Source organism: Microtus pennsylvanicus, chromosome 9, assembly GCF_037038515.1.
Source record: "Microtus pennsylvanicus isolate mMicPen1 chromosome 9, mMicPen1.hap1, whole genome shotgun sequence".
Lineage (NCBI taxonomy): Eukaryota > Metazoa > Chordata > Mammalia > Rodentia > Cricetidae > Microtus > Microtus pennsylvanicus.
In genome coordinates this window covers 66,159,038-66,303,216 of record NC_134587.1, presented here as the reverse complement: position 1 = coordinate 66,303,216, position 144,179 = coordinate 66,159,038, and the positions used below count along the sequence as shown (strand labels likewise).

At 44.0% G+C, this 144,179-nt stretch overlaps 3 protein-coding genes across 8 annotated transcripts; 2 read left to right on the top strand and 1 right to left on the bottom strand.

The window, feature by feature from the left end:
- Positions 1-7,170: 7,170 nt before the first annotated feature.
- Vdac3 (voltage dependent anion channel 3) lies at positions 7,171-25,788 on the top strand. The gene is made up of 9 exons (XM_075986321.1): positions 7,171-7,310; positions 13,110-13,178; positions 14,610-14,659; positions 18,161-18,313; positions 19,783-19,835; positions 21,356-21,583; positions 23,511-23,661; positions 24,633-24,690; positions 25,269-25,788. The coding sequence occupies exons 2-9, from the start codon at positions 13,112-13,114 to the stop codon at positions 25,358-25,360; spliced, it is 852 nt and encodes a 283-aa protein (XP_075842436.1). The 5' UTR covers positions 7,171-7,310; positions 13,110-13,111; the 3' UTR covers positions 25,361-25,788.
- Positions 25,789-34,255: 8,467 nt separating this feature from the next.
- Positions 34,256-127,749, bottom strand: Slc20a2 (solute carrier family 20 member 2). 4 transcript variants are annotated; one of them, XM_075986312.1, is made up of 11 exons: positions 127,652-127,749; positions 64,772-65,325; positions 60,658-60,798; positions 59,019-59,104; positions 57,930-58,026; positions 45,862-45,978; positions 42,571-42,771; positions 41,831-42,422; positions 39,704-39,889; positions 37,935-38,019; positions 34,256-35,664 (listed from the first exon to the last, which is right to left on the bottom strand). In XM_075986312.1, the coding sequence occupies exons 2-11, from the start codon at positions 65,058-65,060 to the stop codon at positions 35,503-35,505; spliced, it is 1,956 nt and encodes a 651-aa protein (XP_075842427.1). In that variant the 5' UTR covers positions 65,061-65,325; positions 127,652-127,749; the 3' UTR covers positions 34,256-35,502. The 4 variants fall into 4 exon arrangements, with proteins under 4 accessions (XP_075842427.1, XP_075842428.1, XP_075842429.1 ...); XM_075986313.1 differs by lacking the exon at positions 127,652-127,749 and adding an exon at positions 92,561-93,014; XM_075986314.1 differs by lacking the exon at positions 127,652-127,749 and adding an exon at positions 89,081-89,202.
- Positions 127,750-127,901: 152 nt separating this feature from the next.
- Positions 127,902-139,727, top strand: Smim19 (small integral membrane protein 19). 3 transcript variants are annotated; one of them, XM_075986316.1, is made up of 4 exons: positions 127,902-128,013; positions 131,100-131,235; positions 133,419-133,543; positions 138,967-139,727. In XM_075986316.1, the coding sequence occupies exons 2-4, from the start codon at positions 131,105-131,107 to the stop codon at positions 139,029-139,031; spliced, it is 321 nt and encodes a 106-aa protein (XP_075842431.1). In that variant the 5' UTR covers positions 127,902-128,013; positions 131,100-131,104; the 3' UTR covers positions 139,032-139,727. The 3 variants fall into 3 exon arrangements, with proteins under 3 accessions (XP_075842431.1, XP_075842433.1, XP_075842432.1); XM_075986318.1 differs by having other exon boundaries at positions 127,933-128,063; XM_075986317.1 differs by lacking the exon at positions 127,902-128,013 and adding an exon at positions 129,925-130,044.
- The last annotated feature ends 4,452 nt before the right edge of the window (positions 139,728-144,179 follow it).

The window sequence follows — 144,179 nt, the reverse complement described above, 5'->3', positions numbered from 1 at the left end:
GGAAATTACTCATGGAACGTCTCTCCCCTACTTGTGATTCCAGGTACTTCCCCACCTTATGAAAGTACAACGGACTTTCCTAATTATTAAAAACATGTATTTCCAAGGTTTGGACATTTTACAAAATAAAGAAAAGTGTGAAGAAGAAAATTAAAATTATTCTCCTGTCAACATAATAAAAATTTTCTGTTTTCCCTATGCAGGCACACAAACAAACTACCCATTGACCTATGATCTTTTCACACCTACCTACCTGATCTGAGTCCATAGGTAGCCATGATTTATGTCTTTAAGCCTGTAGGTACCTTTGTGTACAGCTCTCTGGACATGGGATGGTGTCTTTGGTAGCCCCTTTCGAAAGACAGACTCTTGGGAATACAGGGAGAGAAGGAATGTTGTCGCCTTTCCAAGCAAAGAGCTCTTTTAATGGCCTGTGATATGACAAAGATCAGGAGTGGCCGAGTCACAGGCGGAAACAAAGACACACAAACAAATATGCACCCTACTTGTGTCCTTTAAATTCCTACGGTACATTAGCTTTTTCACAAAATTATTTATTTAATATATATGGGTGTTTTATTTGCATGTATGCCTGGTGCTTGCAGAGGCCAGAAGAGGGTGTCAGTTCCTCTGGCACTGGAGTTAAAAGATAATGATAAACAGTGATGTGGACTCTGGGAATTGAACCCAAGTCTTCTGGAAGAGCAGCCACTGTTACCCACTCTCCAACCTTGCATATTAACGTTTATCTGTTATGAATGAATATTTCCATATGCCAAGTGCTATTAATACATTATTTAATACCTATAATAGTCCTCTGAGGTAGGTATTATTGAGTTCTATTTCACAGATATGGAAACCAAACCCCAAGAGATTGTCTCAGACTACAAAATTGGCAGAGTTGAGAAGCAAAGCCAGCCTCTTTTGACTCTAAAGCACATTTTATTTAGACTAGAGGTTATTCTGCTTTATGCTTATTATTCTGCATGTTTGTTTACAACATTTCCTATAATCTGCTTCATTCAGCAGATATGTGTCCATTTATGATTCCTACTTCTTTCTAACTTGAAATGCCGCACAAACAACAGGCAGATAACAATACATTTCCTATTGTATGCTGACCCTCACAGCTTTGTCTACTGTTCTTCTCCTGTGGTGATTTAAATGAGAATGGGCCCTATAGTCGCATATATTTGAATATTTAGTCACTAGGGAGTGGCACTGTTAGAAAGGATTAGAAGGATGAGGAGGTGTGGCCTTGCTGGGGTGGGTGTGACCTTGTTGGAGGTGTGTCACTGGATGTGGGCTTTGAGGTTTCAAAAGCCAAAACCAGGCCCCAGCTTACTGATGTGGGATACCCCCTCTGTATACTGTAAATTTGTTTAATTGCCATTGGTTAATAAAGAAGCTGCTTTGGCCTATGGCATGAAAGAATACAGTTAGGCAGGAAATCCAAACAAAGATGAGGGGGGAGGGGAGCAGACTGAGTCTGGGAGACTAAAATGTGAGATAATAAACCATGAGACTTGTGATAAGATATAAAATAATAGAACTGGGTTAATTTAAGTTGTAAGTTAATAATAAGCCTGAGCTAATAGGCCAAACAGTTTGCAATTAATATTAAGCCTCGGAGTGATCATCCAGGAACTGATGGGTGGGAGAGAAACCTCAAGTTATAGTTTACTCTCTCTTCTGTAGATGGACATCAGGATGTAGCTCTCAGCTACTGCTTCAGCACCATGCTTACCATGCCTACCTCCATGTTCTCCGTCATGATGACAATGACTGAGCCTCTGAAGCTGTAAGCAAACCCCAATTAAATGCTTTCTTTTATAAAGAATTACCTTGGTCATGGTGTCTCTTCACAGTAATAGAACAGTGACTAAGAAGACATCTTCCCAACTTTTTACTGAAATTTCAAGAACTTATTGGAACACTTCAAGAATAGTTAATTACATGTACATTAACTCTCACCTAGATTCACTAGTTGTTAATATTTTGTCATATTTGTTCTCTCGCTTTCCCTCCCCCCCCAAACCCTTTAAGTGTTAGTGGCAGGCTGTCTCACCCCTAGCCATGTGGCAGTCTGTTTGTAGATGTCTCACCTCCTACCCTACCTCCAGTCCCTGGGGACTCAGCTGAACCTAGGTGCTGACTGACCTACCTTTCTTCCTTCTACACCACACCAGTCCTCTGAGCCAAACCCTGATACCTAGAAACATTCTCTACCTGTGACCCAGAGTCTCTACACTGGGCTGGAACTCAGACAAGTTTTACAAAAAAAAAAAATTCAGTGGAACAAAGAGATGATTCTTTGAGAAAATAAATAAGATTGATAAACCTTTAGCCAAATTACCTAAAAGATGGAGAAGACCCAAATTAATAAAGTTAGAGACAAAAGGGGCATATCACAACAGACACTGAGGAAATCCAAAGAATCATAGGGACTTACTTCAAAAATTAATTTTCCATCCAAGTAGAAAACCTCAGAGAAATAGATACATTTCTTGGTATATAGGATCTATCAAAGTAAAATCAAGATCAGATAAGCAATTTAAACAGTCTCTTTACACCTAGTGAAATAGAAGCAGTAATTAAGTTCTGTCTTAGAATTTCTATTGCTGTGAAGGGACATCATGACCACAGCAACTCTTTCAAAGAAAACATTTCATTGGATTTGTTTTATATGTTCAGAGGTTTAGTTCATTATCATCATGGCAGGAAGCACGATGGGGCACAGGCAGACATGGTGCTGGAGAGGTAGGTGAGAGTTCTCTATCTGAATCTGGATGAGCAGACAGTAGGAAGGGGGAAGGGAGAAGAAGGGGGGTGAGAGAGAGAGAGAGAGAGAGAGAGAGAGAGAGAGAGAGAGAGAGAGAGAGAGAGAGAGAGAGAGATACTTAGACTATGGGGGCCATTTTCATTCAAACCACCACACCATCGTTCAGACAAAGAAGCAGCCTGCAGAATGGGAAAATAGTTTTACCAACTACACATTCTATACAAGGATAAAGAACTAAAAAAGAAAACTGGATATCAAGAAAACAAATAACCCAATTTTAAAAACTGGGATGCCAGACTAAACAGAGAGTTCTTAAAAGATGAAACTCAAATAAATGAGAAACACTTAAAAATATTCAACATCCTTAGTTATCAGGAAAATGCAATCAAAACTATTTTCAGATTTCACATTATACCACTCATAAATTGTGAAGATAAATAAAAGAAATGACAGCTCATGCTGGCAAGGATGCAGGGAGAGGGGAGCACTCATCCATTGCTGGTGGGAGTGAAAACGTGGAGTCACTATGGAAATCAGTGTGGCAGTTCCTCAGGAAGCTGGGAGTAGACCTACCCCAATACCTAGCTATACCACTCTTAGGCAAACACCCAAAGGACTCTACATCTTACTACAGAGACATGTACTCCTCCATGTGAAACGCCCTACTCATAATAACCAAAAACTGGAAACTGCCTACACGTCCATCAGAAGATAAATGGATAATGAAAACATAGAACATTTATGCAGTGGTTATTATTCAGTTGTGAAAAAATGAAATTATGAAATTTGCAGGTGAATGGATAGTTAGAAAAAAATAATCCCAAGTAAGGTAACCCATACCCAAGAAGACAAATATATGTATTTTCTTACATGTGTATGTTAGCTTTTAAGCCTTCAATAGGCATGCTACCAGAATAACCACAGAGATTAGGTAGAGAGTCAGGAACTAGTGGGGAGGGGAAGCTCTTCCAAGGAAGTAGAAATAGAATATATAGTTAGAGACAGGGGAAAAAACCCAGTGATGTGGGATGCCATTCTATATGCTGTGAATGTTTTATTACTATTGGTTAGTAAAGAAGCTAATTTGGCCAATGTCCAGCCAGAATAGAGCCAAGTGGGAAATCCAAGCAAAGATAAAGGGAGAAAGAAGGCAAAGTCTGAGAGATGCCAGCAGCCTCTGGGGAAGCAAGATGTGAGGTAACAAGCCATGAGTCTTGTGGTAAAATATAGAATAATAGAAATGGGCTAATTTAAGTTGTAAGATCTAGTTAATAATGATCTTGAGCTAATAGGTCAAACAGTTTGTAATTAATATTAAGCCTCAGAGTGGTTCTTCGGGAAGTGGCAGGCAGGAGAGACCTCAGTTACAAAACAGAGAAGGGGAGGGAAAGGAGTAAGAGAGGAACGCATGGAGGACCAACTAACACTAAGGGCCATTTGAAGGGCCGTATGGAAGCCTACCACAGTAGAAGCTTCTTCAAATACATACATATGCGAAAAAAATTAAATGGAATCACCAAATAACAGAGGAGACAAAGCCCAATTGGACATCTCTCACCTTCAAGTGAAATCTCCAGGGCCAGGAATGGGTTCCATCTAATTGAACTGTTGGCCAAAGGGGCCCCATGGAAATCCCCAAACAGCTCAGGATATTGCCAAGGTTATTGGTTGCTCTCCACACACTGATGATAAGGTTCTATTGCCAAAGACAACACTTATGTATCTCATTGCACAAGAAGTACAGATGGTGGTACCTAACTAGAGACTTCACCTCTGATACTGAAAAGTATTCTGCATGCTACCAGAGGTAATCACCAACCCTGCTACAAATCCTGTGATCTATAATTGTGATCTGTCTGCAAGATGTGCTGGTGTAATCGTGACACAAAAGTTGTAAAACTATCTGGTTTGAATTTAAAGCCCACTGCATGGGATGGAACCCATGCCTGACACAGCTCTGGTGGCCAAGAACCTGAGAGGAGATAGGCCGTGGACCTAGGGAAAACCAAATACTGCTGCTATAGAATAATCCTTCTGTGCACTGTGAATATATGTTACTCTCATTGGTTGACAAAGAACTGACTGGCCAGTAGCCAGGCAGGAGGTATAGGCAGGACAGCCAAAATGAGAATGCTGGAAGAAGGGCAGTCAGTGGAATCGCCAGGAGACACAGAGGGAGTAAGACATGCTGGAGGACAGGTAAAGCCATGAGTAACATGCCAATACATAGATTAGTAGAAATGGGTTAAGTCGTAAATTAATTAGTAATGAGCCTGAGCTATTGGCTGAGTATTTATACTTAAAAATATGAATCTCTTGTGGTTATTTGGGAAGTGGTTGCTGGGACGGGAAAACTTGGCCTACATAGTACTGTTCTAATAAAGTAATACAGCTATAAAATGAACATCCTAACAATCTTTTTCTGTATTTATAGATCAGTGCCTCACTCAGCCCTCATCAGAGAACTTCCTCCTACAGTAAATGGGAACTGATACAGAGACCCACAAGTGGACAATGTTTAGAGAGTGAGAGATCTTGGGACACTCAGCTCTAAATAGTATGTCTATATAAAATCCTTCCCCTCTGAGCTCAAGGAACTCTCTAGAAGAGGTGGAAAGATTGTAAGAGCCAGAGTGGATGGATGATACCAAGGAAACAGTGTCTTCTAGACACAACAGGACTGACTTGTGTAAGTGGTGGCAGAGAAACTACTGAATTACAGGGCCTGGAGTTTCAAGGCAGATGGGGCCCCAGTTTTGAGACAGGAAGCAGACCTGAGCCCCCAGCCCTAACCAAGAAGCTATCTCTGATTGACATCAACCTGCAAAGGAAAAAATTAAGTTTTCTTTAATGAAGTCTCACACTAATGGGTAGGCTCCATGCCCAACCGTAGATGGACACCCGAAATGAGTAATGGTATTTTTGTGGACTTTCTGTCTCATAGCATTGAGTTTGGGCATTTTTTTCCTTTTTCTTTTTTGTATTTACTTGTCTTTTGCTTGTATATTATAGTTTCCATGTTTGTGTTTATATGGGTCTTTTCTCTCTGTGTGTATGATTCATGCACTTCCTCTTTGTTATTTTTCTTACTTCAGGTTTGCTTGGCTGTTTTCTAAAGAGATAAAGAAGGCATGAGGTTGGGCTGTTGGGAGAATCTGGGAGGAGTTGGGGGTGGGAAAACCATGACCAGAATATACTGTATGAAAAATAACATTTTCAAGTAAAAAGTTAGTGGCAGACACATGTCAACAAATATCTCCAAAAAGGCCACGTCCACACAACCGAGGCATTTTACCCTCAGATTTTATATTGCTGCAGTACTAGGTAGTCTATCCTCAATTCTCCCCAGTTGCTTTGGTAGAGTTCCTCAACACCTATTTCGTCTTATCCACTGTCCAACTTAAAAATCACAAAAACGGTTAGCATTAAATCTTTCCTTTTTCTTCTTAAATCTAGAACAGTCTACTAGCCTTTTCTTTGTCTTTCATGACACTGACTTTCCTAAGAGAATGTATTTGATTTGCAGAATGTCCCTTAATTTTTGATTTGCTTCCTCACTAATAGAGACAAATTACACCTTTTGTCAAGAATTTTGTGAACCACAGGACACAAGAAGACAATCTATCATTCACAGTGACGTTAGCTTTAATCACTTGGTTAAGGCGATTTTCTTGCTATGAAGGTCTCTTCCACTTCAGTAAGTAATCCATGGAGTCTTAGAAACCATAGGCACATCCTTAACCATATTCTAAGGAATCCATTGTAATTATGGTGTGTGTCTCCAAAGTGGTGGTTTCCTGCTTGTGTAATTTCTCCTTCATTGATGTCTTGGGTTCTCTTCTCAAGATGACCTCTCTCTCCTCCATTTCCTCTCCCTTCGGATTAACTCGCGGGCTTCTCAATCTTCCAGTCGCTGATCCCCTGGGGCCTATGTTTTCCCATCCTTACAGCTGAGAAGACGCGGAGGCACACTCGACAATGACAGTCGACCTGGGCTGATGTCTCCATTAGAGATCAGCAACTGAGAAGACGCGGAGGCACACTCGACAGTGACAGGCGACCTGGGCTGATGTCCCCGTTAGAGATCTGCAAGTCACCCACTGGAGGACGGCCAGGCCCGGGAGTGACATTCCAGCCGGCCGCACGTGTCTGCAGACGCAAGGCAACAGTAACCAGGGCTACGGCACGTTCTCGCGAGAACCCCCGCCTCCGGGCACGGATGGGGTCCTCCTAGCTTTTTGTCCTTTTCCTCAACCCCCGCCGGTCACCCGCCTGCTGGGGGGGCGGGGGAGAGCCTCTCGCGCACGCGCACGCCAAGCCGGACAGTTGGCGGACGCGTCCCCCGCAACCCCCTGCGCGCCGGGCTGGAGGCGCGGCACCGCGCGCGCGTCCGCGCGATTCTGGGGCGACGGACGCGCAGGCGCGGCGGGGAGCGAGGTCGCGCAGGCGCGGACGGCGTTGGTGTGAGAAGACCTTCAGCGTTGCCTTGGTGGAGCGGGACGGGACGGGGCCCACCCTCGGGTTGGAGGTGAGGCGGCCGCTGCCGCTGGCCGGGTGGACGGAGGGTCGGCGGGTCTGACTAGCCGAGGCCGCCGAGGAGAAGCCGTGGGCCGCCGGTCCAGGGCGAGGCGAGGCGAGGCGAGGCGAGGCGACGCTAGGCGAGGCGGGGAGACTCCGGCTGCCCGAACCTTGCTGGCCGCCTGAGGGCGGGAGTCGCCTCCCTGGGCCGCGACCTTCCGCTGCGCCCTGCGTGCGCACTGGCGATCTGCCCGGGGTCAGGGCTGGAAGGAGGGCGGTTTCTAGAGAAGACGAGCCCTGGTACCCCAAAGCTACACCCCACCTTGCCCTCCTTCACCTCCCTCTCTGACCTGTCCAGCATCTGTCAGACGCGGCTCGCACTCCTGAGGGCCGAAGTGAGGATGCTCTTCATGCATCTTAGAAAGGAGAAACAAGGAACAAAAGAGAAGCTGTAGTATCTAGTTGGTGCCTTTTGTTTTCCTCTCGGGGTCCAGTGCAGCCTCGGGGCATGGTGCATAGCTGTTTTGTAGAGCGGATAGAAATGGGAGGCTGTGGCTTTACTTTCGAGTAATATGGAGTCTCTGTGTTTTCTCGATTTTTGCTTGATCATACCAGCAGTGCATTGCCAATCAGAATTGTGGGCCTGAATAAAGGACAGTTTGGGCATAAACGAGTTCAGTTAGCCACTTGACTTTTGCAAAGTGATGATGTTGAGAAACAGGCGATCAGAATGCTCAAAGCTTGTAATTAACACACATTTTGACCATTTTAGTGTATTTTCTTCCCAGTCGGCATAATGAACTTTAAACATTTCTGTCTGAATATCTAAGACCTGCATTTCTATACCGCTTTCCCAGAATAATGGCAAACAATTTACATCACTACCGGCATTGTAAAATTGCCCTGTTAGTGGACTCTAAACCCTGCAACATAGAGCACAGTTTTATTATAGATTGATACAGAACAACACTACTCATTTGCCTTGACTCTTTGACTTTTCTTTTGGTTGGTGCCTCCGATAGAACCCGTGACCTTTTCTGTGTAAGACAATTGCTTTACCCATATGCCACCCCTTTTCTCTTTGTCATTTTTTAAGGTGTGTGTGGACTTGTTTGTGTGGTGTAAGTACATGTTTGTGTGCACACGTATGTGCATATGGAGGCCAGTGGTTAACATTGGTTGGGTATCTTCCTTAATTGCTCTCTTATTTTTTGAGGAATGGTCTTTTCTCTGAACTCATCCATTTGGCTGGGCTGGTTAACCAGCCGGCTCCAGGGTTTCTTCTGTCTCTGCCTTGTCCCTACTCCAATGCTGTATGGGTCCTGGGGATTCATGCTCAGTACCTCAAGTTTGTGTGACACACACTTTGCCAACCGAGCCCTTTTTTCTGCCATGACATTATATATGATGTTTCGGTGTGTTCTTTCCTCTTAACTTTAAATCATAGTGTGTTTGACAGGTACAATTTTTAAATGCATTCCCAGTTAGGCAATTAGTCATGCTGAATATGGTGGCACACAACTATAATTCCAGCCTGGGCTATAAACTAAGGCCCTGTTCAGCTATCGTAAAAGCCTAACAGAAATTCAGATTAAGAGTTGGACTTAGTGTAAATACATAGGCTATTTAAAGTATTTGTGGCATGTCCATAGTTCAGGCATAGTGATTGTAATTTGCAGGTGTGTTCAACCTGCTGGCATTGTGACACAGCTTCACCTATAAAATTCATGCTCAATAACTTTGTCATCTATAAAGGTCATGCTCAAGATCCAGGCAATCAATTTACAAACAAATCAAAAGCAAGGATACAGGGTCTCAGTGTGTAGCAACCCCTGCCTTGCTTCAGGCTTATGCTTATAGACTGTGTCTGCCTCTGCCTTCCGAGTACTGGGGTTCAAGTCGTGTGTCACCATGCCCAGCTAATGTTTTATTTTATATATGGGGTGTATGTGTGTGCTCTTCTTCATGCTTTTGCCCCTGCCCATGTGTGATGGTCAGGGGATGACTTGGGGGAGTTGGTTCTATCCACCATGTGTGTTCTGGCATCAGAATCAGGTTATTAGGTTTGGTACCTTTACTTGTTGAACCATCTTACCCGCCTGAATTAGAGAGCTAGTGTATTTGTGTATGTGTAGATGTGTGCATGAAAATGGGCTGGAGAGATGGCTCAGAGTTAAGAGCACTGCCTGCCCTGCCAAAGGTCCTGAGTTCAATTCCCAGCAACCACATGGTTGCTTGAGAAAGAGACCACATGGTTGTTTGAGGAAGAGACCTGGTCAGTCGTCCTCATCAGCTTACACCATGAAACCCAATATGGACAAGTTCAACAACCACCATATATGGGCTATCCATGCATGCTTCAGCATTGCCAGGACATAAATTTCAATTTCAAGATGTATGCACACCACTGTCTGATTGTGGAGGTCAGAGGACCTTGTGGGCATTGTCTGCTTCCACCATTGTGGGTGTGAGGTTCAGAAGTCAGGTCATGAGTCTTGCCAGTTACTGCCTTCACCCCATCTCACCAGCTCCACATCTCATGGTAATGTTTATTCTTTTGTCGGTAGTGGGCACGTTCATTGCTGTCCTTGGCTGCGTGTGTCCCCCAGGTAGAACATGCCTGGAACTGATACTCTGGAATTTTCTGGTATCATAAAATCCTGCTAATGGGATTGTTTGAGGTAGTTCCAAATTGTTTAGATTGGGCTTCTGAGTCTTTAACAGGAAGACGACAGAAACTGCTTCAGGAGTCTGCTATGCAGAGGTCTGAGGGAGGTTATATTCACTAAGATTTTGTTTTGTGGATCTTATTGGCTTTTTGCAAAAGCTGGGTGAATAATGAGAGCCAAGGTACAAAGCCAAAGTGCCTTGGATTTTCAAAGGTTGTAATTTCAAAGTTCACACCTATGACTGGTAAACAGGTTACCACAGATGAATTCTATTCTGTTTCTAGGTAGTGGCAAAATTATAACATTTAAAAAAATCTTTGGAAAAGACCATATTATGGAAGAGTGTATTTAATTTATTTATTTTTTTAATAGAAAAAATAAAACAATGATTTATCATATTTGAACACACAGACATAGCAATATAATAATATAAATAGACAGAAAGAATGGAGCTACAAAGGTGGGAAAATTTCTAGGTATTGTTACAGTTAAAAGAAATTTACAGCAATTTCTACTAAGTTACAGCGTCCATTGTAAACAATTGAGCAACACTAAACAAAAAACACTAAAAACAAGAACAGCAGAGAAACCTAAAGAATTATAGCTAAAATATAAAGAGCTAGCCACCATACAAAAGAATGACACTAAGCCCTTACCTTACACTATAAACAAACTTAATTCAAGATGCAACAAATATTAGAGCAACAAATATTAGAGTTAAAACATTAAAACTCTAGAAGAAAACAAGGGTAAATTTTCCTGAGTTTAGATTAGGTGACAGTGTCTTAAATGGGATATCAAAAGTAAAAATAATAAAAGATAAAAACAGAGAAATGGGGACATCATCAAAATGTATACTTTTTTTTCAAGAAAAAAATAAGAATTTGTGCTTTTCAAAGGTCAATATCAAGGAAGGAAACCCACAGAAAAGGGAAAAAAAGCGTTTTTGTAAATCATGTATCCAATAAGGAATTTGTGATCTTCTTGCCTCCACCTTCAGCAAATCTTACCGGTTGGTGTATGCCACCATAAGAGGTCAAAAAGGACTTTATATCTCGACTCTGGAAATAACAAGCGTAACAATAAAAATGAATGATCTACCTTTAAATTTAAAAATCATTTGTTTTAGTTTCAATTTTTTGAGTGTATTTAATTTAGTAGGCTTAAAAATATTTTTATTTATAGTGTGTATTTGTATGTATTTATGTCACATGTGTGCAGATGGCTTGCAGAGACCAGAATGTTGGGTTCCCTAGAGCTGGAATTGGGGTTATGGGCTATCTGATTTGTGCTGGTAACTGCTGAGCCACCACTCCAGTCTTTTAGGTGTTTTTCTTTGTTTGTATTTTTGAGATAGGATCTTGTAGCCCATACTGACTTTGGTTTTGAAGTCCTTGTTGAGACACCTGGTTCAGTCTCTCGAAGCCTTTTTATTTTATGTTTAAATTTTGTTTTGAGACAGGGTTTCACTAGTTGCTCTTATAGGACTGTAACCCTCTAGTAGTCAAGGGTGGCCTTGAACTCACCACTTCTCTCCTGAGAGCTGATATTAAAGGCATTACCACCACACCCAGCTTCAAAGCATTTAAGAAATTCCTTTGACCTTTTGACTTTTTATGATTTTGTTTGTATGGATGTTTTGCATGCACGCAGGCCTGTGTACCACATGTGTGCAATGCCTGTAGAAGCCAGAAAAGGGTGCCATATCCCTTGGAACTGAAGTTAAAGATGATGTCAGACTCCATGTGAATGCTGTGAATTGAACCTCTGGTCTTTGGAAGAGCAACTAGTGTTCTTAACTGTTGAGCAGTGTTGTGTCTTCAGTCCCAGTGAAGCCTTTTTCGTGTGGCTGTAGTACAGGGATTGAACCTGGGCCCTTCTGTGCTAGGCAAATGTTCTACTTTTACTGACGTTCCCAGTTCTCCCTTTAATTTTTTATTCTTATCTTTGAGTCAGAGTCTCACTAAGTTGCCAGCCTTGAACTTGTTCTGTGGTCCAGGATGGGCCTAAACTCCTGCTTCATCCTCCTAAGTAACTGGGGTTGGAAGCTTGAGCCATTTGAATTTTAGAGTAGCAAAATATTAAAACCTTGAATGAAGGTTTCTAAGGCCCCCCCCCCACCACGTTTTGGAGACAAAGTTTCCATGAGTTTCTTAGACTGTTATTGAGCTTGTACTGTTCTGTTTCAACAGCTGGGTGGAGAGTACAGGCATGCATCTGTATACTTCCCCCCTTTGGGGTGTGGAATTGGGATTGAACCTAGATCCTCACACCTCAATCCTGAGAATTTAACCAAATGTTTTTATATTTCCTTAAAACTTTCTCTTTATGATCTGTGCACTAGCTCAGTTGGTGAACTACACAATCAGGAGAATCTGAGTTTGATTTCTAAAACCCATTTGAAAAGGCTGAGCATAGTAGTGTGTACTTGTAACCCAGCCTTGGGAAGGTAGAGACGGGCAGAAGGACCTTGGGCTCTGCCTAGCTCAGTTACAGACCAGTGATAGACCCTGTCTCAAAAAAATCATGAATGGGGGTTGGGGATTTAGCTCAGTGGTAGAGCGCTTGCCTAGCAAGCGCAAGGCCCTGGGTTCGGTCCTCAGCTTCAGAAAAAAAAAATCATGAATGACACCTGAGGAATAAGACACATGCACGTGTGCCTGCAATAATGCATACCTACCACACAAATACACACACATGAAAGACAAAACAGAACTTTGCTTTCTTTCCTCCTTTCTTTTCTCTCTTCTTTTCTTTCTTTCTTTTTTCCTTTTTTCTTTTTGCTTTTTCTGGCTGTCCTGGAACTAGCTTTGTAGATCAGGCTGGCCTCGAACTCACAGAGATCCATCTGCCTCTGCCTTCGGAGTGCTGAGAATCCCAAGTGCTGGGATTAAAGGCATGTACCACCACTGCCTGGCAAGAACTTTGTTTTCTTTGAGATAGAATTAAAAAGACACTCTGGATCTCATAAGGAAACTCTTATTTTCTAGTTTAAGGAACAGAATACTTTCTTTGAATTTTGGTTATATTAGTTTTAGTGCTTGTGATGGCGAAGGAAGGGAAAACATCTTCTCAGGATGAAAGAGTGGAGAGTTGGAGTGAGTGTACTAAATGATTACTCTTCTGTCTTTATTTTTAAGATATGTGTAACACACCAACTTACTGTGACCTAGGGAAGGCTGCCAAGGATGTCTTTAACAAAGGGTATGGTAAGTATGCAATGGTAAATTTTTATGTTGGGTCAGGGTTAGTGATGAATTCTGAGGATTTAGTTGCATGTTTTTACAGATCCTTAAAAGTTTTGCTTTGTAGGCTAGGGACTAGCTCAGTTGGCAAAGTGTATAAGGCACTCTGTTAGTAAAATAAGGGTAAGTGACCATTAATCCACATCACAAATATTAAGAGCTAGTAATAGCCTCTTTTATTCTTTAGACTCCTTTACAAACATTAAGAGCAGTTATTATACATACACCCATGCATCTGTAATATAAAGTAGCATCTACTTATAATATTTATGCCTTATTTCACTAGTTCTGTGTATGATGAAAGTGTTTATGGCCTCTTTGTATAATGGTTTGTTTGTTTGTTTGTTTTTTTCCTTGTGATAGGGTCTCACTCATAGCCCTGGCTGGCTTGGAACTTGCTGTGTAGACCAGGCTGGCCTGGAATGCACAGAGATCCACTTGCCTCTGCTTCTTGACTGCTGGGATTAAAGGTGTGTGCCACCATTCCCAGCCCATATAATGTTTTTTTAATACACCAATTTTTTTCTTTTTTTTTTTCCTTTTTTTCGAGACAGGGTTTCTCTGTAGCTTTGGAGCCTGTCCTGGAACTCCCTTTGTAGACCAGGCTGGACTCGAACTCACAGAGATCCGCCTGCCTCTGCCTCCCGAGTGCTGGGATTAAAGGCGTGCGCCACCACCGCCCGGCTAATACATCAATTTTTTTTTGTTTTGTTTTTTGTTTTTCGAGACAGGGTTTCTCTGTGGTTTTGGAGCCTGTTCTGGAACTAGCTCTTGTAGACGAGGCTGATCTCGAACTCACAGAGATCCTCCTGCCTCTGCCTCCCAAGTGCTGGGATTAAAGGCGTGCGCCACCACCGCCCTGCTGATACACGAATTTTTAATGAGAATGCAGATGCCATGTTTTTATTTCTTTCATAACAATATATGATCCTTTTTACAAGTAGAAAATATTTTAGGTTTTAAATTTTTAATACTTCTGTGCTATACATATTGATTTTTTTCTTACTAATGTTCATTATATTTTTACCTTGCATAAACACACACGCATACACAAACATAGATATACATGTGCACATGCATGTACACACACAACAGCATCGATTTTTGAGTAATTTTAGTTTTGAAAATAGTGCATTTTTAAAAAGGGATGAGTTTATTCATTTTTATACATACTTATTTTATGCTTTTATACATTTTAAAGGTATGAGTTTATTCATTTTTAGGACATTTAGAATTCTACTTCTTTTATTATAATTTAGTTTCTTTTTAAATTCTTATCTGATGAGAATACCTTATATTTTCCATATGTATAATGTATAACTTTCATATTTTTTAAGTTGAAAAACTGAGCAAAAGTTAAATTTTGTATATTATTTTGTCTTTTAATGTTCCTAGGGTTTGGCATGGTCAAAATAGATCTGAGAACCAAGTCTTGTAGTGGAGTGGTGAGTACATAAGATGTCTCTAATAGCTGATTTTGCAGTGTCTGTTTACTGTTCTGTAAAGCAGCACCCTCTTGACACAGCTGTCCACCCTGCAGCTTGCCCTTCTCTGGTCTCGCTGAGCCTGTGAAGCCTGTGGACAATTAGGTTGAATTTGGCAGGGTTTTTGTTTTTTTTTTTCCTTCAGGCATCTACCCTTAGGTGAAACAGAGTGTATTTTTGACTTATATTTATACTTTCATGAATATGTATGAATACTGAAACCAACAGGTCATACAAGTTTTATTGCTTTTTTACAAATAAATTCATTTTAATCTGTCTTCTCATTATTGACTTGTGCAAAATATAGGCTATAATTTATTTTATATGTGTGTATGTACAAAATTATTTTATGTTTTTAAAAGGGATTTTATGTGTATGGGCATTTTGCCTGCACATATGTTTGTGCACCACATATTTGCCTAGTGCCCAAGGAAGCCAGAAGAGGATGTCAGATCCCTTGGAACTGGAGTTAAAGACAGTTCTGAGTCATTTTGTGGTTCGCTGAGAATCGAACTCTAGTCTGTTGGAAGAGCAGCCCTTCGGCCCTTATTGGTTGGCTTTTTTTTTTTTTTTTTTTTTTGGTTGTAGCTTTGGAGTCTATCCTGACACTAGCTCTGTAGACCAGGCTGGCCTTGAACTCACAGAGATCCGCCTACCTCACTGCCCGCCCTGCCTGTTTTGTGGTTTTTAACTGATTCTCTTCCAATTTTTTTTATTACAAGTCAAGATGTTGACATATTTTTCAAAGCATCATTAACCAGACATCCAGTAAATCTCAGCAAACAGATGAACTTTTTTTCTCTCTGGTACTGCATATGGAACCTAGGGCCTCAAGCAAGGAAAGTACTCTATGAATGAATTACATCCCCAGACCCCTACCCCTAGTTTACTTTTTTTATTTTGATCAGGGTCCTTACTGAGTAGCCAGTGTTGGCCCTGAACACACCTGTATCCCAGACAGGCCTTGAACTTTGAGTCCTCTTCCTCAGCCTTCTAGGTAACAGATGGTAGGCCTGTGCCACTGAGGCTAGTGGGTTAGCTGTTTATCTTTTCTTCCTTCTCTTTTTCCCGGTGCTGGTTACCCAGGGCCTTGAGCATGCTAGACAGCACTACAACACTGACTGTCACCCAGGTGAATGTTTAATTCACCTTATTCTCTGATTTATTTTTACAGGCTACATCGTTAGCTGGTGCTTACTATTCAAACCCATGCACGTTTTATTTATGAATATAGTTGTTTAATTAGAAGGATGAAAGGTTTGTGCAATTCGTGTGGCATTTTGCATTTTACTCTGCACAGCTGGGGTTTGTCCTGTTACTCTTTTCCCTGGGTTCCTTGGCCAGGTGAATGAATGAATGTATGTATGACCTGCCTTGCTAAGGAGGCTTTGTATGTGAAATAGGAAAACTGTACACGGTTTAGAATTTTCAGATGTTACGATTGTGCCTTTCTCTCTCTTTCATGCTGCTGCGGTGACGGTGTGCGTCAGATGGTGAGGAGGAAACCCTTGCATGCTTGTCTTGTGGCTGCTTCTCGCATTTAGGGTCACTTTGATCCTCTGTGTGCATTTCCCGGGCTCTGTTCTACAGTGACCTTTCTCTGTGTTGCTTACTAGCATTGGATGCTTAGCTGAAGATGCCATTTCCATACTGTAGATGGATTTTATCCTAATTTGACTGAACTCTCCAATTAGACCCACATCTGGACTTCAGCTGAGAACAGTTGTCACTTTACCTTTGAATTTGTGTTTCTGGTACCCCAGATTCTCAGTAGAGCTTCGGACTAAGAGGTGGAAGGAAGACATGTGGGATAACACCAAAATATTTACATTTGCTCTATTTGTCACTTTTGAAAAGTAAATATAAAAAGTACAAATGAGACAGGTAGATTTATTATTAAGAGCAACAGTTTTCATATTAAGGAATTAACCTGAGCTGTTAAACATGGCTCATGCTGTATTGTTTTGCCCTAAGTGGACAACATAGTTTTCATCTTGGAAGCTTTCTATGTAGTATTAATAAACACCATAGCTTCCCAGTGGTTTTTTCTGCATCGATCTCTAGTTAAGGCTAAAGGGAGGACTCAGGTCGCAGACAGTGTGAAAAGGGAGGAAGGGGCAGCCTTTTGTTGCTATTGACCAGATTTTAGAAGTGCCCTTGAAAGCAGCAGGGGCAGGCAGAAAGTTTCTTTCTTGATAGTCATGGATTGTCAGTGACAGCTGTTGACCGTTTGCTTCCCTCTAGAAGAAGGTTTTTTCCTAATTGTTTACTAATATGGAAAGGACACTTTAGTTGAGAGGAGGATATATTTACAGCATTCATAGTGATTATTTTGTACTTTAGAGGGTAGGCCAGGTGGAGGAGGAGGAAAGAGGCATTTTAAATTCTATTTTACTGTGAAAATGGGTAGATAATTTTGATGTTGTTTGAAAGAGTTTGTGGTGAAGATTTTACAGATACAGTTTTATGGCTGAAGCATTCATGTTTCACAACATTGTAAATGTACTTTAATGCTATGTCAGTATATGTTGAAAATGATCAAGTTTATTTTAAATGTATTTTTTCTTTTGCAGTGCTGGAATGGAACCCAGGGCCTTGAGCACACTAGGCAAGCACTTTACCATTAAGCTACTTCACAAGACCATAAAAATACATTTTTAGAAAACAGTGGTTGGGACTGGAGAGGTGGCTCAGCAGCTACAGTACTTGCTGTCCTTGCAGAGGACCAGGTTTGGTTCCTGGTAGCCACATGCTATTCGCAACTGCCAGTAACTCTAGTTCCAATGACTCCGTCCACATACGCATAGTACACATACATAGATGTAGGCACTCATAGATACACATAAGTAAAATTAAATCTTAAATAAAGCAATAGGTTGAGGGTATAATTCAGCAATAGAGATGTGGGCAGGGCCTTGGGTTCCGTTTCCAGCTCCTTTCCCCACCCCCACCTCCATCCCACTACACTCCCACCCTCTCCATCCCTGCACCCCCTGTACCTCCACCTCCTAAACTAAAGTGCTGACTATAAAAAAAAAGTGTGCGAAATAGTGTTTATAAATTCTTAAACACCTATAAATTTACTGTTTGACAAACAAGTATTACAGAGAATTGATAGTCATCTTAGGCTATGAAAGTAAAATTTTTGAAAGTTAAGTATTTTTGCCTTTTTAATAAGGCATTTATTTCCAGCAGAGATATTGTTCTTTTAAAGTTACCAATTTAATATGATCACTAAAAAAGAGTGTATGGAATAATAAATACCAATAAGAAGGGAGGAATAATGGAAAGTCTTAACCTGGTTAGAGACAAAAAGAAAGCAGGATGTACATTGTTGAAGGGTAGGGTTGTGGTGAACAGTAAATTATATTGGTTTCTGATGCACGCAACACTGTTTTCTGAAATGAATGATTTCTATTTATTGATATCATCTTAAAATAATTATTTTGTCTTGTTTACCAGGAATTTTCTACTTCAGGTCATGCTTATACTGATACAGGGAAAGCATCAGGCAACCTAGAGACCAAGTACAAGATCTGTGACTACGGACTCACCTTCACCCAAAAGTGGAATACAGACAATACCCTGGGGACAGAAATCTCCTGGGAGAATAAGGTAAGGAAAGCAGTAGACGTCATTTGTAGGTTTAATATCTCTTTCACATCAAATAATGAGCAGAGCTGGGGCTGGGGAGATGGCTTAGCCGTCAAGAGTACCTCCTGCTCTCACAGAGGACCTGAGTTCAGTTCCCAGACCTCCAGCTCCAGGGGATCTAAAACCTCTGGCCCACGAGCACCTTCACCATGTGTGTACTCCCCCACAAGCCCACATGAGTACACATAGTTAAGAATAATAACATAAATCGTTAATAAATCGATAAACTCCAAATATAATCTGGGTGGGATTTTCAGTCTTCTACCACATTTTCTCTGTTTATTTATTTTCTTGGCTTGTCTTCACATTTGAAAAGTCCACACTGCCCCTTTGTTCTGATTAGCTAATTGTGTCACACAGTCAGTCCTCTAGGGAGCAGTGGGACTCTCTTTGGTAATTTGGTTTACTTTTGTAGTCTTTGCAAAATATATGCACAAAAATGTTTCTAAATTGTTTCAATGTTTCCCAGGAGAAAGGCAATTAGCTGGTTTTGCTAGGTTCCTACTGTGTAGAGGGCACTGTGTTTTTCTTTTGGAGAATGGATTGCCTGTAGTCCAGGCCAGCCTCAAACTTTGTAGCTGAAATTGACCTTGAACTCCTGATTTTCCTGCCTGCCCTCCAGGCCCAGCTGAGTGTCCAAGGCACGGCTGGGCGTATTGACACACAGAAAGAGGTACAGCTGAAGAAGTTGGTTTTGTTAAGTGTCAGGTTATCTTATAGTTATTTCAAGAGAGTATCAAGATTATTTTATTACATTGGAGTAATTTTTTTACAATAATTTATATTATTTAATGTATTAGGATTATATCTTTTTAAATTTTTGTTTTTGGTTTTTTGGTTTTCAAGCCTTGGCTGTCTTGGAACTTACTGTGTGCCTCGAGCTCACAGAGATCCACCTGCCTGTTCCTCCCAAGTGCTGGGAGTAAAGGTGCTGGCACCTTTTTAAAATGTTTGCCATGGGGTCCTCATTCATTCTATCACTCAGGCTAGTTACAGACTGGAGCTTAAGGTTTTCTGCCTCAGTCTCCCGAGGAGCTTGGACTACAGGGACACGCCACCATAACCAGCTTAATTCATATTTGATAGAGAACTAGGAGGAGGGGAGGGAGCTAAGGGGACGGGAAAGCTAGGTGAGTGGCAGTGCACGCCTTTAATGCTAGCATTGTGGGTGGCGAGGGGCAGGGGGTCTCTTGAGTTCAAGGCTAACCTGGTCTATAGAGGGAGTTCCGGGACAGCCAGGGCTACACAGAGAAACCCTGTCTTGGAAAAAAGAAAGAAAGAAAGGATAGGGGAGGTAATATATAATTTACTATCTGGCTTTCTTTAATGACTTCATTATTAAAGAGAAAGTGGGAGGAAGCTTTAGAATTGGCTTTTTTGAGTTAAAGAATAGAAAATTAATTGTTAATTGACAAATTTTTGTTTTACAGTTGGCGGAAGGGTTGAAACTGACTCTTGATACCATATTTGTACCAAACACAGGGTAATTATTCAAACTATTTTTTTTTCTGATTTCTTTTTGAAGGTCTAGAACTTTAGCTTTGGAAATGTAAAACGGGAAGTGTAGGGTCAGGGAGAAACTGGGAACTTGTTCTAGCAATGCTAGAATATTAGCATGTCTTTAAAAGAAGAGCTCCTCAGGGCAGCATAACCTTGCCAGTAAAACATTTTCAACAGGCACACCTAGCTTAGGAGTTAGAAGGGCCGAGAGCACAATTGTATCTACTCTAATGACTAATGGGTGTGGCAAGAGTGTACTCTGCTGTGTCAGGGACCAGAGCAGTGGTTGTGCTCTGTCTTAGAAGTCCTGAAAGTCCTCTGGGCTTAGTCTGTTTTCCCTTTGAGTCATTTATCTGCTCAGCCTAGTTTCTGCTCTCTGAAGACAGAGACACTAGAGCAGTGCAAAGAGGAATTTGTTCTTAGACTAGCAATGGAACTGCTCTTCCTGTCTCACGCTTTAATTATTTTTAGAACAAATATTCTCTCAAAAGCCTTGTAGGACTATTTGGAACTAATAGACACAGGTTATTCAGAACTAATTCTGAATAGTCAGCATTGCTATTAAAAGTATATTTCTGCTGGGTGTGTTGGTACACACTTTTAATCCCAGCATTCGGGAGAAAGGCAGGTGGATCTCTGAAAGTTTCAGGCTAACCAGGGCTACTTATTGAGACCTTGTCTAAAACAAACAACAAAAATGTATTTCTACTAATAGGTTAATAATGTGTTTTGATGTTACTTTTGTAGCACTTGAAAATAAGGATATTTGTTTCTCATGTATCTCGGTGTATATTTATATATATGTAAATTTATATATATTTGTATATCTAGATTATTAATTTGGCAGTACAATATCTTATTACATATGGACTTTGTGTTTTTTGACAAAATTATGAATATCTGTGGGGTAATATGTAGTGTTTGAATATGTGTATACATTGTGTAATCAAATAAGATAAGTGTATCTCATCAAACGTCTATCATTTCTTTGTATTGAAAGCAAATTTAAAACTCTTGCATTGTTTTTGAAATATATAGAACTTCATGTGTAGTGACCCTGATGTGCAGCAGGACTTTAAAACAATTTTCATATCTGTTAATTATCTGGTGATTTGTTAATGTCTTTGTGAGATTATTAATCATAAAATATTTTTATTATTTCAACTCATGGTGAAGAATATATAATGACATACATTTCTTCACACACACACACACCCTTTTTTTTGAGCAGAGTTTCTTTGTGTAGCCCTGGCTGTCCTGGAACTTACAGAGATCCACCTGCCTCTACTTCCAGGTGCCAGTATTAAAGATGTGTACCCCCATAACTGTTGATATAAAGTTCAATCCTAACAGAGTTATATTTGTAGAGCTAAGTCATTTGAAACAGTTTTCAATGTATTATGTCATCTACCAAAACAGTATTTCCCTTTGGAGAGGGTCTTACTTCACAAATTACTGGAAATAGTAGACTTACATTCTCATTGTATTGTTTGTTTTTTACAGAAAGAAGAGCGGGAAATTAAAGGCCTCATTTAGACGAGATTGTTTTAGTTTCGGCAGTAATGTTGATATAGATTTTTCTGGACCGACCGTCTATGGCTGGGCTGTGTTGGCCTTTGAAGGTTGGCTTGCTGGTTATCAGATGAGTTTTGACACGGCCAAATCCAAACTGTCGCAGAATAATTTTGCTCTTGGTTATAAGGCTGCAGACTTCCAACTGCATACTCATGTGTGAGTGTTTATTATCGTTTTTAATGACAGCTAGTGCTGTTCCTCTGAGAGGTGGTAGTTGTGACGTGGTAAGGTTAAAAGTGAGTAAAAGTGGGTACCAGTCCTGCTGACCGTTTGATAGCTCGAGGTTCACGAGTGGGGCACGTTGTGCTGTGCTGCTGTCGGCTTTTACCCCAGATTCTGGGATGTTTTAGATCTGTAAAGGAACACCTCGTGGAGACAGCCGAGAGCACGTATGCACTTCACTGTTACTTTTGATTTATTTTGACTGTATGGGGAAGCAGATGTTTGGAACACTTAAGAACAATCACCAAATAATTTGAGTGTCCTGGAACTTCTCTGGTAATTCTGTATGGAGATTTTCATGTATCTTTGATCAGAACCTAGTTACTCTCTATTGCATTCAAAAATAATAGGGTTCTCAAAGTAATCCTGGATTTCAGTGTTGGCTGAGTCAGCCTGAACTTTGATTTATAAATATTTAGTTTTTTGGTGTTTTAAGACAGGATCTTGCCCTGTGGTGGTGGCGCATGCCTTTAATCCCAGCACTCGGGAGGCAGATACAGGTGGATCTCTGTGAGTTTGAGGCTAGCCTGGTCTACAGAGATAGTTTCTGGATAGGCTTCAAAGTTACAGAGAAACCCTGTCTTGGAAAACGGGGGTGGGGGGTGGGGAAGAAGAGACAGAAACTCATATAGATCAGCCTAGCCTTGAACTCACTGTGTAGCCTTGGCTGACCTTGAGCTCCTTCCAGTGCTAGGATCATAGGCAGGAATGAACTGTGTGTTTCATGGGATACTCTAATATAAATAATGGTATTGAAACATTGTTGCTAGGAAACTATGGTATGATGTGGGATTCCCCTCTGTTGTGAATATGTTTTATTACCATTGGTTAATAAAGAAGCTGTTTTGGCCAATAGCTAGGTAGAATAGAGCCAGACTGGAAATCCAAACAGAGAGACAGCAAACAAAAAGACCAAGTGGGGGAGACACCAGCAGCTGCTGGAGAAGTAAGATGCCAGAGTAATTAATACTGGTAAGCCGTGGGGTATGTGGCGATACACAGATTATTAGAAGTGTGTTAATTTATATGTAGAGCTAGTCAGTGAGAAGCCTGAGCCATTGACCAAACAATTATAATTAATAATTAGCCTCCGAGTGATTATTTGTAAGTAACTACGGGAATGGGTGGGCGGGAGAGAAACCCTCAGCTACAATGGTATGCTTCAAAGAGCTGTGGGTTTCTGTCTGGAACTGTGTTCCTGGGTATTATGTGGAAAGTATTTTTCACTCTGAGTGTTGAGTAAATAAAAGCTAGTATTTCTTTTTTTTTTAATATTTATTTATTATATATACAATATTCTGTCTGCGTGCATGCCTGAAGGCCAGAAGAGGGCACCAGACCTCTTTACAGATGGTTGTGAGCCACCATGCGGCTGCTGGGAATTGAACCCAGGACCTTTGGAATAGCAGGCAATGCTCTCAACCACCGAGCCATCTCTCCAGCCCCCAAAGCTAGTATTTCTTTAGGCCTATATTTTTACCTCTCTCTTTCCAGTCTTTATGGATCTAATGCCTGTAAAAGAGACTATGGTTATAGTTTCTACATTCTGTGAAAGATACCTATGAATTGTATACTTACCTGAGGTGTCTGCCTTTGAATATAGGTAACTTGTGTCTTAAGACATTTATATTATGCAGAAGAGTCAAGTAAAACGAATCAGGTGCTATAATGCTTTTGTTAGGCTTTTAGATACTTTGTAGGTTGGTTGTATTTCTTGTTTAATAGTCAATTTGTCCTAGGATTTTGCTAGACTTCAAAGTTGCACGGTTGAATCTATGTTTAGATAGTTGTATACTTTGTTTCCATGTCTTAACAGCAAATGATTCAAACTTATGACTTTTATTTTCCACTGTGAAAACAGGAATGATGGTACTGAATTTGGAGGCTCTATCTATCAGAAAGTTAACGAGAAGATTGAAACGTCAATAAACCTGGCATGGACAGCTGGCAGCAACAACACTCGTTTTGGCATCGCTGCTAAATATAAGCTGGATTGTAGAACTTCTCTCTCTGTAAGAATGTGCTGTGGGGTTGCTCTGGTGCCCTTACGGTTTACATGTTCTATATTGGCCTCGTGACCTCACTCATGTACATCTAAGGCAGGAAATGTGGTTTCCAGTCCTAATTCTCCCCTGCTGGCTGGCTGTTGTCAGAACTTTGGCCTCAGTAGTCTTACTTGAGCTCTGTATAAGGCGCTCCGTGTATTATCCTGTGTAATTCTCATAGCTATTTTGTGTGGTGAAGAGATATTACCTAGAAACTAGGTCAGTGTTGCAGTAAGCATCAGTGTCAAAATATTAATTCAGATCTGGTGTTAGGACAGCAGAGTTCGTGCTGTAATCACTGTCAGGTTGGAGATCGGCATCTCAAAGAATTCAGTACAGGCCAGGCATGATGCTGCACGCTGTTAATCCCAGCACTTGGGAGAGGCTGGCAGACCTTCTGTGATGTCAAAGATAGCCTGGTCTACATAGTGAGTTCCAGGATAGTCAGGGCTATGTAGTGAGACTCTCTTAAAACAGGAACAACAAAATTCAGTACATAGAGATGCTTGGTAACACAATGTTCTTGAAAATCTGTTTAAGGACTTTAAAGCAACCAGGTGGTGGTGGTGTAAGCCTTTAATCCCAGCACTCGGGAGGCAGAGGCAGGTGAATCTCTTGTGAGTTTGAGGCTAGCCTGGTCTACAGAGCGAGTTCCATGATGGGCTCCAAAGCTACAGAGAAACCCTGTCTCGAAAAACAAAACATAAACAAAAAAGAACTTTAAAGCATACATTCTCATATTACCCACAATTTCTGCCAGGCTTCTTAAAAGATTTATCTTTTTATTTCTTTTTCTTTTTTTTTTTTCAGTTTTAATAATTCTAGATTTAGCTCCAGGGTGCTTTTACCTTTAGAAACCTTGTGCATGAAGCAGTTTTTGTATTGAAAGGATGTGTTGTTGTTTTCTAACTGCTTCTGTTCTCATCTCTTAATTGTAGGCCAAAGTAAATAATGCCAGTTTAATTGGACTGGGTTATACGCAGACCCTCCGACCAGGTACGTAAAAGGAGTTCATTAATGGAGGGTCACAGTAGAAAGTTACAGGAAGAAAATGAATGCAAAAGGAAAAAAAAAGTAGTCTCTGGAAGCACTTACGTAATCACTGGGTTGACTCAGGCCCCTGTGGTAGCTAGTCATGCAGAGGACGGTGGGGCAAGTGCTTCTGTTATACATTTCTGACTATGCCACCAGCCTTTGAATTCGGCTGTGTGTGTGTGTGTGTGTGTGTGTGTATGTGTGTGTGTTTTATCTGTGTGTATGTGTCTCTGTGAAGGTGTTGAATCCTAGAGTTACAGACAGTTGTGAGCTGCCATGTGGGTGCTGGGAACTGAACAGTAGCCAGTGGTCTTAACCACTGAGCCATCTCTCCAGCCTCTGTCCCCCATTATTCTTAATCTTGAACTACAATAGTTTTGTTCCTTATGCTCTGCTCGGCACAGGTCAGCAGACTGGACAGCCTGTAGTAGAGCCTAGGCTGCTTGCGCCATGCTGTTGACTCAGATCCATTATTTCTAGAAAATTTAGGTCTGAGAACCATACTGACTGCAAGTAATGTGGTGTGTTCTTCTCCCTAGGAGTCAAGTTGACCCTGTCAGCTTTAATAGATGGAAAGAACTTCAATGCAGGAGGTCACAAGGTTGGATTGGGATTTGAACTGGAAGCTTAATGTGGTTTTGAGTAGAACATCGTTTGTCCCCGGAAGTGAAGAGAAATGAACCCACTATGTTTTGGCCTTAAAATTCTGTGAAATTTCAAAAGTGTGAACTTTTTATTCTTCCAAAGAATTTTAATCCTTCCCACACTGAAGTCTAGAGATTGCAGATCTATCCTCAGAGAGGTCCTTGAAGGCATGCCTGGAGATTGTCATGTTTGTGCCACATTTCAGTTGAGTTCTGCAGCGTTCATTTAAATATTGTTGTTTCTCAGCAACAGCGTAGTGTCACATTAAAGAACACGATCTGACTCCCAGTTTGTACATCACGTCCTGCATGTTCCACTCCACTTTTCATGACCTTTTGTTAGATCAGTCTCTGCTGTAGTGGAATCTTTGGTTTTGCATCAGAGTGAAATAAACCCATCAGATTTGGAACAGAATTGCTCATCTGATTTATGGGTAGTGGTTGATTTGTTTTTGAAAGTGGAGCTAAGTCTTGAGTGGAGTGTCTAAATCATAAGTGCCCTCACCTCTCCCTTCGACTTCCAGTTCTCACGCCTCCCCTGAAGGATGGGGGCAGTGGTTTTGTTCTGCTGTGGAGAAGCACAGCTCTCAAGGAACTGGCTTCCTGTTGGATCCTGTCAAAGTGCCCTGAAGCTGCTGAGGGCATAGTGGGTGAAGAGATGGGCAGGGGGAAGAGGAATGGATGGGGAGGCTGCACTGGAAAAGGGACACCTCCAGGGCTTCAGGGGGAAAATGGCTTTTTGAGTACTGGGTCTGAAGTTTAGGAGAGATGTGGGTAGATTAACACTCTAGGGCATACAGATATCTGTGCGCAGAACCCCTTTCTCCTAATACAGAAGTAATATATGGTGGTTATAACAATTGTTGACAGCTTGGAATTAGACTAAAAGTAGAAATTCCCATTCCTTACAACCCTTCCTTTTCAGTACTGCTAGCAGTTTGATGTATATTTCTGCAGATGTTAGCATTTTAAGAGATCTCGTAGGTGTCCATTTATAGAAGGTTAATAAAGTGCTTATCTCCTTTTAGAATACACTATTTTTATAATGAATTTTTTCTTTTTAGAAATTACTTTAAAATTTATTTACTGCCCTAGTCTCTATTGCTATTACAAAACACCTTGACCAAGGCAACTCCTGATGATGGAGCAGAGACGTGGTGGCAGGAGCAGCCTGGAGCACAGCTGGCAAGCAGGGGGCAGAGAGAGACAGATTGGGAATCTGCAGTCTCAACACCCACTCCCAGTGACACCTAATCCTTCCCAAGCAGTTCGACAAACTAGGGACCAAGTATTCAAACATGAGCCTATGGGGGCCATTCTCATTCAAACCACCACGTTTACTTTGTGTGTGTGTGTGAATGCATGTGTGCACAAGTGTGCCCCAGTGTGTATGCTGAGGTCAGAGACAACTGTGAGAGTTGGTTTTCTTTTCACCAAGTGGGTCTTGGAATGAAACTCTGGTCATCAGGCACCTTCACTTACTGAATCTTCTCAGTAAGTGGGAGTCTACTTCTAAATTTAATATGTGATCCCTCTTTCTGTTTGTTTATATTTTTACCAATGTTTGTGTGTTCATTTCCCTATAGCCTCAGTAACACTGCATATTGCAGATTATACTCATTGGTCTAATTTTTTGTTTATGAATTACTGTAAATATGACATGCTTACCCGTTTTGTGTTGCATTGGCTTTTGTATTACAGCCAGTGCAACATTGAATGGCATTCCTTTTTCTCTGGATATTTCCATAGTAGCATTGCCATAATAATGAATGTGGTTTATTTGTATACTAGCTACATATGACTTCTTTATTTTATACTTTTTTTTTTTTTTTGGTTTTTTGAGACAGGGTTTCTCTGTGGTTTTGGAGCCTGTCCTGGAACTAGCTCTTGTAGACCAGGCTGGTCTCGAACTCACAGAGATCCGCCTGCCTCTGCCTCCCGAGTGCTGGGATTAAAGGCGTGCGCCACCACTGCACGGCTTATTTTATACATTTTTTATTGACATTTATTGAGCTCTACATTTTTCTATGCTCCCTTCCCTGCCTCTCCCCTCCTCTCTTCAATCCTCCCCCAAGGTCCCCCATGCTTCCAATTTACTCAGGAGATCTTGTCTTTTTCTACTTTCTACTTCCAATGTAGATTATATCTATGTAAGTCTCTCTTAGTGTCCGCATTGTTGTCCAAGTTCTCTGGGATTGTGGTTTGTAGGCTGGCTTTCTTTGCTTTATGTTTAAAAACCACCTATGAGTGAGTACATGTGATAATTGTCTTTCTGGGTCTGGGCTACTTCACTCAAAATGATGTTTTCTAGCTCCATCCATTTTCCTGAAAAATTCAAACTGTCATTATTTTTTTTCTGCTGTGTAGTACTCCACTGTGTAAATGTACTACATTTTCCTTATCCATTCTTCAGCCGAGGGGCATTTTAGGTTGTTTCCAGGTCCTGGCTATGACAAACAATGCTGCTATGACCATAGTTGAGCATATGTCCTTGTGGATATACACCCAAAAATGGTATTACTGGGTCTTGAGGAAGGTTGTTTTCTAATTTCCTGAGAAATCGCCACACTAACATCCAAAGGGGTTGTACCAGCTTTCATTCCCACCAGCAATGCAGAAGTGTTCCCTTTTCCCCACAACCTCTCCAGCATAAGTAGTCATCAGTGTTTTTGATTTTGGCCATTCTTACAGGTGTAAGATGGAATCTCAGATTGTTTTGATTTGCATTTCTCTGATGAGTGGTACATATAACTAAATATCACTTTTAGTATTAATACTACAGACAACTAAACAACTAAATTTGAAATTTAATTTTAATTACTTTGTTTAAATGATGACTTGTAGTTAGTGGTTGTTGAGTTGAACAGTGTAGTTCTACAGATCTCTAGAAGTGACTATGAATTACTTGCAGGGCCTGAACATTTAATAGGTAGCACAGCCAGGCAGTGGTGGTGCACCCCCTTAATCCCAGCACTCAGGAGGCAGAGGCAGGTAGATCTCTATGAGTTCAAGACCAGCCTGGTCTACAGAGCGAGGTCCAGGACAGCCAGGGAACACAGAGAAAGCCTGTCTTGAAATACCATGGATGGTTCACAGATGGACAGACAGAAAAATAAATAAATATAGCACAAATTTACCCTTCCAAGTATTTGGTATCCGCTTATATTTCTACCATGGTGCTTGTCTGTCACCTCACACACATTAACACTGTAGCCCATTTTCAAATGTTTACCACTTTAGCAGATGGAAGATTGTACCTTTTTGGTTTATACTTCCCCGGTGGCCAATGAGAAGGGCAGTTTATATGTGTTTACTGATTGTTGATATTCAAATGTACCTGTTAGGATTCCTTGCTGTTTCTAATTGGGTTTTCTTAAAATAACTAGATATATTTGTTCTTTGAAAAATTCCAGTGTAAGATTGTACTTAACACTAGCAAAGTCTGTCCTCAAGCTGCTAGAATACCCAAGTTATGGGTAATTAGGTCCACAAAGCCTAGAAAATATCTGCAATAGCAATCATATGACAACATTTTATTTTCTTGAATGTTGTCTTTGTGGATAACACCATTCCAAGAGATATATATTGGAAAGCCCACGTGCAGCGTATGTGTGAACGGACAGCATGCTTGGGCCCGCTCTGTCAACGGTGTGGGTGGAGTAAGAAGCCCTATACGACAGAAGCTATCACAGCATGCCTGAGAACTGTTTCGCGAGGTGATTCTTGAGTCTAGTGTGGATAAGGGTGCCGGGGTGGAAATGACAGGCTGGAGCAGCAGTCAGCCTTGCAGCAAGAGCTAATGAACTGCACCTGGTTATTTCTTAGTTCTAGCTGTTCAAGTTGGTTGCATTCATGCCCTCAATTTAAGTAGAGAAGGCAGTCTCTGCATATTTGCATTTTTCCTTTATGTTGTTTCTCTTAAATTCTTGATAGTGCAGAGCCAAGAAGCCATATTCTAGATACTGATAAGGTAATCCAGATTCGTATTCTTTCTTCGGTGATTCTGTGGCATTGTGGGTGGCTGGGCTGTATGCGCAGCGGCAGTCCCGCATCACAGCTGTGCAGCCAGGAAGCACATGGTTCATATACTAGCACCTTGCTGGTCAGTTATATGAAGTGACCCATTTAAACCCCACAGTGAGAACTGTGACCGCCTTTGAGTCCCCAAGTCGGAAAGAAGAGCCAGGAGAGGCATCCCAGGCAGAGCAGCTGGTCTGGCGCAGGCTCGGGCTCTTGGGTGCTGTTTACAGCCACCTAATGCTTTCTCTCCTTGCCTTCACAGCACAGCAGTGCGACTTTGAGTTTAGTGATTTATTCAGGACATGGCCAGGGTTAGCAGGTTTCCTTTGTGCCTCGCTCTCAAGATGACTTATGCTATATTTCAGCACAGCCTGAGTCTGGCGCCTGGGAGCAGAAAGCCCCCCTTGTAAATGTATTTATCTGCAGTGGCTCTTTGGTTCGGTACTTCCACTTAGGAGTGTACCTCGAGGAGTCATCAGGGACGCACAAAGGTCGCATGCAAGCTTTCTCATTGGTGTGATCGTTTTTTAAGTATTTCATGTGTATGGGTGTTTTACCTGCACATGTCTGCACTACATGCATGCCTGGTGCCCATGGAGGCCAATCCCCTGGAACTGGAGTTACAGATGGATTATGAGGCTCCGTGTTCATCTTAGTTTACCTAAGAACTCCACTCGAACTCTCCAGACCAAAGTGCCTGGCAGAATTCTCTCCGTGGATATTGAGCAGGCACTGATGGCTACCATTTCCCAAACCTACTCCTTTTCTTCCATATCCATGTAGTGATCGGTGTTTGGGTCACATCTCTACCCTTTGCAAACTTCGACCTCACCCACCCACCGGTCAGCTTTTCCCCAGAGCTCCTGCCTGGACGAAAATCACCTTGCATGTTCTTCCTAAAGCCTCTGGGTCTCTCAAGAGCTTTGTCTTTCTGCCTTCGGTGGCCGAGTCATTCACTGGCACTTGATCCTCCCGGATGTTAGCTTACAGGTAACTAAAGCTGTTATTTGGTTTGGTGTCTCAGGAAGGAGCTTTTCTAAAAGCACCCACAGTCCTCTGTGATCGTCAAAGACACAAAGATAATTTCTGGCATTGCTTGCAACTCTGAACTATGACAGAATTAACATCATTTTCTTAAGTGATTTCCCTGGTGCAGCCCAAGTGTGGGAAAAGATGTTGTAATTGCAAGTACACTTGACCCCGCTAGGTGCCGCTGTGGTACCAGCGTAAGATACACACCGCTTTCCTAGTCCTTTGGGGGCATTCGGTTCATTTTCTCGGATCTCCTCACCCCTTCAGCTACTCCTAGTAGTTCAAAATTTTTGAGTTCAGGGTTTGGTTAAAACGTGGCAAATTGGGAAAGACGAGTTCTCCATCCTACCCTAGGCAAAATTCTTTTTGCTGTTTCAACTAGGTTTCAGTCCCCAGCAAGAGCTCTGGGTCACCTTCATTCTGTTTGAAACACGTTTCTTAGCCTCATTTACTCTCACGTGCTCCCTTCTAGAGGTTTACAGGGCCAGCCACCCTTTGCTTGCACTTCATTTCCAAGTTCTTAAACCTGTAGTTTTATTCCCAGGTCACCCTGCAGTGCTTTCCTTCCTATGTCTTCCTATGTCCCTTTGGCTGGCCTGGAGCCTCTGTGTAGACGTGGCTGGTCTGCCACTGCCTCCCAGGCTCTGGGATTAAAGGTGTGTGCCACCACCACAGCCACATTTTTTTAAAAAAACAGGGTCTCTGTAGAGTCCTAGAGTTCTCTATTGTACTCTAGGCTAGCGGCCACTTTGCCTGGATCCAGCTAAATTTTTATCTTTGTTATGAAGGTCTTAAAAACAAAACAGACTTTACTTTTTAAAGGTTTAATTATTTGTGTGTGTGCGCTCAAGTGTCTGGAAACCTGAAAGGATACCGCATCCCGTGGAGCTGGGGTTATAGGTATTTATCTGCCTAATGCAGGCGCTGGATGTAACCCCTGGTCCTCTGATGGAGCAGTAAGGACTCTTAGCTGAGCCATTTCTCTAGCTCCTGCTCTGTTTATTTTTTAGTAGTTTTAGGTTACAAGAACACCGAGGAAAAAGTAGTTCCCATCATATTCTTGTTTTCTTAGTTCCCAGCCTTGTTATAACCCAGTGCACTGGTGTAGTAATGTTACCGGAGAAATTGGGCTTCTCTTTTATGGGTTCTCAGACTCCTAGTAAAATAATTTTAAAATAGATTGAGAAGGAAGCTTGTAAACCATTTCATTAGGCCTTTAGCTGGCACCCGAAAAAGATGTTTTGAGTTAGAGAAATGGGAAGGCTTACTAGTGAAGATCTGTAAGTAACCGCATTAGGAGCCTTCTGAGAGGTAGATCATCTCACGGAGGGAAAGTCAGCTTTCCTGGGAGGAGGTCGTCCCTTGGCCAGGTGATTGGCAGGTGCAGCTTGTTTAACTCGTAGGCAGAGACAACAGCAGGTGATATTTGGGAGCAGATCAGAGGGGGAATTCAGTTCTGTTCTTTTGACCTAGAAGTAGTTTTCTCTTAAGAGGCCCCAACAAAGCACCAGCATGCATATTTCACACGATACTTTATTTTTTATTTATTTATTTTTTATTAATTTATTTTTTTATTGAGAAAAGGAAGGAAAAAAAACAAGTTTCCACCTCTTCCCAGCCTCCCATTTTCCTCCCCCTCCTCCCACCCTTCTCCCCCTCCTCCCACTCCTCTCCCCCTCCCTCTCCAGTCCAAAGAGTAGTCAGGGTTCCCTGCCCTGTGGTAAGTCCTAGGTCCTCCCCCCTCTGTCCATATCTAGGAAGGTGAACATCCAAACTGGCTAGGCTGCCACAAAGCCAGCACATTGCGTAGGATCAAAACCCCGTGCCATTGTCCTTGGCTTCTCATCAGCCCTCATTGTTCGCCATGTTCAGAGTCCAGTTTTATCCCATGCTTTTTTGGTAGCAGTCCAGCTGGCCTTGGTGAGCTCCCAGTAGATCAGCTCCACTGTCTCAGTGGGTGGGTGCACCCCTCGTGGTCCCGACTTCTTTGCTCCTGTTCTCCCTCCTTCTGCTCCTTATTGGGACCTTGGGAGCTCAGTCCAGTGCTCCAGTGTGGGTCTCTGTCTCTATCTCCATCCACCAGATGAAGGTTCTATGATGATATGCAAGATATTCGTCAGTATTGCTCTAGGATCGGGTCATTTCAGGTTCCCTATCCTCAGCTGCCCAAGGAACTAACTGGGGACCTCGGCTTGGGCTCCTGGGAGCCACTCTAGGTTCAAGTCTCTTGCCAACCCTAATGTGGCTCCCTTAACTAAGAATTGTGCTTCCGTGCTCCCCTATCCAACCTTCCTTTATCCCAATCCTCCTTTTTCCCCTAGTTCCCTCCATCCTCCCCTTCACCCTTTTCTCTCCCCGTCTCCCCTTACCCCCATCCCACCCCACCCCCAAGATCCCAATTTTCTCCCCGGCAATTTTGTCTACTTCCCATAGCCAAGAGGATAACTATATGTTTTTCCTTGGGTTCACCTTCTTAATTAGCTTCTTTAGGATCACCAATTGTAGACTCCGTGACCCTTATTTATGGGTCACACGATACTTTAAATCCTAAGGAAGGACAGTCGTGATCCCTCATCTGGCCTCTTGCTCCATAGGGTGTGCTGGCCTGACACTTGCAGAGATCTCCCTGCCTCTGCCTCCTGAGTAGGAATCAAAAGTGCGTGTCACCCCATCCTATCTACGGGATGGACTTTGCTGTGGCTGCTGTTGCTCGAGAACTCCGTCACTTAAGACCAAGAGGGGGGAGGACTTACTTAAAAGTTACCTGTTGAAAATTAATACGAATGTGTTTAGATACTTCCAAGTCCAGGCTCTCAGGAAAGGGAAAAGGGAAGACAAAGTGTGAGGGATGATGTCCTTCCTAGGAGCATGGCTTTCTTGTCCCCCAGGCAGCTTTCCTCTGCATGGGAAGTTTGTCAGGGACTTAGGAGTTCCCTTTTCTGGAAGACTCAGCATTCCTTCCCTCGGGGACCTGGCGACACCCTCTCCAGGAGCAGAGAGCAGTAGTAACCCCTGTGTGGCCTGACTGTCCAGCACACGCAGGAGCCTCTCTTGGACAATGGCTGTAAGGTTGGAGTCAGTTGGAGGAGTGGGTCTTTCCCCTCCCCTGGCATATAAAGTCTCTGCCAGATAACAGACTTGGGGAGAGTTCCTGGGAGAAGCTTCTTTCACCTTGCTGGGGAGTCATGACACCCCACCCGCTTCCTCTCCTGGGATTCAGCCCTGCCGTTTGCCTGCTAGGGTTTCTTGACATCCAGGTGGCCCTTCCAGGGCAGGGACCGCAGGCTGTCCAGCCTGTGCAGTGTGTGCTTACACTTTGCTGTTATTTTCTCACCGATAAATGTGATAGGACACTGAGTCTCCTGAGACCATCAAAGGCGGGGCACAAGGTGCCATCTTACAGGGAGAGAATTTCAGATGTGGTGGTGAAGACGAGACTGTCACACCTAGAGGGTGGCGCTCAGCTGGTCCCCATCCAGCTCTTAGGTGGCGCCACTGCTGCCACAGTGCGGGACGTGAGAGGTTGCACCCTGAGCTTCCCAGCTTGAGGGGAGACTGGGTTCCCAGTGGGAGCCTGCAGAAATGAGGAGCCAAGCAGGCGAGCTCCCGTCTACCACTGTTACATCACAGTGGGGTGGGTGAACATGTTCATAGTGGGGATGCCTGCAGACGGGTGTGGGCTGTTCTTTCCCTTTCGAGTTTTGTGTATTGGTTCCGTACAAACACAGAATAGGAAGATGTAAAGTTCAACGAGTATTTGAAAACCATAGTGGCCAGACTGTAGTTTTGATTTTTGTGGAAACTCTGAAAGAAAAAAAAAGACTCAGAAGTAAACTTTTGAGGGGCACTTTTTTATTATAAATTTAATATGGTTGATTAATGAAAAAATTACAATGAAGTACCGTGAAAATGTATGTCAATATAAAAATATTAGCAGCATTTCCATGGTTTCAGGCTCTTAACAACATTTTAGTCATACTGTCTCTCACTGTCAGAAGACAACAGTGGCTCTACAGGACGACCTCAGATGCTCTACATAAAAAGGCCTCATGGATCCCCAAGCCCAGTGTCCCTCCTAATATTCCCCGCTCAGCCCTGAGATTTACAGCATCCAGGCACATCAAAAGCCTCGCTGGCCTTACTGTTTGCGACAAGAACTCCGCATTTCAGGCTGCAGGGCGGAACAGGGAGGGACACTGGGACTGGACTTGATATGTATGTAGTGTTTAATTGTACACCCCCATTGCTGTGTGTTGTCCACGCTGGTGACAGTGAAAGGCCACTGAACAAGCTCACCAGGGCCTGGTATGGCAGCGGTGTGGCTTCTGCTGGTGGGCGGCTGGTGCTTCCAACCACACACGCTACCCTGGCTAGGAGCTTGCCTGCTGATGGACCAGGATCCCTTCAGTGGCCAGTGGGAAGGAAACAAACAACATGAAGATATAATACTGGCAATTTATCCCCTGTTTCTTTGGTACTTTCCAAAATTCTCCAATCAGTAAAGTGTAAGGGAAGCAGACCATTAAAATCACAGTTGAAGTATTTACAAAAGCGCTAGTGATACATTACACAGTAACTCATACACAGCTTCTGAACGCATTCTTCAGAGGAAGCACTTGTGAACACCTGTCCCAGCATGATGCAATCACACAAGGGCCTGAGAACTTGCCCAAGTTTGTATTAAGTATACTGCATCTCACTTATATTACAGTATTTTTTAAAAAGGATTTTTATAGCCTACACTTTTAAACGTTTTTAACACTTGCCACCGCTGAAATCATTATATACAGTTAACAGAATATTGCACTTGAGGCAATACTCTTCCACTTTCATTCTGAGTTTGTTTAAAATCGATGCTAGATATCCTAGGTACACGATGTATATTTAGCATAAGTAACTGCACCACAGTGTGTCGTCACAATACCAGTCTGAGACATACTACTATGTACAGGAGTTAGGCTAACTCTGGAGGATGAACGCCTGTGGCCTGGGTAAGCAGTGTGTGGGAGGGGAGGGGGGGAGGTGCGGCTACCGAGGCCCGTGTTAGACTATCCCTAGAGCCGTCTACAGACCACGCCTATGACAGGAGGATCCCGTACATGAAGATAGCCATGATAGCAGCACTGAATAATCCGGCCACGGGGACAGTCACGAACCAGGCCACAAAGATGTTCCGGAAGAGGTGCCAGTCCACAGCCTTCCGCGAGCGTATCCAGCCCACGGCCACCACGGAGCCCACCTGTCGAGGCAGAAGCATCACAGTCAAAGGCGAAACACCAGGAGAGGCTTCACAAACACTGACCTCTCGGGTGTGTGTCGTGATGAGCGTCATGTCCCCCGAGCCCTTCACGCTAGTTCTCTAGGGAGATCATTTTATATTTTCATAATTTATGCTCTGCAAAGCCCCAATGGGCAGCAGTGGAGGGATCTAACCGTACTCTTCTTCATCACAGTTCACCCGATCTTCCCGAACCTGCAGCGTAGGCTGGGGTCCTTCTCCATAGACATTCCTTAAGATTCTTAAAATTCCATTTCTTTATTTACTTATATTACATGTGTGTGGGTGTGCACACACCATGGCACATGGGGACTCATCACCAGGACACCCCTAGACAAATGTCAGCCAATCTGGGGTCCTGAACCTTAGAAATCCCTCGCCCCCACCTTTGTTACTATAAAACCCAACTCTAACTGAGCTCGGGCTCTCCGATTATCCCAATACATTGGACACATAGAGACCGAATTTGCAAACTTGTGTAGAATGAAGGCTCTTTGCTTTTACATACGGGACTCGGTCTCCTTGTTGGTTTTTGGAGGACTCTGCGGATCTGGGCATAACATTACAACATCTAGAAAAGTCAGGCAGCTGTGACTATTTATGCCTACGAAACGGTAAAAAGTGGGCAGCTGAGACGGCTCAGTGGGTAAAGGTGCTTGCCACTAAGACTGACAAAGTGAGCTCGATCCCTGAGGCCGACATGATGGAAGGCGAGAACAGAATCCTGGCAGTTGTCCTGTGATCTCCACTGAATGTTGTGTGTGTACGTACACACACGTGCACACTCATGTGCACACACGCATGCATGCACTAAATGAATGAATGAATGAATAAATGCAATAGAAAAGTGAAGAGCTAAGTGCTTTGCCTCCTCAGGAGAGCATATAATTTAGGGTGCTTTCTCAATCCCGAACAGCACAGAGAGCTACATGGGGTGATGAGCGGGGAGAAGGTCACTTTTCATAGTCTACACATCTTTGTGTTGTCTGAAGTATTTCATTGAACCCATGCTTCTTTGATAACTTTTATTTTCTTTTTTTGCCAAACACAAGGCCTCTGTTGAGCTAGGTACATACTCTGTCATTAAGCTGCTTCCCAAGACCCTTTTATCAATTTATCTATGCATGTGTGTATGTTTATTCATTTATTTTGTTTTTTCGAGATAGGGTTTCTCTGTATAGCTTGGGAGCCTGTCCTGAAACTCACTCTGTAGACCAGGCTGGCCTCGAACTCACACTTACAGAGATTCACCTGCCTCTCCCTCCTGAGTGCTAGGATTAAAGGGGCACATCATCACCTCCTGGCTCTTTTCATCATTTCAAAAACAACCAAAATGGAGCAACCCAGATGCCAAGTGGTGGGTGTGCCAAGCTTTCTTTGCCTTCCTCCCTTGTACTAGGGATGCAGGGTGCCATGCCAGCCCCTGGGTGGGAAAGGCGCTTCTCAACCCTATCTGTAAGACTGGGGAGTTGCTAGCGTTCTCCTCCTGAGCAAATGAGTCCAACAGTGCCCAGTGGGCATCTGTCTGATACACTGGAGTCAAATTGGTTGTCATGGTGATGTTTACTAATTGGCCACAATTAGGAGGAACAGAGCACTAGGTGAAGATCTGATCCCTGGTCCTACTGTGTATCCAAGCTGTAGGGCCTTCGCAAAGTGGGTCAATCCTGAGAGCCCGAATTTTCTCAGCTGTCAGCTGTGAGTAACAGGACAAACACCACAGAGGCCCAGGCACTACCTCCTGCCCCTCGCTTGGAATCGACTCTGAGGCAACAGAGTCACTCTCAAGGGGGAACACAGAAGTAGCCACATCTTAGAACTGCCCTGAAATAATTTCCGTTTACTTCTGTTTCTGCTAAAATCAATTCTGTGCGGTGGCAGGAACAGTATGGTACATCCCAGGTGAACCTGCGGACATGCGTGGTGCACACGTGACGGCAGAAAGCAATGGGGGGGGCGGTAAGGGGCCCAGGGCAAACGGAAGCTCTCCCACTGGTGCTGAGAGAGCAAAGCCTCAACAGGTGCCCTACTGGGGATCAGGAAGGGTTAGGAGGGGCGTGGGCATTCTAGGGAAACAACCACCCCTGCTTCCTCCTCCTCGCTGGTCAACAATGTCCTGGCAGTCCCACAGTAACTGTGCAGAGTCTAGCGACCTTTTTCAGATCCGCTTGGAGCCGCTGGACTGACATGCCACCCCTCCGAACGGCAGTCTCTGGCTGGCATGGACCTACCTTGCAGTGTGTGGTGCTGACGGGAAGCCCGATGTTGGAGGCAATCACCACGGTGAAGGCAGAGGCCAGCTCAATAGTGAAGCCACTGTGGGGGCAACAGGAAGACAACGTCACAGGAGCTCTTTGTGTGGCCTTGCCGACACCCCGTGGCTGCAGAAGGCTTGCCAGAACATTCTGTAAGCTGGGCAGGACTGCTGCCTGAACCAGATGACCATTAGGAGAACAAGACACTGTTGCTCTCAGCGGGGCACCGGGCTATGCAGCTGACATCCAATGACCTTGTTTTCCTAACATGTTTTCCAACCTGAAGTGTGGAACTGGGTCAGAAATTCCTGCTGTGCAGGAGGACGATAAATTGCTTGTTCCTAAAGGGGCACGGAAAAAAAACTAGGTTCTCATCTTGAAAGTGTGAACTTATTACAAAAAAGCAATCTTCAGATGACCGATTTTTCTTCAATTCGGTCTTCTAAAACAATCTTTCGTTAAAATGAATCTTAAGGATGGGGAACTGAAAATTAGAAACAAAAGCAAACAGAAACCCCTAATATGTTTTAAAAAGAAACACAGAGAAAAAAGTTTCCCGACAGCAGATAGTTCTGAACTTTGGCTGTACTCCGTAAGCCGAGACCTGTTATTTAACCACAGGCTGCACAGCAGAGGTACACACCCCCAAATCCTGGAGGATGTCAGGAGAGATCTCTGGGCTTGAAAATTTGGGGGAGAGGCAGGTGCCACGTTTTGGAGTTTATGTGCCCCAAAGGCCCATTATGTCAAAGGCTTGGTCCCTAGGGTGATGCTATTGGGAGGTGATATAAGGGGTGTCTGGGTCACTGGGGCATATCCCTGAGGGGTGTAGGACTCTGGCCTTTCTGATGTTTGTGTTTGCTTCCTGGGTTTTTTGCTGTGGCACGGGCTCCCACCATGGTGTGCACTGCTCTGTGCTCCTGAAGAACGAGGACAAACGGAAACGGACCAAGAGCTGTGCAAGTGTGAGCCACAGTGAGCCCTTCCTCCTTAGACACTGCTTACCTCGGGGGTTTTATGCTGGCAACAGAAAGGGTACCAGATGGGCCCTAGAGTAGGAGACTGGGCGTGGCTGAGGAGTTCTGGAGGAAGGCCTTGGGCTCCAGTCTGCACTGGGGTTTTGCCCGTGTCCTCCGGCCCTCACCCTGCGTTAGAACAACAGGCTAGATAAGGGACTGTAGCTGCCTGAGTTTCCCTGCTTCTGCCTCAGTGTCTTCCCACCTCCATCCTGGTGCCCGTGTAGACGGCAGCAGGGGGCAATGGTGACGGAGGGGCTGACTGGCGGAGGCTGAGGTAGTGAGGATCCCTCTGCACTACAGAACAATAGCACGAGAAATGTGGTAGTTTGAATGTAATTGGCCCCCATAAGCTTGTAGGGAATGGCACAAAGCTGTGGCTTTGTTAGAGTAGGTGCTCCTTGTGGAGGTGGGCTTTGAGGTCTCCTATGCTAAAGCTTCTCCTAGTGTCATAGTCCACTTCCGGTTGCCTTCTGATCAAGATGTAGCCAGTACCATGTCTGCCTGCGTGCCGCCATGCTCCCCACCTTGATGATAATGGATCAAACTCCTGAAACTGTCAGCCGCCACCCCAATTCAATGTTTTCCTTTATCAGAGCTGCTGTGGCCACGGTGTCTCTTCACAGCAATAGAAATGCTAACTAAGGCAAGAAAGCCCTGACGTGTTGACTCAGCTTCTGCAGCGAGCCCCACCTGGAAGCCCTGTCTCTGCAGACCTCCGTGCCTCACCTGGAAGGTGTGATGGGAGTGAGGTCCTTTCCCATGGTCTGGATCACTCTTCTCCCCCAAACCCAGAGACCTGTGCAAATCCCGACTCCTCCATAAAACAGCAGCCAGACTGGGGTAGCAGCTTCTTGCATAACTCCACCTTGTTCATAGATCAGCCACAAAGCCACGAGGGGACCAATTGCATTGCTGGTTAAAAAAAAAAGGCAGGGGGTTAATTGTACATAGGCATGACAGTATACACACACTATATAGTGACTTCTTGGTTTTGAAAATTAGCTAAATCTTATTGTATTTGTAGCTTACTCATAGAATTTAAGGTGATAAAGTGACTTATTGATATAAAAAGCATACTAGAAAATTTGCCATCTTAACCATTTTAGGTAGAGTTAAGCAGTGTAAGTATAATTATATGTGAATTATATGAAAAGGCACTTAAAGGCAACAGCCAGTTATTATTATTATTTTATTATTATTATTGAGATAGGGTTTGTGTAACCTTAGCTGTCCTGAACCAGGCTGGCCTCAAACTCACAGAGATCCACCTGCCTCTGCCTCCCTAGTGCTGGGATTAGAGGCGTGTGCCACCATGGCCCGGCCTGAAGTCAAACTTTTAAATAATGAACAGAGACAAGACTTGAGAGGCACGGATGCCCAGCTCCCGCTAAACAGCCATGCAGAGCTGGCCCGTGCAAAGCTTTCACATCCTGGCTCGACACGACTTCCTGCTGTCTCCATCTCTCTCCACAAAGCTCCAGGGCTCAGGTGTCCACGCTGCTTCTTTCCTCTCCTTCCCTCCCTCCCAGGATTTCTAGCCAGCACCTCTGCCTTCCGGGCATGGGTGCTCATCCATACCCAGCCTGATCATTCCTGAACGCAGCCATACCCAGCTGGCTGCTAACTTGATCGTCACATGGCTGTGAGAGCTGAAATTGCTGGGCGAGGCCTCCTTCTTTCACACCTGTGTCTAATTTAGCCGTTCTCAACTGGTCGGTCTTTCACAGGGATCACCTAAGACCATCCGCATATCAGGTACTTGTTTTACGATTCATAACAGTAGCAAAATTAGAGTAACAAAGTAGCAACAAAAATAACTTTATGGTTGGGGGTCACCACAACACAAGGAGCTGGATTAAAGGGTCGCAGCATTAGGAAGGAACCACCGGTCGGTCGTAATTGCCTATCAATTCCATTGGTCTCACATTCAGAATACTATATCCTGATCCTGGCTACTGTACCATCTCTCTGCTCCAAGCCTTGCTCTTTCTTCTTGGATCACTGAGAGACATCCCAACTGATCTCCTATCCCCTCAGCACAGCCATGGAATAAGCCAGAAAGGTCCAGTTAAACGCCTGTCAGCCCTTCCGGTGGCTCCCTTGTCTCTTACAGTGAAAACTTCCTTCTTCCAAAGCTTGTTTCCTTAAAAATGTAAAGAAATGTATTTACTTTGTTTACTCTTCTTGATATGTATGTCGGTGCACCCTGTGCATGCTTGGTACCCATGGAGGCCAGAAGAGGGCGCTGGATCCTCTGCAACTGGAATTACTGATGGTTGTGAGAAATCACGTGGGTGGTGGAAATTAAACGCTGGTCCTCTACAAGAGCGGCAATTGCTCTTAACTGCTGAGCCATCTTCCCAGCCCCTGAACAATTTATTTTTAAGACAGGGTCTGGATGCGTTGTCTAGTCTAGTTCCTGAATTCCTGGGATCAAGTAAACAATGCCTCAGCCTGCACAGCAGTCAGGACCCCAGCTGCGGTTCTGTTGCCTAGCAGAACACAATTCCTTTACGTTTCTCCGTGCCTCTACCGTGACTTGATTCACAGCCTCCACTTACCCTGTCCAAGGTCTCCTGCTCTTTGCAGAGCAGTCCCGGCATGCTCCACTTCACCCTCTGCCTCTGCTGTTAGCGCTTCCTGCAATGGTCACGTGACCGGCTCTCGCACCTCGTTTAGCCCCTGCTCTGAGAGCCTCCCCAGGCAGCTAGCTGACTGGCCACTGCGACACCCTTTCAACTCTCTAGGTGGGTACTTATATGCTTGCTCCCCTTTGCCGGTGGCAGGGACTTCCGTCTCCCAGCAGGTAGCTGACCCTTACTGCGTATTTGCTGAATGAATAAAGATACTCACCTCACATCATTGCCACCATGAGCAAAGGACCCAAAGCAGGCAGTGAGGACTTGCAGGAAGTGGAAGAGCAGGTGGACCTCTGCCGTGTCCTTCTCCTCCTTCTCTTCCTCCGTGGGGTCCTCGTGAGGCTGGTCGGGATCTGCTAGCTCCGAGGCCAGCCTCATTTCTACGCCCCCCTCCTCAGCCTCGATCTCGGCCTCGGCGACCGCATTGCAGTAGCTGGAGTAGCTGTCGTAGCGAAGCCGCTTCTTGGAATAGGACACCGTGTCGCCCACCAGCTTCTCGCTGTCCTCGGGGGCGGAGGAGGCATCTGGGGCTCTGAAGGTGGTATGCACCGGCATGCCACAGATGGCCGCGGTGTAGCAGGTGTAGCTGTTGTTCCGCCGAAGCAGCCTGTAGTTGTTTTCCTGAGTGGGCTTCTCCTCGGGGCCTCTGTCTACGTGGATTTTGTGCAGCAAGTCTTTGTAGAGCCCCGAGTCTTTGTGTACAGTGTGATAAACATGACCGTCATTCCTCATGTGGCCTTCAAAGCCGAACGTGCCGTTGGAGATGGGTGACTTTGCAGAGCCGTGAGTCATGGAAAGTGCCCGTCCTGGAAATAATGTAGGAGATGCTGATTTAAGGTGGAGAGTACGAAAATCACATGCTTAGCACGCACAAGGCTCTGGGTTGGATTCCTGTCCATCAAAACATAAATTCTGGGTACACTTTTGTACCCAAGAGCTCCGAGTTAGCCTTACCATAGGCTGTCCGGGGGTGGTTCCCTGTTGATGTGCCCTCGGAGGGTCCCACAGCCTCCCCAGCCGGGCTGGTGAGGGGGACAGCACTGTCATCGCTGGCTTTGGCACCAGGGAGCTCCTTAAAAGGGGACTCCACCTCCTGGGCTTTACTGAGACTTTCATCGGAAGTTCGCGATAAAGCGCTTGTCTTTTCTAATTTGCCTAGAGAAGATAAGGAAGGAAGTACAGATTCTGGAAATGCATTCTTTTTCTTTTAAAAATAAAATGATTAAATACTAAAATGTGAAGATATCTTTTTACACTTCAGTACTGACCTTGGAAACAAAACATTAGAGCTAGATGAGGAAATAAAAACATCAATCATTGATTTTTTTTTATTTTAAAATTATTTATTTATTTATTTATTTATCGAGACAGGGTTCTCTGTGTAGCCCTGGCTGTACTGAAACTCACTCTGTAGATTAGTCTGGCCTCAAACCCAGCGATCTGCCTGTCTCTGCCTCCTGAGGGCTGGGATTAAAGGTGTGCATCACCACTGCCAATTCAATCCATGCTCTTGAAAGACAGCTATTAAATGATACATACTTACACTGAGTTACTAATACATCCAAAACCTTAAATTTGATCGCCCAGGCCTCTTCCAGGGCTGACAATTCTATAACCCTTCTAGACGGACTAGCCTTAGAGTTATAGAAATGTTTATCATTCTTGTCTTGAACAAGTAGAATACATTTGGTTTCTTTTCCTGGTCAATAAATTATTGGTCTCAGATTTCTTTGATCATATCAGATTCTATGACGCAAGTAAACCTTTTTTTTTTCTCTCAAAAGGAACAGGGAGATTCCATTTACTCAATAAGAAACAGGTCAGACCCTCTAGAACTGTTTACAGTTGTGAGCTGCCGTGTGCGTCCTGGGCACCAAACCTATCTTCTGCAACCGCAGCAAGTCCTCTTAACCTCTGAGCTATCTCTCTGGCCCCTTGATTATTTTTAGAGTGTGTGCATACACATGCATGTAAGTGCGGTGTCTGCAGAGGTCAGAGGCATTGGATTCCGCTGGAATTGGAGTTATAGACACTTGTGAGCTCCTCGGTGTGGACGCTAGGACTTAGATTACGATTGAACTGGGGTCCTCTGGACGAGCAGTGCATACACTTAACTGCTGAGCCATCTCTCCAGCCCCATGGAAATTCTTAGTCTTAAAACTCACAGGCAGTAAGTTGCCTTTGCAGGTATGTGTGATTCTGAGTTTCCCAAGAGGAACCACTACAACGGGGATGTAAGAAGTCCCCAGGTCCTTATTTACTCCCCCGCCCAGCCCTACCTGAGACGACCACCTGTCTCATCTGCCACCCTCCAGTTCTGCATTTTTCAGAAAGCCTCCAAGACGAAATCACAAGATGAGTAAGTACGTGAGAAGGCTGCTTCTGCTCAGCACGCTGGCTTTGCCACTCATTCACGCTGCCACGGGAGTGGCATCCAGTTCCTCGTTACTGCTGAGCACTGGAGTGTGGAGCTGCACTTTCTTTATCCCGTGATAACCTGGCGGGGGAGGGCTTCCATTCTGGGTGCCAGCGACAGAGCTGCTGGAAACACCCATGGGCAGAGTTTTGTGTGAATTTCGGTTTTGATTTCTCTGGGGAAATACCCAGGACTAGTTCAAAGAATGCCGAAGGCCTGTGCACATGTAACCTAAGAACTGTCCGGCTATCTCTTGTGCCACTTTGAATTACCAATGCCAGTGCCTGAAGGTTATGGCTGTTTTGTTGTTGTTGTTGTTGCTATTTTTGTTTGTTCGTGTTTAATCCTTTCCAGTTAGCATGGTCACGTGTTACAAAGGCATTCGGATGGTGTGAAGCGGTATCTCATGCTCGTTTGATGTTGTGTTCCCTGACCGCTAGTGAGAGTGAACGTGGCATGGTTCATTTGCCACTTACATCTCTATAAGGTGTTCCAACAGTTTGCTCCACCTGGAGAAGAGCTCAGAGGTTAAGAGTCAGCACTGTTCTTCCAGAGGACCCAAGTCTGGTTCCCAACACCTCCTTTGGGGGGCTCACAAACAGCCTCTAACTTGAGCTTCAGGGGTATCTGACACCTTGGCCTATGTGGGCACCCGCACCCATATGCGCAAACTCCCACACCAGGACGGACACGATTAAAAAGAATCACAATAAATTAAAAATATATTGCTCATGTTTTAGCTGATTTTAAAAAATTTCTTAATATATTTATTTCCATGACACAAAGTTTCCCTAAATGGTGTTTTCAGTGAGCCAGAGTTTTCAATCTGCATCTTGTAAAATTTGTAAATTTCTTCTGTGGATCGTGCTTGGTGTCAGGGACAAAGTTCTTTGCTTAACCAAGATCACAAAGTTCTTACTCCCCAAAAAGTCTTTATTACTTTTACATTTAGATTTGTGGTACATCTCGAGTTAACTTAAAACTAAGGCATAACATTTATCGTAAGGCTTGGCTTCTGCTTTGGTGTGTGGACATTCAATTATTTCAGTAATTCTGTTTAAAGGGACAGTATTTTTGCCAGGTGATAGTGCTCACACCTTTAATCCCAGCACTTGGGAAGCAGAGGCAGGTGGATCTCTGTGTGAGTTCCAGGCCAGCCTGGTCTACGGAGAGAGTTCTAGGACAGCTAGGGCAACACAGAGAAACCCTGTCTTGAAAGAAAAACAAACAAAAAGGATTATGTTTTCTCCACTGAACCACCAGTCTTGAAGTATATTCGCCACATCTGTATGGTCTCCTAGAATCTGTCTGCTCTGTTAACCAACACATCTGTTCTTCATGGCACACGCTGCCTTGAAGTATTACAGTAAGCCTTAAAGGCAGGAAGTCTCGCTCTTCTGATTTCAAAACCGTTGTGGCTATTTCAGTTTCTTTAGCTTTCTGTACAGATTTATGAAGAGCTTAAGTCTAGATCGATAAAATATTATGCTGGGATTTTAATTAAATTCTTTGGAAGAGCAGACAATGCTCTTAACCTCTGAGACATCTCTCCAGCCCTGTTGTTGTTGTTTTGATTTTGTTTTCATTTTTGTTTTTTCTAGACAGGGTTTCTCTGTAGCTCTGGATGTCCTGGAACTAGCTTTTGAAGACCAGGCTGGCCTTGAACTCACTGAGGTCCGCCTGCCACCGCTCCCAAGTGCTGGGATTAAAGGCATGCGCCACCACCAACCAGCTATAATTCCTTTATTTTTAAGGACACTGTTTGTTTACAGAGATAGCCTCAGGAATGAAGAGCAGTTTTGTAATCTGGAAGAATAAAAGCTGCTTACCTGCTATCTTCCTCTTCATCCACGGACACACGAAGAGCCACACGAAGAAGGCGAACAGCAGAGCGACACCAAAGGAAATGAGAGCTATGGCCCATATGGGAAGCGTCAGCCCCAGCACTGGGAAACAAAGGAACAGCAGTGTTGGTACTGGGAAAGCCTCCACCAGCAACTCATCCTCTGCTTCTCCAGGCTCAAACAAGTCACCCGGATTCTGTACTGAACAAATATCTCAGGGAAATGAAACCAAACCAAGCACACTGCACACCCGGGGGCAGACAGCAGGACTGTGTTTAAGACATATAACGGTCTTGAGAATCTGTGCTTGTTAGGAATTAATTATTAAAATGCTACCACTTGGGCACGGTCAGGGTAGGAAGTTTTTTTGTATAGCACTATTTTCTGTATATGTTGTATCATTATCTTAGCTGATCAGGCAAATATGGCCACTTGCTGTTTTATGTCCTAACAGATGGCCCTGCTCAGTAGTGGCAAATGGTGGCTCTGTGGATGATGTGGGCTTGTGCTGCCTCTCTGGGTCTTTGCTCAAGGGCCAGCAGCTCTGCTTTAAACGGGTGCTGTTATACCCTGGTCACAGGCATGCACCTCTTAGAGACAAAGAGAATTCTGGGTGTGGTAGTACATGCCTGTAATCCCAGAACCAGGGCAGTGAAGGCTGCAGGATCGTTGTGTTAAAGTCTCATAAAACAAAACACCCCAAACGAAACAAAACAAAACTTTAGACTGAAAAAGGAGAGACCTTACAGAAGTAAGAGTTTCTTTAGAGGCCACCGCCCTTCAAATATAACTCTTCCTCAAAATGTCAATTTAAGAAATTACAACACAGCAAACCCAATGAAAGTCAGCACTGCAGTGAGCAGCAGTTAGGGCCGGAGTGCCTGTGCTTTAGTGACATCATTTGTGCTCAGCACGCTTGGCTCCCTAGCTCAGCCTGGAACTGCATCTGTTTTCTGCCCTAGGGATAATAACAGGTGCCTTTCAGAAATATCTACAGGTCCGGAACTTAACATCCATGCTCACACGTGAACACCTATGGTACAGAACTTAACATACATGCTCACACATGAACACCTATACATGACTCTCTTACCTCAGCTCTAATTTTTCTTCAATCATAAGAGTAAGCACGTGTGCACGTGCGTGTACCCACGTGTGGGAATATGTGTGTATGGCAGTGTGAGCGTGCACTGTGAGTACCTGTACACATATGTGAGTCTGGGTGCCTGTAGAGGCCAGTGATGTTGGATCCTCCTAGAGCTGGAGTCACAGGGTTGTCCTGGCTAATTCTATGTCAACTTGACACAAGCTAGAATCACCTGAAAGGATGCCCCCCCATAGGATCCAGCTGTAGGAATTTTCTTAATTAATAACTGATGGGGGTGAACTCTGTGTGGGTGGTACCATCCGTGGGATGGTGGTTCTGGATTCTATAAGAAAGTAGGTTGAAACCAGGCAGTGGTGGTGCACACCTTTAATCCCAGCACTTGGGAGGCAGAGGCAGGTGGATCTCTGTGAGCTTGAGGCCAGCCTGGTCTACAAGAGCTACTTCCAGGACAGCTACAGCTATTACAGAGAGAAAGCGTGTCAAACGAGAGGGAGGGAGGGAGGGAGGGAGGGAGGGAGGGAGAGGGAGAGAGAGAGAGAGAGAGAGAGAGAGAGAGAGAGAGAGAGAGAGAGAGAGAGAGAGAGAGACAAGACTGAGCAAGCTATGAGGGGTAAGCCAGTAAGCAGCACCCCTCTATGGCCTCAGTACCCTTCCTGGCTACAGGTTCCTGCCCTGCTTGAGTTCCTGTCTTGACTTCCTCCAGTGATGGACAATACAGTAGAAGTGTGAGCCAAATCAACCCTTTCTTCCCCAACTTGCTCTCTGGTCACAGTGTTTCACTGAAGCAATAGAAACCTAATTAAGGATGGAGCTAGAAAACATTATTTGAGTGAGGTAGCCCAGACCCAGAAAGACAATTATCACATGTACTCACTTATAGCTGGTTTTTAAACATAAAGCAAAGAAAGCCAGCCTACAAACCACAATCCCAGAGAACTTAGACAACAATGAGGACACTAAGAGAGACTTACATAGATCTAATCTACATGGGAAGTAGAAAGTAGAAAAAGACAAGATCTCCTGGGTAAATTGGAAGCATGGGGACCTTGGGGGAGGGATGAAGTGGGGAGGGGAGAAGCAAGGAGGGGAGCAGAGAAAAATGTAGAGCTCAATAAAAATCAATTTTAAAAAAAGAAACCGAATTAAGACAGGGAGGTTGTGAGACACCTGAAGTGGGTGCTGGGAACTGAACTCAGGTCCTTTGGAAGAGCAGCATGGCTCTTAACCTCTGAGCCATCTCTCCGCCCCCTTCCCCAACAGTATTTCTTTTAATGGTAGGAATTTCTAGACCAGCCAATGCATCATTGTCATGGAGATGTAAACTAGCTATACACACAGTCACATACAGGAGGCAGCTATCGGCGGTTAGAACAAGTTCTGCAGAGATGAGACCCAGTGTTTTCCACCCACCTGGCTGCACCGTTTGCTTACTTATGCTCAGAGAGAAACAGCAGCGATTGGTTCACCTGGTCACAAGCTTTCAAGAGAATGTGTGAACCAGAAACAGTGGTGGGAAGCCAGAGGCCTGGGCACGTGTTCCAGCAGGGTTTCAGTTCACATATATATTATATAATGTAATAATATATATACAAGTTACTGGCTTTAAATATATATTTAATATAATAAATAATATAATATATAGTAACTTTAAATATACATAATTAAGAATGCCATTTGCGTAAACTGGAAGCATTTTTAAGTTTGAAATTAAGTTTTATTGATGTTGCCCTAACTGCTGTGTACAAGCGAATCAGCTCAGAGTTACTCCACGCATTATTATGCATTTTTACACTGGTAAGAGGTTACAGAGTGAGTAACATACACAGGAGGTCAGCAGGAATGTTCACAAATAGTAAAAACAAAGCACAGACCTCCCTGGCTTGCTTATGGTTAGCAGGTGGCTGCTGGGGTTTAGACATTTAGATGGATCCACTCCCAAAGTCCAGGGACAGCAGGGAGCCCCGGACTCAAAACCTCCGCAGGCTAAGTGTGCTAACTGGCAGCCCAGCCCAGCCCAGCCCAGCCCAGTCCTCTCCAGTTCTGCCCACGGACTTGATCCCAGAGCAGCTCGATAAACCATGAGGGTAACAATCTCGGGCTACATGTCATGAGACCCTGTCTCAAGAACAATAAAAACAAAATGAGGAACATGCTTGAACCACTGCACACACACGGCAAAATATTTCTTTTAAACGTAATACTTGGGGCTGCTTCGTATATAACAAACATTTGGAGAAAGTGCTTCTCATTGGATTGTCTTCCTGGCGAGGCTCTCAAATTGTTTCAAATAATTACAACTTCAGGGGGCAACCAGGCACCACGGTTGTTTCCCACTGTGGAGGGACAAAGTAGGGCACAGCTTGAATGGCTTGTGCTCACTCAGCCAGAAGCCGCTGCCAGGAGCCAGCAATGTGAGCCTGGAGCTTGCTTTCAGCTCACACTACTAAATGGCTTCTCATCTTCTGCGCCTCTAAACAACGAAGATACGATCAACTGCGATTTGGTGCTACCTCGAACATTCTGGTTCTATTCCAAACCCCCCAAAGAAGAAGAAATGGCAGAACTGTTAATAATTTCGTTGTCATCATTTTGTCTTGCATCTCATCTTTTACATATGGCAATCACTGACAGAATCTACAAAATAAACAAATTAGAACTAGCAAGCTTTGGCCCTGACCAGCCTACGTCTCCCCTGCTTACTCCTCTTGACGGCTCTCCTTGGCACTGACTCAACGCAGGCATTTGGTTCTAATTTTGAACATGATACAAGCCTTTAAAAATAATATTATCATGACTACAGCGAACTGTAAGATGTACAAATATAAAATGTTCTTATCACCCTTTTCAGGGGAAGGAGGAGGTTATGTGTTGTGTGTCTTTCCAGTATGCGTAAAGTGTTGCTAAGAGCTGGAAGAGGGGGGTAAGGGAGAGACAACTAACACTAAGGGCCATTGAAGGGGGGTCATATGGAAGCCAACTACAGTAGAAGCTTCTTAAAATGCATACACGTGTGAAAGAAATCTAAATGGAGTTACCAAATAATGGGGGAGACAATGCCCCAACTAGACATCTCTCTCCACCAAATAAAACCTCTAGTATTACCCTCTAACCAGGAATGGGTTATATCTAATTGAGTTGTTGGTCAAAGGGGGCCTCATAGAAACACCTCCAAACTCAGGCTATTGCCAAGGCTAATGGTAAGACCCCAATGCTGAAGACGACACCTACATATTTCACTGAACATGAACATGTCAAGCTGATCTCTAACTAGAACCTTTACTCCCTACTGACTAGTGTTCATGGTATTGGCAAGCACACTACCAGAGGAGAAATGCACACCCAGCTATAAAGCCTGTGCTCGCCAATGATGACCTGTATGATGCACTGGTGCCATAGTGGCACATAAGCTGCGGGAGTAACCAACCACTATCTGATTGGATTTAAAGCCTCATGAACAACCCACGCCTGACACTGCTCAGGTGCCCGAGAACCTGAGACTAGATAAGACATGGGTCTACAAGAAGACCAAATACCATATTTTGCTAAAGGCAATAAAATCACTTCGAACGACATTGTGCTCCACCCATAGATCAGTGCCTCCTTCATCCATCATTAGAGAATTTCCTCCTGCAGTAGACGAGAACTAACACAGAGACCCACAACTGAATAGTGTGCAGAGTGAGAGACCTAGGGACCATCCATCCTAAATGGGATGTCTCCATCACACTCTGCACCTCGGAGCTCAGGGAACTCTGTGGAAGAGGAGGTGGAAAGAGAGTGAGAGCCATAGAGGATGGAAGATACCCATGAAACAGTGTCTTCCACACACAACAGCACAGCCACAACCATGAACTCAATGGTATTTTTGTAATTTTGGGGGTCTCATTGCTTTGTTTGGGCATTTTTTGTCTTACTGGTCTTTTGCTAGTATATTATAATTTCCTATTTTGTGTGAATGTGTGTTTTTGTTTGTATGTGTGCATGTGTATATCTGTATTTCTTGTGGGGTTTTTTTGTTTGTTTGTTTGATGGAGGGGGAAGTGGGGAATAATTTGGGAGGAGATGAGGGAAGGGAAACAATGATCAGACTATATGGTCTGAAAAAAATTCAACTTAGGAAAAAAAATAGTTCATTCCCATTGGGAGTGTAGATCACATCTTTAATTCTAGCACTCAGGAGGCAGAGGTGGATGGTTCTCTGCAAGTTAGAGGCCAACCTGATCTACACAACGAGTTCCAGGCCAGCCAAGGCTACACTTAAGAACCTGCCTCAACAAAAGGTGTTCATTTAACAGAACCATAATTACACTACATATTCTCTTCTGTGCTTTCAACTGTCGTTTAACAATGGATTGTGGACACCGTCCCATAGTAATACACACGTGAACACAGACGCACACACACGTTTCCCTGCTCCTTGTTATCCTTCCTCAAATGGTAAACGATGCTACCGTTAGGTTTTACTTTGTTTTAGACCAACATTTTAAAGCGTCAGAAGAACTATGCATGGACAAGGAATGCTGGGAAACTCAGGAAAATGAGTCATGCTTTTGAAATAAATATGGTGCTTCTTAATTTTGCTCTACAGTTGGAATCTTTAAAAATATAGCAGCAGCTTTCTCAGACCAGGCTGCATCTGTAAATGTTTTTTGGTGCTGGGGTGGGGGAAAGGCACATGTAAAGAACTTTGTTTTGAATCCAGCCCTTGACAGGACTGGAGACGGTGTCACCTCAGTGCTAGCTATCACGGAGGCTTCTGCTTCTCCACAGCGTGGATGCTGCAGTCAGCCGTGGAGCCCAGAGGCCTCCTTAGAAAGACTGTGGGGGCCTGACAGCTTCCTGGGAGCTGACTTCCTTGGGCTTGGATAAGAAGCAGCTAGAACTGGGAGAGTTGGAGGTGAAGGGGAACGAAACAAAGATGGAGGAGGAGGAAGTGGGGGGGGGGACGAGAAAAGGGATGCTGAGGAGGAGGAAGAGGAGGGAGGGGACAGGAGGAGGCTGCTGGGGAAGTGAGCAGGGCCAGGGGTGTGGCTCAGGGTGGGGACGTGAAAGTCCTTGCTGTGCGACCTGAGTCCCATATAGGAACTCACATAAAAATAAAGAAAATATCAGGCTGCAAGGCCAAGCATCTGGAATCCCACCGTGCTACAGCAGAGAAGTGGGGGCGGGGGGCAGCCAGAACAGCTGCCAGCAGCTCGCAGGCCAGCTAAGCCTGGGGTAGCTGTGCAACAGCAGCAACAAGAGAGGCCTTGGAGGGTGACCTCCACGTGTGCTGTGCACACACACACACACTTTTCACAGATGGAGTGGAGATTGCCAGCGAGAACTTTCTAAGAGCTCGCACTCATCACGTGAGAACCATAAAGAAGTAAATGTTTATGGCAGAAGCGGTTGTTTGTCAGGTGTGGTTCACTTCTGTGCTCCCAGCTACTCAGGAGGATCGTTTAATCTCAGAAATTCTGGAACAGCTGGGCACCACAGACAGATCCTGCCTCAAACAAGAAAAACATTAAAGTCCCTGGTGTTACAGACCCTCAACTGTCACGCGAGGCCCCTGTGGAAACACAGACTGCAGAGCACTAGGCCCAGAGACAGAGCAGACAACCTGAATTTCTGTCACCTCACGGGATGCTGATGCGGCTAGCCTGTGGCCTCACTGTGCCTTAGCTGTTGTATGTCACTGCGTGTCACTGTGCGTCACTGTATGTCACTGTGTGTCACTGTATACCACGTCACTGTGCGTCACTGTGTGTCACTGTGTGTCACCGTGTGTCACTGTATACCACGTCACTGTGCGTCATTGTATACCATGTCACTGTGTGTCACTGTATACCATGTCACTGTGTGTCACTGTATACCATGTCACTGTGTGTCACTGTGTGTCACTGTGTGTCACTGTGCGTCACTGTGTGTCACTGTGTGTCACTGTATACCACGTCACTGTGCGTCACTGTGTGTCACTGTGTGTCACCGTGTGTCACTGTATACCACGTCACTGTGCGTCATTGTATACCATGTCACTGTGTGTCACTGTATACCATGTCACTGTGTGTCACTGTATACCATGTCACTGTGTGTCACTGTATACCATGTCACTGTATACCACGTCACTGTGCGTCATTGTATACCATGTCACTGTGTGTCACTGTATACCATGTCACTGTGTGTCACTGTATACCATGTCACTGTGTGTCACTGTGTGTCACTGTGTGTCACTGTGCGTCACTGTGTGTCACTGTGTGTCACTGTATACCACGTCACTGTGCGTCACTGTGTGTCACTGTGTGTCACCGTGTGTCACTGTATACCACGTCACTGTGCGTCATTGTATACCATGTCACTGTGTGTCACTGTATACCATGTCACTGTGTGTCACTGTATACCATGTCACTGTGTGTCACTGTATACCATGTCACTGTATACCATGTCACTGTGTGTCACTGTGTGTCACTGTATACCATGTCACTGTGTGTCACTGTGTGTCACTGTATACCATGTCACTGTGTGTCACTGTATACCATGTCACTGTGTGTCACTGTATACCATGTCACTGTGTGTCACTGTGTGTCACTGTATACCATGTCACTGTGTGTCACTGAGTGTCACTGTATACCATGTCACTGTGTGTCACTGTATACCATGTCACTGTGTGTCACTGTATACCATGTCACTGTGTGTCACTGTATACCATGTCACTGTGTGTCACTGTATACCATGTCACTGTGTGTCACTGTGTGTCACTGTATACCATGTCACTGTGTGTCACTGTATACCATGTCACTGTATACCATGTCACTGTGTGTCACTGTATACCATGTCACTGTATACCATGTCACTGTGTGTCACTGTATACCATGTCACTGTATACCATGTCACTGTATACCATGTCACTGTGTGTCACTGTGTGTCACTGTATACCATGTCACTGTGTGTCACTGTGTGTCACTGTATACCATGTCACTGTGTGTCACTGTATACCATGTCACTGTGTGTCACTGTGTGTCACTGTATACCATGTCACTGTGTGTCACTGTATACCATGTCACTGTGTGTCACTGTATACCATGTCACTGTATGTCACTGTGTGTCACTGTATACCATGTCACTGTGTGTCACTGTGTGTCACTGTATACCATGTCACTGTATGTCACTGTGTGTCACTGTATACCATGTCACTGTGTGTCACTGTATACCATGTCACTGTGTGTCACTGTGTGTCACTGTATACCATGTCACTGTGTGTCACTGTATACCATGTCACTGTGTGTCACTGTATACCATGTCACTGTGTGTCACTGTGTGTCACTGTGTGTCACTGTGTGTCACTGTATACCATGTCACTGTGTGTCACTGTATACCATGTCACTGAGTGTCACTGTATGTCACTGTGTGTCACTGTATGTCACTGTGTGTCACTGTGTGTCACTGAGTGTCACTGTATACCATGTCACTGAGTGTCACTGTGTGTCACTGTGTGTCACTGTATGTCACTGTGTGTCACTGTATACCATGTCACTGCGTGTCACTGTATGTCACTGTGTGTCACTGTATGTCACTGTATACCATGTCACTGTGTGTCACTGTGCGTCACTGTGCGTCACTGTGCGTCACTGTGCGTCACTGTGCGTCACTGAGTGTCACTGTATACCATGTCACTGTGTGTCACTGTGTGTCACTGTGCGTCACTGTGCGTCACTGTGCGTCACTGTGCGTCACTGTGCGTCACTGTATGTCACTGTGCGTCACTGTGCGTCACTGTGCGTCACTGTGCGTCACTGTGCGTCACTGTGTGTCACTGTGCGTCACTGAGTGTCACTGTGCGTCACTGTGTGTCACTGTATACCATGTCACTGTGTGTCACTGTATACCATGTCACTGTGTGTCACTGTGTGTCACTGTGTGTCACTGAGTGTCACTGAGTGTCACTGTGTGTCACTGTGTGTCACTGAGTGTCACTGAGTGTCACTGTGTGTCACTGTATGTCACTGTATGTCACTGAGTGTCACTGAGTGTCACTGAGTGTCACTGTGTGTCACTGTGTGTCACTGAGTGTCACTGTGTGTCACTGTGTGTCACTGTATACCATGTCACTGTGTGTCACTGTGTGTCACTGTATGTCACTGCGTGTCACTGTGTGTCACTGTATGTCACTGTGTGTCACTGTGTGTCACTGTGTGTCACTGTGTCACTGTGTCACTGTGTGTCACTGTATACCATGTCACTGTGTGTCACTGTATGTCACTGTGCGTCACTGTGCGTCACTGTGCGTCACTGTGTGTCACTGTATGTCACTGTGTGTCACTGTGCGTCACTGTGCGTCACTGTGCGTCACTGTGCGTCACTGTCTGTCACTGTCTGTCACTGTGTGTCACTGTGTGTCACTGTGTGTCACTGTGTGTCACTGTGCGTCACTGTGCGTCACTGTATGTCACTGTATGTCACTGTGTGTCACTGTGTGTCACTGTGCGTCACTGTGCGTCACTGTATGTCACTGTATGTCACTGTGTGTCACTGTGCGTCACTGTGCGTCACTGTGCGTCACTGTGCGTCACTGTGCGTCACTGTGTGTCACTGTGCGTCACTGTGCGTCACTGTGTGTCACTGTGTGTCACTGCGTGTCACTGTATGTCACTGTGTGTCACTGTGCGTCACTGTGCGTCACTGTGCGTCACTGTGCGTCACTGTGTGTCACTGTGTGTCACTGTGCGTCACTGTGCGTCACTGTGCGTCACTGTATGTCACTGTCTGTCACTGTGTGTCACTGTGTGTCACTGTGTGTCACTGAGTGTCACTGTGTGTCACTGTGCGTCACTGTGCGTCACTGTATGTCACTGTATGTCACTGTGTGTCACTGTGTGTCACTGTGCGTCACTGTGTGTCACTGTATGTCACTGTATGTCACTGTGTGTCACTGTGCGTCACTGTGCGTCACTGTGTGTCACTGTGCGTCACTGTGTGTCACTGTGTGTCACTGTGTGTCACTGTATGTCACTGCGTGTCACTGTATGTCACTGTGTGTCACTGTGTGTCACTGTATGTCACTGTGTGTCACTGTGTGTCACTGTGCGTCACTGTGTGTCACTGTATGTCACTGTGTGTCACTGCGTGTCACTGTATGTCACTGTGTGTCACTGTGTGTCACTGTGCGTCACTGTATGTCACTGTGTGTCACTGTATGTCACTGTGTGTCACTGTGTGTCACTGTGCGTCACTGTATACCATGTCACTGAGTGTCACTGTGTGTCACTGCGTGTCACTGTATGTCACTGTATGTCACTGTGCGTCACTGTATACCATGTCACTGCGTGTCACTGAATGTCACTGTGTGTCATGGCACTGCATTCTTTCTCTGCCTTCTAGTCTTTATTTACATTTGCCTGTCTTCTTGTTCTTTTATTTGTCTTTTTCCTATGTATTTGCCGCATCGTGGCTAAGAGAGCCATCTTGTTGGTAGAGAGGATTATTCCGGGGGAAATGAAGCTATATGGTGACGAGACACTGAGGTGTGAGTACCTCACTGGTTTGTCGTAAGAACGCATATACATCCATGGAGCTGATGTTTAGATGGAGCTATCATAACCAATGCCACTCTGAAGATGAGAACTCGATCCTCAGGATTAGTTACAGTAACCAGCAAGGCTAAGGGCCAGAATTAAACCAGGAACCTAGTCTAGGACGCCAGTGTCTCAGTTAGGACATTTTACTGCCATGTAAGACACCTTAGGCAACCTGGCACATACAGACTATTACAAATTCTTTCTCTAAATTCTCTTTGAAAATCTTCCAATATTTTTGATAGTCGATCTCTATATCTTCTATATACTTAATGCTCAGAGCCAACTGTTATTAGGAATATTAAAATCTACACATGGATACTGTGGGTTATTGCTCATTCAATGGTCCCAGTCCCAGAGTTGGCCTCTGGGCAGGCAACTGTTCAGGCAAGACCATATCCAAAGGCCAGGTGTGTGGGAGCGCGCCTTTAATACCAACACGTGGGAGGCAGAGGCAGGCAGATCTCTGTGAGTTTGAGGCCAGCCTGGTCTACATAGTGAGTTCCTGGACAACCAGGGCTGTGTAGAGAGACCCTTCCTCAAAAGCGAACAAAGCATGCGCAGATAAGGACAATCAAGTCTATTTCTTAAAAGGATGCACAGTGGAGGCAGGGCACTTCCCATGGTGCCTGGCACGTGACAAACTCAGCATGTGTCAGGGGCTGTTTAATCACCAACAAACATTACCAGCCTTGCTTTTTTTTTTAAGCTACAATGTGTATGAAAAGATTCTTACTTCAGGTTTCTATAGGACTCACACAGGAGTGGTCACGACTCTGAAGGACCGACCAGCCACACACAAAGACATTTTTCTTTTTTTTGGTGAGCTATTGTATCGCCAGGCTCTCCTGAAACTGGTTAACCAAGGCCAAGGGCTGGGACGGCAGGGGGATGGCAGGTACATGTCACCATGCTTCCCTACCCCAACCCAAATCAGAACAGGAAGAAAAGGAGTAATTCTGAAAAGAAAATCACTAGGTCTAGGACTAACGGTTTGATAATGCCCAGAAATTTCTGTATTCAAAGTTGTAGATCACTTCTGGCCCATCTTTCCCATCCTCGACAGCTGGACCACATGTGTGATGCCCTCCTCTTGCCTCCGCAGCTACTGGAACATGGTCTAAGACATGGCATTTCAGTCAGCTGCCAGGGCAGCCTATGTGGGTGATGGCAGACTGGGATTTCCGTTTATCTTGAGAGCCTGTTGTTTTTGTATTTCATACATCTTCTTGGTATTTAAAACAAGGAAATGCACTTATTATTGTTTTTACTACTCCACGATAACAGGAACAAGGCTTCTTGCTATTAACCAACCCCAATGCTAGCTACAAAGCAAGTGAACAATATTAAATTACACGCTCCTTATTTAAGATTCCATGGAGGGGTCTTACCTGGTGCTCCCGTGTACATGATGGAGAAGACATTGATTGCTATAGTAGCAGCATAGAACAGAGGAAGTGCCTGGAGACCGTTTGGAACAGGGTCCTCCTGCAGGACAAGGAGCAGAGTGGGTGTCAGGACGAGAACATCTGGCAGCAACATAAACAGAGAGACGGGGTCCTGATTACAGGGAAGCAACACGGTGCGAGCTGCTGCCTCGGCTGAGGCCGTCTCCCCTACACATCTGTGGCCAGCACATTAGGGAGCCACACGAGCTGACATGGCTAAGTTCACCTTTGCACCTGCCAGTCCTCCTCATCAACTGTAGGCTCTCTCCCCTCGGAAGTCTAGAGAGTCAAGTGACAGCCATCATAGCATGGGTGGCAGATTTTAAATGACTCGCGCTAGACACATTTTAACTACATTAAAACATATAAAGCAGGGTTGAAGTGGGTAAGAGTACTGGCTGCTTGCTCTTCCAGAGGAAGATTCCCAGCAAACACATGGAAGCTCACCACGGTCTCTACTCCAGTTCGAGGGAATCCAGCGCCCTGTGTGGACACCAGGCACACATGTGCGACACACTTGTAGGCAAAACACCCATATCCCCTTATACAGGGACAGCAAGATGGCTCGGAAGGTAAAGCACTTCCTCTTTCATAATGACGATCTGAGTTCCATGTCTACATGTCATGTGACTCCTGAGAGTTGTCCTCTGACCTCCACAAGCATGCCGTGGCATGTGTGTCCCCATACACAATGACAGTAAACCAGTTATACAAAGAAAACATTTTCGCTGGGCAGTGGTGGCGTACGCCTTTAATCCCAGCACTCCGGAGGCAGAGGCAGGTGGATCTCTGCGAGTTCGAGGCCAGCCTGGTCTACAAGAGCTAGTTCCAGGACAGGCACCAAAGCTACAGAGAAACCCTGTCTAGAAAAACCAAAAAAAAAAAAAGAAAAGAAAACATTTTCATATGTGCAACTTGGCAACGGAGAAACAATTCTCCCACTGACCTACCGATACTAGTTTCTACTGAGCAGCACCAAAATTCGTTCTAAAATTTAACCAAACATAAAATGAAGAAAGCAGCCTCACTCACCTTGGTTAAGATGAACATCCTGATGAGCACAAACAGCACACCAGACATGAAGCCGGAAAGAAGCGGCGATATAAACCAGGAAGCCACTGAATGATTGAGAAAGAACCCAGTGAATAAGTTCACACACAAATATGTTTAAACACTATCACAGGAAGCGATCGCTATATTGCCTATATGAACATGTATTACCAGCACTGTCTGCCAGCGTCAGAGCCCAGCAAGCCCTCCCTCATGCATAGTTCTCATGCCCAAACACACTCACATATGGCTGGTTATGCTGGTTCCCAAACTCTAGCTTCAGTTTACCAATTAGTTTCCTCTAAGTCAGGGGTTCTCAACCTGTGGGGCGCGACCCCTTGGAATGGCAGACAGTTTGCATATTGGATGTTTACATTATGATTCATAACAGTAGCAAAATTATAGTTATGAAGCAGCAATGGCTGGGGGTCGCCACTCCATGAGGAACTATATTAAAGGTTGCAGCATAGGAAGGCCGAGAACTGCTGTTTTAAGCCACGTACTTGCTTTTATCAATACATGTGGGGTCTGTTGTCCCAACGGCAAGGGTTACATATAAGGTGGGTCTATTTCCTTTAATCACATCCAGCCTGGTGTTTTCCTTCCTCACATCTGGTGTTAGCCTCTGCTGGGTGCTTCTAGTTCTGGCTTCACCCAGAAACCACTTGGGAGTTTCCAAACTCTGGCCCCACCCCCAGACTTCAGGCGGTGCAGAGTAAGATCAGAATGTGGATACTTCTTAATTGCTCCTTCAGGTAGTTGTAATGCGCTAGGGTTGAAAGCAGTTATTCCAGGAGCTTGGGGACATAAGGTGATTTTCATGGGGGCCCGCGCCCCTGATTGGCAGGCCAGGGATCATTATGAGCTATAGCTCCTAAGGCCCTATGGTTCTAGGAAAGAATGAACTCCCTGCAAGACAGCGATGGCACCGTTCATTTGAGTGAGCCCTGAGAGGACTGTCAGAGACTGTCTAGTGTAGATGGACCACCACAGTGCTTCCTCCAGGGGGCAGACCTGAGCAGCGTGCGATGCAGGGAAGTCAATAACAGTGGCTTTCTCTGGGCTTCCCCACGACCTTAAACACTGACTCTTGGATTTAAGGCTTTGCCTCACTTGGACCTAGCTCTAGTCTTTCTCAAACTCTATGCTGATTTCAGTGAAATGTATGTTTCTTCTGCTTGGCAAGGGCAGATAAGATACTGATTTCAGGGGGCTGGAGAGATGGCTAAGTGGTTAAGATCACTGATTGTTTTTCCAGAGGACCCAGGTTCAGTTCCCAGCACCCACATGGCAGCTCACAACTGCCTGTAATTCCAGTTCCAGGGAGCCCAACACCCATGGCAAAAACACCAATGCATATAAAACAAAATAAATAAAAAATAACTGATTTCAAAAGCTAGATGACGCTGTAACATTTTAAGCATGGAGTTAAAACTGACAAGTAACAGTGAACTTGCCCCAATAATGGAAATTGTAAAGAAAATGCATTACCTGCCTATACAATACTGGTCTTCTAACCCTTAACATTGAGGGGGAAAGTATTACAAAAGTAACTTTTAATAAAACTTACTCTAGAGAAGGCAAACTTTACTTGCTAAAGGTAAAAGAAGATGCCAATTACCAATCTTGACAAGCTCCATCCACTGCACGCCTTTGGTACCGATTGCCACAAGGGAGAAGCCTATGGTAGAGCCGACTATGCAGTGAGTTCCTGAGATTGGAAGTCTCAGGAAGGATGCGATCAACTGCCAAACAGCTGAACCTGTAGATGGAAAGATGAGTTAAAACCCCAGATACTCAACACAATGTCTTTGATGCCTGGCAGGGGGAGGGCATCTATAACATCACGTCCCAGCATGGTAGTTTGAATGCAACAGGTCCCCACAATTTCATAGGGAGTGGCATTATTAGGAGGTGTGGTCTTATTGGAGGAAGTGTGTCACTGTGGGGGCGGGCTTTGAGGTCTCATATGCTCAAGCCATGCCCAGTGTCCGAGTCCACTTCCGGTTGCCTGTGTAAGATACAGAGCTCTCAGTTACCTCTCCAGCACCATGTCTGCCTGCACGCTGCCATGCTCCTGCCATGATGATAATGGACTGACCCTCTGAATTGTAAGCAAGGTCTAATGCTTTCCTTTATAAGAGTTGCCAAGGTCATGGTGTCTCTTCACGGCAATAGAAGCCCTAACTAAGACACCCTGAGTTTAATTTTCTATGCATTGTTTTCTTACAAAACACCAACCCCCTGACAAAAGTCACTCAGAGTGATCACCAGCCATCACTGGTGAGTCTGCTGGAAAGTCTGGTTATGATGAGCAAGCAACTGAGACGTTACACATGAAAAATTTTTAAAAGGCAGTATATTGGGAGGAAGTTTTGTTCTGTCTTGTAGTCCATGAGACAAGCTAGAGACAAACAGACCATATTAGTCCATGTAAGCGAGTAACATGTTGATGGCCCTTGACTTTTGCCACACACGTGAAAAACAAAACTGGGATAGTTAAACTGAAACTGGGTATAACTTGAAGTTGGGCATTGCTCTCAGATCTTGTTTGCAATATTACTGGGAGCTCTGAGTTTGGCCTTGTGTTCTACGCTTGATGTTTTTCTAGGCTGTAGGTCATAGAAGCCATTTTCATAAGCAGGTCCTACATGGCAGGGAACACTGAGCGTAGCAGCTGGGAGTTATCCCTTTCAGCGGCCGTTGCTAAGAAGGGCAAACAGAATGAACGACAACAAAAGGCCGGGCTGATAAAGTGGACTACCACTAACCCCACTGCTAACTGGGAAAATCAGGTTGCCTGGCAGTAGCAGCGTCCTTAAGCACCCCCTGGCCTTTTCTTCAAAGAGAGCTGAGTGGCGCAGGTTCATCTAAGGCCACATAGGTCCTAGAGGGTGAGGCAAAGTGGACAGCCGCTCCAGCGAAGGCCAGGCATGCTGACCTTTTGAGTGGAGGCTGGGGGTGGCGCCATATACATCTCTGAAGTGTTGTTGAGTGAAGAAGAAATCAGCCTTGTGCTACCGTAAGGCCAAGTCGCCAGGGTAGCACCCGCCTTTCTCTGGACAGTTCCCTAGGCCCCACCTCTGTGACCTGATCAGCTGCAACTGGTTTGCCTTACACGTAAGACCCGAGTCAGGGTCGGGTGTCCTCGCTCAGAACTGTAATGTAAAAGTATAAACTTCATGGTTTTGTAATATTCTTATACAGTTAAACTGGTGATGTCGGAGGATGGTCTGAGCTCACTCTGTCACACGCAGACTGAATTTTCCTTTCCGAGAGCTGCCACCATTTTTCTTGCTGACTTTAGAGGTGACAGTGAGAGGTGGGATCATGGGAAGACAGGATAAGACATGGCGGCACAGGGGCAGCCAGCGGACAGGAGCCACCCGACCCCTGGGAACTGCTGAAGGGATACAGGGTCACATGAACATCAAGAAGAAAACTGAAGAAAGATACTTGTAAGATAATGGCATCCTACAAAGAGGAAAACGGATGGGCTATGGAACAAAGGTATCAAGAGAAACTCAGGGAAAATGGGAGACAGGCTCCTTTGAGATAGTAAGTGGTGTCTGGAAGATTAAATAGAAGGCAAACAAAGGTTCAGGGTCACATGAGGGTGAGGGGTGGGCATGAGGAAGGGTAGGGTGCTGTGTGAGAACAGGAAGTGAAGGGTGAGGAGGCTTGACGGTTTTGTGCACTCCTTGTCGTGGCTTGAAGAAATGGTTTGTCCTGTCATTGTGTAGAATCTCCATGAGCGGATGCCCAGATCTGAATTCTCAGGTTTTTGGAAGCATTGCTGACTTTATATGAAGTGGGTTCATTTTCTACAGGGCTAAGCAAAGGGTCTCAAAAGATAGATTGTTCTGGAAGTTTAGTTGACATTGGGAGGAGCTTCTTCTACTCAACCCACTTACCTCTGACACCAGGCTTTTAGGCAGCACAGAGGCCCAGGTCCGGGGACCAGTCAAAACAGAACAGAGTGAGGCCGATTGAGAATGGAAAGACAGAGCAGGAGAGGAAGAAGAGAAAAGCTGAGGAGGAGCGCAGGCAGCGAGGATTTGGGGCTCTCAACAGACTTGGTCAGTAACAGAGACCTGGTCATGTTTTTATTATTATTATTATTATTATTATTTTGGTTTTTCAAGACAGGATTTCTCTGTGTTGCTTTGGTGCCTGTCCTGGAACTAGCTTTTGTAGACCAGGCTGGCCTCGAGCTCACAGAGATCCACCTGCCCCTGCCTCCCAGGTGCTGGGATTAAAGGTGTGCACCACCACGGCCCGGCAACCTTGTCTTGTTATGTTCGGATGGCTCCGGCTCGCAAGGAATTCAGTCTTTAAAATCAGGTCATACAAACTCCCAACCCAAGGAGCTCTCCAGTTCATCTAACCACAAACCAGAAAGGAAACAGCAGAATCAACCACCACACCCGAACAAACCCAGAGAAGAGAGAAACCAAAACAATCGTGCTATTCAGACAAACCCTCAAATTGCCTTGGTAAACCCAAATTCTAGTTGAGGTTAAGAAAAAAAACAATCCTTTACTCTTTGAATAAGGAGCCAAAGGCCGTGGATGGGAAAAGTGAAAAGTGGACAAGCTACGCCGCTTACGAAACCGCAGTGGGGACAAACTGCTCAGCTCCTCCAAGGCAGCCACAGGGAGTTCTCAGTGCGCAGGCGCAGATGGCTTCGCCTAGGTGCCGAGACTACCGGAGAAGGTTCTGTCGGAGCGGGGCTCCACTTAGGACTGAACCTGTCAGTGTTTCTCTATTCCCCCCGTAGTTTCAATAGCCCTTTCTCACGACACCTTTCTCAACCCTCCAAACACTGCGACCCTTTAATACAGTTCCTCATGTTGTGGTGACCCCCCAACCATAAAATTACTTTCACTGCTACTTCATAACTAATTTTTGCTGCAATTATAAAATCATAATGCAAATATCTGGGTGGTTTTTTTTTTTTGATGTCTTAGGCAATCCTGTGAAAGGGTCATATGACCTTCAGATGGTCGCGACCCACAGGTTGAGAAACACTGCCTTAATGACCTAAAAAAAAATATCTCAATTTTACTTGGCTATTAGGAAACTACAGGTTAAATTATAAACTGAAACAACAAAATTTAAATTAATCAATCTTTTTCTTTTCTTGGTACCAGAGATGGCCAGGGCCTTGAGCATGCTAAGGACAGATCCTGCCATAGTATACTGTCCCCAAGTATTCTACCATAGTTCTGAGGGTTGTTCTCAGAGCCTCATGCATGCCAGGCAAGCGGTCTTAGTCCAGAGGCACACTCAAACTCCTAAATATTTTTTTATTATACCTACATTTTTGAAACATTCCATCATACACAATGAAAATCATTATAAGAATATAAATCAACTTTCAAGGTTGGTTATAGGTAAGATTTAAAACACAGTCATTGATTTTATATAAATATATTTATATTTTATATAAATATATGTTTATATAAATATATGTATATAAATATATGTTCTTTCCCTAAAACAACAAAGCAATATTCTACACGTGGTATCCAGAGGCTCAAGTATATGTTTAAATGGCTAAAAGTTTGAGGAAAATGGATGCTTGCTTGTAAAAACCATAAAGCACAGGCAATGAAAACTGTATCGTAAGCACAGATTTAAACCAGCTTCCCGACAGTTAAAACGTAGGACTCCCCTCCCCCCCTTATAGGAACGGCCGTGGGACAGAGGGAGCAGAGGGCAGAGCTACTCACCAACCATTGCACTCACTTCCCCAGCCATGAGGGTCTCCACGGTGTCATTGTAGAGGTTCACGTCGATGATGCCCTTCCGGATAGTCTCCCCTACTTTCGCTCCCAGGAGCACAGAGCCAGTGGTTTCAAATATCGAAGCCAGAATGCACGCCTGTCTCAAGGTCACCACGCCAGAGCCCACTGCGGTTCCGAAGGAGTTGGCAACGTCATTGGCACCCACTGAAAAGGCCAGGATGAAAGCAATAATAAAACCCAAAATGACCATCCACAGATACCCATCCATGGCCATTTTGTAGAATGGGCTCTGGGGTACTTTTCTTGTGTAGAAATATTTTAAATAAACAAAGTCTGAGGTTGCTAACTTCGGGAGGCCAAGAGTTCTTGCAAACAGCGAGTCTGGTCTGGAAAGTGCTGGATGGTGCTGAAGTCTGAAGAAACTGTTAGCTGCTGGTTTCGGAACTACGGGCAGTACAGTTCATTGGGTTGTGTTCAGTCAGTGGTACAGCACATTCCATATTTTTCTTCCCAGCCTGGGAAAGCTGTGATTTTTCTTCCTATAGAAAGAGAACAAAGAAATCAATCACTATTGAGTACCTGTAACAGCTAATTCTTTCAGAAGTGTTTAAAGCCTGCTAATGGGATCTGTCTTTAGAATGCGACAGACTTGACCACAAAGCAATTCAAGGAAGATTATAATTAGTCTCCCCTCCAAACCAACCAGAAATAAAAGATAAAATACAAAGCTGGCTGCTAGATTGTTTAATACCCACAGATCGATGCCATTTTAGATGAAGTATTGTATGCAGTTTGAAAAATATATTTGGTCACTGTTTTCAGAGAACGATTTCCTCAAATGAGTAACAAATAAAGAATACATCAAAGTTATATCATTTTTTAAATGTTTGGAATGTCCTAGCTCCTTGGAACACAGGTTGTATGATCTCACTGTGTGACAGTACAGGGAGAAGCTCATTGACATTGATGTGTGGGAAAGATGTGTCTTCAAACTCCGGAACAAGGTTACTCCTCCTGGGGGTGACCAAGACAAAACTACTGAGCCTTGGAGGAGGGGCACAGAAAATAGAGAATGCAGCAGGCCAGGGCAGGCTGGTCACTAGCCACTGTCTCTCATCTTTCTCAGGAAAGACCAGCGACCACACTGGGCTAGCAAGGTCACCACCCACCCCTGACCACTGTGGTCCCAGTCACCCCTCACCCCAGCTCTTCACTACTTGACTCACAAAGCACAGTCTAATAACCACGGGGCTTTGGTCTCCGTGGTGGTTTGAATGAGAATGGCCCCTATATGCGCCCGTCTAAACACTTGGTCCCTTGTTGCTGGAACTGTTTGGGAAGGACAAGAAAGTGTGGCCTTGTTGGAGGAGGCGTGTCACTAGGGTGGGCTTCGAGGTTTGGAAAGACTGGCACAATTCCAGGCTTGTTTTGCTGTCTTCTACTTTCGGATCAAGCTGTGAATTCTCCACTCTTGTCTTTGTGCCATTACCATGGACTCCAGCCCTCTAATAAGCCCAATTAAATGCAATCGCGGTGTTTTCCACAGCAAAACGAAACGTAACTAACACAGTGCCTGATGACTCCGCCCCACCCCGCCAGGAACAAACCCTCCCCCCCAACAACCCCCACGGCTCCCCCCTGCTCCCTTTAGGAATCTGCTCCGTTGTGACACTCTGGATGCTGTCCTGATCCTGCAGAAGAGCACCCCTTCCTCTACAACCTCACTCACCCCTCTAAAAAATCCAACTATCACCCAATTCATTCCTTCACTCACTCATCCATCCTTTAGGAGGTGTGGCCTGTGCTCTCCCATCAGATGACAGAGCCTCCATTGCCGCAACTCCAGGATGTAGTAAATGATTATTTTACTACTGAATGCACAGAGAAAACAGCGAGGAAGTGGAGAGACAAGTTTTGCTATGTCTCCCAGGAGAGGACACACTACAAGAAACACACCTGGGCAGGGCTGGGAGCGTTATTCTGTTAAAATACTGTCAAGGAATCAGATTTGCTTTTGTTCTGTGTGGTGGGAGGCACAAACAGTGGAGCCCAACAGTGTGTCCTTTCCTAAGTGCTCATTGCATTGGGCAGAATGAAGAAGGTTCATCTCACAGGCGGTGTGCGCTTTGGTCAATCACCAGTTAGGCATGGGTGGGAGAAAAGAGAATACAAATTCTTTAATATACAGTTTGATTATGGCAGTATAAAAAGTTAACACAAAAAGACCAAAAAGAGGCCCGAGAATGTAGCTCATTGGTAGCATTCTTGCTTAGCACAAATGAGACCTGGGGTTAAATCCCTAGCACGGAGGCAGGGGGAAGGTTAAAAGGTAACACACACTAACTGATATTAGTGGTATAATCTATGAACTTTCCTTTCCAAAGTGTATTTTGTGGTTACACGCTTCTCAAATGAGAAAATAACATATAATAAATAAGCCTACAAACATATTGAACTATATATATATAAAATGCAATAGCTATAAAATTAAGCAAAATACATACTGATATATCCTACCATAGTTTAAGATGGTTATTCTATGTAGGTTCTATGTGAGACAAATGGAAGGCTGCTTTCAAGGCAGAAAATAACACCCTACTGAAGTAGAGAGAGTTTATGAATATGATTAGTATTAATATGTAGATGAAAATCAAAATAGGTTTGGGGCGGCACTGGAGTTATGGCTCACGGTTAAGGGCACTTGTTGCTCTCCCAGAGGACCTGAGTTCTGTTCCTAGCACCTACATTAGGTGTCTGTGAGCCACCTGCAACTCCAGCCTCAGGCTGTCTAATGACCTCTTCTGGCTTCTGTGGGAACCTGAAATACACACACACACACACACAAACAAACAAAACTGGGACCACTGCTCTTTCTCTTAAAACACTTTTTTTTTTTAAAAAAAGTGAAACCTTGCCTTCTATCTCGGGTAGGCTATAAGCCAGAGTGGTCACCCAGCGAGTCTTTGCACGGCATCTCCTTCGTTAGCAATGCAGTAAGAGACAAATGGTGGCTACTGCACAGCTGGGGTTGTCGGCACAGTGGCGGAAACAGACTCCAATCAAAAACGACATAAGAAATGATTCCGCGCTGCTGACTAATACCGCACAAGAGCATGGAGTATGTCCTCGTCTGAGGGCAGGGAAGGGCTTATGTGATCCCGGCAGGGTAAATGACCTCTGTGACCGTGGGAGGCGTTTATTCCAGTCAGTTCTCACGGTTGGAAGGACAGCAGGTTGGGGGCAGGCAAGGATGAGGGAAAACACGATGACAACTGAGTGGGGCCACTTTAAAGTATGTATGTATGTACACATGTATATATGCATGCAAAAACACATATACATATATACGTGTGTGTGTTTACATATTTATTTATTTATGATGCATAAGTGCACATGCCAGGGAGGGTCAGGAGGGGGTCAGAGGACAGCCAGTGGGAGTCTCTACTTTGTGGATCCCAGGGACCATACATAGGTCACCAGGCTTAGGGACAAGTAACTTTACTTGCTGCTGAGTCATCTTGCCAGTCCAAACACAGGACTTTTTAAAAGACCATCCTGGCCATGGTGTGGAGGACAATCTGCTCAAGAGACAAGTGTCAATGTGGGCAGAAAACTCTGTGCTACTGTGTGCTGAAGCCGACCGTAAGGATGCTGGATTAGAACACAGGCAGATAAAGGGAAAGAGGCAGCCTCATTCACAGCCCTGGGCTAAGAGGGGCTGGAACGAAAAACAACTAAGTGGCTTTCTCCCTTGTTGGGTGGTTTCTTTTCAGTGACAGGAGAGGGGCTGGTGACAGACTTTCTTGGACATGCTGCACAAAGAAGTAAATCACCAGAACATTGGAGAGAGTAGCTGGTGACATGCCAAATGGCTGTCCTTTGCTTTGTTTGGGTGGGAAATTAGTCATTTTTTTTTATGTTACCTTTGACACCAATTCCAGCCCAGAGATTCCCTTTTCTACTGAGGTTTCTTATGCCCACTACCATCAAGACTTTACCATGACTTCACCTTCGTGTTCATGCCCTAACCATTGTACTCAAGGCCAGTAAGTGCTGGGCTGAGAAGAAGGAATCACCACTCTTTAGTAATCTAAACAATCTCTCTCATCTTCAAGATACTTTGTATCTATAAGGGCAAGCAAAGCACTTTGGATTTTCCCCTTTCTCGTTATTTATTTTTATTAATCTCAAGTGAAACAAAACAAAATGTACAAATAAACACACAACAGACTGGAGAGATTGCTCAGTGGTTAAGAGTCTACATTGCGTTTGCAGAATACACAAGTTTGGTTCCCTGCAAGCTTGTCAGGTGGCTCAAGACTGCCTGTAGCACCAGCTCTGGAGGATCCCACGCCCTCTTCTGGACATCTCAGGTACTACACTCAAGCACATAAACCAACATGCAGATATACAAACACACAATTCAAAACAAACCTTATAAGAAATAACCCCACAATCTGGAGCACAGGAGAAGGTGGTAAGACTTCTTTAACTAAGACCCTGATGAACCAGATGATGCCACGCAGACAGCCAAATGTTAACTTTCTAAGAATTATGGATGTCCAAGTTCAGAGCAGTAGAGATCTGCTGAGGTATTACATAAGAGGGAACTGATGGCAGGAAAGCAGAATTGTGAAGATCGGTAAACACTGACTCATCCAATTAATGATGCTGAGAGAACTCAGCACTGGCTATCTGGAAGGGGAAAAGCTAGACTCGGGCTGGATGGCGGCTCAGCAACCAAGAGCACTGTTTGTTCTCCCAGAAAACTCAGGTTCAACCCTTAACATCCACATTTGCCTCACAATTGTAACTTCAGGCCCAGGGGACCTGATGCCTTTTTTGGCCTTCAAGGGCACTGCATAAATGTCATGCATACAGAATAAATTCTTTAAAAAGAAGAGCTATGTTCCTTAGCTGACATCAAAACAAATGAGTTTTAAAAGTAAAAACTGAACTCTAAAGAGACTAAGAAAAGATACAACTAGATATTTATTTAATATTGGAACGGGGAGGCTTAGATATGAAGTAAAGGCAATTTATAAAAAGAACCGACAGTGGAGTTTATAAAAAGAAGATGGAGAAAGAGATATCTTTTTTAAAATGATTTTTTTTATATGTATGAGTGTTTTGCCTGCATGTATGTAAGTGAAGACAAACATTCTCAGGCTGTTTTTGGACAGACTCACATCTATTTTAAACCAGGAATTTGAAGGAATTGTGGCCCCAAGCACATTTATGGAAAACAAGGTTTGGGTAAGAAGGTCCCTGCCGTGGAGTACTACGATGTTGGGACCAACTGAGTCCTGGCCTTCAGCTGCTCTTCCCTGTCTAGAGCCTTCTAATTGAAGTTACTAAAAGCTGTGCTTTGCCTAGAGGGTCAGAGGATGGGGTTTTCACCTGTTGGTCATTGACTGCTGGGTATTTAAGCCTCCACAGTGCTATTAAAGAAGGGCTTTGTACCAGTGATTGGAGGTCCGTGTGTTGGTCTGTCTCTGTGTGTGTTTCCTCAACCTCCAGCCCCTTGCCCGAAGCTCGGGAACTGGATTCTAGCGAATAGTGCGCAGATGGGAGTGGGGGAGTGGGGGAGGTGGGGGTGCACAGTACTACGAAAGGTTTTTGTAGTTTATATGTGCGCGCACACACACACACACACACACACACACAAACACAATTTTATTTTTAAGACAGGATCTCACTATATAGCCCTGGTTGGCCTGGAATTCACTATGTAGACCAGACTGGTCTTGAATGCTGGGATTAAGGAGTGAGCCACCCTACCTAGCTTTTATTTCATTATTATTTGGATTTTCGAGACAGGGTTGCTCTATCAGTCCTGGCTGGTCTGGAACTCACTCTGTAGACCAGACTGTCCCTGAATTAATAGAGATCTGCCTGCCTCTGCCTCCTGAGTGCTGGGGGATGAAAGGCGTGTGCCATCACTACCCACCCAACTTTTATTTTCTTTTAATACATGCATAGATAAAGAGATACACTATTATTTTTAAGTTATTTTTTGAGTTATGGTCTTCTGTCTCCTAAGCTGGCCTCAAGCTCACTATGTAGCCAAGGGGACCTTGGGCTCGTGACCCTCTTGAAGACTTGGCGTCACACTGTGTATCGCAGTGTGGTAGTTGCAGTTCTCAAGGACTGGCCCTCTACCCCCTACTTTCCACCCAGTTTACTGTGGTCTCTGACCATTTCTGCATGAAAGGTCATGGGCTTCACTCAGTTAAAGCTTTCTTTCAAAGACAGGTTCTCCTGCAGAGGACCCTTAACTGATCTCCTAATTTCCTTTCAATAAAGCCCCCAAAACATCACATCCACTCCCTAAAAATATAAGAGCTACCTACTTTCGCCGAAAGCTGAAACTGAATCTTGCGTTTTGACACTTCAGATGAAGAGAGGGTCCCACCTCTTCAACGGTGTGATGTGTTGTCTAACGACTCTGCCACAAATGGTGACTCAGACTCCGCAAACACAAAAATTACTAGCTTTTCCTAGTAAATGAAGTAAAATGAAACATTCTTGTTTGGCATCTTCATAGAGCGGCACAGCAGCAGAAGGTGTCTCTTTTTAGCACTTCAGATGCAGACCTTGTCCTGAGGAGTTTCTAGTCACATCACTCTTGAATGGCACATGCCAGCATCCACATCACACTCTAGAATCCTTGACAGTAACGGGCAGGGAAAGGCGGCACGTGGAACCTAGCACTTGGGAGGCTGAGGAAGGAGGGTAACGAATTTGAGAGCGTCTCAGGCTACTTAGTAAGTTCAAGATTTGTGCAGGCCACATAGGCAACCTGTCTTGGAAAGTCAAGCCCTGGGGCTGGAGGGAAGGCGTGGTGGTCAGGAGCACTTGGTGTGCTTGTGTGGTTCAGTCCCCAGCACCCACATGGTGCCTTGCAACCACCCACAACTCCAGTTTCAGGGGACCTGAGGACCTTTTCTGACTTTCATGGTTACCGGGCACATAGATGATACATATACATACATGAAGACAAGATATGCAATAAATAAATCTAAAATAAATATTTAAAAAGTCAAAACCAAATCAAACCAAAATGCCCTTAAAATGTAACTGTATAATTGTGAAAGTAAGACTGGAAGTCTCTGGACAGTCCTGAGATAGTTTTGGGGTGTTGTGTGTGTGTTGTATGCATGTGTGTATGGTGTGCACACAAGTCTGTATATGTGCCTGTGGAGGTCAGAGGTTGACATGAGGTGTCTTCTTTAATGGCTTTCTGCAATATTAAAAAAATCTTTTTATTATAATTATTTATTTTACGTGTATGAGTGTTTTGTCTGTGCACCATTTTTTGTTTGTGCTCCGGGTACCCAGGGAGACCAGAAGAGTGTGCTGCATACACTGGGACTGGAGTTACAGAGGATTGTGGGCTACTGTGTGGTGATGGGAATCCAACCCTGGTCCTCTGGAAGAGTAGTCCATGTTTTAACCACAGAGCCACCTCTCCAGCCCTTCTACCATTAGTTTGTTTTTTGAAGCAGGATCACTCACTGAACCTGGAGATGGACCAGTTGGCTAGCAGACCCATGGGATCCTTTTTCCTCAACCTCCATGCCCACCCAGAGAGTAGGTTACATATGTATGCCTCCCTGCCCAGTTCTTCATGTGAGTGTGCTGGGGACTGAGATTAGAGTCTCTCACCTGTACAGCTATGTTTCACAAACTCTATCTCCTCCCCCAAACATACTTAAAACAGCGTATTTACAAACATGCAAAGCAGTCAGGGGAACACAGGAGCCTGAAGAGGGATTTTGACAGAAGCAGAACTAAGAAAGCAAGAATGGATGGCAGAGAGGAGAAAGAAGAAAGGGCAGGATAATCAAGTCAAATGCAAGACCAGACTCGGGCCACAGGGAACACAGCGGCAAAGGACACAGCAGAAACAGGAAGATGGAATGTTTCCTCGGCAGGAGCCAAGAATATGAATAGTCTGAAGAGGAGATGAAAGATGGCACCTGGCACTGGAGGTGGAGATCTGGAGAGGGGTGGGAGGGACAGTTTGCTGACATTTTGCCACTTCTTTCCTCTCCCAGACTGTAAAAGGGAACATTTGTCTCTTCTGCAGGGAAGGGGAAGAGCACAGGCTCTGCTGGCAGGACTCCATCCCCATTCCTGTCTGGTTAGCTACCGGTAACACCGCTCTGGCAACTCATCTCGGTGACTAGCTGGGAAAGCAGGGAGACTGTGCATAACCACCGAGGGCTCGCAAGGCAGAAACCAGAGCACAGCATCAGTTAGAGCCATTAGCAAGTAGGAAAACAGCTAGTTCAACCAAGGACCATGTTTGAAGCAACGGCGTCAAGAGGCAAAGAGAGAAACTATTTAGAGGATGCGTTAACACACACTATGAATCCGGTTCTCAGGAGAGCGAGGCAACAGCTGCTGCTGGGTCAGGCCTTGACTTCCTCCCAGCAAAAGGTTCTGTCTTGTATTAATTGCTTTGCTGTGATAAAACACCATGACCCCAAATGGCTACTACTACTACTTTTTCTTCTTCTTCTTCTTCTTCTTCTTCTTCTTCTTCTTCTTCTTCTTCTTCTTCTTCTTCTTCTTCTTCTCCTTCTCCTTCATCTTCATCTTCATTATTATTATTATTATTATTAATCATCATCATCATTATTCTGTTAGTAATGGCAGAGGACCTTGGCTGACTCACATGCATATTCTAAGCCAGTTTGGTCTTCTATAAAATGTGGTTGATGATAATACTCATGTCTCTTACAAAATCAGTGTGAAGCTAAACCTAACAATATAAAGTATTTTGTAATTGTGGCATGCTTCAAGCAGCTTGCCGGAAATGACTTCACTAAAGACAAAGGAAAGAGGATAAGGATACAAACCCTTCCGGCAAGGTCTTTCTCATTCAGTGCCTCTCCGTGCCCTGCCCCAGCCCTGTGGGAGTCACGAGGTTTTCTGAGGATTCCAAATCCCTCTAGAAAAGCCCTCCTCTTACAGTTTCAATCCATGGCTTCTTCTTTGGCTAAGGAGTGACACACACGCTGTAAGGGACCGGGACTTCCTGGGGTTGGGGTGGGGTGAAAGGAAGTAAAGAGAAAGAGATTTAAGAAAACACTTGCTAAAGGGCCCTAAGGGGAAAACATTACTCACTTTGGTGGAGCCCTAGCTGGGGCACGGTTCCAAGCCAGCCAGCCAGGGATACGAACTGAGACCCTGTCTCAGAAACAGGAGAAGACAGGAGAGCCGCAGAGGTAGACAGCCCGGCAGCTCCTTCCAAGCAAAGCAAGTGCTGACCAGACACCCAGCAGGCTCATCTCAGGGTGTCTAGCGAAGGGGCATGATGACACTTGTCAGCACGGGAAACACTTGGCTTCAATTTTAAGTCTGGTAGCAATTACAAACTGCACATTTTTCAAAACTCAAAGTATACACTTAAATTTGATGCGCTTTATTGTATATAAATTAAAACTAATCCAATATAATCCAGATCACACAAAGTAGACCTTCCGGCAGGTTCTCTTTCCCACACGTAGGTATTACCCACTCTCTAGTCCTCTACACTCAATGAAGATAGAACAATTCTTCTATGTCATGAAAGGGAGCTGCTTCCATAGACGGCTGGCCAGTTAGGAATGGGAGACAGCGCACGAGGAGCTGCGATTTGATTCCCAGCACCTGCGTAAAAAGCTAGGCTTGATGGCTCATGCTTATAACCCCAGCACTGGAGGGCAGAGACAGGAGGCTTCCTGAGGGAAGCTAGCCAGTCAGGTCTGATTGCTGAGCTCAGGTTCCAGTGAGAGACCTTGTCTTGAAAGCCAAGGAACATCGGGCATGGTGGCACATGCCTTTAATTCTAGCACTCAGGAGTCAGGCAAGAGTATTTTTGTGAGTTCAAGGTCAGCCTGGTCTACATAGCAAGTTCTAGGGGTATCCAGGCGTACAGAGTGAGACCCTGTCTACACATACACACACACACACACACACACACAAATTAAAAAACAGGACCGATAGAAAGTCCCCTGAATTGGCCTCTGGCTTCCACATTCACACCACCACCACCACCACCACCACCACCACCACCACCACCACCACCACCACCACTATCACCACCACTATCACCACCACTACCACCAAAATAAAAAATTAAAACCAGCTAGTCCAACCACCAAGGAGCAAGTCTGAAGCAACGGCATCAAGAGGCAAAGAGAGAATCTAATTAGAGTACGTGTTACACACACTGTATGAACCCCGTTCCCAGGAGAGCGAGGAGACAGCTGCTGGGCCAGGCCTCGACTTCCTCCAGCCAAGGGCTCTGTCCTGTACTAGTTACTTTGCTGTTATAAAACATGACCCAAAGTGACTTACAAAGGAAGAGTTTATTTCGGCTTATGATCCCAGAGGGGTGAGAGTCTAATTTGGTGTTGGGGGTGGAGATCAGGGTGAGTCCGCTGGAGCGGGACACTGAGAAATCCCATCTTTTACTGTAAATACGCAGCAGCCAATGCGAACTGGAAATGAAATCTGAAAGCCCATCCATCCCACGACTGACTTCTTCCAGCAAGGTCCCACCTCCTATCCTTCCCCAAACAACGATGAAGACCAAATGTCCAAACACCTGAAGCTACGGGAGACGTCTCTCACTCAGACTACTGCATCCTCCCTGGGGAAAGAGCGGCCTTTCCATGACGGCATGTCTTCACTGCTGCTTGTAAGAACCCTGAAGGTGCAATCCAGTTCATCGGCGTTTACATTCAGCAGGAGGACATTCCCAAAGTACGACAGATGGAAGCTATTTTAAACCTGGGTCTGTCACTTAAGAGTCTGAGACGGGCGTGTTGGGATAAACTTATCGCCCTGATGGGTGTCTCCAGCATCAATTCTAAAGCTCGTTCTGGGAAGCTATCTGCTGTTCATCTGTGGTGTAACTCAAAGGTCTGGAACGCTGTCACCCAGAATCCCAATCAGAAAAGCTGCAGAAAGTTCAAAGAAATAGCAGTTTTTGCGGGGAGGGGAGATTGAGGTGGTCAGACCAAGAGCTTTAAAAAAAATACCTTGTATTTTTTATTAATCTTTTGAGAAATTCACATATGTATACGATGTAGTTTGGTCATATTCACCCTCCGCTCCGCTATATATAGCTCCTGCTGGATTACGGCCACCACCTATTCCCTGTCATATTTGTGTCTTTTTGTTTTTATAACCCACCGTGTCCTCTCTGTGCTGCCCATATCTACATGGACATGGGCCATCCCACGGGGCATGGTCAGCCTACTACCAAGGACCACACTCAGGAGGCAAACTGCCCCTGCTCTATGATGGAACTCCTCCCCACTCTATGATGGAGCTCCTCCCCGCTCTATGATGGAACTCCTCCCCACTCTATGATGGAACTCCTCCCAGCTCCACGATGGAACTCCTCCCCACTCTGTGATGGAACTCCTCCCCGCTCCATGATGGAACTCCTCCCCGCTCCACGATGGAACCCCTCCTCACTCTATGATGGAACTCCTCCCCACTCTATGATGGAGCTCCTCCCCGCTCTATGATGGAACTCCTCCCCACTCTATGATGGAGCTCCTCCCCGCTCTATGATGGAACTCCTCCCCACTCTATGATGGAACTCCTCCCAGCTCCACGATGGAACTCCTCCCCGCTCCACGATGGAACCCCTCCTCACTCTATGATGGAACTCCTCCCCGCTCCACGATGGAACTCCTCCCCGCTCCACGATGGAACTCCTCCCCGCTCCACGATGGAACTCCTCCCTGCTCCACGAAGGAATGCTGACTGGCTCGAGTTTGTGCAGGAACCCCTGCTACCATTAGTTGATAAGAGCAGTATCCTGTCAGGTTCAGAAGACACTGCTTTGCCCTGGCCTCCAGAACCTCTGGCTCTCACAGTCTTTTGGTCCTCTGAGCGTGGAGGGGAAGCAATGTGATATAGATGGTCCATTTATAGGTAAGCACTCCACAGATACTTGTTCACTGCATTCTGATTGGTTGAAAATTTTTGCGTTAACTACCACCTGCATACAAAGGAATCTTTCTGATTAAGAGTATCTATGGGTACAGAGATGAAAATTTAGAAGGCAGCTTGATGCTAGGTCCATATGGCAAAAGACATAAACACATCTTAGAGTCCTTCGTGCCCTGGAGTTTTACTTGTAAGGGCATCTGTCACTCTGGTGGCTGAGGACGTAGAGCAAGGCCCTCCAGCCTTGGGCGTCTTTTTCTAGGTGCTACTTTATAGGGTTTGTCTACACACAGTTACATGGGATCCTCCTCTCAAGTCCTCCCTTTATCTCCCTTGTGTTTCTTTTGAGGTTTGGCCACTCAGGCTCAACTGAATAAAAACGTCCTCCCAGTGCCAAGTTCTCTGCAGGTGTTTTTCACTGAAGCATCTGAGGTTAATGTTTACACCAAATAGCTCGTAACCACACATTTATTCTTGTCCTGGCTCCTAGAGCTGGAGAATCTCAGGACACTGGAGTATGAGAGGACTTTAGAAGCTGCCTAGTCCAGCGTTTGCAGTCCTGAAGACAGGGCTGGCAAGAGAAAGTGATCTTAAATAATGAATCCCTAAGCGCACCACCTAGTACCGAGTCAACATCATAGCAGGAGAAAACTCCAATGAACAAATACAAGGAACCTACCTAGTGGAGCTCCTGGCTGACACTCATCAGGCCTTCCTGGTGACAGTAATCCCATCTGGGGCACTGATGGTCCCTGGGGGCCTAGAAACGGTGGAGCTGAGGCTGAGGAAAGAACAGGAAGAACAGGGCCGCAAAGAAAGCGGCCAAGGCTTTGTCCTTGGAAGTTATCAAGGTCACTTGATCCCTCTGAGCCTTGTTCAACTCTGTAATTCTACAGCAACCAGAGACCACAAGATTGGAAAGAGGCAGTTTGGCCTAGAACTGGGAACCACAAGATTGCTTTGTGGGGAGAGGTGGGTGGAGATTTCCGACCCTTTCCCAAGCAGAGCGAAGCAGGGTCTCTGATTCTACAGAACATGAACCAACGTACTTTTGTTCCATCTCAGGTTTCCACTTCAGAGCCCGGGGCTCTGGCTTCCTCCAGCCCCCGGCCAGGCACATTCCTGCTTTATTCCTCTCTCTCTTACAGTATTCGCTATTGGCATCTTGGTTTCTTTCTAGCTCATAATTTTTGTTGTTATTGTTGTTATTTAGATGGCTCCGACATGGTCTTTTCCCCTCTGGGAAAGCAGTGTATAAATCTAACCTGATCTCTCTCTCTCTCTGAACATATACACACATATACGGAGATCCACCGGAGGTGCAGGGATTAAGGCATGTGCCATCATGCCTAGCGAAGCAGTTTTTAAAGGATAAAAAAACAAACAGCAAAGATAATTAAAATGGGATAAATCTAAGTAGTTAAGGTGAGATGGCTGAAGAAGAAAGAAGTTAGCAGGTATCATGCGAGTCCCACGGAGACTAGCTTTACAAAGGTAAAAGAAAGGGTAGCAGGCTTACAGATACCTGACAGGAGCTGGAATGACCATATGGTGGGTTGTTATAAAAGAGCTTTGATTTTGTATTGTCACTTTGAATTCATAACTCAGTGGATCTATATAAAAGTTATTGCAGCTAAAGACGTATTACCAACTCAAATCTGAGGAAACTGTAGCAGAAACAAGCGGCAATTTTTCATCTAAGAGAGACTCCAGCTGGGCAGGTGGTAATGGACGCTGCGGACCCTGAAACCAACTCCCACTGAAAGGGGGAATTATCTGTAGTGGAGGTTTACAAACTGAGGACCATGGTGGCAGAGTATTTTAGGTACAAGGCTGCTGGAAAGCGAAGGACAAGAACAAATGGCAGAGCTTTACGTATTCATTCCCATTTTAAGATAGAAAAGGGGCCTACGCATTTCCCCACTTTGCACTTTCTGTGTGTACCGGAGGTGGAAACCTCGGGCCTGGGTTGTTTTATATAAAAAATATATTTTTGTGAGCAAATAAATCACTTATCGCATGGAACTTTTATCAAGCGGCAGGCCTGGGATGGCTCGTTCTAATTTTGTGCCTGAAGTGTTGGACTACTGGCCAGGATCCAAGAACTATATTAAGTGAGTACTATCCTCCCAGCTACAGTTTAAAATGGAACCTTGTATATAAATAGATATCTTGGATCTCACATATCTGTTTGCTAATTCTGTTGTGATGGGTTGGGGGCTCAATAAAAATACTGATGGTACTTACACAGTTTTGATTCTGGGGCTGTTGAGGGAAGGATCAGTGCTTAAGAGTGCTTCTTGCTTTATCAGAAAACTGGTGTTGGGACCCAGCACCCACGCTGCCTGGGATTTCAGCTTTTGCTTCTAGCCTCGGTGTGTACCCTCACAGACACACACACAGAGGCACAGAGACAGAGACACAGATACACAGACACATGGACAAAGACACACACAGATATACAGACAGACATACACAGACACAGAGACACACACAGAGATACACAGAGACACAGACAGACACATCGACAGAGACACACAGACACAGACATACAGAGACACAGAAACAATTTGATTTCTGAGACAACCACATTTTTTCTCTACTAATTCAACACAAAGTGAACAGTTGATAAGTGATTATCTCTATTTCTCATTCAATTTATAGCTCGTTTCTTGCTCTCACCCCTGTGATTTTTTTTCCTCTTTATAAATGGTTTCTTCTTCATTTTTTTTTACACGTATGGGCATTTCATCTACATATATGTCTGTGCACCAAGTGCATCCGGTGCCTATAGAGGTCAGAAGAGGGTGTTGGATCTGGAGTTACGGACGGTTGTGAGCTGACATGTAGGTGCTGGGAATTGAACCCAGGTCTTCTAGAAGAGCAGCCAGTGTTCTTAACCACCGAGCTATCTCTCCAGCCTGTTCCTGAGACTCTTGAGCACAGTTTGATGGGGAGCAGGTCAAGTAAGAGAGGACAAACAATTATGATATTCAGGCAGTGTCTTCCTCTGTAGTACGAAAGAGTCTGGCCAAGTTTCAGAAGCACTTCATTAGAAGTCTGGGATTTCCATCAAATGTTGCTAATAATGTGCCAAATTAGCAGTGCAAACAGCCTAAGCAAGACAATAACTGTGTAATATTGCTTGTTTGACTCAAGAGCCAGGTGGAAATTTAGTAGTTCTTTATTTTTTCCACAGAGAGTACCCAAACGGGTATCTTTTTACTAAATTAAGAAACCATAAGAACTTGTTTGATAGCACCTTCAAGGAAACATGGACCTAACACAACAGCTGGAAACATAAAAGAGATCAAACAATTTATACGATTTCTTTGAAGATCATTTCTTCACTTTGCGAGGATGCCGACACTTGACGCATGATCAAGAACTAGCTCCCTGGCTTCTTCTTCCCTTCGGCTGACTTGGGAGGGAGAATGCTCTGATGAAAATATAATTAGAAAGTAACCAGATAGATATAAGCGACATTTTCATAACATCTTATGTAAGTTCAAAAAGGAAATATATAATTACTTTGTTTTATTATTGCCTCTACCAGAGCATTTGTCCAAGCGTGAGCCAGGAGCTCAGTGCCCTGGGTCACCTTCTCAGTCTGAACTTCATAATTATTTCTTGTAAGGCAAGCCTGCCAACAATGAATTCTCAGTCTGCACTGTTTGGACACCTTATTTTTGCCATTTTCAATTTTGAAGGGCAGTTTTGCTGGCTATGGGTCCTTTCTGTCCCCTTGCTGCCTGCCTTTGGCTTCAGCATTTTTGAAACTATGACCAGTTCCCCGACTGCAGCTCTGTGTGTGTTACGGTTGCTTTTCTCTCAATCCTTTCAAGATTTTTTTCTCTTGCTTTCAGTCTTGTGATTATCACATGTGTGGATGTAGATCTGTGTTATCCAAATTGGAGTTTGTCAAGCTTCTTGGATGTATCGACCAGTATTATTTATCAAATGTGAAAAGTTAAGCTATTTGAAGTTACCAATTATTTTTGAAAATTTTGAGTTTTCTGCCCCTCTACTTTGTTCTGTATGCAGGTGTGCATGCATCTTAAATATTTATGAGGACATCATTTTCCTGGCAGGAGCCAGTGAGCAAGGGTGATTGGGATGAAGGCGGCCTATGCTATTGAGAAGGCAGCGTCCTGGTGAAGCCCAAACTTAGTTCTCCTCTCTCTCTCTCTCTCTCTCTCTCTCTCTCTCTCTCTCTCTCTCTCTCTCTCTCTCTCTCTCTCTCTCTCTGTTCTAGAACTCTGCCAGGCAGACTATGCTAGCTGACCAGTGAATTCCGAGAATCGCTTGCCTGCCCCTCCCATCACTGGGATTTCAGGTACATGCTACCACACCTGTTTTAGTTTTTTGGTTTTTTTTATGTACGATCTGAGTTGGGGATACCATGTTTGCAATGCCTGTGCTTTAATAACGGGGCCCCTCCTACTTTTGATGTTATTGCTGCTGTATTTTATGGTGGCTCATATTTCTCAATGGTGGCTGTCAATTTTTCTTCATTATTTCTTTTTATTCTGCCTAATTTTGATAACTGTACTTTTCAATGCCTCAATTATGGCTGATTGCGTCTATCACTGCACCTACTGACTTAATAAGGCCTCAGTGTACCATTCAACAGTACACGTAACTGTCATCACACTCCCGTGTCTTTATTGGTAAAACTAAAATCCTTTACCCATTCGGCAACTCTCAGCCCTCTGACCCCCCACCCCAGTCCCTCATGATCAACACTTCACAGGCTGCCTCTAGGACTCTCACGACCCACGTGTTTCTCATGAGTGGCCAGAGAGTGAGCACTTGCCCTGTTGTGACTGGCTCCTGAGCTGTGCACTTGGTAAGGCCAATGCTCTTTCCTGGTCACCACAGTGTCTTCAGAGCTCGTCTGTGTTGTAGCACATGGCAGACTTTCCTTCCTAAGACTGAAGAATACGTCACTGTATGTGTATACCAATTGATTTATCTATTCACCTGACAAGAGATATTTGGGCTGCTTTGCCAATACTCCTGCTATTAAAATGGGCAAATGCTTCTTTGATACCAGGCTCTCATACACCTAGGCGTGAACTGCTGGGTTATCTAACGGTTCTATTTTTAAATTTTTGAGAAACTGCCGTCCTGTGTTCTAGCAGCCCCTCTTCAATGGTCCCCAGTTGGTGGCACTGTTTGGTAAGCTTGGGAGGCCTGGCCTCGCTGGAGAAGAATGTCACTGGGGATGGGCTCTGAGGCCGTGAGTCATTCTTAGTCCATTCTTCCTGCCATGGTGTAGGGCCTCAGCCTCAGTTTCCAGCTGCAGCCATCAAGATGGCTCTGTCATCGTGGACTCCTGTTGCTCGGAATTGTAAGCCCAAATTAAAACCTTTCTCCTCTAAGTTGCGTTTGGTTATAGTGTTTTATGACAGTAACAGGAAAGTAACTAACCAATACAGGCATCTATCCTGTGTGTGTGTGTGCATGCGCACACACGGCAAGCCACTGCTGCCCTGTCTTTAAAAGAGATACATAATTTTACTTAGTTTTTAAAAACATACGTATAGTGGTTAATTGTAAAGTCTTGTACAGTTTTGGAGCCCCCTCAAAAAGCTAAAAACTGGCCCTTTCAGATAATATAGTATATATATAATTGTATTATATATTGTAACCAAGGCCCCCACTTCACATTAGCCTACTGTTGTTTTGGGGCTTTTTTGTGTATTTGGCTGAACTACTTCTGTGAAATCTGCCTCCCATTGTCATCTCTGTTCCGTTTCTGTCCTTATCTTTAGATCTCTTGTGGGACGTCAGAATGCACCACCCTTCAAAGACTTGCTTAGAACCTATGGGAGAGCTGTTTCCTCTGAGATCCAAGCATTCCACCCTGCAGGGGAGCTTCTTAAGCAGGAAGGCAAAGAACTCAAAATAGCTTCAGGAAGTCCCCCAAACTTACTAGATTCACTAGGTCCCTCCCTCCCAGAATAAGCAGTAAAGATTCCCGAGGGTCACTCTCAGACTAGCCAAGCACTAAAGACTACTTGTGAGGCCAGACCAGCTCCCTGGAGGAGGTTTACACCAATCCAGTCACTCTCTAAGCTGCTGAGCTGCCTGCAGACCTGCGCAGTGTGTTACAGGTTCCCAGCTTTGTGAGCTGTCTGTCACCTACGCTGCCTTGGGTTTTGGTCATGCAGCTGTCTTTGAGTCATTTCTGTTCCTATAAGTAAGCCCCCATCCAAATTCTTATAAGTAACCCCAATCAAACTCATTGGCTCCCCCAGTTGGTGGACTCCGTATTTGGGGTGAGCTGAGTAGACGTGTATGGAGTGTCTTCCCAGGAAAAATCTTGTCACACAACACTACGCTCTTAAGCAGTTAAACTTTCACCCTTTGCCATAGTATATGACTCACAGATGGCTCTCAAGGCTTGACTTATATATATAAGTCCAGGGTGCGGGGAGGCCTGAATACAAAGAGCCTTACAGAGCCGGAGAGTTGGCTCAGAGATTAGGACACAGTTGCTGTTTTAAAGGACCCATGTTTGGCCTGGGTCTGAAAAAGCATGGGATAAATCCGGACTGGCTGAATATAGAGGACAATGAGGAATACTGAGAACTCAAGAACAATCGCAGAGGGTTTTTGATCCTACTGCACGTACTGGCTTTGGGGGAGCCTAGGCAGTTTGGATGCTCACCTTAGGAGACCTGGATAGAGGTGGGCAGTCCTTGGGATTCCCACAGGTCAGGGAACCCTGATTGCTCTTCGAGCAGATTAGGGAGGGTGACTTGATCGGGGGAGGGGGAGGGAAATGGGAGGCGGTTGCGGGGAGGAGGCAGAAATCCTTAATAAATAAATAAATAAATTAAAACAAAAAAAAAAAAAAAAAAAAAAAAAATAAAGGACCCATGTTTGATTCCCAGGGCCCCAGGGCTAACAACCATCTGGAACTCCAGTTCTGGCCTCTGTGGACACACGGCTTGCACACACGGTGCACAGAAACACATGCAGGTTAAACACCGAGACACATAGAACAGAAATAAATAAATCTTAAAAAAAATTCAAGGGCAGCACAATGGTGTTCTTTGGGAGTGGACTGTAATCCACCGATGGGGTAGCCCTGAAAATCTGTGTGTGTAAAAGTTTACTATATATATATATCAGGGAGGGAATTTCCTATATGCAAATTAAAAAGAAAAAGTGGTCAGTATTTGTTCGTAGAAAGAGACTTCTGAACCTGTGCTGCTTGTAAGAGGTGGATTCAGTTCCTCACTGATTCCCAGAAGCGAAGACAATGAGGTCAAACTCTCATGCTTGATTGTAGGTTAGGCTCTGGGTCATTCTTCTTTAAGTAAAATTCTAGGTTAATTTGTTACTTGCAAGTCTAGCAGATCACTATGACTTTAAAGAACAAGGAAAGCTCAAAGGATGTAATAAATAGAGGAGAGGGCGGAAACAGGCCGGGCAGAAAGGCATTTGGCTGGGTGTCCTTCCCTCTCAGACCCCAGCTCTGGCCAGCAGGCGTGGGGGGGGAGTGGGGAGGGAGGCGGGCAGCGGGGGTGGGTATAGAGAGGTGCAACACAGCATTCAAGCGTTCTCTCTCCCTGCTCCAGTTGCTGCTTTAACTTCAGATCAGGTCTACAGTAAAGGCCTCAGTACGATCCGCGCTTGGTGGGAACCCCTACCCATATGCATGCGCATCACAGCCATGGCTGCATCTTCTGCTTTCGGTTGTCGGAGTAAGGCAAAAAAAGACAAAACTCAAATGAACAGATGAACAAGAAAAACACCCAAAAAGGCCAGCTTGATCCTTAAACAGACCCATCCTCCTCCACCTCCCACAAAGCCGCCTTTTTTCACTAACAGCTCCCAGGCAGGCTTGGCCACTCCATCCATTTTGAAGAGGTAAAATGGTTTGTTTTCTTTCTTTCTTCCCTCCTTCCTTCCTAATTTTTTATTTTGTTTTGAGCTACTGAACTTACAATCGTCTTATCAAAATGTAAACACCTTTCAATGCCTCTCAATGTGTCATTTCATCAAGCTGTGTCTGCAGACACAGGAGAGCTTTGGCATTAGCGTTGAGAGTGCCTGGGAGGACAGCCCTGTCCTTGGGACTGCCCGCGGTGATGCTTCTAGCAGCAAAAGGCAGAAACCCTTGGGAGAAGTAGTGCTCTCTGAAAGTTCTAAGACTGTTGGTATACACCGGGGAGCCACGGTTCAACACTGCAGAAACAGTGGCTAGGAGACCTGATTCTACTCTTACCCTTTAGCGTTGCTGCTTGGCACATTTCCTGAGGCTCGCTGCTCATGGTTCCACCACTTCTGACTTTAATCCTCACCCCGAACCATGGATAACCTTATAACAGAACTCTTACTTTATCTGGTTTAAAAATACGCTGGGTCCCACCTTCCTGCTGCTGCGCTCCATCTGTCGCTGCATGTGACACCTGGTCCTTGTGAGACAGGACTGGAGGTCACTTCACAGCCACAGCAGCAGCGAGTTCAGACCCTTGCTAATTAGCTCTCCTGTTGCAGAAGGAGCAGGACTACATTTGCTCAGTCGCTGCCGCACACCCTTTAGCGTGGGGTAGGCCTCTGCCTTAAAACGTAGGTTGAGAAGTTGAGGGAGAGTAAGGGAGGATTTGGAGGGAGAGAGGGAGGGGGAAAGGAAGGAAGGGAGGAAGGGAGGGAAGGAGGAGAAAGGAGAAATACTGTAATTAAATTATAACCTCGATATAAAATTTTTAAGAAGGTCAAAATTTCCATTATGAAAACATATGTATTTATGGAAAAGGAAAGTCTTTCCAGCCATCATTGAAGCTTTGTCAGCTGGGTGAGGCGCTACTTACATAAGGTCCTAAGAGGCCACTGCCAAATCAAATCAAACAATAGAGGTTGTCTAGACATGCTACGATCTGTATAACCGCAGAGGTTAGGTATAGAGTAAGGGACTGGCGGGGAGGGGAGGCTCCCCCGGGGAAGAGTAAATAGAGTATAGACTTAGGGAGAGACGGGGAAAACTGGAGCAGAAGAATGAAGCAGGGAAGAGGAGGGAAGAACAGAGGGAGGGACAGTTAGCACTAAAGGCCATGGGGGGGGAGGATCATATAGAAACCTACTACAGTAGATGTTTCTTAAAATATATACGCATATGAAGGAAATCTAAATGGAGTCACAAAAAAACAGGGGAAACAAAGCCCCAACTAGGTATTGCTCTCCCCCAAGTAAACCTCCAATGCCAGAAAGTTGTTGGCCAAAGAGGTGCCATAGAAACCCCCAAACAACCCAGGCTATTGCCGAGGTTACTGACTGCTCCCCACAAACTGATGGTAAGGCCCTATTGCTAAAGACAGCACTTTCCTATCTTACTGAACACAGAGAAGTTAAGTTGATGCCTACAAACTCTTCGGTCTACAACAGGGACCCAACCACATGATATGCTGGTACAATGGTGGCACAAACGTTGTGGGAGTCACCAACCATCACCTGCTTGGACTTCAGGTCTGCCTCATGATATGGAACCCAAGCCTGACACTGCGCAAGTGTCAGGAATCTGAGACTATGGTGGCACAAACATTGCGGGGGTCACCAACCACCATCTGCTTGGATTTAAGGTCCGCCTCAAGAGATGAAACCCAAGCTGGCATTGCACAGGTACCCAAGAATCTGAGACTAGGCAGGCCATGGACCTAGAGAAATCCAAAATACTATGGCTCTGTTAAAGACAAATAGCAATAAAAGGGCTGCTAATGACACTCTGCTATACCCATAAATCAGTGTCTCACCCATCCATCACCAGTAGGTGGGAACCAGCACAGAGACTCACAACTGGACAGTGTGCAGAGAGCCAAAGACCTAACACGCGATCCTAAAATGGGATCTCTTACTGGGTATATGAACCACATGTAAGGGAGGGCCCTATGCCCCAATGTAAAAACCCAATGCAAGAAGAACTCAGCAGTATTTTTATGAATTTTTTTGTCTCATTGTGCTTTGTTTTGACATTTCAAAAATCTTACTAGTTTTGCTTGTATGTCATTGTTTCCTATTTTTTTGCTTTTATGTGTTTGTGTGTATGCATGACATTTCTTATGTTTTTTTTTCGTGTGTGCATGCATGTGTTTCTTGTGTTTTTCTTTCTTTTTTTAAAAAAGCTTTGTTTTCTAAAAAGAGAGAGAAAAAGAAGGCATGGAGCTGGGTGGATGCAGAGGTGGGGAGGAGCTGGAAGGAGATGGGGAGGGGAAACTGACCAGAACATATTGTATGAAAAAGTTATTTTCAATTTAAAAAGTTGACTAGAGATAACTATTATTAATAATAATTGCATAATTATAATATTTTGTACATAGCATTCCTTTTCCATATACATATAACAGACTGGCACTCATGTGAACTCACGGGGCCTGCAGAGGTTCAAGCCAGATAGTGTCCTACTGCTAAGATGGGGAAGTGGACATGAGCTCCCATCACTAACCAAGAAGCTATCTCCAACATTATCTATATCTATATCTACCTATATATTATATATTGCTGTGGATAATGCTATTGTACACTGTAAAGATTTGTCACTCATATTGGTTTAATAAAACAGTGACTGGCCAGTTGTGAGGCAAGAAGTATAGGCGGGGCAACCAGACTAGGAGAATTCTGGGAAGAGGAAAGGCAGAGTCAGTACTAGCCAGGTGCAGAGGAAACAAGATGAGAAAAGGTACCAAGCCTCGTGGCTAAACATAGACAAGAATTATAGCTTAATTTAAATTATAAGAGCTAGTTAGTAATAAACCTGAGCAATAGGCCAAACAGTTTATAATTAATATAAGCCTCTGTGTGTTTCATTGGGACTGCAGAACCAGGCAGGAAGGAAACTTCCGTCTACAGGACATGTCCTCACAGAGCCCTTTTTCTTTATAATCGTGAGAAGCTCTGACTGTCTTAAAAGCAAAATGTCATAGATAGTCTAGGTCTACACATGGAACATCACTAGTTCATATGCTACATGGTTTCATGTTACTGCGTGTTATTACAGATTAATCTTTATATTATTGTTTTGTAGTATTTTTTAATTAATAGGTAACTCTTTCATTTTCTAATAATAAGTAAAAAGTTTTCTCCCACCAGGCATGGTGGCACACCTTTAATCCCAGCACTCAGGAGGCAGAGGTAGGTAGGCCTCTGAGTTTAAGGCCAGACTGGTCTACAGAGCAAGTTCCAGAACAGCCAGGGCCACACAGAGAAACCCAATGCAGACAGCTCCCCCTCCCCGCCCCAAGCCTCTCTCTTCAAGTTTAGTCCTTTGGTGAACAAGTCTGAGGAGATGAGGCTTATTCAAACCATACAGATAGTTTTATTTTTAATGGCACATACACGAACTGGCTTTAAGCTGGTTTCTGAAAAAATTTATTTTTCTAAGAAAAAAACACTAAAGAAAAGAAGACTATACAGTAGCCTCTCTTTGTACAGAAATGGAAATAGCCTTCCTTTGAGGAAGTCAGGCACGACTGGACCAGACCTGGAGACACACTTGGTAATCATCACTGTACCTGGCTGCACCCTGGCTCTAATAACAACCCTTTGACTTCTATCATTAAGAGCATAAGGACACTCTGTCTCTCTCTGTGTCTCTCTGTCTCTCTCTGTCTGTCTGTCTGTCTCTCTCTCTCTCTCTTTCTCTCTCTCTCTCTCACACACACACACAAACAAATCTTAGCAAAAACAGCCTGGTATTATCACGGTAAGGACATAGTTGAGTGACAGAGCACTTGCTCTTAGCACGGTGTGAGGCCCTGGGTTCTATTTCTAGTACAGCAACCAAAACCCCAAACAAACAGAAAACAAAGATAGGCACTGACTTAATTACTGAATTCAGAAAAGTTAATACAGTATTTTCCAGGTTAAATATTAATGACCAAAAGCAATTCAGAGCCAAGTCAGGGTTAGAAAGGTCATTATCTCCTGACGTCAGAGATAATATTTAAAAAATTGTAAATAAATATAAAGCCAGGTTTCTATTACTCCAGAGAGAAAAGTTTACGTTTTTCAGCATCCTTGTTCCTCTTCCTGTGGTACTTTTCTTCCTAATACATCATGGGGTAGACATCAGAGCTGCTTTAGAGAATTGTTAAAACGGAGCCCTGGATTCCAGCCTCACCACTTCTAAATCAATAAGTCTGAGCGGGCCCAAGAACCTGTATTCCCCACCACTTCCGAATCAATAGGTCTGGGTGGGCCTGAGAACCTGTATTCCCCACCAATTCCGAACCAATAGGTCTGGGCCGGCCCGAGAACCTGTATTCCCGAAGTGTTCCCAGGCGGTACTGAAGTTGGCAGGTGGCAGCCACACGGCGGCAATCACTGTACCTGAACCTTTACGTTCCCAAGGGCAGCAGTACCTGCTGTTCTTCACCATCGACGCACAAACGTATCTGGACGAAAATGCAAGAGTCCCTTGGGCGGTTTCCTCCCTTCCAGGCTAAACAGCAGAAGTCCTCTAACCTCTTCTTATTGTAGCTATCATTTCCAACCCTTGGCTCTTTTTTCTTCTCTCCTGAAGTTCTTTGTTGAATGTCCCCAAGTTTCTTTCTGATGTAGAGCCATAAACAAGACCCAGAACCCGAGTCAGCGACCTGCCAGGGTGAATGACTCAGAAGCAACCCTGCGCACACATTCACGGGTTTTTTGTCGCCAACGCTGCCCTGTTAGCGCTCCCTGTCACGTGCTCCTGACTCTCCGGGAGCTTCAGTGTTGTGACACAGACCTTAAGAACACTTATCTTCTGAGAAACCAGATAGATGCCACAGCGCGCAGCGTTCTAAGACAGAACAGGGCCTGGTGACCCCACGGAGAGAATACCGAACCTGGAACTCAAGGTCAGATTTCCAAGTCTAAACAGTTTAACAGAGGAGCCTGCTTTTACTGTCACACTTGATCTGAAGCCACCACCCAACAATAGCTTCAAGTGATGGGAAACATCAATGCCTCCTTTGGTGGCAGTGATAAGGACTGGGAATGGACAATGGGGCTCTGGGCCGCCGAGAGCAAAGCTGCACCAGGACACAAACGCCGGTCCCAATCCTGTGCTGCAAGTGGCCAGAGAAACAGACGCTACCGTGCCCTCAAAACACCCATGCTCTCAGTTCCCACTTCTCCCTTTTCACATTGTCTTTCTGCCAATTTGTTTACTGCATGTCAGGGCCCCCGTTTCTGGCACCGCCGAGCTTTAGCGCGTGAGCTCTTTGCACTATACTCTCTTTGTGTATTGTGTGCGCTGTGGAGGTGCTCAGCACATAACAACAGCAGTCCCAGTATTTCCCAGAAACATCAGCATTCTTCCGGGCCGTCCGGCAGCCATTGACTGGAGTCGACGCGGGCACAACTGGAGGCTCCACTCTGCCCATTCTCCTTTCATTTTAGACAAGACAGTTGAAACTAGGCACACCACAACATTTTTCTGCCAAAGTGCCTTTTCAAAGAGAATGTTCCAGAATGTAATCACCGAGCAAAGACAACCTGTTGTAGAATGCAGTTGCCTATAGCCAGGCAGACAAGCTGCTGCTTGATTAAAGCCCTGATGTGGGGTCTGGAGAGGTAACTCAGGCGGTGAGTGCTTGCGAGTACTGGAGGTCCTGGACGCTATTCACATCCCCACATGAACCAACCAACCAGCTAAACAAACAGAGAGCACGTGAATGAAAGGGAGCCAGACCAAAGGCTGCTGCTAAGCTCCTTGAGGCTCTGGAGTAGAAGGCTGTAATTAAAGGAACTGCGGAGTAAACCTACTGCCTCAGCACAGAAGATTGAAGGCAAGGAGGAAGGTAAGAGGTCAGGCAGCCAGTGGGAGCAGATCCCACAGACCTCCGGGCAGACCTGGAGTGGAGGGGCAGCAAGGCAGGCAGGTTCCAGCCGGGCTCTTCCTGCAGTACGGAGGCAGCCCGTGTTGCTTAGCATGCAACCTCCCATGTGTGGCCACAGAGTCGAGCTCACTGTAATCTGTTGCATTCAAAGTCACAACTACTCAACATAACTAATTCCACTCATGAGGGATCTCTGACAAGTGGCCCTTCCTGGGACACCAAGGATACACACCCAGTACTGAAAAGAATCATGGGAGCAGCCACCACCCGAGCCCCCGGCACCACCAGTTGCATAGTCCCGCATTGAAGAACCTATCACGCAGAAATCACTAACGCACGTTCTGCAAGTGTCTAGGGGCATTTTAGCAATTTGTCCTAGAACACAAGCTTCCCACTAACAGATAAACCTCTTTCTGTTACATTCAAACTGGATAAATACTAATCAGCTTTTCGTTTGGGCAAGATTAAAAACTACAATGATCAAATTAATTTTAGCTTGAAAACTAGCATGACCAGAATACATCATTATAAATACTTCAAGGGCTCCCAGGGGCTTCTTAGCAAGGGCAAATAGAAGGTCAAGAGCTGCAGCGGTCTTGCGATGACATGAGCATCTCGGAGCATCTCAGAGCATCTGCCGGAACAGAGCCCCTTCAGCTCAAGATGACAGTAGGGCCTTTTCTATTATAATTACAGATTTCTCTTTTGCTCGGAAGGCTAAGCTTCAAAAAAATGTTTCTATCTAAAAATAGCCCGGGAATTCAGTGCTATTTTCAATTCTTACATTCTTTTCCTACAAATACACCACTCAACATCTCCTTCCATCGCGGACACCTTATGTCATTAGAATCAGACAACACCGAACAACAAAGAAACCTTTAGGTAAAGTCTTGTAAAATGGGAACATGACATAACTAACCCTGGATTTGCCTCCCTCTTTGCTTATAGATGGAGATATGGGCGATCAACTGTTTCATTACAAAAAAATTCCACATTCCTAAAAGCGGGTATAATTTACATGTTAACCGACAGAGAGATTCCTTTTAGATTCTATGCTACTAACAGGCTGCTTGACTTGAAGTCATTCTACTTGAAGTGTAAACATAGTTCAAACTATGCAGGGTGACTTGTGTTCGATTCAAAGTAACACTGGAATCTTGCCTTCGCTTCAGTCTACACTTAAGCTGGGGCTGGCCAAGCTGGAAAAGCAGTTCAGAGCTTTAGATACTTTTAACAACAAAGTCAACACACTTGAAATCATCCCCTAAAACAGTGGGTCTCAACCCCTTTGACAAATCTCTATGTCCAAAAATATGTACATTTTGATTCATAACAGTAGCAAAATTACAGTTATAAAGTAACAACAAAAATAATTTTATGGCGGGGATCACCACAGCATGAGAGACTGTACTGAAGGGTCACAGCGTTAGGAAGGCTGAGAACCACTGCTCCAAGACCTTCTTCCTAAATGGGTTCTTAGAAAGTTATTTTCCTTAGGCAGGGAAAGATCTATTTTTAAGCAAAAGCTTTTCCTTTAAAAAGACACTTTCCATCTATACATTTGGTAAGGCAACGTTTGTCTCTGCAGCAGATCCACTTGAGGGGGGTAGAACAGGAATTAACTTTCAACATGTTTCCCCCACAGTGACTACCAGAGAGAAGAAAGCTTAGAAACACCGTGACATTTCTGTGTACAGAAACCATTTCTACCAATCTAATATTTTAACATTCAAAATAAGGGTTAATCTACGACTAAAGAAATAAGATGAGGTGAGAATCAAATACTCTCTCCAGGGAGAGCTGATTAAGTCGAGGTGCTCACAGCAGCACACATGGAAAGAAAACACCGGATCACTGTTCTGACACGGACCGGTCGCAGCATCCACACTGGTTTTCCCAAGGCATATACAATTACGATGAAAGTCACTTCAGGGAGATTTAAGGTACAGAGAACAAAGAGAAATGTTAAAATCCCCAGAGTACTCACAAGTAGCTTGAAAGAGAATCCGAAGCACAGTTCTTCAGAGGTCTTCTCTCTGGATCATCAACACAATCTGGAGTCTGAAACAGATGCCTATCTTATCAGGCCTGGCAATCACATTGCAGCTCGCTAACTTCTACTTGGGTACACAGTTTTACAACTCAGAACAAACGCTGGCTAAAATTAACTGCAGCCGAGCAGCAGGCAGGAACACGCTGGTTTGCATCATGTGGGCCGGGATTTATTCACTAGGACAACACTGGTGTCCTCTTTATGGGACTCTGACCAAGGGGTGTGCCCTACCGAACAATGCGCAGCATCACGATTACGCTAATTACTGAATCCAGTTGGGCACCACTGACTGACTTCAAGTCGGCTCTGCAGGCACAGACAGAGAAAAAGCGAGGAGGTCTTTTCCCGAGAAGGCAAGTGCCTGGAGTTTAAGCACATTCGGGTCCGACAACTGTGACAACAAGGTGGCAGCAGTGTCTGCTCTTCGCGGGACATCTGGGACATCCACTGAGGTTACCTACTCGCTTTCTGCTCTCTTCTCTACTTCCCAGGGAGGTGCTATGAGGACACATGGCCACTTCAACAACAAAACCCACAACCGAGAGCAAACATCTCCAGTTTAACAAATGCACTGTGAAATGCATTGCCCTGTGTGGCTGGCTACAACCAGAAGAACTGTCCTCTGTTGGAGCAAATGATCATTCTCTAAATATACTGAAGCCCAAGCAAACAGTTCAAGACTCCAAATCACAGCCAATATTTAAAAGAAAATTAGAACACAATGCTCTCACCAACTACAACTTAGAACAAAGGCATAGACTGTGTAGCGTCTACCACGGATGATTCAGAATGCTTAGCTTCAAGCATATTAGTTCCTATGCCCTGAATGGATACTTCTTCAATCAAACCTCCAGTCACCTGCCCTTCCAACAGACACAAAGTAACTCTGCCTGGAAGACTACTGGACTACCCCACCTTCCTCCAAAACCCTCTCTGACCTGACGCCACATTAACAACATGCCTAAAATCCCACGTATCTTTTCAGAGTTATTTGTTTCCTTATAAAACAAACAAACAAACAAACAAACAAACGGTCAGGAGACTTACTGAACTCAACACTCCAAACCCAGGTCCAGGCTCAGGGGCTTCAGTGTCTCCCATATACCAGTACTTCTCAACCTTCCTTTAATATTCCTACATTGTGGTGGCTCCCAACCATAAAATTATTTTGTTGCTACTTCATAACTGTAATTTTGCTACTGTTACGAACTGTAATGTAAAGATCTGATCCACAGGACGTTTGCTATGCCACCCGCCGAAGAGGTCGTGACCCACAGGTCTATAGCACGGATCACTACAACACAACCGGACTCTTAAAGAGCACAGCTCCATCTGTGACACGCTTGCCAAAAGTTGCCAATGGTTAGCTTTCATTGGCATACACTGCTAATATGATCTTCCTCGTGTTGTTTATAAAGATGGCTGGTTGCGTACCTGACACTCTAGCCCCGTGACCAACCTACGCTGCTGCGGACAGGACACACCCACCCCACCACACGGCAGCTGGTGTGCGCTCTAGGCCGTTTTGCCCAAAGCTTCTGGAGAAAATAAGAAAACAAGCCTCACTAACCAGAGGGCTAACCTCTGATTAACAGGTGATTTTCAGCAAACTTACTCTAGAATTTTTTAATGCCAACAGAGGACACTGTGGGGCTAATTTTAACAAAAATTATTATCATCCAAAAATGCTTGTGTTCAGTAGGTAGGTCTCTTGGCAAAAAAATTCTTTATGCTCTCATCTAGATAAAAAAAAAAAGCAGAATTTGCATTGTGGAAGATCCTGACAGCATTGTAACGTCTATTCTGAAGCGAGAAATACTGGGCAATTTTCTAGTTCCTCTCATGTCAAATCTCCAAGTATGAGTCTGTTGTTTCCCTTACCACCCTGTTTGAAAACACAAGCACCTACTGGGAGGAGTGGCAGTGGTGCACACCTTTAATCCCAGCACTTGGGAGGAAGAGGCAGGTGGATCTCTGTGAGTTTGAGGCCAGCCTGGTCTAGAGAGAATTCGAGGGCAGTCAGGGCTGTTATACAGAGAAACCCTGTCTCAAAAACAAATAAAAAAACAAAACCACAAAAAACAAAGACAACAAACACGAGAAACAACACCTATGAAGGAAACAGTGCACCTTCTAATTCACTTTAGACACTTGATTGCTTGCTTCTTCATCAGTAAAAAAAAAAATCAAAAGCTATGTGTTTGTTCTAGGTCTAGAAGGGGAGTATCAGACCCTTGACACTGCAACACAACATTGTTATCTGCAGAGTTCATGCTGAGAATGTGCAATCAAGTTACAAACTGTTTCATAAAAATCTCATATTCTAAATAAGTTTCCAGTTTTGTATTGGGCCATATTCATCGTCTTCATATTCACAGAGCTCTCTAGCTGCATCTGTCCTCAAGGATGCAAAGACTCAAGGTGTTGAACTCTGAACCTCTAAAATAAACAAAATGTCCTGTGTTCACTGTGTACTCTTCTGGAGCGTTAACTTTTTTTCCGTAATTTTATGAAAAGGGTCTGTGACCCCAAAGAGTAAAGACAGCTAAGGTTAGCCTGGTAGTACTCAGCGAGAAATTGAAAGCTAAGGGAAACCAAGGCGGAGGGAGACCATTGAGAAAGGGTTAAAATAAATATGTAAATCAAAAGAGGGGTCTCCTTCCTAGGGATGGTATGCAGTTAAAATATTGTGGCGCAATACTGTGGGGTGCTGCTGACTCTGGCACTAAGTGAGGGGACAGGGAAAGAAGACAAATCTAGGCAATCAAGGAATTCACATTTTGATGTCATATGATACAGGGAGCCAGGAACACAAAGGACATAGCTCATTTCTTAAACAGAGATTATTTTTGTGATGAAATTTAAAATTTAAGATCCAGAATAAATATACATGCTATATTGTATTCTGGAGCCCTCAAAGAGTCATGGATTGTAAAAAGACAAAATATTCCAAAATATCTAAAAATTATATCTAGACTAAGTTGTAAGGTTTCAATTCTTAGCCCTTTATATTTGATCCAAATATTGAAAGCGGTAAAGCAGGGGAAATTTCCAGGGTTCGCCATGGCTCTCAGGTTTTCAGAGGATTATACAAATCATTCAAAGCCTTAACGAAGTGCATGCTTTAAAAAAAAAAAAAAAAAGTACCAACCCATGAGGGAAGAAATCCATCGAATGGAAGCTCTGGGGCTAACTGTAAGGTACTGCCTCTGGGCCATGTGACTTGTGTCTGCTTCCTCAAGTGTTAAATGGTGACAATAATGCTGACATCAAAGGGCAGGCTGAGAGCTCCCCGAGATGACTGACAACGCTGGGCCACAGGTGCTTTCAATAAATGGCTGTGATGGGACTATGTCACGTCAGCGGAGCACCTGGTGAAGATCAAGTGGGTATTTAACGAGTGAAGATCAAACGCTCCACTTTTAAAGCTCAACACTTCAGAATATGAAAAGTTGAAAGGAATTTCAAATGATTGCTAAGCATTCCGAGGAAACCTGAGGTGTGTGAACACTCTTTAAACACTGTTACGGCAATAACCTCTTTGATTTTCCTCTATTACATCACTCGACACGCCTAGCCTTGGGTGGAATTCGAATTTGGGATTCTGGCTAGACAATGCACAGGGACACCAAGCTGCAGATTGTTGTGATAGTGTCCCTATTCACTCCAGCCTTGTCATTGGGCAGTCCCTTCCCACGCTGACTCTGGCTTGGCCATCAGGACACCAGCAAACAGTGCCCAGAGCCTTGTTTTTGAGATGGTATAATCAATCACTCTTTAGACCAAGCTGGCCTTGAACTCACAATCCTAGTGACTTAATCTCCCAAGAGTGTATTCAGTGTCATCTTGCAGCAAAAGCTCATTAAAACATACATTTCTATCCTAGCCTTACAAATGATCACATTAGTATTATCCACAGAAAAATCTTAGCAATGAATTAAGAGTATCATTTATGCTAGGTGGTGGTCCCAGCACTCGGGAGGCAGACATAGGCAGATCTCTGTGAGTTTGGGGCCAGCCTGGTCTACAGAGCGAGTTCCAGGACAGACTCCAAAGCTACAGAGAAACCCTATCTCAAAAAAAAAAAAGTATCATTAATATACACACAAACACAGAACTCTGAAAGATTAAACAGCTTTTCTTCACCATACGTTTTCTGTCAGTTAAAAAAAAAAAGGACGTAAATAATTAGAAAACTCAAGACTGTTTAAAAAAATACTTTTGATAAACAGCAACGTCATTGTAACACTGTGATGTAATTTGCATTTTTTATCAGAATCGATGAAAAGTTTTATTTCAATTTCTTCCCTACAAAAATATGTGCAAAGAAAATACTTTTATTATAGTACCTATATTTTTCATATTTGAAAATTTTTTGCTTATTCCTTGAGAATTTCATATATGTATACAATAAAGTATGCTCATATCCAGGGTAATTTTTTAAGTCTCCTAGAACTCAGCTGAGCAGTTTATACTATAACAGCCATTCACTTAACCTTTTTAAGCCATTGGTTCCTGCTACTATGAAACTTGCCGGAACTTTCAAGAAGCATGTGAACAGCGAGAGGCCCGTGACAATTTTTGCTTTAAGAATCATGTAACCTGCCAGGTGGTGGTGGCAGCAGAGGCAGGCAGATCTCTGAGTTGGAGGCCAGTCAGGTCTACATAGTAAGTTCCAGGACAGCCAGGACTATGCAGAAGAAACCTGTCTGGGGGGCCGGGAGTTGGGGAAGAAGAACCGTATAATCTGAGTCAGGGAAGTGCACATAACCTTTTATGATATCCCAAGGGGTAAGGATTCACTCCAGGGCTGGAGAGATGGCTCAGAGGTTAAGAACACTGGCTGTTCTTCCAGAGGTCCTGAGTTCAATTCCCAGCAACCACATGGTGGCTCACCACCAGCTATAGTGAGATCTGGCACCCTCTTCTGGCCTGCAGGCATACATGCAGACAGAACACTGTATACATAATAAATCTTTAAAAAGAGTTCACTTCTATAGGAATGTAAGAAAAGTATGTAAATTAGGATATATAGGAAGAAATGACATTTGAATTGAGGCTTCTGCAAATAGATCAAGTTTTTGTAACAAAATGATAAGGAACATTATGCAGAAGCCAGAAGCAGAGAGACAACAGAGAGGGAGAAACAACAGCCTGGGCTCAGATTTCAGCCCCTCCAACTAATGTTTTCTCGATCTCTGCTAGGTTACTTGAGTTCTCCAAATCTACACTGTGAAGTAGTCAGTGAGAGAGGGGTCTACGGCAATGCCTCGGCCTCGTCGTCTCTAAGCGAGGATAATTAGAGACGTCTGCAGTGATTATGAAAGTGAAATGAGCTGTCTCTGTAAGGCATGCACAGGAGAGCCTGGCGTAAGCATTTTGTTGAATATGCGCTTACACATGCACAATGAGGCAGAGACAATAGATGAACGCACAGACTATAGACAGATGGACTCTCTCCCTCTCCCTCTCTGTCTGCATATGTGTGTGTAATATCTAGGAGGGAGGGAACCAGAGCCCTGTATGTGCTAGGCAAAAGTTCTACCACTGAGTTACATCTCCAGTTTTGAATAGATATATATGGACCTAGATATGTAGAGATAATTTTTTAAAAATATTTATTTTATGTGTATGTGTATATTGTGTGTGACTGAGGGTATGTATGTGTACCACATATGTGCAGGAGTCCACAGCGGCATCAGATCCCCTGGAACTGGAATCACAGGCCACTGTGAACCTCCATAGAGTTGTGCCAGGAATGGACCCTGGGTCCCCTGATAAAGCAGCAAAACTCTTAACCACTGAGCCATCTCTTCGGTCTCATGCTGATACGATCTAATCAGAACACTACCTTGGAGTAGAATGTGAAAAATAGAATTTAATGTTCCCTTATTCCTTCTCTTGAACTCACAGATTATTTATATTTGAGCACAAGGCTCAAATCTATTTTCCCATTTCCCAACACCAGCTTCAGTTAAGAGAAATAAGGCTGGGCCTGCTCTGTTCTCAGACAGGCGGCTTCCTCCTGTCTCAAGGCGGTACTTCTGTACTTGACTGTACAGGTTGCTGTGCTTGACACTGCTACACAGACACAGCACAGCACCAGCTTCAAAGCAGAGCTGTGATGAACGGAAAAACAAACATGGGCGTATTAGGCGCAATCTTATTTCTGCCACTTATTGTTGTTTAAGCTAATGTGAAATCTTAAATGCACTATGACTTGAGATCCAGAAGCAGAGTCAGACATTGGATTTAAAGTCACAGTAATTCAAAAAGTAGATTAACAAAAGCTTATTAGTTTCAGACTAATTTTACTGGAAGTAGTGATAGGGTCTAACTAAAACTGTGTGTGCACGTGTGTTTGAGTTACAGTGCTGGAAACTGAGCCCAGGACATCATGCATGCTAGCCAAGTGCCCTGCCACCACCCTAGATCCCCAGCCCCGGAAAGACTTTTATTCCCCTGCCCTAAAAGTGATTTTGAATGCAGTATCATTGCCGGAATCAATCTTTGTTTTGAAGATGAATAGTTACCAAGGTCTACAAAAAAAAAATCTGCTAAAGGTACTTGGAACCATCCCTATCCCATCATGCCAAATACTACTTTCTTGCAATCATATTTGTATCACTGATTTGCTTAGAAGTGTATTTTGAGAAACATTGCAAAAGTAAACTTAACTGACCACAAATAAAACTTTATTACTTATTTTCTGTTGGATAAAAATCTGAATTTTAGCTAGACTGCTAATCACGTGTCCATTGCTCAATTTACCTCATCTAACTACAGGAAAACTTAACAACCAGACCAAAAAAAAAACCAATAATTTCCCAAATGACACTAATTATTCCATCTCTTCTTCACTATTCTTTCTGGTAATGTGGCCTGACCCTAAGGCCACCCCTACTACTGTTACACAAATGCTCTACCACTGAGTTATATCTCAGACCTTTTGGTATTTGTAATTCTTTTTTTTTTTTTTTTGAGACAGGACTTCACTATGTAGTCCTGGAACTCACTCTGTAGACCAGGCTGACCTGAGACTCAGAGATCTGCTCGCCTCTGATGTTAAATGCTAGGATTAAAGGCGTGCGCCACACTATGCCTAGCTAAGCATTTAATTTCTAATTTTCCCCTTCTTTTTGCTGTGATCAAACACAATCCATTTCCAACCGGATAACCTGAGAAGCATAGGGAAGGCAGTTTAAAATCAACTTGAAATTATGGCGACGGAATGTTCTAGTTATAGCTGGCTATAGTCCAAAAGACGGCTAATGCCAGCAATGTACCTAAGTGCATCCTTAGAAACAAAGCAATTCATGTCAAAAGTACTGTGGTGACCACTCATTGCTTAAAGCAAGAACAAGAAACAAAAACAAAACAATAAAAACCCAGAGTCAGGGGATAAGCAACTTAGCTCAAAGAACCATAATAGCTCAGTTATTATAATAATTCCGGAGTTTGTTCTCATAAACACAGAAATGGGTTCCTCCACAGGCACTGGTTCTCAAGAAGACTGGACAAAGAGGCCTGGGATGGCTTGGTTGCTGTACACTACAAAATAATAGACAATTATCTATTTTAGACCTTAATGCTTTCATTGTAAGAGTTGGTTCCTATTTTTCTTTGACATTTTATTCCTCACATAGCCAGGGAGGACATATTTCCCACTTCTTTGATTCTACCATCAGAAGGTTCTTTGACAATGACTGAAAGTTGTCTTTTTTGATTTCCGCAATTGAGAACTTTTCCTGTAAACTGCACTGAAGAAAAACAAAAAGCTGCCTTTTAAAAAATCAGAGTCTTTTAGAGCTGAAAAAAAAACCTCTTTTAAATGACAGATGGACATGCAAGAGTAACAGTCACAGATTCCAACCATTATTTTGATTTTTAAAAAGAAAAATGCTGTCCTTCTTATTCATGATCATTACAGGAACGAGCAGCTACTTCGATGGCATCTCTACTTGTTGATGAGCACAGGGAGCTGTGATGAGTGCAGAGGTCACATCAGAATAGAACTCACCCATGCACCAGCTCTGAGTCACTACTGCTGCTCCTAGGGGCTTTGTGGTGGTCAGTGTCCATGACGGAGAACTGAGACAAAGGGCAAAGAAAAACTCCAGACATCCCAGGCTAATATCCAAGAGTCTGTATGAGGTGATTTACAAAATAAGGCAGTTTCTTTCAAAATAAACTTAAATTAATCCTGGGTAATGAAAAAAAAAAGGAAGAACAAAGTCACACTTACTAGTCTTTTAGAACATATAGAAAAAAAAGTATTTAAAATAGCCAGGAGAAGGGTTAGTCAGCAGCTACAACACAAAGGCCCAGCTGAGATCAAAATAACGAGCACACACTACAGGAGTGTCTATATTTGCGTATCCCGGTAACTAAATTGGAATACTCTGCTGAGCCCGAGAAACAGCTGTCACTACCCTCAGGCTGACTCGAGATCACAGAACCCCTGGAGAGTCTCGGGGAGCATGACACTGCTGTCAGAATCACGAATGCACAGTGCTTGGACCGTTTTTTAGTTCCAGATGATAAACTTCGCGTACTTTGATCATTCCTAATTAAAAATAATTTTCATTATTTACTTGCGTGCGCATGTGCACTTGGAGGACAACTAGGCGCTTGTTCTGGAGATCAACCTCAGGTCATAATGCCGGCACGGGGCCCCTGGCACTCTCACCCGCAGAGCCATTTTATGGGCCCTGGTCTTTCCTTTTTGCAGCTATATGAGAAACAACAGAAGACTACAAGCCTGCTATGCTGCATGACCTCCACTTCCCACGCCCATACATTTTTCTGACCCTCCCCCGCACCAAGCAGGATGTTGCTCGATCATTCTTATTTATACATATCTACTAGGGGAATAAAGCCAACAGGACCGTATCTTCTAGGACTTCAGGATATTCTGGGAAAGAGATCTATAAATAATTATTAGTACAGAGCCAAAGGAAGGAATGCAAGTCTCTCCGTAGTGTGCAGAAATGCCCACAGGGAGGAAAAAGTGAAAGTTATTCTAGAAGAGGTAGCAGTATAGGAAAAGGCTGAGGCAGGGGACAGTATGTTCTAGGAATGGAAGACAGACTAGGAATGGGGGAAGAGGTGCGTTAGGGTCGTCAGGCAAGACTGCTGTAGCGCACACACACGCGGCTAACAAGCCAGTCTACGACCACACAGCTCTGAGGCTCTCCACTCTGGATACACATTAACATCTCCTGGGAATCTTTAAGGCAAAATACTGATGCTTATTATACGTCAGTACTGATGAACTGTTCTGGGCTGGGGCCTGAGTGTCAATACTTAAAAAAACTTCCCATATAATTCCAGTGTGTGTCAGGGGTGAACTCATAAGCAGCTAAAATCAATACAACTATTTACAGGATAGTGGCATTAAAAACTGGTTTTAAAGTTGGCAGGGTGATAGTGAGAAAATAGGAGACCGAGGAACTTGGGGTAGCATGTGTTAGCGCACAGGCTCCTGAATACAGGCGAGGGGAGGGCAACAGTTAGCCATATTACTAACCTTTTATAGGTGACTAGAAGGTTAAGGTCCAGGAGACACAGGCATGTGTCCAAAATGAGCATGTGGTTTCAGGGGACTCTAAAGTGCTTTCTAAAATGGACACAGTTTACAAAAGACCCTGGAAAAATAAAGGTATGGAGAGACTCCTGGGGTAGAACCAGAGGCACTGTGACTCTGGGCGTAAGACATCACCACTTCTGGCTCTGGAGTGGCCGAGGGCAAACGCATGCTGTGTGTGTGTGTGTGTGTAGAGTAGTGTCTATGTGTGTGTAGTGAAGTGTGAGTCTGTATATGTGTAGTGTGTATGTGTGTGTCTCTGTGTGTAGTGTAGTATGTGTGTGTAGTGTGCTTAGTGCTGTATGTATGTGTGTGGTGTAGAATGTATGTGTGTACACAGTATGTGTAGTGTAATATGAGTGTGTGGTGTGTTTGTATCTGTGTGTGTGTAATGTGTATGTGTTTGTAGTGTAGTGTGTGTATTTGTGTGTAGTGTGTACTGTAGTGTATGTGTCTGTGTGTGTATAGTATAGTGTGTATGTGTGTAGTGTGTTTGTGTGTAGTATAGCGTGTGTGTATATGATGACTGTGTGGGCATTATGAGGACAGAGACTGGCAGTGTGTGTTTGAGTTACAGTGCTGGAAACTGAGCCCAGGACATCACGCATCCTAGCCAAGTGCCCTGCCACCACCCTAGATCCCCAGCCCCGGAAAGACTTTTATTCTCCTGCCCTAAAAGTGATTTTGAATGCAGTATCATTGCCGGAATCAATCTTTGTTTTGAAGATGAATAGACTAAAGGTGGTTACCAAGTTCTACTAAAAAAAAATAAAACCTCAGCTAAAGGTACTTGGAACCATCCCTATCCCACCGCGCCGAAGTGAATACTATTTTCTTGCAATCATATTTGTATCATTGATTTTCTAGGAAGCTTAGAAGTGTATTTTGAGAAACATCGCAAAAGTAAAATTTACTGATCACAAATAAAACTTTATTACTTATTTTCTGTTGGATAAGAATCTGAATTTTAGCTAGACTGCTAATCACGTGTCCATTTCTCAAGTTACCTCTCTAACTACAGGAAAACTTAAGAACTAGACCAAAAAAAAAAAAGAACAACAACAACAACAAAAAAACCCAATAATTTCCCAAATGACACTAATTATTCCATCTCTTCTTCCCTATTCTTTCTGGTAATGCGGAGTCTTCCTTCCTTTCTCCATCGTTTTGAGAGAGTGTTCTTACTGAACCTGGAGATTACCAAGTAGGCAAGACCAATTAGCTGGCAAGCTCCAGGGATTCTCCTCTTCCTGCCTCTCCAGTGCTAGGATTACAAGCATGTGCTGTACACCTTGTTTTATATGGGTGCCCAGGACCCAAATACAGGACTTTATGCTTACATGTCAAACTAGTTAAACCTGTGGTTTGCAAACCTCTACTGCCGTGGCCCTTTAACACGGGTTCTCTTGGAGTGGTGACGACTCAACCATAAACTTATTCCACGGCTACTTCATAACTGTAACTTTGCCATTGTTATGAATCACAATGTGAAGATCTGATATGTGGGCTATCTGATATGCATCCCCCAGGCTGAGAACCACTGGACTGACCCATCTTCTCTGCGGTGGTCAGTGTGCTTTTTGAGACAGGTTCTCACTATTTAGCCACACTTGATTTTAAACCAAGAAGTCAGAGATACACAGTGCAGAAAAGACAGCATCTTCAACAAACGGCACTGGTCAAAGTGGGTTGCTAACATGCAAAGAGTGGAAATAGGTCTGTTACCTATCAGCTTGTACAAACTCAACTTCAGATGGATCAGAAGACCAGATTCACTGAAAGGAAATAGAGACTGGGTTTGAACTCATTGGCACACAAAAGGACTCTCTGAACAGAACACTGGTAGCACAGGCACTGAGACAACAGTTAATACATATGACTTCACAAAGCCGAAAGTCCTGTGTGGCAAAGGACACCATCGTTCAGACAAAACAGTAGGCTACAGAGAGTGAAAAGATCTTACCAATTACATATCTGGTAAGTGTTCATACCTAGAATAAAGAACTAAAGAAAAAAAACAAGAAAATAAATAACCTAGTTAAAAATGGGGGTGTTGACCTAAACAGAAGTTTTCAGAAGATGAAACACAAATGGTGAAGAAACACTTTAAAGAAACGTTCAGCATCCTAAGCCATCAGGGAGTTGCAAATTACACTACTTGGAGACTTCATTTCACTCCAGTCAGAATGGCCAAGATCAGTAAAATAAATGCAGAAGGTCCTGGTGAGGACACAGGGAGAGGAGACACTTCCCTCTGAATGTGGGTGGGGGTTGTATGGTTGGGGCAGACTGCGGGACCACTGGCAGTGGCACCAGGGTTTATCCCTACTGCTTGTACTGGGTTTTTGGGAACCTGTTCTCTTTGGATGGATACCTACTCAGCTTAGATATAGTAGGGAGGGCCTTGAGCCTTCCCCAAAGCAATGTGCTTTACCCTCTCTGAGGAGTGGATGGGGGTGGGGTGAGGGGTAAGTAGAAGAAATGGGGGGACTGGAGGGAGCGGGAACTTGGGTTGGTATGTATAAAGAAACAAGGTAATTTTTTTTCTTTTTTAAAAGATTTATTTATTTATTATGCATACAACATGCTGTTGGCATGTATGCCTACATGTCAGAAGGCACCAGATCTCATTACAGATGGTTGTGAGCCACCATGTGGTTGCTGAGAATTGAACTCAGGTCCTCTGGGAGAATAGCCAGTGCCCTTAACCTCTGAGCCATCTCTCCAGCCCCCGTTTGTTTTCTTTTTTAAAATATATATATATATATAAAAGAAAGGGGAATCAATGTAGATTTCCTCAAAAAGCTGAGAATTGATCTATATCAAGATCTAGCTATACTTTCTCCTGGGGACTGGCCCCCATAGGCTCATTCATATATCTGAATGCTGGGTCACCAGGGAGTGGAACTATTTGAAAGGATTAGAAGGATTAAGAGGTGTTGGGGTAGGTGTGGCTTTATTGGAGGAAGTGTTACTTGGGATGGGCTTTGAGGTTTCAAAAGCACACATCAGGCCGAGGGTTGGTCTCTCCTCTCTCTCTCTCTCTCTATCTCTCTCTGCCGATGGATCAGAGTGTAAATATTTCAGATACTACTCCAACACCTATCTTTGTGCTACCACACTCCCTGACATAATGATAATGGACTGAGTCTCTCAAACTGTAAGCAAGCCCCGATTAAATACTTCCTTTTGTAAGAGTTACCTTGATCTCTTGAAATTTGCAGGCAAATGGATGGAACTATAAAAAACCATCCTGAGTGAGGTAACCCAGACCCAGAAAGACAAACAGAGTATGTACTCACTCATAAGTGGATTATCAGATGTAAAGCAAAGGAGAGGCAGGCAACAATCCACAGCCCCAGAGAAGCTGGGTAACAAGGAAAACACTCAGAGGGACATACATGGAGGGCCCCAGGAAAGGGAAAGATCACCTGGGTAAACTGGGAGGAGGAGGTAGAAGGAAGGGGTCAAAGGGTGGGATCATGAGGGTCAAGAAGACTGAGTTGGGGGAGGGATGGAAGGGGATATCAATGGAAGAAATATCTTGATAGAGGGAGTCATTATAGGGTCAGGGAGAAACCTGGTGCTAGGGAACTCCCAGGAATCAACAAGGATGACTCCTACTAAGACTCCTAGCAACAGTGGAGAGGGTGCCTGAACTGGCCTCCCACTATAATCAGATTAGTGACTACCCTAATTGACATCATAGAACCTACATCCAGTAACTGATGGAAGCAGATGTAGTGACCATAACCAAGCACTAGGCTGAGCTCCTGGAGTCCAGCTGAAGAAAGGGAGGAAGGCTTATAGGAGCAAGATGGATCAAGCTCATCATTAGGAAAACCACAGACAGCTGACCTGAGCTAGTGGGAGCTCACAGACTCTGAACGGACAGCTGCAGACCTGCATAGGACCAAAACTAGGTCCTGTGAGTGTAGGTGACAGTTATGTGGCTTCATCTGTTGTGGGGGGCCCTGGAAGTGGGACTAGGAGTTACCCCGAGTGTATTAAATGGCTTTTTGAACCATCCCCTATGGTGGGATACCTTCTCAGTCATGATACAGGGGGAGGGGCTTGGTACTGCCTCAACTTGGTATGCCCGACTTTGTTGACTCCCCCAAGGAAGGCCTTACTCCCCTGATGAGTGGATGGGGGTGAGAAGTTGGGGGGAGCGGGAAGAAGGGAGGAAGGAGGAATTGTGGTTAGTATGTAAAACGTAAAATGAAAACTTAAAAAAAAAAGAGTGCCTTGATGGTGATGTCTCTTCCTAGCAACAGAACAGTGACTAAGACAGGGCTACAAAAAGGACTCTACATCCTATCACAGGAACGCTTCCTCATCCACGTTCATTGCTACTTTAATCATAATAGCCAGAAATAATAATAGCCATCAGTAGATGAATGGATAATAAAAATGTTGTGCATCTACAGGATGGCATATTATTCAACTGTCAAGAAAAATTAAATTACAAAATTTGCAGGTAAATAGATGGAACTAGAAACAATCATCCTGAGGTAACACAGACCCAATAAGACAAATATTTCTTTTCTATGTGGATATTAGCTTCAAAGCTTTCAATTGTGCTACAGTCCAAAAGCCACAAGGCTAGGTACTAATAAAGGACTGGGATCTACCAAGGAAGATAGACTACAGTGTTATGGAGAAGTCAAGGGAAAACCACAACAGGATTGCACAGGGAGTGGGATGGAAGGGAAGGTGTTGAAATAGAAGCGGTGGGCTGCGTCCCCGGCACCCAAGCTCCCAGCTGCCCGCCTGCACGGCTAGCTTTACCCGAAATAATTACATGGAAACTGTATTCTTTTAAACACCGCTTGGCCCATTTCTATCTAGCCTCTTCTAGGCTAGCTCTCGCACCTGGACTAGCCCATTTCTAATAATCTGCTGTAGCCCACGAGCTGGCTTACCAGGAATGATCTTAACCTGCATCTGCCTGGAGTGGGAGAATCATGGCGACTCCTTGACTCAGCTTCTTTCTCCCAGCCTTCTGTTCTGTTTACTCCACCTACCTATGTTTTAACCTATGAGGGCCAGCCAAGCAGTTTCTTTATTGCTTAACCAATGAAATCAACAGATTGATATATGACACTCCCACAGGAAGGGAATGCCATGAGGGACGGAAGGCTTTTTGTGCACCCACCTGGGAACTTCCCACTGAAGCTGCTTGGCCTCACTTGATGTTCTACAGTCAAAGTCTACCCACTTTACTACAAACGTTTAAACTCCATTTCCTCCTAGAGCTGAGCCATGCTCATATACACACTGACCTTTCAAACAGGCTGATTCCAGTTCTTTGCTACAGTGAATACAGCAGCAAACACAGAGGTCCAGATATCTCTACAACAGGATATGGAGAGCTCAGGGTTCAAGCCCTGGAGGGAAATAGCTGGGTTATACTGTGGTTCTGTTTTGAGCTTTTGAGGACCTTACAAACTGATGCTCACAATGGCCACATTAACTTGTACCCCCAGCAGTGCATACGGTTGGTTCCTTTCTCTTCCCATCTTCTCCAACACTGATGGCAGATTTCTTGTTGACATCCATTCAGATTGGGATGAGGTAGGGGTGAGGTAGGGTAAGGGTGGGGTAAGGTAAGTAGGGTGAAGTAAGTAGGGTAAGGAAGGGGTGAAGTAGGGGTAAGGTAGTATCTCAAAGTGTTTTAATTTTGCATTTCCCTGATGGCTAGGGATAGAGAACACATTCAAAAACAATTATTATCCATTTGTAGTGTGTGTGTATTTGAAAACTGCCTATTTCAATGCAATTGCCCATTTACTAATTAGTGGTTTTATTCCCTTGGTATTTAATTTCTGCAATTCTTCATAAATTTTAGGTATTAGCCGCTAGTCTGAAGTGACAGCTTTTGAGATGAATTAACATCAATATCTCTAAAAACAAATCTACAGAACAGAAAAGAAGGCATGCTATCAAACTCCTTTTATGAAGCTAATATTACCCTGGTACTCAAGCTAGAAAAAGAACAATAGCAAAAAGAAAATTATAGGCCAATCTCTCTGATGAACATATACACACATACACACACCCCCAACAAAAACAATGACAAAAAAAAAACCAATAAAATGATTTCCAATTTCAGCACTGTCAAGTTGGTTTTATTCTAGAGATGCAGGGATAATTCAATATACACAAATCAGTAAGTGTAACAATACATCAGATAAATGGGCTCAAGAACAGAAATCATGATCTTAATAGAGGTGACAAGGCTTTTGACAAAGAAAAAAAACTCTGAAGACACTGGAAATAGGAAGAACACATCTCAGCATAATAAAGGGTATACACCACAAACCTATAGCCACTATCACACCAAAAAGGGAAAACCTCAAAGCTGAAAGTCTTAGCTAGAGCAGTAAGACATGGAAAGAAATAGAATACAACTAGGAAAAGATGCCAAAGCATGCTTATTTGTAGATGGTATGTACAGACAATAGACCATAAAGACTGAACCAGAAAACTCTGAAGTCTGACAAATACCAAAGGCTAGGATACACAGTTAACACAAAAACCCGTGGCAGTCTCCAGTGGACCCAGAGAGTACCACGGTACTAAGATCTCACTCTGAATCTAGTAGGACCAGCATTTACACTCCAGTGTTCCCACAGGCCACCTAAGACCAGGGATTTTGACCACAGCCCCCAGGCAGTTCTCAGACTTCAGTGGATCCAGCATTCTCCAACTCCTGGCCCAGCAGATTCACATAGTCAAAAACGTGACCAAGTTTTTGCTCCATCTAGTTACCTGCATGCTCCACCCTTGGTGAAAGCCAAATGGGATCCTATGATGGCTATTCTTAGTTGTCAGCTTGACCACACCTGGAATTAACTATAACTCAATCTGCTGGGTACATCTGTGAAGGGTTTTCTTAATGAAATCATTTTGAAGTAGGAAGACCAATATTTAATCTGGAGCTTCTGGATTTTCTGAGTTGGTAAGATACACTTTAATACAGATCTTTTGAGCCTATAACCCATTCTAATACATAAACAAATCATTTGGGGTTTATATTTATAATAAATACATTCATTTTATATAATATAAAAATATATTAGACATTTTTACTAAGTTCTGTTCCTCTAGAGAAGCCTGACAAATACAGATTTTTTTTATATGAAAAGTGGTCTTAGAGCAACAGAAGCACACGGATATATCTACTCTCCAGTCTTATGTCATAACTTAGTTCAAAGGGATTTTGATCATCTGTTTCTCCCACAGAATATCACATTGGTTCACGATACTGAAGACATTATGCTGACTGGACCCGCAAGCCACTTCCTGCTCACTTGGTCCAGTCAGCATAATGGATTTGTTGGTAACCCATATGTGCATCAGAGGATGGGAAATAAATCACCCAAAATTCAATCCACCGCAGTAAAATTCTTAGGCGTTCACTGGTGTGAGACATGCATAGACATTCCTCCTAAGGTGAAGGATAAGACATTGCATCCGACCCCTTCCACCACCAAGAAAGTAGCATGATGTTTAGTGGGCCTAGATTGGGGAGACAGCACACTCTTCATTTGGGTATGTTACTCCAGCCCATATACCAGGTGACTCGTAAGCGGTCAGCTTTGAGAGGGACCTGTAATGGGAGATGGCTTTTAACAGGTCCAGTCTCTCGAGCCATGTGACTTAGCAGGCTCGAGGAATACCTGAGGCATCAAGAGCAGATAGGGATGTTTTTTGGAGCCTTGGGCAGGCCCCTGTAGGTGAATCACATTAAGAGGTCTCTGGATTTTGGAGCAAGGCTCTACCATGGTCTGTAGACAACTATTCTTCCTTTGAGAGACAGCTCTTGACCTGCTATTGGGCTGTAGTGGACACTGAATGTTTGACAATGGGCCACCAAGTTACTATGTGGCCTGAGCTGCTTATCATGAACTGAGTGTTCTTGACTCATTGAGCCAAAATGTAAATATATATATATATATATATATATATATATATATATATATATATGAATGATTGAGTTCAAGAAGGTCCTAGAGGCACAAACAAGTTACATGAAGAAGTTGGTTTCTACTCCTGTGACAATGCCATCTGCTGCCAAGCAGGCCCCTATAGCCTCATGGGGTGTCCCCTATAATTGGTTGACTGCAGAAGAGAAGACTAGGGCCCAGAAGTGGACCGCTGCAGCACCACAAACCCTTTCTGGGACAACCCTGAAAGACACCAGCAAAGGGAAATTTTCATCGTAGGAAGAACTTCGAGCAGACACAATGACATGTATTTTTGTTCAGAAACCATAAATGGCCAGATGTGCAATTATTCATTGGTTCATAGGCTGTAGCCATGGATTGGTTGGATGGTCAGGACATGGAATGAGCATGAATGGAAAATTGGTGAGGAAAACATTTGGGGAAGTATGTGGATAGATCTCTCCAAATGGGCAAAAGAGGTGAAGATACTTGTGTCCCATGTAAATGCTCATCAAAAGGTGACTCAGTGGAGCAGTTCAATAAGGTGACTCACTCTGTGTGGGGTCAATCTCTTTCTCCAGTCATCCCTGCCACTGCCCAATGGGCACATGAACAAAGTGGTCATGGTGGCAGAGATGGGGGTTATGTGTGGGCTTGACAACATGGATTGCCAGTCATGAAGGCTGACCTGGCTACAGCTGCTGCTAGGTAACAGGTCTGCCAAAAGCAGAGACCCACAGTGAGCCGCAGATACGGCATCATTCTCCGGGGTGACCAGCCAACAGCCTGGTAGCAGGTTGACTACATTGAGCCACCTCTTCTGTGGAAAGGACAGTGCTTTGTCCTTGCTGGAGTAGATACTCATTCTGGTTACATATTTGCCTTTCCTGCACATAATGCTTCTGCCAAAGCAGCACCAGTGGACTTCTACAATGCTGTATCCACTGCCATGGTATTCCACACAGCACTGATTCTGGCCAAGGAACCCTTCACAGCCAGAGAATTTGACAGTGGGCCCACGAGCTTGGAATCCCCTGGTCTTACCATGTGGATTCGGTTGCTTGATAGAAAAATGAAGAGCCTGTTGAAGGCAGTTATAGTGCCAGTTAGGTGGCAGCAGCCTGGAGGGCTGGGGCGAGGTTCTCCCAAAGGCGGTATGTTTGGAATCAGTGTCCAATATATGGAATGGTTCTTCCCCATAGCCAGGAGCCACAGGTGCAGGCATCAAGGGGTGGAAAAGGGAACAGTCCACCCGCTATCACCTCTAGTGATCCACTAGGGAATTTTTTGCTTCCTGCTCTTGTGATCTTAAGTTCTACTGGTCTAGAAGTTTTAGTTCCAGAGGGGGTATGCTCCTGCCAGGAGACACAACACATATTCTATTGAACTGGAAGTGCAGACTTTTCCCCAGCCACTTTGGGCTTCTGAAGTGCTGAAGCCAACAGGCTAAGAAAGGAATACGGGTGTGAGGCAGGGTGACTGATCCAGGTTACCAGAGGGAAACTGAATTGCTTCTCCGTGACGGAGAATTAAGAAAGGAGGTTAACAAAGATTATGTCTGGAGCACAAGAGATTCTTTAGGGTGTCTCTTGGTGCTACCTATGATTAAAGTCAGTGGGAAACCACAATAACCTAATCCAGGCAGGGTGACAAAGGGCACAGACCCTTCAGGAAGGAATGTGTGGGTCACTCCTGCAGGAAAAGATCCAAGACCTGCTGAGGTGCTGGCTGAGGGTGGAAGAAATACAGAAGGGGTATTTCTGTATTTATAAATACAAGAATGGCCACCTAATCTAAATTTTGTAATGCATTTGTGGTTGTATGAGGGTTCTATCATGGTAGGCATAATTATAACCTGTATGTAATATATAACATGTATGTAATTGTATATGGGATAGCTGCATCATATTAGGAGTAATTATGACCTGGTTATTGCTTTCTTTTGGAAATTAAGCATGGCAAAAGGAGATGACTGTGTGCCAAGGCGACAAGGGGGCCCTTGTGCTGACTAGTCTTGGTTACCAACTTGGCTATATCTGGAATTAACTAAAAACACACACACAAGTGAGTACACCTATGAGAGTCCCCCACTGTTTTGTGGGGGTTGAGACAGGGTTTCTCTGTGTAGCCTTGGATGTCCTGGAACTCCCTCTGTAGACCAGGCTGGCATTGAACTCAGAGATTTGTGTGTCCCTACCTCCCAAGTGCTGGGATTAAAAGCATGTACCACTACTGCCAGGGGGATTTTCTTCTTAATTGAATCATTTGAAGTGGAAAGATCCATCTTTAATCCCTATTTTTTGAGGTGGGAAGAGCCCCTTTATTCTGGGTTACAGCTTCTGGTGGCAGCCTATATAAAGGACATGGACGAAGAAAGCTTGCTCTTTGCCCACTTGCTCTTGCTCTCGCTGGCAAGTCCATTCTTCACTGGTGTTAGAGCCTCCTTCCTCAGGATTCTGGCATTTATTGAAGAACAGCTGAGATATTAAGTCTCGTGAATCACTGAATTCTTGGAATTTCCACTGGTAGACACCCATCGTTGGACTCGTTGGACCACAGCCTATAAGCCGTTCTAATAAATGCCCTATGTGTGTATGTATAAGTATATATTCATTCTTTAGGTTCTGTTCCTCTAGAGAACCCTAATACAGATCACCTCATTGATCTACTTTTTTTTTTTTTATTTTTCGAGACAGGGTTTCTCCGTAGCTTTTGGTTCCTGTCCTGGAACCTCATTGATCTACTTTACAACCAACACCAGTTTTCACAAGTCCCCAAAGCTGAACTTCGTAAAGACACCCATCCAGAAAGATTGAAAAAAAAAAAAACAAAACACAAGGCATCCAAGTAGAACAAGAAGGGAATTCAAAACTGAAAGACAAGTCCTTTTCAGCAGCTGTGCAATATACAATAAAGTAGCTCAAAGAATATGACATAACTGTCTACTCTGATCCACATGCAACTGATCAACTCCCCTACAATGGAATCCAAAATCACAGAGCTGAAATGTCTGAGAAAGAATTCAGAGTCTTATTTTTTAAAAGAATTATTGATCAGGGTTGAAGAGATGGCTCAGTGGTTAAGAACACCGACTGTTCTTCAAGAGAATCCAGGTTCAATTCAAAACTGAAAGTCGGCTCCTATAGAAAACTGGAATTCAGTTCTCAGTTACCACACGGCAGCTCATAACTGTATATCACTTCCAATTCTAGGGGACCCAATACTCTCTTCTGAACTTCATGGTACTAGGGATGCACACTGCTTACATAGCACACGTAGGCAAAACATTCTTATATATAGAAAATCTAAAAATTTAAATAAAAAGAAATTAATGATCATATAGAAGAGCCAAACAAACGGATCCATAAATAAAAGAAATCTATATAAGATCTTGATAAGATAGGCAAAAGTTCAAAATAAGGAGGGGAAAATCAGCTGGGAGATTGAAACACTGAAAAAGAATCAAACAAAAACACATGAAATAAAAGAAAGGGTCAATCAAATAGAACCCACATTAGAAAGGATCATCATCAGATAAAAATGAGCAGAGGAAAAAGTTCAAGATATGGAGAACAAAACGGAGACAATAACATAAGCACGCATATAAAAAGAAAAAGAAGTAGCAGGAATGATGTTTCCCAGAAGTCTGGGGTATATTCAGAAAGCAAAACCTAAGAATTATTGGTATAATAGGAGCAGAGTTAAAATCAAATGGAATAGAATTATCTAACAAAATTATAGCCGAAACTGTCCTAACCAGAGACTGAAGCAGACATCCAGACACCAGAGGAACACAGAACTCCAAAATATTCATGACCAGAGAAGAAACTTCACAACACAGCACGGTCAAGATGTTAAAAATACAAAGACCAATACTAGAAGGGGCATGAGAAAATGTCAACTCACATACAGAAATGTAAGGATAACCACAGACCTTTATCAGCAACCAGAAAAGCCAGAAAAGCATGGAATGAAATACTTTAAACCCTGAAAGTAAATAACCACGAACCTAGAATGCTATACTTATCAAAGTTATCTTTCAGAATGGAAAATGTCAGTTCACAAGAAGGGACTGACTGTAGCCTGAGATTTTAATCTAAATAAGCCCTTACTTCTCCTACTGAGTAAGAAGATACACTGGTTTATGCCTTTAATACTTGCACATGGGAGAGAGGGGAAGCTCTCTTGTGAGATCAAGGCTTACCTGTCTTAAAAACAAAACAAAAAACGAAGGCATACAGTCATCCATATAAGTTTTAATCTATATAAACACCACTAGATATTATTACCATTTTACAGATAAAGAAACCAAGATTAAATGTCTTATAACTTGTCCAGTTCAAGACAGAGTAGATAGGGGACAGATTATCACACACATTGAATATATACATACACACACACACACACACACACACACACACACACACACACACATATATGTGTATATATATATATATACATATGACTTTATAAGATTTAGTCTCTTTATGAGCTGTCTAGTGCTTTGAATGAAAATGGCCCCCAGAGTCTCATGGTGGATCTGTTCGGGAAGGATTAGAAGGTGTGGCCTTGTTGGAGGAGCTGTGTTGTGGGAGTGGACTCTGAGGTTTCATCAGCCCACGAGCCCTCTTTCTCCTGCTCGTATCCCGGCACTGGTCACAACACTCTGGACCCTTTACTTACTAATACACCCTGCTCAGCTATGATGGAGCACATCTATGTCGATTCCTTTTGACCTCTCCAATTACAGCCTTGAGACACCTTTGACTGGTGGCTACTAAAGCTCCTTCAGCTCTAAGACCCCAGGCAACCACCAGTGTGACCAGAGTGAATCCAACTCTGTAGGGTTGTTCTTCTTATCTCAACATCACCTTATGAGATACGTGGGCTTTTCCTGGACATTCTATACATGTATATAAACATCACAATGAAAGCCATTATCTTCTATAATTAATAACAACAAAGCATATATACAAGAGAAAAAGAAAAACAGAAGAGATAAGATAAACCTACAAGTAACATAAGAAAAGTTTTTTTCTTTTATTTTGAGGCAGGGTCTCATCTTGTCCCTGGCTGGCCTAGAACTCACTATGCAGACCAGGTTTGCCTGGAAATCACAGACATCTGCCTGCCTCTGCCTCCTGGGTGCTGGGATTAAACAGATATGCTACCATGCCTGGCATTCAAGATAAAGTCTTGTTATAAACCCTGCTTTTGTTACAATACAACTGGAGTCTGGAGGAACAGACAATACAATTTATAAATTTTCTTGTGTAAGAAACAATGAGTCAGGCCGGGCGATGGTGGCGCACGCCTTTAATCCCAGCACTCGGGAGGCAGAGGTAGGCGGATCTCTGTGAGTTCGAGACCAGCCTGGTCTACAGAGCTAGTTCCAGGACAGGCTCCAAAGCCACAGAGAAACCCTGTCTCGAAAAACCAAAAAAAAAAAAAAAAAAAAAAAAAGAAACAATGAGTCAGTTGTCCAAAGCATTTACAGACTGTTACAATGTAATTACAAAATAACAGAGGTTAATTTTAAGGAGACATGAAGTCTTTCAAAATAAAAGCTCATTGTCAGTTTTTTAAAACAACTTCAGGACTTACAAGGAAATGCAAAAATCCCCACAATGCACTAGTAAAACTAGTTACTAGAGATATGGCTACTTTTGTGTAGAGGACCTTTTATATAATAAATGTCAAATCCGCTGTGTTTGCTCCATTTCTAGAAACTGATTATTAACACAAGTCCTTTTCCAATAGTATTTACTTTCTCTTCCTGTCCTCCCATGTTGACTTCAATCATGTTTTTGCTGTAAAACTGTTGAGGTCATGTTGTGCCTCGCTCTAATTTACTCCACAGAGTGTGAAACAGTGAATTTTTAAACTGGCTCTTGCCATGAGAGAGCATTCTTTACTGACAGATTAGCAACTGGAAAAAGATACATCAAGAGCAACATGAAAGAAGCCAGCCTGCAGAGAAAGCCTGGAAGCCCTTCCCTCTCCTGGGAACCTCCAATGAGCAGAGTGAACAAGGCACCACCTATGAAATACTGACCAGAGCAAAGATGAGGGCTGGGTGGGGCCAGTGTGTGTGTGTGAGTGAGTGAGTGAGAGAGAGAGAGAGAGAGAGAGAGAGAGAGAGAGAGAGAGAGAGAGAAAGAAGGGCCTTGGCACTAGGGATGCATACTGCTCACATATGCATGCATAGGAAAAACATTCATGTACATAAATCTAAAAATTTAAATAAAAATAAATTAATGATCATATAGATCCTTCTTCCATACTTGAGAATATTTTCTCCTTTCTTAATCAGTTGCCTAAATTTCTATTCCACAATTAACTTAAAAAGAATGGCTTTTTCTTCATCTTCCTATTTGTGGCTACCAGGATTTTCACCTACCTTGCGCCATGCTTTTCAAACTTTAACAAACTGTCCTCAAAATACTTTCCATTTCTATTATTATCATTATTAATGAGACTAAGAGCCCCAAAAGGAAAATCCAGTTTCCCTGGTAATACCTGGTTGGCTTCACAAAATCACAATGGGTACAAGTACCACTCAAGCTGCCCAGACTTATAAAATGACTTATTCCTGAAAATAGAAAGGGTGCCCCCACCATAAATTTGAGTGAGCTAAGACTATTTAGGCAACTGGGTGTGTTAAAATCCTACCAGGGAGACCAGATTCGAGAACCTACTATATTTACCAAGCTAAGGAAACAGTCTCGCTCCTTCATCTGGACTTGCGTAGGAGATCAGCATACACAACTATGATGGCCCAAGGCCTCGGTCCATCACTTGACACCTGGTGCATGCATCAAAATCGACAGGACTGACTGTCTCTAGGTCTTCCACTTAGCTCAGTCCCTCCTGTTCAAGCAGCCGACTCCACTGGAGATCCCCACCCATCTGTCTAACCATTCCTTTCTAGACTCAACTTTGCAGCTTCTCCTAAGCCCATGAGCAAGAGGCTTGCAGTTGACTGACTCAGGGACTCAGGCCTGCAGCTGGTTTGGGCCCCACTCCCTCATCAATGCAGACCCAGGTGCAGTTCTATCAGCGTATTTTTGAAAGCTAGGAACTCTGCAGCAGCCTTTTCTATCCACTTGTAACCTGTATACACACAGATGTATTTACTGTGTGACATGTTAGATCACAGACCCTGCCTGTCTTGCAGGCTATCAGGCCGCACCTCTTGCCCTGTGTCTACCAGGAACTGAGATGGCCTTGATATGGCTAGAGCCCTGCCCCGATGCAACTATTAATGGCTTAGTGTTTGGCTCCCTGCCAAGAGGATAAGCTATAGTTAGGTAATAGGGAACACTCCCCATCCCCACCCCACCAAACCAAAAAAAGCTGTAAGTCAAACTTAGTTTTGAGGCTGCGAAGGAGATTTGAAGGCTTTCCTTTGTACTACATATGGCAGCCATCTCTCCTCCTATGATTCCTTCCCAGACCTGAAGGCTCGCACCCCTTTCTCAGATCCTTCTCTCCCTCTCCCGACTCCTCATGAAGCTCATTCTGTAGAATTTCATGTCAGCTCCTTTTTGAGTGTGCAAGTTTTGTCCTAATGGTAGTCTGTAAGAATGAGAGTTAAAAACCCCATATCGGGAGACGGGAAAGATGGCTCAGAGGTTAGGAACATTTATTGCTCTTGCAGAGGACCTGGGTTTGGTTCCCAGCACCCACACTAGGAGGTTTACAGCTGCCAGTACTAAGAATTCTAGTCATTTTGATTAGTCACTGTATCTCTAGGAATGTATGGATGGATCAGACGCCCTCCTCTCCTAAAGGCACCTGCACACATGGTGCATATAAATTCATTTTTACTTACATATATTAATCAACCTTCAAAAAAAAGGAAAGAAGAAAAACCTGTGTTTGTCTTAGCCAGATAACCTAGGAAAGTGGGGTTATCTGGAAAACTGCCCCCACTGAAATGCAGTTCCTTGAGAATTTATTTATTCAATAACTTCTGCCATTGTGGAAAGACAAACGTATGTTTGTCTATGATTCTGTCACGGTGTGCTCATGACAAAATCTCTAAGAAGAAGGAGCAATAACTGTCAATAACTCTTGAACAGTAAGGATGGCTGTGCTCTGGACTATCCTGACTAATTCTGAAGCAGCATCCACTGTCTAGAGTACTAATCTTAATTCCTAGAATCAGAAAACAGAGGAACCCAATGTCCCAAGGAAAAGTTACTAATAACTGATTCATCTTAGATACTCAGAAAACACACACAGGAGCTGTGTTCTGTGCAAGGACTGATAACAAATCCATCTAGTAATGCGTGCCTCCTAAGAACACGGCAAACAAGAACCTGCAGAGCAAATGCACCCTGACTAAACACTGTCACGGAAACGGCATTAGCTTATTATAACTAAAAACCAGACCAAACCCCAAAATGCCAGAGACTGGACAATGGCTCACTGACAAGACGAAGCTGGCTGGAGGTGGCAGATTAGGAGGAAGGCACAGCCATGTGACGAGAGAGAGAGAACAGACAAAGGGGCTGGAGAGATGGCACAACACTTATGTGCATATACTGCTCTGGCCAAGAACCTGTTTGGTTCCTAGCCTCCCACAATTACCTGTGACTCCAGCTCCAGAGGATCTAATGCCCTCTTCTGGCCACCAAAGGAACGTACTCACGGGCATGTACACACAGACACATAGACACACAGAATTAAACATAAATATAAAAATTTAAAAATTCTTTAAAAAAAGAACATAAGAATTTAAAATAGAAGGTTGACCTATGGGAGAAGCAAAACACACACACACACACACACACACACACACACACACACACAAAAAAAAATTCTGACAGATGGTTAAAAAAAAGTACAACGGAGAATAAGTGGTTAGAGTAGATTAGGCAGAAGGAGAAGAAAGGAAAACAGAGCTGGCTTCCTACTAGAGAAAATATTAAAATTAACCAAATGCTTTATGGAATTTTGCTTTGCTAAATTAAAACATATGCTCTTTTTCTTGTATTTGTCCTTGTTGAGTAAAACATGAACTGTAATAACAAAAATGTTTCTTAAATTACATAAATGTAAGGGTAAGACCATTATAGGAAGAGCTGAAAATATAATTTACAACATCATGTTTCTTATGTCTAACCAGCAAGTTAATTCTAAAATTAGAACTCAAAAAAACTGGTCACTATCTAAATGTGTGCAGGCATAAGACCTTAAGGACTACTTTTGATTATTTGTTTTGTTCTTTTTGTTTTTGTAGCCAAGGTTTTTCTGTATAGCCCTGATGGTCCTAGAACTTGCTCTGTAGACCAGGCTGGCCTCAAACTCATAAAGTTCCAACTGTCTCTGCCTCCCAAGTGCTGGAATGAAAGGTGTGTGGCACCTCCTCCTCACTTTGACTTTCATTTGTTAACTACACAAATGTGTTTGCTTTTTCTTTTGCACTGCCTCCCTCAATACACTAAATGGGAAGGGTAAGAGGGAACGTCATGGCAACAAGCTAAAAACTAGTTTGAAATTTAACATGGAGCTAAAGAAATGGCTTAGAGGTTAAGAGCACTGGCCACTCACTCTTCCAGGTCATGAGTTCAATTCCAGCAACCACATGGTGGCTCACAACCATCTATAATGCCTTCTGGTACCTTCTTCTGGCCTGCATTGCAGGCATACATGCAGGCAGAACAATGTATTGCTGTGGGACAATGGTCTGTACCCTGTCACTTGTATTTTAAATAACTGCTGATTGGCCAGTAGCCAGGCAGGAAGTAGAGGCAGGGCAACGAGAATTCTGGGAAGAGGAAAGTTTCAGTCTGCAGTCGTCACCCAGACAGAGAGGAAGCCAGGCACAGAGCAAGCAAGATGTGACTGCCTCGCCAAAAAAGGTACCAAGCCACATGACTAACACAGACAAGAATTATGGGCTAATGTAAGTTACAAGAATTAATAAGAAGCCTGAGATACTAGGCCAATCACCTTATAATTAATGTAGACCTCTGTGTGATTTCTTTGGGACTAAATGACTGTGGAAACTGAGCAGGACAGAAACCTCAGCCAACAAAGCATACATAATAAAGATGTAAATCTTTTAAAAAAAAAAAAGAAAGAAAAGAAAAAGAAACTTAACACAAAGTTTAAAAGATTAGAAAGTTCTACTAGCCATATCTTCTGGGATGCTCAGATTACTGGAAGGAAAACAAAGATATCACCAACAAATGAGAGCAACAACTAAATACTGGACAAGAGAGAAAAAAAAGTAATACTGGCCAGGTGGTGGCGGCTCACACCTTTAATCCCCGCACTTAGGAGGCAGACACAGGTGGATCTCTGTGAGTTCAAGGCCAGCCTGGTCTACAAGACCTAGTTCCAGGACAGGCACTAAAGCTACACTGAGAAACCCTGTCTCAAAAAACAAAACAAAAAGCAAAACAAACAAAAAATAATCATGAAAAGAGTGGGAATTATTCTTTTTCCCTTCCTAATTTGATGAGAAGGGTGTTACTTAGCCTAGACTGGCCTCCAGCTAGCTACAAATCTGAAGATGACTTTAAACTCTTGATTCTCCAGCCTCCGTCTCCTAAGTGCTCAGATTATTGACATGTGTTACCATATCTAGTTTTAGAAATTGTTATTGATTCTGGAAAATATAAGGTAGAACATCAAGTATATTAAAGTTCTACTTACAAAGATGCAATTCTTTTTTTTTTTCTCCTCCTTCGAGACAAGGTTTCTCTGTGTAGCTCTAGCTGTCCTGGTACTTGCTCTGTAGACCAGGCTAGCCTTGAACTCAGATATCCAACTGCCTCTGCCTCCCGAGTATTAGGATTAAAGGTGTGCACCACCACAAATGGCTCGATTCTTATTTTAATACCCAAATATGATTATTAGCTCTTGGGTGCTAAAAACTTGTCCAAAAGAACACCTTGGGTAGCTAAAACAGAACTTCACAGAAAGAGTACATAGTTACAGGAAACAACTCTCTCACTCCTTAGTGATTAGTCAACGAACGTCCATTTCTGTGGAGGGGAGGGCATCGATATCCCAATAAATGGTTCATTTCACCTCTTACTTATGTGATTTCTGTACCCACAGATAAAACTGATGAGAAGTAGATTACGAGCTATTACAGTCATGGAAAATAACTCAAATATCATGCACCAAGTGGATGGGTTAACAAAGATAATGAATGTCTAGAAACAAATGTAGAAATGACTGCAATCTTCTCACTCATCTCTACAATGATCTTCTTTCAATCTGCTCAAAGCCTTAAAGGGATTGGAGCTGCTTCCTTAAACCCGCCTGTCTTCAGCTGTTTACCAGCTTTCGATATTCTTATGAGTCAGTGGGCAATCCAGTCCATGTGCAGACATCCAATGCACTACTTCAGCGCGAGACTTCCTGAAAGAATAGCCCTGGTCTGCTGGTCTCTATGAGGGCATGCTGAAACTAGGAAAGTCACTCATATTCAAAGATGACATGGAAGCCAATCATGCTGTTTTCAAGGTAAGAGCCCTTAAAAAAAGAAAAGTTAAAAATCAACCAGATTAAAAACCCAAAATTCTTATCAGTACAAATCCTCACACAAAATGATATTTTAGCTAAAACTAAAATATAAATAGTATCAATAGGAAATTTTAATTTTTCACTTCAACTTTAAAATACACTTTAAAGAGGTATCATAGGGCATATAACAATATTGCAAATAATCAATAATTCTTGAAATTAATAAAAAGTATACATGGACATTTTAATGACTAATTTTTCAATTTTTGTCTATCCTGGGTTCACTAAATGACTCAGTGCATCAGAATCTTTCACTAAAAACCATTTAGGGAGGAGCCTGACATGAAGGCTAACATGCCAACTGGATAAACACTGTTTTCTATTTTATGAGTGTTTGCGTCTGTACCACACATGTGCCTGGCACCCGTGGAGAGCAGAACAGGGCACTGCACATCAGATCCACTGGAAATAGAGTTAACAGTCATGAGCTGCCATGTGGGTGCTGAGAGAATCGACCCCAGGATGTCTTAATCTAAGCCATCTCGCCAGCCCCTTGATAAGCATTTCACTATAGATTTCAACCAAAACCTCCCAAGTTAGTTTCTGAAATATTTAAACAGGACATGAGCTGGGAAGCAGAATGCATGTCACTTCTCCACAGGACATCTCAAAATAAATGATGTCAAAGCAGTAGCGGCTCCGGCACTTTTTCACCGGTGTACTATAAAGCAGTCCTGGGCTGGATGGAAATGATCTCTAACACAGAATACTGTACCTTCACAGGGTCTGTCCACCATGCTTCATTTAAAGGCATGTCTTCTTGATTCGTAGACAGCAGTCAGGTGATGTACAACCCCCTATCTGGGCAGTGACATCTAGAGGTTTTAGGGGAATGTAATTGCCCTTTCCTGTGCTGGATTTTGTTTGTTTAATTCCACACTTCTGATTTTATTCCAGGGTTATACCAAATCAACCTAAAATTTTACATCTTGTTCCACCATTTAAAAAAAGAAAGCACTTGGTCAGAAGAGGACTCCTGACCTTTTCTGAGTGTTGCCTATTGCTCAACACAAGCTGAAAAAGTGGGACCAAATTCCATCAGAGGGCAGAAAACCTGAGGACAATTTCAGTAACCCGCACCACCACAGATCACATTGGTTTAAGTCTAGTGAATGCTTAGGAAGCCAGCGAGCTGCAATGTGTCACCAGCGTGACTTTATTTGGCAGAAGCAGTCTGACACTAAAGTAGGAATGTACAAGTCATTGTCCTGGTAAATCATTATCCTAGAACCCAACAGCCACCAAGATAAAACCTTTACTCAGCCCTCATCTTTAGTCCCTGCACAGCAATGTCTCTGAGCCTCCATTATCCGCCTCTTCTACCTGGAAAGCACAGGAGTGCCTTTGCAGCGCAGTCATCCTATCTATCCGTCTGTTTGTCCGTCTATCCATCTATCCATCTATCCATCTATCCATCTATCCATCTATCCATCTATCCATCTATCCATCTATCCATCTATCTATCTATCTATCTCTACCCTAAACTTTTTAAGGATTAAAAAAAAAACTTGTATTTTGTGTTCGTGTATAGGTCAGAAGACAACCTTTGGGAGTTAGTACTCTCTTTCCACTCACAGAGTCCCAGGAATAGAACTCACGGAAACAGGTTTGCTGACAAGCATCTTTTTACCTGCTGAAATTTTTAGAACATCTTTAGGGTTGGAATGGAGAGTGACAGATCACTCCTTTAGCATGCACGAGGCTCTGATCACTAGCACCACAATAATTAACTAATTAATTAATAGAGGAACATCTATTTTATTTATTTAATATATGTAGTTCTTTCTGTGCATGTGTGGATGTGCACCACATGCATGCCTGGTGCCATGGCAGACAGAAGAGGAGATTGGCTCCCCTGGAACTGGAGTTATGATGGATGGGTATAAGCTGCCAAGTGGGTGCTGAGAACCAAATTCAGATCTTCCACCGGAGCAGCAAGTGTTTTAATCATGGAGCCATTTCTCCAGTGACCCCTGACCCTCCTCAAGAGCACCTTTTATAACTGCAAAAATAGCGTTTTGTTTTTAGATTGTTCAAATTATAAAGTAAACCTCCCAAGTTGGGGAGATGGGCTCAGTGTTACATAAACATGAGTTCTGGTCCCTAGTGCCAACATAAAAATCCCTGTTGTGTGGGAACTCTGGGGCTTGCTAGGCACCAACACAGCTCCAGGTTCAGGGAGAGACCCTGTCTCCAGGGAACAAGGCAGCCATCTGACATCTTCTCTGGCCTCTGTGCACTGGCAAACTGACCCCCACACACACACTAGAAATAAGCCAACTCGGGAGAGAAGCTTGGCTGGCCCGGGAGCCAGACTACCTATTCTATTTAATTTGCACATCATAATCTTGGGTAAGAAAGCTTTGCTGCGCATCTGTTTCCTCCCTTAAAAAATAGATTATAACTACCTTCTGCAAAAGATTGTTGAAACACAAATGAACGAGAGGGGACAGGGACACCGGCTGGCACATTTTTAGCACTGGACAAATATTACTCTTCATTATTTTTTGGCACTAAGTTTTTACATTGTTTCCTAAGTGTGCACAAAGTTTGCCCAACTAATATGTTACCAATGGTTCAAGATATAGTTGATGTTTTCCCATGATAACTAGTATTTACTCCATAGCCAGACAAGCCAACTCTGTATAGACATACCAGATGCTGAGGCAATTCTGAAAACAGTGCTGTATAAATAGGTACAGCCTTAAAATATATTGTATCTGAAGTGAGGAAACAGACTACACGAGACACTAAAGTACCAACATAAGCCATGAAGATTTAACACCAGCCAGGAGGAGGTGGCGCACGCCTTTAATTCCAGCACCTGAGAGGCAAAGGCAGGCAGAGCTCAGTGAGTTCGAGGCCAGCCTGGTCTACATAACAAGTTCCAGGACAGCCAAGACTGTTGTTACACAGAGACACCCTGTCTCAAAACAGCAGCAACAACAACAAAACAAAAAGAAAAAGAAAGAAAAGGAAGGAAGGAAGGAAGGAAGGAAGGAAGGAAGGAAGGAAGGAAGGAAGGAAGGAAAAAATGAGACCCCAAATGGCACTGTGTAAACGACACACAAAGAGGAGTGGGATTCAATTACAGAGGTGAGGCTGGAGGAGCCCCACACACAAGGGCAGGAAGGACCTAAACAAAAGGAAACAGATCTATCTGGCACAATGTTTATTCTATAATTGCTTTTCCTGGCCAGGCTCTGTTCTAGGCCCTGGAGATAATCACCAACTAACTCACAGCAGAAACTGGCTTGCTGTCTGTGGGCTAAAGGGCACTCATACCTGAGACAAGTTTTCCACTGAGTTTTGGCAACGTCGGGGATAGGACCCAGGGTTCCAAGCATTCTAGGCAAATTTTTACACGGAGAGCCAAGTGTTGAAGTGATGAATGAGACAGGCCTGGCTTCCGGTTATGTCTTGGATGACTTATGGCCAGGAGCTGAGGAGACTGTGCCAGTCCCTACAACTTCACCAGGTTGTACACATATGCACAGAAATGGCTGATGGATCGCATTACATTATAAATCTATCCAATTGTGTATAGATTATATTAAGGGAACAGTCTGTAGTTTTTGATACAAATGACATGAGACATTTACAAATTTCATTGTCACTCTTACTGGGATAGATTTTGCTCATATTGCTAAAATTTTGCCCATAAGAAAGCCTACTAAGGCCTTGCCTATTCCGTTCTCTGTCTGGGGGATTCCGTAACACTACCATCTCTTCTTCCCTTTTTCTTCCTTTCATCTACCAATGACTGGCCCCCAAATCTCAAAGCTTGCAAAGAGCTTGAAGAGGCACCTATGTGGTAGCAAGAATTAGTCACACAGAAAAGAATTCACTACAAAGACAACTTGCATCCTTCTCCCACCTCCCTCCCCCAGACTTCCCTCTGTCCCTCCCCCAAGGACATCCGTCCACAAGTAAAGAAAGGAACCCTTTGGTAAATACCAACTAACAAAGCTTTCCCAACTTCCATTTCTTCCTGATGACACACTAATGGAATTTTCTGATAAGTTCCAGTATGTTAATTTACCCTCAAGCACAGGCTTCCAACCACTTCCCTCAGTCTAATCGTCCCAGCCGCGTCTCCTCTCATGATGCAAGACTCTACCATCACCCTCACAAGTCAGTTTTGAACTGTTATGGCTACATAAATCATTAAAATTTATAAACATATTCTAATCTTATACTGGAGAGAATACTGAATATGTGTTTAAAGATACTTAAACCCAAATTAAAAAGTTAGGCACATAAAACGTTTTTCCATGGAACTCACTCTGTACACGAGGCTGGCCCTGAATTCAGAGATCCGCCTACCTCTGCCTCCCCAGTGCTGGGATTAAAGGCATGAGCCACCACTGCCCAGCTAGGCACATACGATTTTTACAACCACCTACAATATAGAAAATCTAACATTCTTAATATTCGAATGCTCAGAGAAACCCTGACACGCCTAGCTGAGTGCGGTGGTGCACACTTCTGATCCCAGCACTCAGAAGGCAGAGGTGAGGAGGTCTCTCAAGTCCAGGGCTATCCTGGTCTACACAGATCCAGGCTAGCCAGGGATACATAGTGAGACCCTATCTAAAAAGAAAAAGAAACAGAGACACTCCAAAAATCTAACAGCCTGCTCACTGTTTTCTTAGCTTGGTGTTGGAAAGATAATCTTGTCACACTTTTGCCCTAAGTTAGGAACTGTACTATGAAATACAAAGGACTCTTCGAGTAAGGGTCGCTCTGGCTCTTGGTACCTTTGCCTGATGTACACCCTAGCTTGTTCATTTTCTGGCCATATTGTGCAATGGGCACTTGGATAAGTAAGAACCACATGGCTTTGTAAACTGTTTAATACCCAACGGGATTAACTGCAATCCTTGAACTTTTTAAAGTCACACTAACTTGCTGAGATTCTTTATGTGACCAACAAACACCCTGATTTTCACAGAAGAAACAATTATTTAGTGTAGACATTCTATATGGTGATGCATTCGAATCAAACTCACGTGTTGAAAAACTGTGGCCATTCTATGCTTAGGCAAAAAGTTACCCTTGAAAACGGGCTGATTTGAAACATCTATGAACGTCTGGCACTGTCCTGGCAAACATGCAGCAAACAGCACAGTTATCCTTTCTAATTTTTTCTAACTTTAAACTCAAACTAAATGGTTAAAAATTATGTACATGACTGCTTGTATATGTAAATGCAGATATACTGATACTACAAAAAATGTTGCTATGTTACTGTATCTAGGGAAAGGTGAGTTTGGAAGAGGCAAGACAACTTGCTGAAAGTTACAGTATTAATTATTTGATCTTATCTGTGCATACCAATTCAACAGAACCGCTACAATGCGAGCACGAATTATAACTAGAAATCAGTTGATCCAGGAGAACTTGCCCCGCTGGAACAGCTAAGCCCTTAAGCACGTGGACAATGGGCCGCTTTATTTGCATGGCCAGGACTAACCTGGGGACGGACCGGTTTAATGGCGAAACTGCTATGCCACACACACTCATCACCTGCCTCACGCTGGGAAATGTTCTCGTTCAAGTCGCTACGCAGAGTTCTTTTTATTTCCTCCCTCCCTTTTAAAAAAAAATACACCCTAGCCATTCAAGCCAAGAAGGAGAGGGCGCCCGGGCCACTTCCAGCGTTAAGAACACTTCGATCGCCTTGGGCTCGCAGCGGGGAAGATGAGGAGACCGAGCAGCAGCTTCGTCTCCGGAAAACGCGCAGACACCCCGCGACCGCCCCACCGCCGAGGGCCTGAGCCCGCCGCTTCCCGCCCGCCCGCGCCGACCCGGGCCGCGGCTCGCACGGATGGCCCGCTCCGCTCTCGCCAGAGGCGGCACCCGGGCCACCGCCGCGGCGGCGGCGTCGGGCTCGCATCCCGAGAGAGGGAGGGAAGGAAGAAAAACCAATAACAAAACCTGGCTTCTCGTTCCCTCCGGAAACCGCGGGCCGGCAGGAAGTGACGAAGGAGAGGTCGTCCGGTCCGCTGAGTCTCGGCCCGCGCTCCCCGCCCGACTCCCGGAACAGCCGGAGCGGAGCCGAGCCGAGCGGAGCCGAGCGGCGCGGCGGCCTCCGCACCTCCAGAGCCCGCTGAGCGCTCGCTCGCTCGCTCGCCCGCCCGCCCGCGCGCGCGACCGCGTCACCGCCCCGCCCCGGCCAGCCGGCCCCGCCCCGCCCCGTCCGGTCCCGGTCGCGGGGCTGCGGGTCAGACCCGGGCTTGGGTCTCCGCGGCGACGGGACGACTGGAACGTTGGACGGCCTGTCGGGAGAGGACCGTCCTGTATGTCACCGGGAGCGGATTGCATAGGGGACGCGGCTGGAGGAGGCCAGGTTTGGGCGTCGGATCTCTGTGCCGCCTCTGTCCCTTCCTTCCGGAGCCCGTGTGGCCTTGGGGTGACAGATCCACCACTGTCACCTGTTACAGAATTGCAGTGTCTCCAAGCAGGCTGGTTGCATACAGTATAATTCGGGTGTGAACTGCCCAGTCCTCAGATCTCAGATGTCCTCCTTCCTCTGGGAAAGGGTGAAGGCCTGTGAGCGTGTCCCCTTCCGCTTCAGGACCTCAAACCCCATAGTGTCTCAGAACCAGGAGCAAGAGTCTTCCCTTCACAAGGCTTGGATTTTGATGTTAGAAATGGTGTTTAAGCTGCGTTTCTGTAGGAAAATAACAAATGTTCCAGACGAGAGACCAAAATAACATTCTAGGCATGATGGCAAATAATGCCCACTTCTAGAACGGTGGAGACAAATTTAAAAACTTAAGATAATGTCTCATATTTACCAGAAAAGGGTTTTTCACCTAAAAGTAGGTCAGCCTTAAACTAAATCCTCGTGGATGCATTTTTGACGGCTCAATCTCTGAATGCTCATGCTCACTTGCGACTTCTTTCACTCATTCATCTTTCTACTGAAACGATAATGCAAGCATTAGTTCCCAGGACAACCGAGGGAAGGAGTCAGTTTTCTCGAAAGAGCTCTGACTGTCACCCCCAGCAAATATCTTACTGGACCACTAAGTTGATAGAAATGAACACCTGGACACGTTATTTAGACCGAGGATGAAGGGTGCGTTTGCGCACACTTGGTTAGACTACACCTAGTGTGTGGGCGGGCTGGTCAAAGTACCCTGTCTGCCCCGCGACTTCCCCGTTGTCTTCCGGGGCATGCTCTTGATCGTGTCAGGGCTAGCAGGAGAGGCCTGCCTTCCGTGCTAGTCTTTCATAGCTGCAGGTCTAAGGCCATTCATCCCTCCCAGGACCCATGGAGGAGCAGTGTTATTGCAGAGTACTGATGTTTTATATTAAGTGTCCTGTATCTCAGGTTTACACTTTGCCCCTCTGGATCAGCAGTCGTCAGAAAACTTTTTTCTAGATACAATTATAGAGTGGCCTAGTAGGAAGAAGCCAGGCTCTGGATAGGAGTGCGTCATTCACTCCGTGACACATGGACAACGTTCTGTCAGAAGTTGTAGCAAGAAATTAATCTGGTTCAGATCCAATGGGCATTTGAGAAGCACTTTGTTAATTTGACAGATAAATAAATGCACTCACTCCGTATCCAGTGGCCATTGCTGCCTTAACCCGTTTCTTCCCTAATTTATTCACTCCTGATTCTGAGTACTCTACTGTTGGCTGCTTGACTGGCTGAGCTCCCTCTAGCACCTCCAGCCAGACACTTAAAACTGGTTATTGCTGTGTCAGCATCGTGGCGTTTACAGTGGTCAAAATGACACACAGTAAGGGCAGTTGTAGTGTTTGGTCCTCCAGAAGTCTGCATCTAAAACAGACTTGATTGTTCAAAAAATCAGAGAACCCCCTGGAACTGAATTTTAAAAACTAAGAGTTGAGTACCTGACTCTGTCACCTACTCCTGTTCCTTCCACTCAACCAAAAGCCCATAGCAGTAATCATTAGTATTTAGTAAGAGCTACCCTCCTATTTAGATCTTTATGTTTTAAGTCTTTTATAAAGAAATCCTCTTTATTGTTCCTTGACCAAAATATTTTCACAAGACGTATGTTTGTATCCATCAGACCCCAGTACATGAACTTCCTGTTGTCTCCGATGTCAGGAGTTGAAACTGGAGGTCTGTTTATGTTGTCCACTCTACTCCAGATGAGCGTGATAGGTCTCCATACATCTGGCAAAAACTCCAGATTGATCACACGCTACCTGGCTCAGAGCAACTCTTTCCTGGAACTTCATCCTGTATTTTATATGGACAAGTGGGGAGAAAGGAAATACAGGCTAATTAGCCTGCCAAGGGAAACAGCCTTAATGGCATCTGCATAGCTCACAGAATAGACTGCAAGGTATTTCTATAGAAGAATCTCTGCATCACCTTTATTGTTGAAGCAGAAACAAAAGACACAAAAGCTTTGTAAATAATGTCTCAGACATTTCAGGCATTTCTTTCCTTGGACTAAAACATGCCTGTGAGATACTGCATTAGGCTTGTCACCTGCCATTTGCTCGTTTTTGTAGACTCTCTAAAACACTTCTGAATTGCTTTCATATTTTATGTCATTTAACCGAGACTCCTTTTCTGTTCAACACAAGGGAAGAACCTTGTCCTTAAGGATAAATTTAGTTCTCACACACAGAGAAGAAACCCTTATTCTCTTACTTGCTGCCTGATACATTTGTGATTATCAGTCCAGCTTTCTGTGGGAATGTCCAAAGAATGCATGATTACGAATAAGGAGCAACGTAACGTTTTGTCTCATAGCTTCTTTTAGCCTAGTTTGACAAATGGGCACAGCTTGGCACAGCTCCAAGTGTGCAGGCATGTTGGGAGGCACATGAATCGCAATTAATGCAGTCATGTATTTTTTGGCTTGTTGTCATAGAGAGACTGGTCTGCTAAGACTCCTACCCATTGTCTGGGTCTGTGTTTCGAAGGGTTCCGTGTTTTCAACTGAATAACAGCTACAGTTTGAAAACTGCAGTACCATTTTACATTCAATTCTTTTAGCAGTATTTTTATCCTACATTTTAATATTTATATAAGGCTTGTAATATTTCAAAATTAAAAATGGGCAAAATATGTGTTTTGTATCTTTATGACCAATATCTGGGCTCAGTATCCCTTTTCCTATAAGAACCAAACTAAAAATATATTTTAGGTTTCATAAATAGTGAGGAAACTGAAGCACATTTAGGCTCATAATGTGCCTACTTAGGGACTGCAGGGTAGTTCAGGGGAGAGAGCATGCTTATCTGTGACCTGGGTTTGGTCCCCAGTACCCCCAAAACAAATGCAAAGAATGAATGTCCTGTGCCTCTTTCAAAGTGTAAAATCATTCTTAGCTGGGCCGTGCAACAATGGTTGGTGGCCATGTCTCAGTCACCTTCCTTTCCCTTACAGATCCCATGGCTGGAAGTTATGGCGTGATGGGTGATGATTCTATTGACTACACGGTCCATGAAGCCTGGAACGAAGCCACCAATGTATACTTGATAGTGATCCTTGTTAGCTTTGGCCTCTTCATGTACGCCAAGAGGTAAATAAGGGCAGAGAGGATACCCAGCATTTACGAGATTTAAAGTGTTATGATGAGATTTGTTTTTGTTGGTTTGTTAAACGCATAAAAATATTTCTTCAGAGCTGGGCGGTGGTGGCGCATGCCTTTAATCCCAGCACTTGGGAGGCAGAGGCAGGTGGATTTTTGTGAGTTCGAAGCCAGCCTAGTCTACAGAGCAAGTGCCAAGACAGGCTCCAAAGCTACACAAAGAAACCCTGTCTTGAAAAAAACAAACAAACAAATATATATTTCTTCAGAAATTGTGTTCCCGGACTGAAAGGTGTTGTCTACACAGGCATTGGCAACTGAGACTTGATCTGGAAATCCTTTCCATATCAATTCTGTGTGACAGGACCCGCTGCTCTAAAGTCTGATTGCTATCACTTCTAAAGTAGCCTGACTTCATCACCAGCATTAATACGTGTCCCCTGCATTGAACATACTTTAAAGTATTTTCAGTTCAAGCGTCTGGAATGCAAACACACTTACCGCCCATGTAGTCAGCGAACTCTGTCCACCTTCTCCTTGTTGACCTGTTGACCTCCTCCTTGACTCTTAGGCGTGGCACTGTACTAGTTGCTTCCTATTGCTGTGATAAAGACCATGGCCAAAAGTGACTTGCAGAACAAAGAGTTTGTCAGCGTACAGGCCACGGTCCTCCTTGAGAAAGTTAGTACAGGAACTCAAGATGGGAACCTAGAGGCAGAAACTGAAGCAGAGACCATGGAGGAACATTGCTTGTGGCTCCTTCTCCGTGCTTTGCCAGTTTGTTTTTTAATACAACCTGAGACCACCCACCCGCAGTGAACTCAGCCCTCACACAAGAGTCATGAATCCAGAAAATATCTCACAGACTTTCCTGCACACCAGTCGGATAGAGGCAATCCCTCAACTGAGGTTCTGTCTTCGCAGATGACTCCAGTTAGATTAAGAAACCAGCACACCACATCTCTGTTCTTTTGAAAATGTCAGCTCCTGGAGAACAAGGAGCTTGTCTTTATCTTTGTGTCATTGATATGCCATGTGGTCCAAATTCCTAATAGACATTTTTCTGCCTTCATTTTTGGTGTAGCTTAATTTAAATATACTTTTTAACTCTTCTTAGTTTTCTGCCCCCAAATTCAGCAGAACAGTGATAGAATTAATGATGATGGTGGTGGTGGTGGTGGTAATGGTGGTGGTGATTGTGGTAGTGATGATGGTGGTGGTGATGGTGATGATCCTGATGTTGGTGGTGGATTGTGGTGACGGTGGTGGTAGTGATGGTGATGGTGGTGACGGTGGTGGTAGTGATGGTGATGGTGGTGACGGTGGTGGTAGTGATCGTGATGGTGGTGAAGGTTGTGGTGGTGATGGTAGTGGTGATGGTGGTGGTGGTGATAATGACGATGATGGCTAGCGTGTGTATTTTAAAGAGGAAAAGCAGTATTTTACTGGTAGGTATATATCTCAGGAATTCTCTACTGAAGATGTAAGAAGTTATTAAGTAGTTTATAATAACTAATAGTCCAGAAATGATTTCTGTTTGGACTTGGGTCCACTCCACCTACTCATACTTGCCCTTGCATGCCAAGCAGCCCCCTCTCAGTGGCTGCACTGCCAGGTATGGGTGCAAGAAGGTACCACATGTCATCACAGATCCACTTGCATGTGACAACTTTTCTCTAAAAGAGCTGCCGCCTCCTTCCCACTTTTCTTTTAAAAGCAGAGATGCGCAGCTCTCGTTTCTAAAATCCCACTGGAACTATGTCATTAAAGAACATTTTTATCCATGACTTTCCCAAACTAAGGTCTGCTGACATCCGGAATATTCCCCACGGCAGCGATTTGTCTTTAGTTGGATATTGCGAAAGAGAGGGAAAATGACATGCTTCCTTGTTTATATACTGCTGTTTTTAATATGCCATTTTTCTAGGAGTTACGGGAAATCGCAGTGAAAGGGCCTCATTTTGATAAATTGTTTAGCGATATAGTATTATGTATGTTATAATGTGTTATGATGTTATAATCTTTCTTCCTTGTGATACCATGCTCTACACAGAGAGCTTGTATGTTAGTGAAGAATAGAGTACTTCACAAGAAGAATTTGTTCCATGCTTTTAATGGATTGTGAGACAATTATGTAAGTTTTGAAACAAATCTGCATTGGTTTTGTGTTTTAGGAATAAAAGGAAAATTATGAGAATATTTAGCGTGCCACCTTCAGAAGAAACCTTGTCAGAGCCCAATTTTTATGACACAATGAGCAAAATCCGCTTAAGACAACAATTGGAGATGCATTCCATTTGTAAGTATGTCCTTTGCCGAGCTGTATGATGACATGTTTTAAATAGATCTATTGAGCTCAGTTAGCAAAAGGTTATAAAACCTGGTTGTTTATGGAAACTTAAACCTTTTTCAGACACAACAAGGCAGGTTTATCCCGAAGTTATAGCTATTAAAGCTTTGGCCTTTCTGTTGCCTGAGGCCTTCTATAACCTTGAGAGGTGATCATATTCTTAAAAGTTTTGCAGAAATCGAGATTATAATCACCATTTGATACCTCCATTTCTTCCTCTTCTAATTCCTCCTCCTTTGTACTTCTCATTTGGGATGACATTGAAATGGTCAAACAGCAGAACACCAAAGTAGTGTAAGAATGGCTGTCAGAACTTACAAGATCAAGGTACAAGACCAGAAGTTACATTTGAACAATATTGATACATCCTGTGGTACCAGTCACTGCAAGCATGGACACAGGAAAAAAAAACATTTTAAAATGTACAGATCCAGAATCAGCTGTACATTGAAGCCCTTTATGCCATTATTTAAAATATTAAGGTACGGCTTCCATGGATTTTCCTACTTCACATTAAGTAGTATAAGCAAGCTGGTGCTTACATTAGACTGCCAGGTTCATCTCAGCTGTCAGCTTGATAGAATTTAGAATCACACAGGAAACGAAGCTCTGAGTGGGTCTTGGAGGAGGCTCTAAAGTAGGTTCATTGAGGTGGGAAGGTGTCCTCTAAATGTAGCATGGGCCGAAGTCAAGGACAGAGTCAAAAAGGAGAAAGCTGGCTGGGTAGGAGCGCCCATCTCGGTTTCAGACTGAGGGTGCAGCGTGCTAAGCTGCTTGCCAGGAGTGCTGCCATGACTTCCCTGCTATGGTGGACTGTATCTAAGACCATACGCCAGAATGAATCCTGCTTTTCTTAAGTTGCTTGTGTTAGGCATTTGCCATAGCATCAAGGAAGCAATACACTGTTGTAGAGCAAACAAAGCCCTCCTTTTATCATCTCTCTGTAAAGTAAGTATTGCATATGTGTCTACTGTAAGTTCTCCGTGTGGCGAGGCAGCACAGAGGTGGGGACCAGCTTACTGAGCTCACATGCTTGTGGACTGCTGTCTGCAGTTTAATGCAGAAAGCCTGGACAGCTCCTTTTTGTTTTTCTTTGAGATGGTGTGTGGTTTTTTATTCTGCTCTTTTTCATTTTAGTTTTTAAAAATTCTTTCTTTGAATTTTATTCACACACACACACACACACACACACACACACACATATATATATATATATAATGGAATGAGATTATATGAGAAACAGTAATCTTTACCTCACACTAAGAACGCTGGATCTCAAGAGAGACATTTATTTTTGGTATTATAGACACAAGGTATTAGGTTCAATAAAAGGACATAGAACAGTATCTACTTAATATTGAGGCTCGGGATTGCCCCTCTGTTGATATGTGGGTTCAGTCATGTACCAGGCCGCCGGATGTTTCAGCTCTTGTGTGACCCTGGAGCTCTTAGACGAGCAGGCACAGTTCTAGACGGGGAAGATGGACCTTGTGCCTCCGCTTGTCTGGTGTGCACTGATGAGCACCTCATGCTGGAAATGGACCGTAATGCTTTACTTCCTAACTTCTTGTTCCCTTTTATTTAAAGCTTATCAGTCTTATATTTAGGTTTATTTAACTTTTTTAATCTAACATTTTTGGCTCTATCATAGCACTGATGGTCTGGTCTAGTATATAAAAGCATTAGATTACGTGGTTGTGTTTGGGCATTTGTTAATTTTATTTTAATGGGCTTTTGCTAAAACTCTTTTAGAAAGAATAATGTATCACTCTACTGTAGTTAATATTTCTGCTACAATTACAAAGGAAGTTAGGAATGGAGCCATCAACCCTTTCTATTTTTTTTAAATCCTTTCAGCCAGTGTGTAAGTGGATCATCAATTCTGACTTTTTGTTAATTCACCGGCAAGGGTCTCTGCTTCAGCTGCTGCCTCCAGGTCCCTGCCTTGACCTCCCTCTATGATGGACTATAAACTGTCAGCTGAAATAGACCCTTTCCCTCCCAAGTTGCTTTTGGTCATGGTGTTTATCCCAGAATTGGAAAGAGCACACCAAGACGTGCACACCCTCATAGCCTGCTGCCACCCCAAATCTTCACTGTGTAGAACACGAGGTGTAAACAGGACATGCTCTCCTGGACTTTTAACCTGGATCTTCCTGGTCACCTTGTGAGGGGAGCATATGAGTTGACTCTCAGCCTCGCTTCTCTCGAAAGTCCTTTAGGTCTTATTTGAGGTGTTGGGGAGAGACCGAGATCTGGCAGAGTGGGACACCCGAAGGTGGGGCAGGATGCATCTTCTACACACAGAGACCTCGGGCTGCTCTTTCCAAATATAGCAGTCCTGGAAGATGTCCACCTCCCAGATTGCGAGAAGCAGTCACCCTCGCTTTATAATAAGAATGGTGGAGTCTCAGAGTAGCCAAAGCGAGACAGATCTATTTTCAGTTACACAGAAACTAAAGCCAGCCTATACAGAAAGGGAAAATATGGCTGATGCTCCTGTTTGGCACAAAACAGTGGCTTTTATATCCGAGTTGCAGTTCTTTGCTCCTTTTAATTCTCATTGGTTGAGTTCTTTAGAGAGATCAATCTTCCCAGAGCCTTCGCGTTACTCCCTCGCCAGATTCCCCAGCCGTTGGTTCCAGACCCAGCTGTATCTAATAACTAGCTTGAGGCATTTTAATCCCCTCCTCCCTTTGTATATGGGCTCAATGAAACAGCAGACTTCCTGTAACTTTTCACCCCAGACACACAGGTGCCAGCAGCCAGCTAGGAAAGGCAGATGCCAACGCCTCTGCTTATGTGGGTTCTCTGGTGAGACCTGAACAGACCTGTCTCTGAAAGTGGACTGTAACTAATTTCTTACAATGTGTTCCTCCCATTCCTCCCCATCTCCCACAAATCTCCCGCAACGCTCTCCCCACAACCTCAAGTTCTCGTCTAAAAAACAAAAACAAACCCCGTTAGCTCACTTACTACTGACCATATATATGTACATGGGTATAGGACCATCCACTGGAGCGTAGGCAACCTTTCAGTGACCACACCCTCAAAGAAAGATGCTTCTCCCTCCCTTGGGCAGCTATTAACTGCCAATAGCTCTCCAGTGAAGGGCGGGGCCTTGAGAGCTCTTCCCCATGTGTGCACAAATTTTAGTTGGTTTGATCTTGTGCACTTCTTGGGCACACAATCCCTCCTTCTGTGAGTTCATGGGTCCCATAGCCGTGTTATTTCCAGAAGACAGTGTTGTATAGCACTTCTCCCTGCCCTCCATCTATTACAGTCTTTCTGTCTTCTCTTCTGCAATGTTCTCTGAGCCTTGGCAGTGACAGGAGATGTGTTATTCAGTAAAGATGTCCCATTTAGGAGCCAGGAAACAGCTCGGTGGTCAACCCTCTGTAACTCCAGCTTCAAAGGATTCATTTCCCGTTTTTGCCTCAGGCACTGCACGCACAGTGCACACATATACGTGCCGATAGAATACCCATACATGCCCATCAGTCTACTTTGGTTTTACCTAGAATTTGCTGCCAGTCCTCAATGCATCATGCCCAGTTGAGACTTTCTGGTGTATTGGCATCTACGTGTGCTCCAAGCTAAACACACAAAACAAAATGTTTGAAACCAGGCTGTACATCTGAGAGAACACGTGACATTTGTCTTACTGGGCCTGAGTTACCTCATTTAGTATAGTTGTTTTTCAGTTCCATCCATTTCCCTGAAGATTTCATGGTTTTATATTTCTTCACAATTGAGTAGCATTCCATTGTGTGCATGCACCACATTTTCCCTGTCTGTTGATGGACACGTGGGTTGATTGTGTTTCCTAGCCATGGCGAGTAGAGTGGCAGGGAACATGGACGGGCACGTGTGTCTGTGGTAGGTTATAAATTCCTTTGGGTTCATGCCCAGGAGTGCTAGAGCTGGGTCGTATGACAGTTCTGTGTTTAGCTTCTTCTGTAGGCTTTTCAGTTAAATATAGTAAAAACAAAAAGGTGGTAATATCAACGTGCCGAAAATAAGTTATTGTCGAGTCTGCAGCCCTAGGAGGGACGTCCTTTTCAACCCCTCCCACAAGGCTCAGTGGTCATCAAGGAAGGAAGGGGGTTGGAAAGATGGTAAGAGCTAGTGGTTAAGAAAGAGCTGCAAAATAATGTTTCCCACGTGTGACAGGCTGTCGCACACACAAACTCACAGTGACTGTGGGCACCTGCACAAGATGAAGCCACTCACAGTTCCAGGATGGATGGGTGAAGGGTGTATGAAGAGAGGAGATGCTGACAGTCATGGTTGCTAAGGTAGAGAGTCCGTTCTTTCAGGGCAATGACCCCAGATTAGGAACCTGTGGCTCAATGGGCAGCCCCACTCCCCTGCACATCCTGAAAGCATAAATTGGACTTTGTGGGGTAAAAAAATAAACGAAGATTTAAGGTGGAAGGGAAATGTGCGGTGATGGGAGAGGAGAAGCTGAGTGGAGGAGCAAAGTTACGACCAGAATGCATTGTCTGCTGTGATGTGGGAGGTCCTTCATGACCAGACTGCATTGTCTGCTGTGATGTGGGAGGTCCTTCATGACCAGACTGCATTGTCTGCTGTGATGTGGGAGGTCCTTCTGTGTATGTGTTGCTTTTATTGGCTGATGAATAAAACTGCTTTGGCTACAGCAGGGCAGAGTAAAGCCAGGTGGGAAATCCAAACGGAGATATAGAGAGTAGGCAGAGTCAAGGAGACCCCATGTAGCTGCCAAAGGAGACAGGCGCCAGATCCTCACCATTAAGCCACAGCCTCCTGCCAATACACAGATTAATAGAAATGGGTTAACTTAAGATATTAGAGTTAGTTAATAAGAATCCTGAGCTAATAGGCCAAGCAGTGTTGTAATTAATATAGTTTCTGTGTGATTATTCGGGTCTGAGCAGTCAGGACACAAGCAAGCAATCTCCGTCTACATACATGTGTGTATATATATATATATATATATATATATATATATATATATATATGCATGAAAGTCTCAAAATGTAAATTAAGATATATTTTTTAAAAGTAGCAATAGAGAGTAAGAAATAAGAAAAATTTTAAAAATGTAATAACTTACTCAATTTTTTTGTATTTTAAAGTTCAGAATGATCCTGATATTTAAATAATTATAAATATCAGGTATATATAAATAGTGCCAAAATTAGAAGACCTTAGAATATAATAGCTTCCTCCAAAGGAAAAACAGTTATTTAATTCTAAACTAATTTCTTACCATTCATCATGATTTAATTACATGGTTTTATGACATTACATGGTTTTTATGACAGGTTTAATGACATTAGCTAGTATTTATTTTATTCTTTATCTTTCTTGTCATCATTTTTTCACAGCAAGAAAGTATGAGTATCAACAGCCACAAAGCCAAGCTGACAGTGTGCAGCTCTCGTTGGAGTGAAACTTCAGACTGAGCAACAGACGTGATCGTGAGGCAGCGTGGCACCAAGTTCCAAATTCCCTCTCCTAATAATGAGTGGCATTCAGAACACTTGTCGGATAAAGTCCCCACCCCCACCCCCGCCTGGGCTCTCTTTCCCTGCTTCCTCTAGGGCTCTAGGAACAAAGATGCTTAGAAGGAAGACGCTTGTGACTAGAGATGGGGACTCTCCCTTGAGGACCTGTGATGTCTTCAGGATACAGCAAAGAGTACGAACATGTCTTCGGAAGCAAGAATCCTGGAGTTAACGTCACTTGAGTTAGAATGTTTTCCCAGAGTGAAATCCTAGCTACCGAGGTGGTTTGCTCTTTGGTTGTGGTCTGTGCTGATGAGTTAACATCAGTAGCAGACTGATTTGTGTTATTCTGGGCCCGTGACCTCAGCTTCACGACCTGTGTGACTCTAGAACTCGCGCTACCTTCACCGTGAAGCACAGCCTATCTGCTTGTTCTAGACACTTCCCGTACTGAATTTACCTCCCTTTGGTTGTAGTCCCCAAACTTGTTTTGTTTCTGATCCATGCTTCCCTTGCCCCCGCGGGGCTCCGTGAGGCCCTGCTGTAACACAGAGCCATGTCTGTCTTGCCATTGGCAACTCCATCACAGTTGAATGTTACTGTCTAGGGCCCTCTGCTTCTTAAAGCTTTGTTGACATCCAGCGGTCTTGCCTCGTTCTGTTCTTTACAGTGGAATGGTAATTTTTTTAACTTAACTTTTCACGTTTAGTCATGTAAAAGCTGGCTGGAGGTAATGGTGGAAGCGAGGCAGAACTCAAACTGAAAGCTACCATCCCACTACCTTGACGAATGCAAGGGTCTCTAGAGAAACCAGAAGAGAGACAGACAGCATGGAAGCAAGTGAACCACACAAGGGGACATGTCACAATCTGCTCATGTTACTGAGTTATGGATGATTCCTGAGCTGAGTCTACAAGGCAGACTGCCTGGAGCCTGGTAGAGAGAAACGGCTAAAACACACACACACAAAAAAAATCTGAGCAGTTTTAGCTGTGTCCCACTACAAACATTACAGTTTGATTCCTGCCAAATGGATTGCCTGATAGAACGAAAATCAATACTTGAGCAGGAATTAATAGAACCAAGGGACTCCGCCCCATATTGCTCTTTATGTCCAGTATGAAACAAGAGGCAAGAATAGGAAGAACAGGAAATGAGACCCAGAGTCAAAGTGGTCCAGAATCAAAAGAAAAAGCAATTAGTACATAGGGATTTCAAAATGTCCCATATGTTAATTCTACAGACAAGGACCTGAAATAACTGTTGTTCCTTGCATCCTTAGCCCCTGCTCACTTCAGGGGTTCTCAACAAATTAGATCTGCCCCCTGCCTCAAACATCATGAAAGAAGTAATCGTGAATGGCAGGAAAGGAATATAAGAAATACAGTGGTATTAGAAGGTAAGGGGAATTCAAGCATCCCATACAGTCTTCAGGCAGGGGTGCTAGCATGAACTTCAGGTTTAAATAGAGGAAGATTCGGTATAGCACAATGCCTGCTCTATGTGCTACCGTACGGTTCGTGAGTCAGGCAAGGGCCTGGAGATCGAGAGACACAGAGACACAGGTGCCAAGAATTCTCCAAGAATGTCCTTTATTGTGTTCCAGGGCAGCTTATATAGGGTCTCCTTGACTAATGGCCACACCCTAACACTCAGCTGCAAGCCCATCAGAAACCACTCCCCTGCCATCAGGAACTCCTGAGGGTCTCATGCTCAGAGCAGCTGCAAAACAAGCTGTTTACTCCAGCAGGCAGAGGTTCACAGGGAATTCAGGGTCTGGGGATCCACAATCCCCAACAATTTGGGACAGGAGCCATCTCAACCCTGCACACACATGTACATTCACCATATATATGCTTATGCACACACATACACAAACACATGTTTAGAAAAACAGTTTAAAAAAAATCCAAGTTAAAGAAAAAGACTACAAGGGTGAATTATACCCAGGGACCCAGAGGTCTGTAGGCACATGGACAATTGAGGAGCATGAGTTTGGACCAGAGATAGACTCAGGCCTAAATACCATCCATCTCTTCCAGGTCTGCTTTGTGGGTCACCTTGAGAAACTATGCCAAGTATTAACTGCTCGGGGAGGGATGACAAGGTGCATAGCCGCTAGAGTGGTTTCTGCCGTTTTTATACTTCAAGTTATGTATATGACTTATACCAAAAGGAACTACTGCTACGATAAAGGCCACGGGAGAGAAATGCTCACGTCATAACTAAAGGACAGAAGCTCTCTGCTTTCAATAATAACATAAAGCAGCAGAACTATGACTTTAAATCACACTAAGCAATCCTGCCAACCATCTCAGTCTTCCTTTCTTGCCTGTCTCCATTCCTTTTTGTCAGCTATGCAGTCCCAGAAACGCTTTCTCCAGGGACTCCCAGCGTCACGCTGGGCTGGTACCCAGGCGATGTTCACTATCCTCCTGTCCTCCATTCTGATCTCTCCAGTCTTTCAGTCCTGCAGCGGCCTTCAGGTGAAGCTCCTCCTACTACCCCAGCTCCATTCACTGGGGTCTCCACCTCTTGGTGCAGACTCAGCTGTCCCTCTCATCCCCACCTATTCAGTCTTACTTTTGTAAATCCTTTAAGCCCGCTCGCAGGGGTCTGCCCTCACACCACACTTCACTACCTCGGGACTGAAATTCTTGGTGTAAACACAGCCCTGCTCAGCCTTCCCTCCTCACTCATCTCCATTTCTTTCTGTCCCCCACTAACCTGCAGAAGCTCTCTACCAAGGACCCTCCCCCAATCACCACACTTGCCCAGGATCCAGAGAGGGCAAGAGCAACAAAGACCAGAACAGCCACCCAGCAAAAACGACTAGAAAGCAATGCCAAGAAACACATCAATTATCATAACTTCAGATGCTTAGTCTCTGCAAAATCAAACATGAACAGCCAAGACAATTTGCTTTCTTCAGAACCCAGTAATTCTATTACAGCAGGCCCTGAGAGACACAATGTAACTGAAGCAGAAGATAGGGGTTTCAAAATGCCAATTATGAATATATAGAGGATGCAAATAAATCTCTCCATGCAGACCGACAACACACACAGTTGAATGGAATAATGAAAACAGTTTAAGACATGAGAGTAGAAACAGAATCACTGTCTCAGGGTTTCTACTGCTGTGATGAAACACCACAACCAAAGCAACTTGGGGAGGAAAGGGTTTGTTTGGCTTATATAGTACAGTCTTGTGAAAGAAACCAAGTCAGGAACTCAAACAGAGCAGGAACCTAGAGGCAGGAGCTGATGCAGACAGAGGCCCTGGAACAGTGATGCTTACTGGCTTGTTTCTCATGGCTTGCTCTCTGTTTCCTTACAGAACCCAGGACCACCAAGCCAGGGATGGCAGCACCCACAATGAGAACTTCCACATCAGTTACTAGTCAAGAGAACCCCTAGAGGATTGTTTACAGCCCAATCTCATAGAGAGATTTTCTCAATTGAGGTTCTCTCTTTCTCCAATAACTCTGTTTATGCCAACAAGTTGACATAAAACTAACCAGTGCAATCACTAAAGAAAAAGCAAACTGACATAGAACTGGGGATGTCAAGGAAAAACAGGTATGACGCCTGATGGACAGATTACAAAACATGGAAGAGAGAATCGGGTGTTGAAGAACTGGTTAGCTTGGTCAGAAAGAATGTTAAATCTAAAATAATCCGGACACAAAACATACAGGAAATCTAGGACACTATGAAAAGGCCAAATCTAGAGATAATAGAAACCAAGGGAGAAGGGGGGAAAAAAGCAGGCCAAAGACACAGATTATACTTTCAAAAAAATCATAGAAGAAAATTTTCCTACACAGAGAGGTGTCTATAAAGGTACAAGAAGCATACAGATACACAGGGCCAGAAGAGAAATTTCTCACAACGCATAATCAAAACAATGTACAGAACAAAGAATATTAAAAGCTGTAAGGAAAATATACCAAGTAGCATACAAGGGTAGGCCCAAGTAGGCCCAAATTAGGATAACAGCAGACTTCTCAATAGAGACTCTGAAAAACAGAAGGGCTTGGCCCGACAGTCTACAATCCATAGATGCCAGCCCAGACTACTATACCCAGTAAAGCTATCATTTACAACAGATGGAGAAAGAGAAACAAGAAACCAAATTTAAGCAGTAACTTTACCCTTCAAGCTCTACAGAAGGCACTAGAAGGAAAACTTCAGTCTGGAAAGTTTAGCCACACCCAAGAAAACAAAAAGAGTAAATAATCTCAGGACAATAAATCAAGGGGGACACATCATAATAAAACACAGGAATCAATAAACACTCTTCATTGGTAGCTTCCATTTTTAACTATCTCAATTGCCCCAGTAAAAAGACAGACTAGCGTATTGGATTAGACACTAGCATCCATCTTTCTGTTGCATTCAGGCAACATGTCACCATCAAGAATAGACATCACCTCATGGTAAAAGGATAGAAAAGGCTATTTTAAGCAAATGGACCCATCTTAGCTGCTTTTCTACTACTGTGAAGAGATATCATGACCAAGGCAATTTATGAAATAAAGCTAATTGGGGCCTAGCTGACAGTTCCAGAAGGTAAGACCTTGATCATCATGGTGGGGAGTATGGTGGCATGGTGTGGACCAATAGCTGAATGCTTACATCTGACCCACAGCAGGAGGGAGGGAGGGAGAGAAAGAGAGAGAGAGATGGAGGGAGGAAGGGAGAGAGAGAGAAAGGGGAGGGGATCTTGTCTGGGCTTTTGAAAGTGCAAAGCCCACCCCCAGTGACACACTTTTTCCAACAAGGCCACACCTCGTAATCCTTCCTAAGTAGTCCACCAACTGGGACCCAAACGTTCAAATATAGACACCTATGGGTCCATTCTTGTTCAAACCACCAGATTCCACTCCCTGTGCTCCAGAGGCTTGTAGTCACATCAGATTGTCAAGTGTATTTCTTTAGTCTAACTTCAAACATCCCCATAGTCCTACAGTCTCCACACTGCTCAAAGGAGTCAAGCCCAGTCTTCTCTGATTCAAGGCAATCCCTTACCTATAGCCCTCTGTAAAAGCAAATCACACACTTCCAAAGTACAATGGCACAGAATAAACA

What these genes read in the sequence shown, in the direction of transcription:
- Vdac3 (XM_075986321.1), top strand. Translation starts at nt 13,112, where the DNA reads ATGTGTAACACACCAACTTACTGTGACCTAGGGAAGGCTGCCAAGGAT. An exon ending in TGTCTTTAACAAAGGGTATG is followed by an intron (nt 13,179 to 14,609) that starts GTAAGTATGCAA and finishes TAATGTTCCTAG; the next exon opens with GGTTTGGCATGGTCAAAATA. An exon ending in ATATTTGTACCAAACACAGG is followed by an intron (nt 19,836 to 21,355) that starts GTAATTATTCAA and finishes TGTTTTTTACAG; the next exon opens with AAAGAAGAGCGGGAAATTAA.
- Slc20a2 (XM_075986312.1), bottom strand. Translation starts at nt 65,060, where the DNA reads ATGGCCATGGATGGGTATCTGTGGATGGTCATTTTGGGTTTTATTATT. An exon ending in CCACCCCCGGACAGCCTATG is followed by an intron (nt 42,423 to 42,570) that starts GTAAGGCTAACT and finishes CATTATTTCCAG; the next exon opens with GACGGGCACTTTCCATGACT. An exon ending in CATGGTGGCAATGATGTGAG is followed by an intron (nt 39,890 to 41,830) that starts GTGAGTATCTTT and finishes TTTTTTAACCAG; the next exon opens with CAATGCAATTGGTCCCCTCG.
- Smim19 (XM_075986316.1), top strand. Translation starts at nt 131,105, where the DNA reads ATGGCTGGAAGTTATGGCGTGATGGGTGATGATTCTATTGACTACACG. An exon ending in CTCTTCATGTACGCCAAGAG is followed by an intron (nt 131,236 to 133,418) that starts GTAAATAAGGGC and finishes TTTGTGTTTTAG; the next exon opens with GAATAAAAGGAAAATTATGA. An exon ending in ATTGGAGATGCATTCCATTT is followed by an intron (nt 133,544 to 138,966) that starts GTAAGTATGTCC and finishes ATTTTTTCACAG; the next exon opens with CAAGAAAGTATGAGTATCAA.